Below are 144179 nucleotides of genomic sequence, written 5' to 3' on the forward strand. Positions count from 1 at the left end.
ACTTCACTGCTTGTCCCAACACTTTGAGCAAGTACAGACAGGAGCCCCTCATCAATGGTATAAAAGTTGAGGCCTATAGAGATACAGGGGCTAGCATCACCATGGTGACTGAGAGCCTAGTCCCCTCAAGGCAACTTTTTCCTGGAGCCACATACCAGGTAACCAACATTGATGGATTGCAGAGAGATCATCCCATAGCAGTGGTAAATCTCAGCTGGGGAGGTGTCACTGGCCCCAAGAGAGTGGCAGTGTCATCAAACGTGCCTGTAGATTGCCTACTGGGGAATGATTTAGAGATCTCAGCCTGGGCTGAGGTAGAGCAAGAAACCCATTTTAAAATGCTAAACCTCCATGGTAAGGTTAGTGGGGCAGTGATAGCCACAGCCCCAGTCCAAGATGTCCTCCCTGAACAGGTCAGGAGGGCTGTGCCAGTCACAGCCCAATCTCAGACAAATTCCTTCCCAGAACAGGTTGGCAAGGCTGTGATGGTAACATCCCATACCCAAACTGAGTCCCTTCCTGCAAAGGTTGGTAGAGTTGTGATGGCCACAGCTCAAACTCAGACAGATAATAGTGTTGTGAAGCCTGAAACTATGGATCACTCCACTCAGACAGAGAGCATTGAGGAGGAAGAGAAATATCCCTCCCACCAGACTTTAGGAAAGGATCAGCCTCCTCAGGGAACTGATCTGACCCCTTGTGAAGAAACTGCCCCAGAGGTAGTCAGGCCTAGCCTGGCAGAACCTCTGATGTCAGTGGACCCTTCCAAGGTGGGACCCAGTCTGGAGCAGGTAACCTGCCCCTCTCTACCCTGCCTCAGTCAGCCCAGGGCTGTAGAGGTCAGGGAGGCCAGTGTTGGACCCCAAAGGGCCCCCTGTCCCAAAGAATTCCCCAATCAGCAGATTAAGGGCACTGAAGCTAGTAGTCCTAGCCAAGTGAAAATAAAACAAACTCCTGAGGGATTCCCCTTAAAATTAGCTAGGGACCTCCCCCAGATGGACACTGTTGGGCACAGCCAAACCTGGGACCTAAGGGCCCCAAACCTGACCTGTCCCTCCAGTAAGCCAAACAGAGGGACCCAACCTCCAGCTTTAGGTAGCCAGAGGTTGACCCTGAGAGCTCAACACAACTCAGTTGACCTGGGGCCCTGCTATTCAGGACCCCAAGCCCACTGCTCTCTCCGTTAAAATGGAGTCCATGTACCCTAGGTACATATCTAATTGGATACTGAGTCACCTTATCAGCCCCTGTACAGTGTACCTTAGGTACCCAGGGCATAGGTGCACACAGGGCCTACCAGGGGCTGCAGCATGTATTATGCCACCCCTGGATGGCCATCCAAAACAGACACAACTGGCTGCTTGACAGCTGGGGCAAGGTGGTGTAATCACCCTTTGCTGTAGATATAGTATACCTATATCTAAACCTAAAGTGGGCACACAGATCTCCTATCAGTCACTCCTATGGCAGGCCTTAACAATCCTGAAGGCAGAGTGCTTAGAATCGTGTGAGATGGTGCTCTGGCATGAGCTAAGCCTGTCTGCGGCTTTCGGGATCTATCCCTTAGCCGTTTCCATGATAGCGTCAGACCATATACTTTTAAGTGCCTTATAATCCTCGTGGTTATGGTAACTTTGGTCTGAAATTATCTAAACATGTTGTGTAAGGTGTCATACGCTTTGGAATACTACCCCCTCGCCAGTTCTGGCGACGGGGGTAGCATTCCACCCCTCTAGAGGGAGAAGACATGTTGGTAGCTGTAACCCCGGATAAAGTTGAACACAGCCTCAGCTCCACAAAATGGATGCTGCCACTGAGACACAAGTCTGCCCTCCTGCTGCTGGGAGTCCTTCCAGCAAGGGAGGCCAGGACAAAGGGTTTCCTGTCAGGGGCGGTGCCAGCACCATCCCAGACAGGATTTTGTGTATCCCAGGTAGGCAGGGCTGAAAGGAAGGTGACTGCAAGTGGCACCCTGGTGCTCACTGTGCATATGCCGGCTCAAACCAGTTCCAGGGGCACACTAGCCCCTGAGCTGGGGAGAGACCGGACAAAGGAGAGGGGTGTAACCACCCCCCTCCTGGTCCTACCCATGGGCAGGACCTAGTCGCGTGCCAGCCCCTTTTCTTAGGATAAAGGTAGAAGCAGGGCCCCTTTCCAAATTAGATCATTCTAAATCTTGAACTACTTTCCACGAAAGGAACTCTTGACTTTTCTGAAGACTCTCCCTTGTGGCTAAGGAGTAGCCACCCTGCACCAGCAGGCACCACCTAAGCCCTTGCGATCTGTTGCACGTCTCTCCTCCGGATCAAGACTGCCCAACTCGACGAGACATGGATTCCCCGCCATCTCTGACCTCTACCTGCCTCTACAGCTCAGCTGAGATTCGTGGGTGTGACGAGACCTGAGGGACCGGCTATCATCAAGACCTGCACGACGCTTATCCAGCACGACCGCCGAGGGATCCTCGAGTGAGTGCCCTGGGGTTTGAGATGCCCCAACCCTGAGCAGCTCCAGCACCGAAGTCCAGCCCCCCAGCATCCATGAGATCTGCGTGGGGCCCTTCTGCTCTTTGCTGTTAACCGCGTTGTCCGGTCACTTGCCCGTTGGCTAGTGGCCCTCCTAACGATGCACCCCGACGTTCTACACTGCTGGTCTGGTTGCTCCAGACTGGCCCTTGCTCCCTCCCAAAAGAGGAGCACCCCGGACCCTCCTGGTCCACTCCAGACGCCATCTTGACTCCACTGGGGTAAATAAATAAATTATTACCGGATCTATTTTTCGGAATTAATCAATAAACAGGTAGCTCAATAAATAAGAGTCAAGATTCGAGGTAGCTGGAGTTTTACAGGCTTTAATAGGCATAAAGGACAGGAACAGGACAGCCTGTACGGGAATAGGATGGCAGCTGCCGGGGGCAGGATCTGGGAGCATAAGGGATAACTTTTAATAACAGTGCACAATATTTATAGTTGAACAAATACATTACATGCAATACAGTAGGCGTAGTAGTAGGCGGGGTGCGTAACAGTCGCGAAAGATAAGGGCAAAATGATGTAACAAGAAGGCGTGTACAGGGCGTATACATAGACATGTGATGTAAACGTAACAGAATATGTCATAAATGGGGCGGAAACATGGAGGGGGCTACCTGAGCAGCTGGGACCTCTAACCTAGTGGTGCGCGCAAACTGGCAATGACGTGTTACCAGTGAGAACTGGGGGCTATGACTTCTGTGCTAGAAGAGGAGACTAAAGTCTGGAGTGTCAGAGCGACATGTACCCAGGCATATCTAGTATCTGGTGTTTATAGTACATGTTGATAGGATCCAAAAGTTATCAGGGCAAAGGCTACTTGATACTAAGACTGGTGCATGCATAATTCCATATGTATTGTGTGTGCGAGGAATATTCTATGAATATAAATACAATATTTCTCTTACATGGAGACATAAAGGCTAGACCATGACGGAAACTACGGATGCGATTCAGTAGCTTAGGAATGCAGAGAAGGAGGGTTGGACTGATAACTAGAAACATAACATACTCTTGGCAGACTGGGAGGCAGAGCCAGGCCGGGCCGGGCACTGCGAGGCAAGAAGTAAGTGAAGGGTCAGGGATACAGGTGGGGGCTGTATCGCTCCTCGGAGAGGGTTCAGGAAACAGGAGCTGAATCTGAGTCCGGGCCCTTTTGAGGCCTAGAAACGGGGACAATTCAATGAATTAACGTGCACACTGTAAAACGTGGCAACGTAGGTTTACATAGGCCTAATATTCGTTGCTTTCACGAAGACTGGAAACTGGCATACTAGAGATGGACACAACTATAATTGCGTCTTTAATCGATCAGAAGGGAATACATGCATATCGATCATGCACATATAACATAAGATGGGGAACACGTAGGCACATACAACATGGCAAAATTTACTTTTCCACATTCCCTCCTTGTGCCCTACGTTTCCATCAGGAAACATCAATATTCATGATACCATCTATCATTTTATATAGCATCATTTGCTCGTCTCGAATTGTCTTGGAACGGGACTTAGAGCGGGACTTAGGACTAGGAATACAAGAGGTAGCACAAATGCCGCAAATCGCAGGGCCACATTGTATACAGAGGCAGCAACTGAATATGATCATTACTGCAATACCTAGGAATGACAATACTTTCCATCCCCAGGCAGATATGATACTCCAGAGCCAACCGGACCATGTCCAGGTGCCTGGATTCTGGTGTAACTGATGGGCAATTTTATGAAGTCTGGTTATAGCTGAATAAACAGACGGCGCGTTATTAGGAATAAAAATGCAGCAACTAGATCCGATGACTCTACATGCTCCTCCTCTATCGGCCAGTATGACGTCAAGAACGAGACGATTTTGGAGCACGACAAATCTCATAGCAGATTGCTCTTCGGTTAAGTTACCTAGAGCAGAAGTAGTCTCATTCACTACTGCTTCAAGGGTTCTGGTTAACCTACGTATTAACTTACTATTCTGGACAGGTCCTATAAAGAAGAAGAAACCTTTATTAAAGTCTTGATATTGTTCTAGAGTAGTTTCAGTTTGATCGACAATTGGGGACTCGATCTCCCTTCTAGGTCTGACGTGTACTAGATGTGTGTTTCTGTGATAATCTGATGGGGCTAGAAAAACTGGTGGCAGTAGGAAGGCAATGTAACATGTTCCATCCCAATCGAGGGGCAGACGAACATATGCGGTCTGACCACAAACAAAATAAGAATGACGTGAGGCTTTAAAAATAGATTTCCCACTGTCACTATACTCGACAGTAGTAGTACAATCACTATGTCCTACATGTGCGGAACCATTCTTTCTGACACATAATTCGCCTTTGACTGGTAGTACTGAAATAGCAGGTAAATCTGGAGTAGTGTCAGACTGAACATTCAGGACCATAAAATTCGAAGAATAATTACCTAAATTATATACTTCATTTTCTAGATCTAACCCTGTTCTATGGGAGAGACCTTGCTTGTCTGGGAAACATGTTCTGTTCAGAAGGGATATATCATTTGAGGATGACGTTAACGTGGACCATGCTCCACACGAACCATTATGTGAAAACGGATAGGGAAAGAGTGGCAGAACTCCCTTCGGTGTCTGGAAAGGGGGGAGTCGACCACACACCCAACAATTAGTGGCATTGCTGGTCTGGTGTGAATAGTGTAACATTCTAATGAATGTATTATTTCTCATAGCAAGACGATAGGATAGCTCGTGAGGAGGCAGATCACTAAATGTGTGCTCTACTGTAGCATTAGAAAACTTATTTACATGAGAAACTGGAAAACATAAATGTAATGCATAACTTGTGCAGGTAACCATTAAACTTAGAAACAATATAAAACTTAGAAAAACGATACATCTTATAGAGTTTTGACTAACTCTCTCACTATGGGGGTCTATCTCATACATGTCAGGGACCTGTCTAACCGTTTCACCCGAGAGGGACTTAGACAATTAAACTGGCTGACTTATTTTACTAGACCGGAGTTTTAACTTATACTCCTGCTGCGGAGTTTTCTCTAACAGAGGAACTTTCAGTTCAGAACCAGATTCAGAGTCTGGTTTCAGGCAGTCTTTAGTAATGTCCTTTGAAAATGTTTTTTCACGAACTCCATGGAACTTCTTTATATGGGACAGGTGGACCCACCCCTTGCGGCCCTCCAACTTCACGGCCGTGCGGGTGGTCAGAAGGACTAGTCGTGGCTCCTTCCAACGGGGCTCCAGTGGACTTGAACGATCAAAGTTCCTGACCAATACGAGGTCGCCTGGAATGACCTCATGCGGTTTCACTTCGGTATTGTCTGGAAATGCGGCGGCAACCTGTGAACGACAAGAGTGTAGGGCAGACATCAAGGAAGCTAGGTAATCTGTCAGCATATTACTGGAAACATCTGTAATACTGCGGGGTCTAGGTGTACCCCACATGTTTGGGGGGCGGCCGAATACGACCTCATAAGGGGACAGACCTGATCTGGAATGTGCAACCATTCGCATATAAAATAATGCAACTGGCAGGGCAACTAGCCAGTCTACACCTTTCTCTTTACATGTCTTAGCAATACGGATTTTCAGGGTCTGATTATGTCTCTCTACGAGACCGGCTGCTTCAGGATGGCGCACACAATGGAACTTCCACTGGTACCCTAACAAAAGGGAAACATGTTTCATTAACTCGGATGAGAATGGCTGGCCGTTATCAGAATACACGACCCTAGGGAGTCCATAGCGGGGAAAGAATTCACGAACCAACTGCTTGGCAGTGGTCGCGGCTGTGTAATCTGGGACTGGATATGCTTCTGTCCACCTGGACAAAGCGCATACAACTACGAGGACATACTTGAAACCTCGACATCGCTCCATCTCAATATAATCCATCTGGAGGACTTCAAAAGGGTGGTCAGGAGGTTGGAATCCACCTTGTTCCACCGGGACACTTTTACCTGGATTGAATTGACAACATATCATACAAGTACGGACTTTCTGCTTGGCTGCAGCTCGTAAATGCTTGTTGAACCAAAGGTTCTGGATACTGTCTAACATAGCTTTTTCTCCTAGATGTGCTGGACTATGTGCGGTATTGATAATGACTTGAACCATAGAGTCGGGGAGAAACCATGTGGCTTTTCCCTTCGTCACCCATCCCTGATCTGTCTGGACCCCTCCTTGTTCGGACCATTTCCTGATTTCTTCGGGAGTAGCATGTAATTGTATGTCTATGACATCTTGTGTAGGGTCCTTAACTGTCATACAAGTAGTCTGTTCTGGAGTGGATGTCCGTGTCGTGTTAACTGAAATGTCTGGTGTCTGAGCTGTAAGCTTGGCTGTTCGATCTGCTAGATCGTTACCTTGGGAAATAATATCAGTAACTTTCGTATGTGCCTTGCACTTCATGATAGCGATAGCTGTCGGTAAATGTATTGCATCTAACAGAGCTTGAATGAGGAGACCATGCTGAATCTTGGTTCCATGAGAAGTCATGAAACCTCTCTCCTGCCAGAGTACTCCGAAGTCGTGTACAACTCCGAATGCGTAACGTGAATCTGTATATATGTTTACTTTCAGGTTCTTGGCACGTATGCATGCTTGGGTCAGAGCAACTAGCTCTGCTGCTTGAGCAGACAGGGTGTCAATACGATATGTTTCTATAACTTCGGTTTCAGTAGTCACTGCATACGCGGCTACTAGTTCTCCTGTACTAGTTCTCATACATGAACCATCCACATAAAGTGTCAGGTCGGGATTAGGTAATGGAATGTCTGTCAGGTCTTGTCTTGGCTTTGTCATAGTGTTAACAACTTCCACACAGTCATGTGTGGCAGAATTTGAAGTAACTGACGGTAACAGTGTAGCAGGATTTTAGAATGTTGCAGCGTCTGATTTCTATGTGTGGCTGGAACAGTGTCAGTTCATAACCTGTTAAACGTGCGATTGTCAAGTGCTGAGTCTGTGTTCGGTTTAAAAGAACTTCCACGGAGTGTGGAACTTGTACTGTCAGGGAATGTCCTAATACTATGGAATCACTTTGTCTGATAGCTAGAGCTGTGGCTGCAACTGACTTGAGGCACGCAGGCAGAGCCTGGGCTACTGGATCTAATGTGCTCGAAAAATAGCACAGGGCTTGTACTGTCCCGCTTGATCTTGTGTGAGAACAGATAATGCAGTACCATCACGTTCTGTGACAAAAAGTGTAAAAGATCAAGACTGCCCAACTCGACGAGACACGGATTCCCCGCCATCTCTGACCTCTACCTGCCTCTACAGCTCAGCTGAGATTCGTGGGTGTGACGAGACCTGAGGGACCGGCTATCATCAAGACCTGCACGACGCTTATCCAGCACGACCGCCGAGGGATCCTCGAGTGAGTGCCCTGGGGTTTGAGAAGCCCCAACCCTGAGCAGCTCCAGCACCGAAGTCCAGCCCCCCAGCATCCATGAGATCTGCGTGGGGCCCTTCTGCTCTTTGCTGCTAACCGCGTTGTCCGGTCACTTGCCCGTTGGCTAGTGGCCCTCCTAACGACGCACCCCAAAGTTCTACACTGCTGGTCTGGTTGCTCCAGACTGGCCCTTGCTCCCTCCCAAAAGAGGAGCACCCCGGACCCTCCTGGTCCACTCCAGATGCCATCTTGACTCCACCGCGTGGGCTTGCCTCTGCCAAGGCTTGTTGCTCCAATCTTGGATCCAGCATCGCCGACAGCCGACACCTTTGTGGGACAGCTCGCACCTCCAGCCTGGTCGCCGACAACGCCTCCTGGCCCGTGTGGCTACCAAGTCCAGCGTCGCCCACTCACCTGACTGCGGTGACTCCGTCCGGTGCCATCCTGGTGCCCACATAATCACTGGCTAGTGATTTAAGAACTAAATCCCCTCTGCTTTCAGGTCGTCTTCACCTCCGATCCAGGCTTGGAACACCTCGAACTTCTTCACTGGTCGCCTGCCAGCAACTTCTTCTTTCAGGCTCCATAGACTTCAACGAGGATTCCCGACGTCTTTTGAGCCCTATGCAGCCGCAGCCCCTGGGCTAGGTAACTTGAGTATTTCGGTGCTCCAGCACAGGTTCACTATCCAAGTGTCCAGATCCTTTTTCGTTTTAAGTCTATCTAGCCGGATTTGTCCGGAAACAGTAACTTTAGAAACGCTAGCATCCATAGACTTCTTCCCGCATCCCGCGTGAGAGTGCACACTCTGCACCCGATCTCCCTAGGCCTCCTGCTCCTAACCTTAGGGTTCAGTAGTGTAGTCCTAGCGATCCTGAAGCCTCTGGATCGTGTTACTTACCTGCTAGTATTTCGCATTCCACTTTTGTAGTATATGGTTTTTCGTGCCCCTCGGGCATTTGTGTAAATTGTGCAACTTAAAGTGTTTTCATAAGAGTGTTGTATTGTGCTTAGCTCCCTGACTCATAAAGAGTTCAGGGTAGTCTTGTTATAAATAAATATACTTTATTTTCATAACAACTTGTGTGGTGTCCTTTCACTTGGTGTTCAAGGGGTAAATGTGATGGTAAAACAGCTGGCTTAACACACCCTCTAGAGTTTAGCCTAAAGACTGCTCTTGTCCATGCTACTAGGATAGCTGGTCTATCAGGTTGACTTACAACCAATCATCAATAAGGGTTGTTTGGTATGATACAAAGTGATCACTAGAATAGTGAGCACTATATATCAGGCCAACTTCTCACACTATACTGCCAAGATAATGGTCAAGCTGTCAAATTTAGATGCGGGCAGCCCTTACGGTTAATCATGGCAGCGACTCCATGGCCATTGCAGTGATTAAGCACCTCTGATGACCTTGTGGAGTAAGGGCCATCAGAGCAGACCTTCAATTTCACCCATCTAATTTAGATGGGTGGATTTAGAATTCAGTTTTCACTGCCCTTCACTGCCAGGGATGCAGTGGAGATTTTGAAAACTACTAAAGGTTCCCTTCGCTATGAAAGAGGAATCTCATGGGGAGGGGAGCACTTTCCTTTTTTCCTTTGGGATTTCCTTTTGGAAAAGAAAAAAGAAAACAGTTTGGTGCACGGAGCCGTGCATTAAACTGTCAATCCACTGACAGAACTGTGACGGACAGTTTGGTATTCATTTCTAAATTTGGCAAGCACTGTCTTCTTATCCTCTGCCAGCCCAAAGGATATTATGTCTGCTAAAGTATAAATCGGGCACATAGTTCGGGCAAAAGACACGATTTAATGTCTTATATGCACAAATGTATTGCTGCTGGTGCTATTCAGGATCTACTGAAGAAAGGGAGCAAAATTAATAATTTGCCACAGATGCAATACTATACACCATTCATGCAGCATCTCATCATAGAACAATACAAAACAGGCTGCTAGCATTGCACAACTAATGTAACTCAGCCCATAGATCATTCAGTATGACTTACATTTTCAAACAAATTGTCAGAAATGCATAAGGGACATTGTTAATTTCAGACTGAGAGGACATTCCCAACATTTGCATGTACATTTCCTGACCTATCAGTTTGTGCATCCCTTTATTAGGTTAATGATGTTAGGTGTGTTTAACACTATCAGGGAGGTTTGCTATGGTTGAAAAAGTTACCAAACTAATTTAATTCTAAGTGTGTTTCATGGCAAAGAGTATCCAAATTAGGTTCCACTGCCCACTCAAAGTTGAAGCAGTTGTGGAGTAGAGAAATAGATTCTGGCTGGGGATGTTGATATTGGAATCTAAAGCATTCTGAAGGTTTGTCGCCTTCGCAGGTAGGTTCTACCATTTGGTTCCCCTATTGTGGTTGCTTCTTGGCAAATATCTATCAACAGGTGCTGGATGTCAAGATGCAAAGAGCAGACGTAAGACTTTTGCAGGACTTTTGAATCAGCAACAAAACACATGAGATGATGGACGGAATGTTGCACAATGGCAAAACATTCACCCCCAGTCACAGACCTGGGTTTAATCCATCGTTATTTTGCTCACCGAGCCACCCCAGTGCAGACATGGCCATATGCAAATCAGTCTTGACCCTCTGCCTCATGGGAACAGTCCAGCCTGAACTGCCAAGGTATGTCTTTCCTGGACCGGAATCAAGCATCCTAGGACCGGTTTCTGGCTATCAGCCGTCTTCAGCCAGGATAGCTTGACTCAAGTGGCTTAGTGAGCAAGGGACCCACGTCTGGGCATACCCTTCCCACATAGGGTGAACAGCAAAACACACAAGATGATGGACGGAATGTTGCACAATGGCAAAACATTCACCCCCAGTCACAGATCTGGGTTTAATCCATCGTTATCTTGCTCACCAAGCCACCCCAGTTCAGACATGGTCATATGCAAATCAATCTTGACCCTGTGCCTCATGGGAACAGTCCAGCCCGAACTGCCAAGGCATGTCTTTCCTGGACCGGAATCAAGCATCCTAGGACCGGTTTCTGGCTATCAGCCGTCTTCGGCCAGGATAGCTTGACTACAGTGGCTTAGTGAGTACGGGACCCACGTCTGGGCATACCCTTCCCACATAGGGTGAACAGCAAAACACACAAGATGATGGACGGTATGTTACACAATGGCAAAACATTCACCCCCAGAATCAGCAAGACAGGAGCCTTCATGGCTTAGAACATTCGAAATGTTGGCACATGTCTGTTTTGTGAACCAAAGGGCAGTGCATCTAAAGTACTATTTAGTCAAGGTATTGTCTCAGAAGTTTTGCATTTATGACAAATGTGGAGGACAGTCTAATGGATGAAAGTGGGTATTACTACATTTGAATAGATAAACTGGATGGATGCAGTTTATTAGACTGAACCTGTTTTACAGATTTCAAAGTTGAGTGGCCCTGCTTATTATCCTTTTGAAAGTGAACAGTAAATGCAAGTTACAAATAGGGTAAACAATTCTAATTATAATTATCGTCTTCAAATATAAAAAAAAAAAAAAAGTCCACATTTGTAAAGCGCACAATCTAGTCTCTAGGCGCTGGGGGCCGTCGGGAAGATTAAGCGAGCTATTGCCCAGAGTCACATGGTGCTGGGCTAATCTGCCGCCGGAGCCGGGGATCGAACCGTGGTCCCCAGATTCCAGTGTCAGTCGCCCTGGCCTCGGCGCCACACCTCTTCCACAAATATGAAGATGTCAGACCTAAACCTACTCTCTTTGGACTACATTATGATGTTTTTCGTTCCAGTCATTTTTTTAAGAATCCCTGTTCAGCACTCATACCCGGAAGAGGCGGTTTAAGGTCAGACAATTTGAGAATTGAGGAATATCCTCATTTTCCTTATTTGTAACCTGTTTTTACTCTTATCTCTTGGTTTTAGGATTACTCCACACTGTTTTGTTTATTTTGTCATTGACAGCTCATTGTGTCTGTGTGGAAACTGGATCTTATTTTTAGCTATTTACAAAAGAAGGTGCACGTCTTACTTTTGACTGGAGGAGGCCGGGCTGGGCCAACCCCCTGACGTTCTGATATCGGTAAGCGAAAGATTATAATAACTGCTGAGGATGGGGGAAAGAAGGCAAAGGTCCCCAGACATTCAGAGTCAATTATTTCCTATTTGTCAACAGCTGTGGGGGCTCTCACAAAGGAAATCGCTAATGCTGAAAAGGAACTTGGCCTGGCCCCCCTGTTATGTTATGTTAATATCATTTATTTTGCGCACAGATGCTCCAGCTAAGGAGCGTCCTGGCGCAGGGAATGGTGGACATAACACAACGCTGAAAGGAAAAGAAAAATAAAGATGAGGAAAATTTAAAACAGATGAGTTTTCAGGGCCCTACGGAATACTAATAAGTCCTCTAACAGGCGGATTTCTAAAGGGAGAGCATTCCAGAGGGTCGCAGCTCTCACACGAAAAGAACGACCGCCCATCCGGCTAAGCCTGAAACGCGGGACCACCACAAGGGATTGCCCGAGAGATCTAAGATAACGGGTCGGGACATAGGCGGATACGAGATTATTAAGTATCTCAGGTGCCGACCCTTTTAAAATTTTGAAAACAAGGCTGAGGGCCTTGAAATGAATTCGGCTTTTGATCGGTAGCCAGTGTAGGGACCGCAAAGTATTAGAAGTGGGACAGAACCTTGGCAAACCGACCACTGCTCTCGCAGCCGCGTTCTGTACGCGTTGTAAGCGAACGATCTCCGATTGGTTAGCTCCCAGTAGGAGCGAGCTGGCATAGTCCAGCCGGGAGATAATCGTCGCTTGGATGACCAACTGTCTTGTCGGAGCATCGAAAAATTTGAGCACCGGCCTTAGCCCACGCAGGACACCAAAACAGCATGCCGCCACTCTCTTAGTATGGGTCGTAAAGCAGAGGGTGTGATCTAACCACACTCCCAGGTTTCTGAGTTCCATCACTGGTGAAGGGGCCAGCCCTAACTCAAGAGGCCACCAGCTGTCCCCCCAGCAATCCGCTCCTCTCCCGACGATCATCACCTCAGTTTTCTTCGCGTTCAGCTGGAGACAGTTGTTATTCATCCAGCTGGCCACCTCTCTCAGCCCATTTCGGAACCTGGGGGCATCCTGCTCGACATTCCCGCTGATCGTAACCGCTAGCTGCGTGTCGTCGGCGTAAGAGACCATGGTTAGGCCCCACTGCCTGGCGACATCAGCCAGCGGCTGCACGTACAGATTGAAAAGCGTGGGACTCAGCGAGGAGCCCTGAGGGACCCCCAGGTCCAACTGATGGTATTTGGACCTGCCACCCTTAAACGGTTTACACGATATCGAGTCTGCCTAGGCGCCCGGCATACCATTGGAACCCGAGGTGGTGGTGATAAATCCCAGCCATAGCCCCGTACTAACTGCTGGTCGGTCACCTGCTAAAGCTCCACCTCCCTCCCTGCCAGCATGCCCCCCGAGTAAATGGTTCCGGACCTAGGAAGAACACAAAAAGGAGGAAAAAAACAGAGGATACCGTAAATAAGACTGTTGTGACCAATGAAAACCTCGGAGACCAGTTGGAGGCTCTGTTTGCGGCCCGCATAGAGCCGCTGTTACTGGGCTTCGCTAAAGACATTGTGGACATTTTGAACACTTGCCTCGCAGGATTATTACAGAAATGCGCCCAAATTGACACAATAGTTAATAAATATATCCCTGCCCAGTGTTCTTCTGTGGTGGATGTTGACCCCTTAAAGGATAAAGAGAAGGTCGCAGTTAGATCTGCAGGACCCATGGACCAGAGTAAGAGGGGAGCCCCAGATATTCCCAGGACCCAGGTTCACCATGCGGTCCACACCAGTTTAAACACTCCACACCCTAGCACGAGTCCCTTAGGATGTGTTCCACCGCTATCATATCCCGCTACCAATATGCGGGAAAGGGGCTGCACTAGAAAACTAGAGCTACCACCAGAGGCTGCCCCTTTAGTCACAATATTTATCGAAGCGGCCCCACTTAAGGAGGGAGAGAGGGAATCGGTCTCCGACCTAATAAAGAAGGCTAGAGTTTGGTGCACCGATACCTGCAGTGGGGGGACGAACATCTCAAGTAGGATACTTATGGTGAGAAGGCTAGGCTGGATCGGGACGTGCCCAAAAAACATAGTGGGGGACTGTGTGATAGTAAATTTTGATACTCATGACTTGGCCTACAGGTTGTTCTGGGACAGCTCAGAAATAACACAATCCGGGCAAATGAGACCGGTACCCTTGGCCTTTTTCTATCCATCTTCAAATGCATACTATGGAGCTAGCTGTCCACGTAGGGAAGGGAGGGTTGGGACCCTAGAGGCAGGAAGCCCAGGATCAGCAGGGAAGCTATGCCCAAGCCTAAAGCTACCAAATGGAGGGCAAGGTATTTCCCAGGCCCCCCACCCCCGGGTAGCCCACATGTCTGCCGAGGGGTGCAGGTTGGTTTGTAGAAATCGATTCGCGCCTCTCTCTGATTTGGAAGAAATTGATTGACAGCTAGCTACCCATGGGGTGCTCAATTCCTACTGGACAGCAGCATGCAGAATGATTAGCTGGAATGTAGCAGGCGTTCGAGGCAACAGGGATGACACAGCCTGGGTTGATTTTATCACGGACTATGATATCATAGCTTTGCAGGAATCCTGGGATGCTACGTCTAACTTTTGGCTGGATGGATTTACAAGTTTTTCCGTTCCGGCCATCCAAGGCTCTGCATGTAGAGCAAAGGGAGGATTTATTCTCCTTTTCTCATTGAAGCTGGGAGGCCCATTAAATAGGCTGGTGGTGGGCTCACCAAATCTTTTAATTGTTGAATGGATAATGCCCTCTAAATGCCAAATTATCCTGATCAACTTTTATAATTCATGGGAAAGGAGTGTTGAAAATGAACACATCGTGATCCTGGATTTTTTTTTATTTAATTACAGTCAAGAAGAATACACTAATTACAAGCTCATTCTAATGGGCGATTTTAATATAAACCCTTGTAGAGATGCCTGTTATGGAGGTGCACAGGAGGACCCAATGGCCCTGGTGGCCCCCCATTTTGAGCACACAAAGTCAGTGGAGGCCCTTGAAGAGTTGCTGGCTAATTTTAACATATACGAATACAGCGACTCCGAGGGGAAGAATAGAGTCAGCACCTATAAGGGCTCTGAGGCTGGATCAGTGATAGATTACATCTTTCTAACTCCGGGCATTTTATTAAAAGTTGTGACCTATAAAGTAATCTGTTCTATATATAGTGATCACAACCCGGTATTGTTAGAGTTGAACTGGGGTGACCCTATTGGTAGCAGGCCCGAGTGCACACAAAAGGCCCCAGGCGTTCGCCCCAAGGACCAGGGGAGAAGACTAAAATGGGCTAAAGTAGTCCCCGAAATCTTTTGTGAGGAACTGTTTCCCAAAATTGAGGGCAACATGGTAATTTGCCAGGACCCCAAAGCCATTAATATAGAAATAATGGGAGCCTTTGATCTAATATGCGCACAAATCTCAAAGGACCTGACGACCAAATCGAGGCAGGGAGACAAAAACCATCATAGTTGGTTTGACACCAATTGTTCAAGAGCCCATCAGGCACTAAAACAAGCTTTAAAAACTATCCCGAGAGATAAGGCAGTCATTGCAAAATTGAGGAAGGCTTATAAACACTCAATTAGCTGCAAGAAAAATGAGCTAAAAGAGGCAGCATGGGAAAAATTACTCGACGTAGGTGTACTGCGAGACAGTGCACAGTTTTGGGCCATAATTAACCAGCCATTCTTCACAGATTCGGAGAATACAGTCATGGATTGTGTGATCCCTGACGATAAATGGCTTAGCCATTCTACAGAGGTGTAAGGGGACCCAGCGACCGGTACAGCAAACTGCTCGCTGAGGAGTGCAGAGAGTGTTCCCCTTTCGTTTAATTGTGAAGAGGTAGAGAGAGCCATAACTGAGACCTCCAAAAATAAGCCCCCGGTCCCGGACGGTGTTACCGCGGACCTATACAGGCACTCGCCAAAACTCTGGGCCAAGTTGTTAACACATGTCTTCCACGCTGCACATGGCAACACCCTCCTCGCAACTTGGGCCACCTCAATATTTGTCCCGAGCTTCAAAAAGGGCCAGCGAGACGATCCAGCATGCTACAGACCCATTTCCCTGTTAGACTCTGCGATTAAGATCTTAGGCAGAGTCTTATTGTACAGGCTAAGGGAGAATTTAGATGGAAGCGGGACCCTATCGAATCTACAAAATGGGTTTAGAGAAAAAAGAGGCACCTTAGATCAATGCTTGAATTTGCACCTCTTAATCTCTAAGTATACAGTAGCTAAGTAGGGGTCGGTATTTCTGGCCTTTATGGACCTCTCCATGGCCTTTGACTTGGTGAATAGGGCCAAGTTGTGGTCTATCCTCATGGAGATCGGGATTGAGCCCCCACTTGTAAACTTTATAGCCTCACTCCATCAGGATTTGTTTGCAAAGATTAGGGTAACTACGGAGGGTAGGTGTACAAGTCGGTTCAAGTCGGAGCGAGGGGTGCGCCAGGGCTGCATCCTGGCCCCCCTCCTCTTCTCCATCTACATTAATGGTTTAGGAGATTATTTAGTAACTCCAGGGGTGGACGTAGGAGAGGCGAGTATCCCGGCCCTCCTATACGCGGATGATACAGTCCTAATAGCGCGTACTGGAGTAGGACTACAGAGATTGTTAGACCTTTTTGGATCTTTTATAGACCGACTTGACCTTAAGATCAATGCCAAAAAATCCTTTTCAATGGTGGTGGGTCACCACAGAAATAAGGGCAAATTAAAAACATTCATGTGTAAGGGCGAGATGGTCTCAAGGGTCACCGCTTTCTCGTATTTAGGCGTACTCTTTGACGAAAAGGAGACTTGGGCACCTCAAATTAAGGCCAAGAGTATATCCGTGGCAAGGGCCACTTCAGCCCTTATGGGTTTTTCAAAACGGTTGGGGGCGAGGCCCATGGAAGCATTGATAAAAGTTTATAACACGAAATGTATGCCAATCGCCATATATGGCGCTCCCTTGTGGGGCTACGCATCCCACGAAAAGATACAAAGAGTGGAGAATAGGTTTTTGAGACATCTTTTGTCTATACCCCAGTCCACCCCTACCTTTTCTATCCATGCAGAGGTGGGCCTGGACCATGTAACAGACAGGTTGAAATTGGCCCCTTTAACATTCTGGGCAAAAACATGGCTCAACCAAGACATAACTTTGAATCATGCAATCTTGGTTGATGTGATGTCACTGGACAATGCAAAAAGAGTACCCTGGCTTGCTTATTTCAGAGATGCCTTTACCCAGCTGGGCCGCCCTGAGCTCTTTTTAAGTCCATCTAGAATCAAGAGGGAGGACATTAGCTGGATCGAAAAGCACTTTGTGGACAGATTAAGAATGTCTCGTGAGGACCGGGAACTACTGAAACCTACAGTTAGATCACATTTTATGTTACAAACTTCCCCCTCACTAGAGCCTTACCTGATCACAGTAATCAAACCCTTTCATAGAGTTTTATTAATTAAATTTAGATTTAACTTGATACATCACTACTTGGGCAGCACCCAATCATGGATCAAACCAGAATGCGGGCCGCCCTGTAACTGCGACAACCTTTCACAACAAGATACCATGCATTTTATCATGTTTTGTGGATTCTATAAAGAAATAAGGAAAAAATATTTGGTCCCAATTCTGAAAGAGGCTGGGATTACCCAAGTAAGGCCCGCCCTTTTATATCTTCAGTTGTTGAGAAGTACTCGTATCATTTTCAGTGTGGCTAGTTTTCTAGTGGCGGCAATGAGAATCAAACAAAAGAAAAGTGGCTCCACATGACATATCAGTATGACTGATCCTAATGCTGTTTTTAAACTGATGATTTGCATCACAACGATTTAATGGTTTTTTTGCACTGAATTTGTAAATATATGAACAATTCAATGTGAATGTATGTAAGATGTTATGCCTTTTATGATTTTAACGAATCGAATAAAGTGTATTTTGACTGACTGACTGTTAAAAAAATTAAATAGGAGAAATACTTTACCCTACATCAGCAACAAATTTACTTCACTCTCCTCTCAGTAAGATAAAATAGGGTCCTCCTTTGGAATATCAAGGGAGAGGGACTGCTAAGGCAAAGAAAACATGATAGCACAGTATGCAAAAGATTGTTAGAAATAAAGCTATGATGATTGTAAGGTCAAAGACTTGTTTTTATAAATTATGTTACTCGGATTTTCAAAGGAATTTATTTTTTGTGAAAACAGTTCAGGCGGTGTTCCAATTTTCAAAAAGATACCTTGATTCCCCAAAGGTAATATAAATTAATAGAAAAGACAATTATGTCAAATGGAAAATCACACTTTAAGCTGCATTTTCTACATTAAGAAGAGTTTCACACAGTATGGTAACACATTCATGTCTCTTTTGAATAGATTACATGTGCATATAATGACAAGGTTGAACACATGCAGCCTTTCTTCTGCTACTAGAATACACTGCAATATAGGTAGACATGTGCCTTTAAAACTGAAAACCCATCAATATTCATGGTAGAAATAAATGTCTGATAAATTGAAGTAAATTGTGTAAAAAAGGAGCTAGAGAGAAGACAAATGGTTAGGGTTATTACAAAGGAGTAGATGGTGGGGTGCTTTGAATCTCCGGATGGTGTTTGCTGAACCGTCCACTAAACCCCAAACCTTGGTTGCTACTTCTGAAGGCATCTGTCTGGTGTCTCTGACACCATTTGTAGAAGCATCCGCTCACCAAAATGGAAGATCTTCATTTAATGTGATTCCAGTGGATACAGCGGTGTTCATTTACTATTAAAATATAGTATTTGTTTAGTAAGACGATGTAGTATGCCCACAAGCCGAAATATGCAAATGAGGGAATACTAGTTCTACTCAACTACCCTTCAAATACATAATGGACACTTCAATTGATTGCTACAATAAGACTAGTAGTATTGTAGAAGAATAGTATTTGAAGCTTAGTAGTATTCTGTTAGGGTTTATTTGCAGCTCTTGTGCTATTTGAAGAGTAAAATGAAGGCTAGTCTCATTGATTGTGACCACAGTTTGAAGACTAGTGGCATTCTTTGTGAGCAATATCTGAATACTAACGGCAATGATTGTGAAGACTCAAGTAAGAATAGCAGAATTTAAAGTGAATCTTAATTGAACACTATTGTGCTATTTCAAGAGCAAAATGAAGACTAGTCTCATTTATTGTGACCTCTAATTGAAGATTAGTGGTATCATTGTGAGCAATATCTGAAGACTAATGGCAATGACTCAAGAGTTAAGTAAGACTGGCAGAATTCAAATTGGATGTTAATTGAACACTAGGCGCTTTAGTTCTGATTAATTTATAACAATTCTATTCATTTGGTTGCTTGCACAAGGCTTCTTTTAATGATGGCTTTTGGACTAAATTTTATGTGTTACATATCTTGGGAGTCAATGATTCTAGTACGCCTGTTACAAACTCATTAGTCATGCATTTAGTAAGCATTTTATAATTGTGGTATGTGAGAAGACAGGAGCAAGAGATCGTAGGAGAAGCACAAAGCAAAGGAGCCAGACATGGGAAACATCCTTTACGACACAACTTTCACTACGCAGTACCTTTACAACGCAGGTTTAACAACGAAAGTCATTACAACAAATTGCGCTGGGGGGCGCTGCAGGATAGGGAATAGTTTAATTTACTATCCAAAACCTTCCCTACCATCCACGGGGACTAGAGTTGGATTAGTAAATTAAACTATTCCACTATCCAGCACCCCCCCAACGCAAGTCGTTGTAACGACTTGCGTTGTAAAACCTGCGTTGTAAAGGCATGCATAGTAAAAGCATGCGTTATGATGACATACATCCCCAGACATACACAGGATTGTACCAGGAGACCCCTCCTCCTGCAAGTAGAGAGCCAGTTGAATTGTCGAGAACCTGACTGAATTCCCACTTGGTCCATGATAAGAGGATCACCACCGTTTGTTTTCAGGTTACCCAAAATGAGCAATTGTGCAAAATTCAACTAGTTGTCAGATAAAAAAGAAATTGTTCTAATGCCTCCTGTGTTGATTGGCCACCAGACTCCATTAATGTTAGAACTTATAAAAACAATTCACTAAACATGTTTGTACAAGGCGGTAAACAACCTTTACAACAAAACTTTTACAACGCACTACCATTACAACGCGGTCATTACAACGCAAACTATTACAACACATTGCTCTGGGGGCGCTATAGGATAGGGAATAGGTTAATTTACTATCCAATAACCTTCCCTAGTGTCCACGGGGACTGGAGTTGGAATAGTAAATTAAACTATTCACTATCCAGCACCCCAAAGCGCTATGCGTTGTAATGGTATGCGTTGTAAAAACTGCGATGTAAAAACTGCGATGTAAAGGTAGGCGTTGTAAAAGTATGCGTTGTAACGTCATACATCCGTACAAGGCGTTCATGGCATCGACTAGTACATTTTTTAAAGGAAATGCAGTTGGACACAAAAGTGTGAGATATGACATTTCAATGATATTTGCTTATGGAAGAGCTATTGGCTATGCTAGTGTGTTTTAGCCATGTTGTGCACTAGCTAGTGGTGTGGAGTGTTGCAGTGTAGAATTGCGAAGAGTGGAATAGAGTGTTGTAGAATGGAGTGGCAGATAGTGTCCTGTATTGGAGTGACAGAGTGGAGTCGCGTAATGGCATACAGTGGAGTGGCATAAAGCAGAGCTACTAATCTGTTGCTGAATAGTGGAAGTCCTTTTGTGAAGGTAGATTGGTCACCTTTCTGTAGCCTATTGCTGTATTTGAGTTTTAAAGTAGTACTAATGGAGTAAAACCTTCGCTAAGTCAATGTCAACAACAATGAAAAACCACTAAATAATAAATGCAAAATTATGTCACAAAATGTGCTGCATTAGTCTACAAAATGTGCCTTTTCTTACCCCATAATTTAGTCAACTTTGCCCCATGATTTGGTCCTCTTCAGATACATAATTCCAGTGGCCCCTACATAGATTGACAATTTCTTGAGATAAATGAAATACGGTTGCCTGTTGATTCTCAAATATTTACCAGCAGCAGCGAATAAGAAGAAAAATGTTTAGTGGTGAGTAGTGTTACTAGGATGTGTTGTGAGTGGGTGATGGTATAGTGAGCAAGAAGCACGGTGGCTTTGAGTAGGGGCTGGCAAAACAGAGGGATGTTGAGTGGTTTTGTTAATGACTGCAGATTAGTGTAAATGTTAGTTAAGCATGTAATATATGCAAAGGAGCTAGTTCTCTGTGCGGGAAGATTGACAAGGTATAGTGATTGAGAGGCATGTGATGCTGGAGGAATGAGGGCCATGTAAGTTGCATCAGGTTTATGAGATGAAACTATATTACAGGAACATCTCATGTGGAGTCCTAGGCTTCATTTAATACATCAAAGTATTTTGAAAGTTACAGTCTTGGATTCATTTTAGCGAACAAAATGTACTAACTAAGTGCACAATTTGTAAAAGCAAAGCCAAGAAACAAATGTGTGTCAAGGTGACATGGTTTTAAATAATGACCTTGCGCAATGCGAGTATGGTTGGCAGTATTGGTGTGGCCACAAACTAGTTGGGTTTTCTAGATGAGGAATACAGAATATCTGGGAATGCTTGGTGTAAGGTTGCTTGGGTGGCGTTGGATGATATGCTTCTAGTACTATGGATGAGTATTACTGTAGGGCTATAGTGTACTGGGCCAGAGGTTAAACAGTGCAGGTGCAATGGTTTTCTAGGTGACAGGGATAAAGCTGGATGTAAATAAAGGGTACAGTGACCGGGAGATGAAAGGTATCCAGGGGTGGGTATTGGGATGGCTGGTACAATGATCTGGCTGAGTGACATGGATTATGAGTGATGAGGAGCAAGAACAACTGGATAGGCTTAGGTTGGGGTGTCACCACTGAATCTCCTGGGGGCATGCTTACGGTATAGGAAGAGTCTAGGTGTAACAGGTTTTAAAATGATATGGACCCTTAAACTGTACAGGGTGCTGGGGACAAGAGTGCAATTGGTGAGGCTTGGAGCAACTGATAAGTTGCTCCGAGCCAACTCCTAAAACTGGATGACAAGAAACCACCTCAAACTCAACTCGATCAAAATGGAATTGCTCTTAATCACCCCAACAAAGGGACTCCTCATCATCACAGATTGGACGAAACATCTAACTGCCTTCAATTGCCTTCCACAAGATCTAAATAGAACACGATCACTGGGAATTGCACTCAACAAGAATCTCAACCTGCAAGAGCACATCAGAACAGCCATCAAAGGGGCCAACCTTCAAATTAGTATTCTAAGAATAAAACCCTTCCTCCTCTTCGACCTCAAAACAGCTGTACAAGTAATCCCCAGGTTAGAATATGGAAGTACAACCTAATTTGGTCTGCCTCGATTTAAAATGGCTACACTAAATGCGACCCTTAATTCTGCTGCAAGACTCATCACTGGATCCCAAAAAAATAACCACATCACTCGCTATCTGAAGACACTAAACTGGCTCGGTTATTATGCAAGGATACAGGTGAAAATTGTTTGCTTGACACATAAAGCACTGCACTTTAACACACTGAAGTACATAGCTGACAAACTGGAACTGTCTAGTGGCTGCAGATCCTTTAGGAGTGCCAGTACCTTACTGTTAAAAACACAGAAACACAGAAATTTGGGGGGGGGGGACCTACACCCGAAACTGCTCCGGAATGGCCCCCAGGATCTGTAATTCCCTTTATCCATCAATCACCTCATTCAAAAAAAGAAGTGAAACTGTTTCTGATGAACAAATATCTACACTACGCTCTGACTCAGCATATAAAATGTAACTGACAATGTCCCAACCTGGGCTCGCACCTGCCGTTTGTCGACTGGGTGAATAACTCATGGAACTCCTCCCGATTTGCAACGGCTATTGACAGCATTTGGTGCTTGGTTGTCATATTTTCGTCTTGCCTAACCAATTGTAAAGCGCTCCGATACCCTATTAGGGTCAAGTCGCCACAATATATAAAACGTTATAAATAAAAAAATGAATTCAAAAATTGGTGCTTTACTGATAATAGGGATGCTGAAGTTTTCTGGGTTTTGCAATGCTTGGACATTCTGTGGCTGCAGATGCAGACCTCTGGCAACACAAAGTTTTGGGCAGTGTGATGAAGGTTGTGCACGGTCAAACTTTACTGGGTAACTCAAAAGAAACAGAGTAGTTCCCATTCCACTTCTTTACTATATGGTTTAGTCTTCCCGTGGAGACCACTGTGTATTTGTGCTTATTTTTCATTTGAAATATTGTGTGTGTTATGTTGATATCTCCGGGTAAGAGATATACCAATGTGTTAGTGAGTGTGTATAATAAATATAACTATTTTTATAACTCCACTGTGTTGCTCTTTTTTGTTTAACCTACAGTATGTGATTAGTTCTGGTAAAACAACTGATTAACACTCCTTCTGGATTGCTCTCCACAGCTTGTGTGGATTAGTGCAAGGTGCTGTTTGTAATGCCAGCCCAAGGGAAAACACAGGGGAGTGCCGTGTTCTTGTAAATACGGCACATCCCTGCATTTTTTAAATGACATGCCGCTGTCTTCAATGTCTTGTCCCATGAAAGACCACACACATCATGAGCCATGGACTGGAACTGGCTTCCTGTTCCATAAACTGCTCGGAGGTGCTGTGCTATGAAATATCAATGAGGCCCTTCTATGATGTACCCTTTAAGTCCTTCCTGTTGCACACATATGATGTTATGTTCTTGTAAATACATAGGGCCGTGTTACATGAATTGCACATGGGCAGTGTCACAGAATGCCCTCAAATACTTTGTTATGAAATACCTACGATGTTCAATGCCATACACTGCCGTCAAGTTCTTTGTAATGAAATACTCATTGCCACAAAAGGCCTAGTAGGTTTTGGGCCTTTAAATACTCACAAGGTCATGTGCTGTGAAATGCACATGAGGTCAAGTGCAGTAAAATACCCACAATGCCTATGATATTGGCGCCATCATGCTATGGGACAACACAAGTGTGAGTGCCTCTGCCATGCAAAGCATGTGTTGTCCTATAGCATGAAGTGCCCAAAAGGTCACTTGACCTTGAATGGACCTGAAGTTGCATTTTATGATTTGACCATGAGGTGTCATTAAGTGCGTTTCAAACATTGTACCTCGAAATGTCAGCAAATGACTGTGTCAAAAAGAAACCCACAAGATCCTTCAGGAGCCCAGGCAGTGTTTAAGTAGGAAATACCCAGCAAACTCTGTGGCATGCAACACCCAATGTCCCATGTCAAGAAATGCACACTAGGGGGTCGATTAGGATCGCGGACGGACTTGAGTCCGTCCGCGACCCCTGAGGAGGAGGGAACGTCCGCATGGGCTGCGGCGTTCCCTCCGATCTGATTAGGATGTGACCGCCAGGGTGGCGGTCACATCCTCTATCTCTAACATTGCGGCGGGTGCAGCTTCAAGCTGCACCCGCCCCAATGTAAAAAATGCATGCACAGCATTTGCGTGCACAAAGCGGCAGGCACCGCGTGGTGCCTGCTGCATTGTGCACGCAAATGCAGGGGGGTACCATAGGTACCCCCCATGTGCACCCACCACCACCCCTTCACCCAGGGGGCCCGCAACGGGCCCCCGAAGTGAAGGTCCGTATGCTTTTCCATGGCGGCAATGCCGCCGTGGAAAAGCATATTTACACACACATCATAATATGGCGGACGGTGTCTCATAGACACCGCCTGCCATGTTATAGCTTTTCCGCCGCGGTCGGAAGCCGACCGCGGCGGAAAAGCGGCGGACGGAATTCCAGACCCACCAGCCATCCTAATTTAGCGGTGGGTCTTTGGAGTCTCCGCCGCGGTTTTTCCGCATCCTCCAGGCCGGCGGACACTTCCGCCGGCCCGGAGGATGCGGAAAAACCGCCATCCTAATCGGCCCCTAGGTCTTTTACAATGAGCTACCATAGGGCCATGTGCCATAAAGTACTCAGGAGAAGGCGTGTTGTGAACTACTCTCAGCTCCTGTGCCATAAGATGCCAAACAGGTTAAATGCCAGGAACGAGAATACTGTGTCTTTCCTGCCCAAATACTTTCCTGACTGACTACGGCTCTTTAGAGGAAAAGTGGGACGAGGGCAGTCTAGGAAGGCTGTTTGGTGGGAGATAAGAGGGAATGCCATTGGGTGTCAAAGGGGTGCACTCTAAAGAAATCATAGGCCAGGCCCAGTCTTGAATACACTGCAGCAGGCTCTCCATTCGTTGATATGGGCACGGAGGCGATGCCAGGTGCCAGCTGCTACCCCCTCACCTAGAAAGGGCCACGAGGGATAGGGCAGTGCAGGGAGGTAAGGAGAATGGGGAAGGCCAGAGTTGTTTCGAAGGTGAGGATCCCTAGACGGGTGTGAAAAAGAATATATGAGAGGGCTAGGAGGTAATGACTTGTGCTCAGGGAGTGTGGTGAGAAGGCGCGTACCCATGTTGTTAGGGACAAGAGTAAATCCTGCTTAGGGCATGACCAGTGCAGATTGGGGATCTTGGCCAAGGTGCCCATCATGGAGAGGAAAGAGAACTATGAAACTGCAGCCAGAGGCAGAAATCTGCGGTGAGCCCCAGGGAGGGACTGTCCCACAGGGACCACCTTGTAGTGTCCTGAGGGAACGGCGCAGTCCCGTGCCTCGTGCTACAATGACAAAGGTTGAACAAATAACTAAGTTGTGGGAGTAAGTTGTAATCAAACACTCTCTACGTGCTAGAAGCCCTTCATTCACACCAAAAGTAACTCTGCTTCATTCACCTGCTCCCTGAGGATCTTTTTATATATATGGTTCAGTTCTGTTTGATTCCTCTATCAACTTTCCAAACTGCTCTAGTCGCATGACAAATGTAATGGTGCCAATCTCTCTTTCTTCAATGAAATCCATAGCATTCATTAGGAAATGTCTTCCATCTGTTTCTGTGCATCCAACACTTCACAGCCCAGTGAAAATGTTTGGCAAACACTTGCCCTTCTGACGAAGGCTACATTCAATGTAATCCTTTGTTGGTGATAGCAGCTGGTGGGTTTATGTTTTACTAAAATCTCGATTCATTATTCACCAGCGGTTTCGTCATTAAATTGATAACCCCGAGGTGTAGAAGTTAAAAGAATACGATGGAACACCAGCATCCAGTTTAGCAGCCGCCAAGTTGTTGTGTATGCTGGTAGTAATTAATTTGATGAAGAAAGATTGCTATGTTATTGCAGAGTATCTTGAGTTCACAACGTTAATGTTCCTCCTAAAAGAGCCATAAGCTTGTTAACAAATTGAAAATAATCAGGTGGGGGGGGGCGTGGCTTGGACGCCGAGGAAGATGGCGGTTTAGAGCGTCTCTCCTCCCGTCACGAGCGTCTTCAGCTAGAATTGGAACGCTTTCATGTGCCTACAGCTGGGTTGTGAACGAGGATTCACACGTCGGATCACTCCCTGACCGTTATGAGCTGATCTGCGCGTCCGGGGCTGCAGCGGATCAAGAGCTGCACCGAGTGAGGCTTCAGATGTCAATAGCGGCAGCGTGACTGAGGGAAACGGAGCGCGATGCGAGCCCCTGCGGAGCGCGACAACATATGAGGGACTAAAGTAGGTGGGCTCATCTATAGAAATTAGCGCACCGGGGCAGGCAGCTGAATTTGCCGATCGCGTGAATACAGTGCGATCGGCCATGCTGAGACTTCCAACCTTTACCAAGATGGCGGCCGCCACTCGGTAATGCCTGTAAGACCGAGGCAAAGTATCTTCCCTCATTGACTCTGCCCAAATCAGCCAGTTTGATGCCGGCGAGCATTACTGAAAACCAATTCGACATGTGGGGAAGAGATTCACACATTCAAGAATGAAAGAAAGAAATAGTCAGGGGGAGATGAATGTTGCCAAGCTGTGTACCGGGAGTGCATACCATTGATCTACCATTAATATGCAAGCATTCCCTAAAGGTTCCAATGCATGATCTACTCACACTGTCTCATCACACATCACACTGAGGATATGTCCCTGAAGGCTTAAGTCTGCTGAAACGATCGCCTGGATTGCTTGACATCAACTCACAGTGGGCCTGATTTCTGGCTGACCAATCTTCTACTTAGGCTAGTGCTGTCTATTTGCGCAGCGTGAGTGCCGAAGGGGAGCTTTCAAGTCGCTACCCAACCTTCTAAGCATCCCAGGGAAAGATCAAGTGGCCGCAATGGGTACCAAAGATCAGGGAACCCTTAAGAGACTTAAAACAAACAACTCGAACCCGGGATCACCAGACAAACCAAGGAATGTCCCTACAGACGCACTAGACATGATATTGAATAGGCTAGACGAAGTGAAGGACCTAGCCAAGACCACTAAGGAGGAAGTGGTGGCGATCCGTCAAGATATCCGTGATACTAATGCGCGCCTAACAGAAACAGAATCCCGGATCAGTCGCCTGGAAGACATAGAGGCTAAAACTTCGACGGCCCTGAAGCACCTACACATCTCCTCTGACCAGACAACTAGACGACTGGCCGAGTTGGAAGACAGGAACAGGAGGGGGAACTTACGCATTTTTGGAATTCCGGAAGGGTCAGAAGAATCGGAAAGTTCATGCATTAAGTTTTTGGAATCCTGGTTCACTAAAGCCACGAACATGACCTTCACAAACCCTCTTGAATTTGACAGAGTGCATAGAGTCCCAGGAAGAATCACCAAAACGCAGAGAGGACCAAGGCCCATTGTATGTAAACCATTACGCTACCAGCACGTGGAGCAAATCCTAGCCTTTGTGAGAAAGCACAACCATATTCTGTGGAAAGATTCCAAGGTATACATTTCTCAAGACTAAAGTAAAGAAACCGTGGAAATAAGGAAGGCCTTCCTTGCCCTACGTCCGCAACTGTCAGTGAAGGGATACCAATTTGGGTTTGCGGGCCCAGCAAAGTACAGGGTGACAATACGAGGATCATCTCACTACTTCACGGACCCCATGAAGCTCAAACGTATGCTTGAAGACGTGGAAGAACGAGATATGGAACGCGACATGGAAACTAATAACCCGAATGGTCTAACAGCCTCGGCTTCAGCTTCAGGGTACAAATGAACACGTCTGGGTTTTAGTACTCCCATCAGGCTCTCTATGCTCTGTTCATCTTAAAAGTCAAATGGTCTTGTTTGTTGCGAGGCATAAAGTTTACGGAAGCCCTCTTGCACTGGGAAATTGTGGTACCCTGCAATATGGCGCAAGGGGTTGAACTAAAGCTTTCTTCACTTTACTTCACTTTACTTCTCTCGTTTTGATCTGGCGTAGACCTGCTATTACGTGTTGCTTAACTCCAGACTCCGGTACACTGGCAGGTTACTCGGAGTAGACCGGATTACACTCCGGCAGCATTGAAAACTCTCTGATTAAGGGAATGTTTGTTAATGATCTATTGTTTTTCCTTAGGTTATTTAGATTACTCACCGCGGATGCGTTGTCTTAGGATCTGCTAATCATTACGAGCCTTTTATGAAGGATATGATGCTATAATATCTTACAATGGTTCATGTTGTTGTATTTTCAGATTTCTGTTCGATAACCATAGCCTAGTAGGCGCTCAGGAATTTTCTCGATTTATAAGGAACATACAGTGGAAGTGTACTATTGATTGCATGTTGGCTCAGCCACACCATTTCGTCGTTCCGCTGCTTGCGTAATGTTTATATGCACTTGTGTTATGCATAATAGTTCCAATGTCTGTACATGACTAGTTTAGACGGGAGGGTTACTGTGGTTTTCCTCACGTCGCCATGCTTCTGTACTACAGTTGGGGTGGGTGGGGTGGGGGGCTGTGGGGGATTGGGGGGATGGGTGTTGTGTTTTATGGTCCGTATTATTTTCTCTTATTTTTCCTTCATTCTATCCCACTCTTCTTCCTCTAATTTCTGTGCCACTTCTCTCTTTTCTATCTCTTCTTTCTCTTCCTTCTCTTCTGGCCTGTCTCTTTATTCTTGATTGGACAAGTTGTATCATGCATACGATGTGTTTGTATACTTGTACTCAGGCCACTCGTGATATATCCCTAGGCACCCGAATGTGTATTCATGACTGTCGACCGTTTTCCATCATATGGAGCAAAACAGTGTGTTCTTTACATAATACTCCGGGTAAGATGTCTTTCCTTGGTTCTCATGGAATAACCATGATACATATACTACTGTAAAATGTCACATCCACCACTGTCCACTCCACTTGGTACAACCTCACTTGACCGATTGAAAATTCTATCCATGAATGTTAAGGGTCTGAATCAGCCCGTTAAAAAACAAAAGATATTAGACTATCTGCGTAGGCAGAAGGGGGACATTGTTCTACTGCAAGAGACCAAATTAGATGTTAAACAATTCTACACTCTGCGCAACAAGTTTTATTCAGAGGTTGTAGGATCTAGTGCACTCGGTAAAAAGAATGGGGTTCTGGTCTTATTGTCAAAAAAGTCCAAGGTAGAATTACTGTCATCCTCATCAGATGAAAAAGGTCGCTGGGTCACGGTGAAACTCTCTAGGGACAACACGGAATTCTTTGTCACTAATGTTTACGCACCTAACACTAATGATTTAGAATTTTGGCAGGATTTAGTTAAGCAGGTTGCAATGATACCCGATACGGCGGTACATATCATTGGGGGTGATTTTAATCTTCCACTTGACCCAGCCTTAGATAGGGATTCTAAGTGTGCATTCAAACCCAACAAGTCGCATAATGCCTTCATTAAATTATGTCAACAATTTCATTTAATTGATGCTTGGAGAATTCAAAACCCTACAGATAGGGATTACACATTTTACTCTTCACCTCACGATTCATTCTCCCGCATCGACTACATTTTCATTACACAAAATGGCGTCGCAAGGATAGAGGATACATCAATTGAACCAAGGGTACTGTCGGACCACTCATGCATATCTCTATCCATCAGTAACACTAAACCATCACCTAAACAAACGTCTTGGAGATTCAATGAAGAAATCCTACACAAAGAACAATATAGAGTTGAGATTCTGGCAGCTATTAGATCTTATTTGGAGATTAATGCGAGACGGGACACTTCAGACCTAGTGCGATGAGAGGCTCTAAAAAGTACAATAAGGGGAGTGTGCATCAAAATCCGTTCGGCAATGAACAGAAATTGTAATGCAAAGCTAGAAGGGCTGGAGGCTGAGATAGCTGCCCTAGAGGACAAACACCAAATGACAAGGGACCGGGAAACGCTAAATATTATGACCAACAGGAAATACGAATATAACAAGCTAGTGAGCGAAAGGGCGGGGGTATGGCTGGATAGAAAGCGAAGGTTTAAGCTATGTGAATCTAACAAAGCCGGTAAGAGCCTGGCGGCATACTTAAAATTCAAAGTGCAAAAGAATGCTATTAATGTTATCAGGGACTCGGCGGGAGTTGCTCACTCGGACCGCCAAAAAATTACTGAGGTCTTTAAAGACTTTTACGAGGACTTATACGCTAAAAACAAATTGGTAGATGGGGATAAGATTCAGGAATACTTACAGAAGTGTGAATTACCAAAGTTAAAACCTGACCAACAACTTAGTCTCAATGAGCCGATCTCAACCAAAGAGGTGCAAACAGCGATCAGGGGATTGAAATGTGGGAAAGCACCGGGACCAGATGGCTTTACGGCTAAATTTTATAAAAGCTTTGCGGCGGATCTGGTTGATCCTCTTTTGAACCTCTTTCATGAGATTACGGAGTCGGGGAAGGTGAAGGGCACGTTGGCAGAAGCGACTATTGCAGTGTTGCCTAAGGACGGCAAAGACCCGTCGTTACCAAAGAATTATAGGCCGATTTCCCTGATCAATCTGGACTGTAAAGTGCTAGCCATAATCTTGTCAGCCCGATTACAAAAAGTCCTTCCTACCCTTGTACACCCGTCTCAAGCGGGTTTCTTAAAACATAGACTGTCTAGTGACAACACTAGAGTACTAGCCCATGCCCTAGAGAAAGCAAAACTCTTGAAAACCCCCACGGTAGCTGTCACACTGGATGCAGAGAAAGCCTTCGACAAGGTAGATTGGTCCTTCCTTGAGGCAGTTTTACACAACTTCAATCTAGGAGAGACGTTTACTAAACTTGTAATGGCTCTATATGCCGGCCCTACTGCTAAGGTCAGAGCGGGTGGTTCCTTCTCTTCCTCTTTTTGTTTAAGACAAGGGACGAGACAAGGTTGCCCGTTGTCACCATCTCTGTTCTTACTAGCAATAGAACCCTTTCTGTGGCATATTAGACATAATGACGCCATTGCTGGGATCCCATTTGATGACTGTACTGTGAAATTGACTGCATACGCTGATGATGTGCTGATACTAACGGAAAAAGCTGACGAGGCTATCCCGGCCTTGATGAACACAATTGAGGGGTTTTCTAGAGTATCAGGATATAAACTGAATAAAGATAAAACAGAAGTTAAGTTACTAAACAACATCGGGGGTAAAGAAATCCTGGGATCATCCGGTCTCACTTGGCAACCAAAAGCTTTTAAATATTTGGGACTAGATTTCGAGAAGGACTTGATTACAACTCTGAAATTAAATGAGGACTTAACGTTAAAAAAGATATCCACGCTGCTAGACAGCTGGTCACCTAAATTTTTGTCCTGGTGGGGTAGGGTTGAGACTCTTAAAATGATGTGCATGCCTCTAGTCAACTACCTAGCTAGCATGCTCCCCATGACCTTTTCAGAGGAATTCATCAAGAAGGTAGACAGGTTGTTCGGAGAGTTCCTGTGGCGAGGGAAAAAAGCCAGGATATCACTAAAAAAGCTGCAACTAGCAAAAGATAAAGGCGGCCTGGGCCTGCCCTCGTTCAGGAACTACCAAACAGCCTTCCTCTGCAAGCAAGGATCCCTCTGGCTGGTTGATGGTACATCCTACACTCCAGTATGGCTAACTATTGAACGTTCGCTAATGGCACATGCACCCCTCTCGGCTCTCCTCACCATGGACTTGGCCCATGTACCCCACTCTAAATACATCCTACTTAATACTAGAAGGGCACTCCTCCGACTCGACCAGTCCCATAAAACTGCTTTGGTGTTAAAGAGATCCACCCTGCTCTCATTATGGCATAATCCTATGCTCCGGATAGAAGGGAAGACCCTTTTCTGGGAACTATGGGCTGCAAAAGGTATACACATAGTGAATGACCTCTATGATAATGGTAAGCCCCTACCCTTTTCGACATTACAGGAGAAATTTGATTTACCACCCATAGAATTCTACCAGTTCCTGAAACTAAAGGCTGCTATCTCCAAATGCTCCCTCAATAAAGACTCGCCCTGGCTGGTGACCCGCCTCCGAATACTGTACCATGCTGATCATTTTGTTTCCAGAATATATAAACTACTCCTCCCCCTGCCCAAGAAACCACATAGGATGACCGAAAGTAAGTGGGAGTCGGAGCCTAACTCCACAGGCATTGTGTTAGACTGGGAGGTGATACACAACACTGCGCTAACAAACAAGATATCCCCGATCCTATGTCAAACGAAATATATGTTGTTAAATAGAGTGTTCTGGACCCCTCAGAGATTGTTTAAATGTAAACTGAGGGATACGCCTAACTGTTGGAACTGTCAGGAAGCACCTGGCGACTTGGCACACATGCTTTTTAATTGTTCCCTATTGCGGACATTTTGGAGTAAAATATTTACATATATTCAACAAGTGCTTGGAATCACACCTACCCACGAATTTATATACGTCATTTTGGGCCCTCTGGAGGAGCAATTGCCGGATATTCATGACAGACAACTGCTTGATATTATGCTGACATTGGCGTGTAAGGTCATACTTTACAAATGGAAAGACTTTGCTGGAGTCAGCTTCAAAATGTGGCTAGAATGGCTCTCCTTCCTAAGGGGGGCGGACAATCCTGCGCTACAGTCAGCCACTTGGAAGCCCTCGAACTCCAAACTCTGGTCATCCCTGGATGCGTCATCCTCCCACTTTGAACCCCCGTGAAGCGCATCCCAAAAGTTAGCTTCCCAATATGGGATTTATATAGAATTTTGTTTGTTTGACTATATATGCCTACTGTATATTTCCTGTTACGCATGCAGAGTGTCAGGTCTGGGTAAACCAGTTGCTATTGCTCCACGGATACAGCTGTCCTCTTCTCCTCTCTTCTTGCTCTCTCTCGCCTCCTCTCTCCTCTCTTCCCTCGTTCTCTCTCCCTCCTTTCTTTTTGATTTGCTTTGATTAGTGTAAGCGTCCTTATGCCAACATTTTTGTCCATTTGTACACTGTAAGACTTATTGTATTGTCTTTATTTTCATCTTTATTCCTCAATAAAAAAAGATTTGAATTAAAAAAAGAAAATAATCAGGTGTGGGCTCGATTTTTTTTGTTCCCAGAACAAGATGTTTTGACACCTTAATCGCTTATGTTGAGATATTAGATGATTTTTGCACCAATTCTAGTCCATCCCCTCATACATTCACTCAACTACTCATCCACTTTCTTGCATGTTACCTACCCATCTGTCCGCCAACTCGTCCATATTCAGTCATTTAACTGATGAGTACAGTCTCATCCAGCTACCTACTCACCCATCTCTCCAACCATCCGTCCAGCCACACTCACTCACTCAAACACTGTCATGAACACGTCAGTCATCCACCCACTTTTCTGAGTTCTTACTCACCAACTTTGTCATGCACGCATTTGTCGGTCCACTCTCTCCTCCACCTACTTATCATCACACTCTCCTTTCCACTCCTTCGTCCCTCTGCCCATCCTTGTCACTTCACCCACTCGTCCTCTGCCCATTCAGCCACCCACTTCTTCATCTATCCATTCATCCTTTCCTCTGTAACCGTTTTCTCTGTCCATCCAGTTGTCTTTCCACGCATTCATATTCCTTGGCTTGTTTCTTCACTCATCCATTCGTTTACATCCACCCTGCTCATCAGTTACCCATTTACTGAACTATGGCCTAGATGTAGGTAATAGCAAATTACCGAATGGTAAATACCGAATTTTACAGATTCGGTATTTACTAATCGGTAATTGCTATGTAGGTAAAAAATTCGGTAGAAATACCGAATCGGTAAGATTCGGTAATTACCGATTCGGTAATTACCAAATCAGTATTTGCCATTGATTCCTATGGGCCTTGAAGCCCATAGGATTCAATAGCAAATACCGATTCGGTGATTACCGAATCAGTAAAATTACCAATTTTACAAGGGGGACAGTGTGTCACTTTGACACCCTGTTACACCCCTGTTTCTGGCTTGTGTGCCATGTGACACACAGACATGCCCTTAGGGCATGTCTGTGTGCCACATGGCACAGGTGTACATGCACAGACATGTACACTGGAATTAGTTATTTACCATGGAATAGTATTCCATGGTAAATAACAATTCGGTAAGGGCCTGTGGCACTGATTACAGTGCCACCTACATATTGATTTACAGAATCGGTAAATTTACCAATTCGGTATTTTACCGATTCTGTAAATTTACCGATTCTGTAAATTTACCGAATCGGTAAATATACCGATTCTGTAACATTAAGGCCACCTACATGTCAAATCCAAAATACCGGTCGGTAACGGCCGAAATCGACCGTTACCGACCGGTATTTGGTGACCTACATCTGGCCCTATATGTCCACCTCACTCATCTAGAAACAGAAATCTTTTCTCCCGAATCTTCAGGTGTGCGGCCTTCTAAACAGGATCTCATGGGGAAGGGGGGTGGGAGCAAGTGACTTGAGACAATGACTGTGCAGACGTGGCCTCTAGAACGCTAGAATGTACCCCATATGTGGGCATTAGAATTAGAAAAGGCTCCAAATTAAATCTTCCATCACTGGACATGTGTCATAAGAGCCTAAAGCGCTTGAGGCAGCAGTCAAAATAGGGCCTGCAGCAGTACTCCAGTCAAGGATCTAGAGCTGGGTGCAGAAGTTGTGTTTAAATATTTTCAGGTCATCTGATAAGATGGCGCAAAGTCACAGACACACCTCACAAGCTCGTGACGTCAGAGTTACACGTGTATCGCGCTCGAGATTATCTTCACGCACTCACAACAATGCACAGATCTAGTTGGTGTGACCTTCAGACAGCAGGGATAGCTCTTCATACAGCAGGGGCACATACTGTAAATAGCCGAGCTATCCCTCAAAGTGCACAGATGCACCAGCGTCATTGCAACCGCCCATGCAAGTAAAGGTTTATCTCAGAAGGAAGGTTTGCTCACAGTGAGCAGATGTAAAACGACTCGCCCATTACCAAGGAAGGTTCCCCCATGCTGCCAGCACGTGGCACCGAGCAGCACGACCGGGCCAGGCCTCCGGGAAGGCTGCCGTAGTGGGTCAGAACTCCTGGTTAACACTGCGAATTCTCAACAGCGGCTCCTGACAACACCAGCAGTCGACCCTTAGCCAAAGCGCTAAACAAAACAGGAGCTCCTCCATTCACTCCCACAGATCTGCGTCTTCATTTACCCATTGCAGCCATTTCCAAAAATCAGGAGAGCTGAAGCAGTGGATTGGTCAGCCTGCCATAAAAGCATGCATCAAAATGAAAGCGGACTTCTGATTGGGCGCTTTTGAAACAATTACACTTACTTCCCTTCATGATTGGAGGATGAGCTGGGCCACCTGCATCCTTAACCCGCCTCCCTGATACCGCTGATTGGAGAAATTCCTTTTTAATCTAACTCTGTCTGTTCAATGGGTTGACAGGGTGTATATATATATCCACAAAAGTTGCCTGCTATTGAAGGAGCCCACACGGGTAAGTTGATTTTCGTCATATCTTTATTGGAAGGACAGCAAATCCATGCAGTAAAAGAGAGCCTTGCATCAAAAATGAAAATTTCAGCCGACGTGTTAGCACTTCCTCATGGGCTTATCCCCATCAGTAAGAGTTGAAGCTTGTTTCACTCGGCACCAAATTATATACAAGTCGTCCGCCTCAATGGGCATGGCCACACCCGCGGCCTGCTGGTTACTGTAGTGCTTCCCTTTTTCCTCCAGTGAGTCGATTGACTCTAGCTGACAATTGCCCTCAAATAAACCCCAAGTGGGTTGCTGGGCACTGTTACACTACTGGTTCGGCTTTATAACACCTCCAAATGCATCACCCGTCCATAATGCCGCAGCGTCGATTGACGCACAGCAGGGCTGCACAAGTGCAGCGGAGCTCCTTCGTGACTCAGGCTGGGCGCTCACAACATCCACAAAAGTTGCCTGCTATTGAAGGAGCCCTCACGCGTAAGTTGATTTTCGCCACATCTTTATTGAAAGGACAGCGCATCCATGCAGTGAAAGAGAGCTTTGCATCAAAAATGAAAAGTTCAGCTGACGCGTTTTGTGCGTGTTAGCACTTCTTCATGGGCTTATCGCCATCAGCAAGAGTTTTTTCAGTGAATTACAAAGGTTTTTTAAATGCTAATTCCTAACTATATAAGGCCTGAAACCTATGTTTTTTTCAGTGAATATATATATATATTAGTTTTATATATATATATTACCTACTGGCGGTCGCCAGTAGGTAGTTATAGTTAGGATTGATTTCCATAGGGAAATTGCAACATTCTATTGGGAATAACTTTGGCGCCGGTTGAGGAATCTGCCTGAATTTTTCCTCAACTTTGCCTCGCGGCTCTCCGCTCCTTCCCTGAGTTTGGGGGGGATTCATCAATCGGGGGCCGAGATAAAAGGGGGGTCCCAAAACGTGTTTTCCCCATGTTAATTTCCATAGGGCGGTCGAACTCACTTTTAGCTTGAACGGCTGAATGGATTTTCACCAAACTTGGCAAAATTGTAGGGACTGGTAGCCCGATGTGCCTTTGCTATGTCTCAAGATATGTGCTCCAGAGGATTTTGAGTAATTTGGGTTTAGAAAAATATATATATCTATAAGCGCGCCCCGGTACGCGCTCCGGGCGCGCTACGCGACTTGCGCACGGAAAGCTGATTGGCTCTCGGGTGTCTGTAAACATTCGAAACAGTCCGCAGCGGCCGCCATCTTGTGTCTCAGTAGGATCAAGACACAAGAGGTGGCAAAAACCAAAGGGGGAAATGACCAAAAGGGGGCAGGGTACACCCCCCCTTACCCCCTAGGTTTGATGTGGGGGCCATAAAAGGGTCCCGCGGGGCAAAAAAAATAAATATTTTTTATTCGATTTTCGCGGGGGGAACGCCCGGTACGCGCCCCGGGGTGCGTACCGGTACGCGTACCCTGCAGACAAAAAAATATTGACAGAGATTCTTTAAAACTATAGGTTTATTTTTATAAATTAAAGGTAGTTCTACATTACCATGTCGTGAGTGATGTAATATGTGACGTAATCAGCAGTGCATTGCACGCGCAAGTTATAGTGAGTCCAACTAACTATAACGTGGGAATTTCAATGGTTTTATGCGAGTAAAATTTCCAGCTAACTATAACTGGTGTGAAACCTATGTTTTTTTCAGTGAATTTATTAGGTTTTTTAAATGCTAATTCCTAACTATAACTGGTGTGAAACCTATGGTTTTTTCAGTGAATATATATATATATACATATATATATATATATATTAGTTTTATATAGGGCGAACTGTAGACTCCAAGGAATCAGAGCACTTCATTTGAGCACTATGGGTTCGGTTCCGATTCGGGAAAAAAAACATCCGTACGATTTGTATCCGGAGCGCTCTCCGTACGAATCGTACCCGTCCGTCCGAGTCGCGAAGTACGATCCGTGTTCCGTGAATCCGTCCGAATCGTCACGATCCGTACATATTGCAAGGCTGAAACCGTGAACCATACGACTCGTACACATACCGTACGACTCGTACACATGCCGTACGACGCGACGAGTACGATCCGGACCGGGGTATGAGGACGCGATTCCTATGGTCCACGTCAGGTAAGGGCGAGTCGTACAGAAAAGCACACAAACACATACACACGTACGGTCCGTACCCCCCATAATCGCAGGGGTACGTCCCGTACCCCTGCGATCATGGGGTGTACGAGCCATACCCCCATTGTATGATCGGTGTACGAGCCGTACCCCCATTGTACGATCGGTGTACGAGACTTCACGGGGAAGCAGGATCATTGCACCCGTTCTTCATGGCCCGGTTTGACTTTTCACTTTGAGGCTGGAACTAGGGGACTCAAGGGAACCTTGGACTTTTAATTTTGAGATTTCTCCACAACATGAAATCCCCTCCCTTGCCTGACATTACAGCACAATTTAAAGATTGACATTCAGGCACCGCCATAGGTACTTACCTGATTATTGCATGTTGGCATATGTAGTTTTCTTATTCCAAAACTGCAGCTGTGATCAACAAGGCGGAGCCAGCTAGCCTCCCACGATTGGGAGGGCCGTGCATTACAAAAGGGAGAGAGGAGGAGTAACCTCGAGCAGCAATCGGCATCTGAGGAAGGTGCAAACTGAAATGCATTATGCTATGCTAGCAGTCATTAAAAGGAATTCCCGAAAGCTCCCCGCTGTGTCCTCTGATCTCTTTGATGGAGGGGTCTTTGCTGGATATATATATATATATATATGTTTATATATTTTTATATATATATATATATATATATATATATATATATATATATATATATATATATATATATTAGTTTTTTATATATATATACATATATATATATTAGTTTTATATGGGGCGAACTGTAGACTCCAAGGAATCAGAGCACTTCATTTGAGCACTATGTGCGTTACAGACGGACACAATCATTTTTTTGGTAGGCTCAGGAAGATTAAGTGATTTGCCCAGAATCACAGCATGTTGAGTGTCTCAAACCGGATACTCAGCTCGGAAGTCAACCAGTCTAGCCTTTAGGCCACATCCTCTACTCTTTTGATTCTCAATTTTACTACACTTTCCCAGAGAAAGTTTCTAAAAAAAAACTAAAATGTTGGACATGTTCCTGAAGCAATCAACAAATCTTCCTCAAATGATCATGAACAAGTCTTTTTAATTAGAAAACTATGGTGCTAGTCAAGTAATCCAACAGTAATTTCCAAATAATCCTAAAACCATCTGCAGCAATGCATCATGTGAAGTAATCAGGTACTCAGTTTTAAGTCATCCTCAAATCATCAGGTGTGAACAGATAATCATTTTCAAGTCATCCTAAAATCATCGGGCTCAAGTTTCTAAACTCTGCTCATGACTTTAAGAGCTTGATGATGTCTGATGACGTGAAACAGACTTCTAATGTAGTTGGATGATCATCCAAAGACTCCGGGATGGCTTCTAAAGTCATCCTGTTTGACTTGGGACTACACAAACACCACAATAGTATAATAAATAAGGCATACAAATAGTATAATAAATAAGGCACCGCTCTACCATTCAGCATACTGCTTGAATAGAATGTTAATAGTAGTCTGGGTAAAGTCCAGTAGTATTCAAATATTTGTATTCACTAAATGTTCTGCATTGTAAATGAAGACTATGCGATTACAAATAAGTATGTGCTTAGTATTCTGTTAGTATTCAAGAAGTACCACATCAGTAGTCTTGATGCACTAGCCGTCCCAAAAAGAACACAATTGAATACTAAAATTGGCATAAAATATTCTTTGAATGCTATAAAAAGACAGGTGAACCACTAAATGTAATATTCAACTTCAGTAAGGGTCTTCAAAAAAGGTCGCAATTTGCTTATGCTGTTCGGTTTAAACACTCCCAGAACATTAAATGAGTGAATCTGGCAGGAGCCAAAATCAGTGTTTTGCAGTCCAACAAAGGAGCCTTGAATCTGCAAACACACATGGCTAGTCTTTGATGGATTGATTCACCAGGTAAAGATTGTGGGCTCAGTCGACCTTTACTAGCCCTTCCTTCGAAAGGAAAACTGAAGCCCTCTCATGACAAACCATTGCTGTAAACCACTGGCATGGCAAATTAGACACTCAATAATTATCATTGATCTAGAGGATATTAGAAGAACTGGATAGGAACAGCAAATAAAGAGCATCTACATGTGTCCTGACTTCAATGCATCTCCACCATTTCAATATTGAATGGGCACAGAATAATCAACAATGATGTGAAAATAAAAGTGTGTGAGGGAAAACAATAAAATATAGGATTGGTCATAATTGTATTAATTGAACAGGCGTGCAATTGCTTGCAATAACATAGCAAGCTTGTTCCTTACAGTTTAAGAGAATCCAAGCATGGAGATTATGATCTAAGTGTGTTAAACTTCCATCAGGTATTAGAAATCGCCTAACAGAATCTGTCCTATGGATTGTAGCTTTTCCAACGCTCTGTATCTGGAGAGAGATTTCATTTGCCAGCAGATGGCTTTTCTGAAAGTGGGCAGCTGACAGATCATATTTAAATATTCTTATGAGATTTCTTACTCTGTTTGGGGACACGGAAGACAGCTGCCACCATCTACCTTAATTACAGCGTTTACCAAGTTCTAATTAATGTAATGCCGTTTTTATGATTACATTAATGCAATGTCCATTAGAGAGTCACCTGTCTCCTTTTGTGAGCTACATTGGTAAACTAGTACATATTTTAAGCCCAACAACAGTTGGGCCTTCAGAAAACGATTTTAAAAAGACATGAACTGCGCATTTAAGATGTAGACATTTTTAATTGTCACACAGCTCCCATGTGGTGCTTCAAAAGTAATGGAATAGATAGCTTGATGATGTACACAATAAATATTGAATACGTTTCCTTCCATTCATACGTTTATAACCATTACGAGATCCCCTGACTTTTGGAATACTGTGTGAGCAAAAAAATCTTAATTTGTAACCAAGATCCAAAACCAAAAAATCATTACGACAAATATAAATTTATGTTTTTAAGTATTGCCAATGCCCATTAATACCAACAAAACTGTGTTTAAAATGTGGAATGTTGCTTATATTTCCTTTTAACAATAACTTAGTTGTTATTTCACAAAACCATTGCACTATCTTCAGAATATCTTCTACGATCAGTCACAGAGTTTATACAATGTTACTCACCAAAAATATGTGAAAGTATGCTGGCATTTTTTGAAGTAAAGCACATCACAGTTATTGCTTAAAAAATAAATAAAGCGTTATTTGTAACAAACAAATCAATAAACAAGTAACAGGACCTAAGTGCCTAAGGAGGCGCTGCTAGAGCTGCGGAGTGGCAGTGCTGTCGAATGCCAAGGCTGTGCACTGATAGTTCTACCTCATATTTCTTTCTTCCACCAACTTTTCTTTCCTGTGTCCTTATAGCACTGTTGTTGCAGGTTCTTTTTCATCCTTGCCTTCTCCTTTTGTCACAGATTTCCTGTCGTTCTTTACCACACTCTTCCTTTCTGGTATGTGGTCTATGTCAAAGTCTGATGATCACAGATGTTTCAGTCCACAAAAATGCTGGTGCCCACCGCGTGTCATAGCCTTCAAAAATCTAGAAGTAATTAATTATGCATTAATTAAGAAAGTGACAGTGCAGGGTTCTTCAATTAGCCATAAAACAGTGGCTCTAAATTGGTAGTGACAGGTTGGGATAGGAGGGAAAGTTGTATGAGAAGGTAGACACTGCAGTGTTAGCGTATAGTAAAACTTTCAGGTTTTGTTACTCTTCAGTTGGGCTAACTGACGTATGCCACGATGATGCAATCGATAAATGTCACAAAGACTGCTGGGAATGGCAGTGATAGAGTGACATGGAGGAAGCAAATTAGACAACCGTACTTATGAAACTCGGGGGTTCTGAAATTTACATTTTGGTAACAATGGCCCACATGCATCAACCTATTTAGGAAGTGCAAACGGTGCGAATCGGTAAATTCGGCCGTTTTCACTTCCTAAATACGTTTTTGGAATGCATCAAACTCTATTTCAATATTCGCATTTTTTTGCATTTCTTAAAAATGCAAATGCATTTAAGGAATCGCATTTGTGCGATTCCTTAAATGCAATGCATCAATTTTAAAAAAAAATCGAATTTTGAAATTGGAAGGGCAAATTAACACGAGGTTGACCCTCGTGTTAATTTGCGAAAATCTTTCAAAATGCAAAAAAATGAATTTTTTACACTGTCACGTTACAGACACACATGTCCTTAGGACATGTGTGTTTGAAACATGCACTTTCAAATACATTTCAGGGGTGCAGGGGGGGTCCTTTGGACCCCCCCTGCACCCTTGGAATGCATCAACAAATTGCGAATTCGTAAATGCCTTCCCATTGATTCCTATGGGCCTTTCGGCCCATAGGAATCAATGGGATTTGCGAAAAAGCAGTTAGGAATTCGGTATTTATTTGCAATTCGGTAAAAATTTCGATTTATACCGAATCACAAATAAATACCGAAAAAATTGATGCATAGCATTTTGCAATTCTTAATTTGCGAATCGGTAATTTTCGCAAATTAAGAAATGCAAAATGTAAGAATGATGCATGTGCCCCAATGTTCTGCAAAGTCAGTGAGCCTCATGAAAAGGCTACACAGACCCATAATACCATACTGGCGCACTTTCCCTGTTCGCACTGCAGCGCACCTTAAAACAGGTGCTGCCTACTATTATGGAGCAGCACCATCATGGGATCCCCCTGTCTCCCCTCCACCCTTGGGGTACTCTCTGTAATAGGGTCCCAGGTGTACTGCTTCACCTGCTCATACAGGGCTGTTGTGACTCTGGCCAAATATTTGTGCAGAACAGTTTTGATAAAAAAACTATTTTGCAAGATAATAATCTACCAGAAAGTAAAAGTTTGACGTTTAAGCAGAATGTTTTTAACAACAGAAAACTTGCAACCTCCCAATCGGTCACAAATTTAAAAAAGTATCATAACGTTTTCAGAGATAAATTATTGCAACTCTGCAGAACCTAGGGGCCAGTTAGCAAAGGCTTTGATGAGTATGTGAAGTAGTAATTCTGTAGTGCCATCTCACAATTACCAGAATGTCTTTGTGAATTGGCAGAAGCTTAACCCTACATTAATATTTCTGTTTTACCGCTTCCTTTTTAATGGCCACTATGTTGGCACACATGGAAACCATGTTTCATGTTCATCTATATTCCACTCTATGGGGCCAATTCACTAAGGCATTTCAGAGTATGCGGATAAAAGTCAAAGGAGTACTACATGTCATACTCACCAGCCGCGGCCGGCAGTGGGAGTACCTGCAGGGCGGTGATGTGGGGAGGGGGAGGGGCAGGGTGGGGGTAGTAATGTATGGATTACGGAGCTTCCCAGGTAAGTAAACATTTAAATAAATAAAACGAATTTTGTTGAGTGCACTGCATTTATTCACATGTTTACTTACCTGTAAAACTCCGTAATCCATACATTACTATCCCCCACCCTGCCCCTCCCCCTCCCCACGTCACCGCCCTGCAGGTACTCCCACTGCCGGCCGTGGCTGATACTCACAAATGCCTGTTTCACTTGGCCTCCTTTTTTATGTAAATAGTAAAAAAAAATTAAGCATTTACATTTGTGACACGTGACTCGTGACCAGATTACAAGCATTTCTCACCTTTTTTGGGATATATATCAAGTGAAATAATGTGAGTGGGTACAGATGGGTAAGAAGTAGATTAGTTAAGGTATGTTCTAGGACTTATGGAGGGGGTGGACCATTTGTGGGTGGTATGGGTGGGAACAGTTGGAGAAAGGGTAGTGTCTGCTTTAGGTGTATTTATGGATTAATAACGTGATAGAGCCCGTGACAACAGGTTGTTAGGGGATTGTTTTCTGTTATAAATAAGCTTATAATAAATTCGTTTTTTTAAAATAGTTGATTAACCAATGCATTACTGTTCAGCAATAGAATCCTCATATATTTAAAACAGGAAGTTCCCTCTACGTAGTATATATTTACTCCAGAGTGAGTCCCGCACTAGGTCTCATCACAAAGTAATTGTCCAGCTGTATCCATCCCCATTGTCCTCTCTTTTATCCATCTTTGCCAGAGGTCCCTGAACAGGCTCCCTGAGTCATACTCGGAGCACTCTCCCTTCTCCCCCATTCACATCTCTTCGAAGCATGGTTTGGACTGGAGTTGGAATGCTGTGACCATGACTGCTGTATATCACAGTAGAGCCACTGTACTAGACATCTACCCTTTGCCACACAAATCCCCTATTCAGGAGTCACGGATCTCTATAATTAGAACTGTTAGTGCCCTCTTAGTTCAAACTGTTATTTGAATTACTTGTGAATGATGTACAAAAGAAGGAACCGATGTCTCCTGTTGACATCTTTACTGCTGTATATGATACACTGACTCATTGGGACATTGCTTACTGATGAATGTATCCTAATGCTGTGCTGAACATGTAGTGTACACTGGAACTTTAAAATCAATAAAACTGATACAAAAAAATATAGGCTACCAGTACCACCTCCACTCCACGAACCAGTCCACCCTCTTATTAGTTCTAGAAAACTGAACATACCCAACCCTTACTCCCCTTTAATGACTTTCTATTACTTGTCAAGCGTCTAACCTCCCATCGGGAATAGTCGCTTGTACTGAACAACTCTCTGCATTGACCACTAAATAAAGAGTACTTACTTTAAAAGTACATAGAGGTGTCACATACATAATGCCAATGCCAACACTGACCCAACCCATTTCCAAATTCACGTTCTTATAAGATTTTCTTTTCTTCCTGAGTAGAAATAGTTTTGTCTGCTACATCTCCCAATAGACCCAACAGTACCATGATGTAGGGGTTTCCCTAAGGGTCTTCCTGCTGGTGCTGGCCCTAACTGGGCAGATGTCACAGGAAAAATAAGGTTCTTCTTATTGTGATCAAAGGCTAGGGAAGCAGCCAAAGGATTCCCATTTTGCAACAGGCAATTAAACAGATAGAAAACACAAAGTGGAAAATCCAAGACAGAGACTATTATAATCAACATTTTGTACAGAGTTATTATGTCCATTTTCTTAAGTAAGCATACTGAACCATTCAATCTCAGAACTCATGAAAACATTGCATGGGTAGAATCCTTGGGGTATAGATTGTGGGAAACATTTAGCACTTTTGGGGCTTATCCATCTATTAATGTAAAGAAAGGAAGAGAAAAGTAAAGAAAGGAAAATTAGAAAATTAAACAAAAGGTAATAAGAAAAGACAACTGAAAGCTGCTTAGAGTTTATATTTGAAAACTGGTGGCTGACACAGAATATGTTAGATTGGGATGCACATTGAGATGAAGGACGTGGGAGTGTAATACGTGCCCAGCCAATATGCACAGTGATTTTAAAAACAATACTACAGGATATTCACAAATCAGGCTCACTGGAGAATATATTGCCCAACAGCATCCATTGAAGTGGCATGCAAAAGTGTTGAAAACCAGTCTGGGTTAAGTTCTGTCTACCCTAGTCACAGTTTTTCCTCTAAGGAATACACATGTAGGAGACTGCATCGCCCGAAGCAAACACACTTTAAGTTTGTCTACAGTTGCAGCAGTAACCAGGAAGTGAAACACCTAACCAGCTGACATATGCAATTATTACATTCAAGCTCTGCAGGCTGGGGCACGCCTGGCAGAGGAGCAGGTGATCCTCAATTCCTGGCAATGAGAAAGCAGATTATTAGTTGGGTGGATGGCTGTCCACCACTATTAACAAGGTCACTATCCTTGTTAAGTCCAGCAAAGGTTTCAGTAATTTAAAACAGAGCTAAACGCCTGGTAACGGTGGAACAGGGCAGAAAGCTTAGCTTGAGAAAATGTGTAAAACATTTACAAATACTAAAAACAATTCAAAAGTCTAAAACACAACAGCATTTTACCGTATAAAATAGAGACTATTTTAACGAATGGAATGACATCCAAATGACAAAATTCCAACAAACGGAACTGGAGATATGTTTTTTAAACTTTTTAATAAAAAATAGCATGAATAAGTTTAAAGCGCAAAACGCCAACCGCAGGCAACTGGTTGGACAAGACCGGGACTAAGATGAGATTTAAAGCATAGGTCAGATAAGAGGATCAGGTTGTTGCCGTGAGAAAGTTACCTACTGACTTAAACATTTTCTGAGAATGTAGAGTCCTCAGAGGGGCAATGGATCCTAAGACGGCGTCATCGATGACAGATTGATATTGGACAATGTCTCAGTGAAGCCATTCAAAAGGCGGGTAAAGCTCGAAGATTAAAAGGGTCCATAGTTCACACCCAGGAAAACATCAACATTGATTAGATAATGCTGAGTATCGGTCTGGTGAAAATTTCCACCTTCGGACTAAGAATCATTTCTGGAAGCCAGAATTCTTCAGTGAAGAAAGGCAACAGTCTGTGCTAGCCAGTGTCAAGCCCACTAAATTGGATTTGCTACAGTGGAGATGAATGTAGCAGAACCTGTGGCAAAGTCAGGCCCACTGACAATGCACCCTTGAGCTACTTGACCCCTGTCTTTTGTTATTACTTGAGGCAAAAATCCTTGAAAAAGTTTTTCAAGCCCCTTTTTTGCGTTGGGGGAAGCACATTCTGACAACAGTCAAGTGTTCCAAGTCCTCCGGAACAGCACTGGTCCACCAGGACACACTCCACAAATGCCACCATTGGAGTACAGTTGAAACTGGTCAACTGGGCTTTTCCAGGAAAGTGGGTTACTTGCAGCATTTAAGTGCCTCTAGTGTAACAGGCCAATCAACTGATCCTTTATCAGAAGGTGCAATCATTCTTTTGTCTTTCACAGGCCCAGTAATCTTCTGAAGAGGGAGCCAGGGGGCATCATACGTATGACTCCACTAGCCTGTAGGTGGGTGGTGACTCCTGGCTCCACCTTAAAAAATGGGGAAACAAAATTCCCAGGGGTAACCCTACCACCATTTGCAGCAGTTAATGTGTTACCCACTGCAAACAATACCACAGTGCACCATCTCTGTCCAGATTTCCTGTGCCCACCCTAGACATGTGGCATGGAAATAAACAACCCTTCCTATGTGGTCACTCTAAACTGGTTCTGGGACCAGCTTCTCATCCACTGGGATTGGTGCCTATTTGGCTTGGGGACAAAGGAAAGAGGCAGGCTAAAGTATGCTCTATATCTGCCTGTGACAGGACAAGTCTCTTTGGGGATGATTAAGTTCATGGACACTGCTTCAATGGTCATCCTGAAAAATACCTCCCCAGACCTAAGGCCTTTCACTCAGCTCTAGGAGCAAGTTCACACCTTATCAAGGAGCTGTTCAACTCATGAGTGGCAGCTGGAAGTTAATGAAAATTGACTTTTAGAGGCAGGATAAAGGGTGACTTTTTAAAAGTACTTTTTGTGAAATAATTACTACAAATCCAATTGTACAAATTAATTGGAATTGTGATGAATATTTTCAAAAGCACATGAAAACACTTTTTAGCTGGCACCTAGGCAGAGATACATTATTTAACGTTAACACTAAACCCCAATGCTTTCTAATTGAACAGCATAACATGCTAAAGTGAATATAGCTTTTTCGGTCTTGACACTGTAGGACGTCTTACATTAAATAAGCTTTTGCATATCCTACTCTTAAATACCAGATACCCTGGCATATTAGGCATGAAGTCCCAGATTCAATAAGAACACATTTTGCTATTCCTTAATAGCGAAAAATACCGATTCGCTATTAAGGAATAGCAAAATGCTATGCATCAAGAAATCACAAAGAAAATAGCGATTTCTAATAATTCCTTAATTGCGACTCGCAAATTGCGAGTCGCAATTAAGGAATATCTCCCCATTCATTCCCATGGGCCTAGAGGCCCATAGGATTGAATGGGAAGACAATCTCAATTTGCTAATCGCAATTAGCGATTCGCAAATTGAGATTGCGATTTCAAGGGTGCAGGGGTGTCCAAAGGACACCCTGTTGCACCCCTGAAATTGATGTGTGCAGATAAGTTGCGCACACACATGCCCTTAGGGCATGTGTGTGCGCAACATGAAACTTTGAAAAATGCACTAAAGTGAATTTGTACTTCATGGTAATTTGCGTGCCCTAATAGTGAATTCGCTATTTTTTTCACTTTCATTCATTGCATTTAAGGAATCTCAATTTGAGATTCCTTAAATGCAAGGAATCACAATTTAGCCAATTCTTAATTAGCGATTTTTGCATTTGGGATGATGCATCCCAAATGCAAAAATACCGCTCGCAAAGGGCCAGATTCTCAGAATCTGGCCCTTTGCGAGCGGATTTTTGTTTGATGAATCTGGCCCTAAGTTCTACTTAAGAAGATGTTAATAATATTTAAAAGGAGGGTTTTAGGGGTGTCCAAATGGGTTATTTTGACACGTCCAATTTGCAGTTTCAAACTGCACAGCCAGTTACTGGTGGCAAGCCTGGAGTCATGTTCTGCATTGTTACTTTAGAGGTAGCATAATGCGTGCTGCAGTCCACTAGGGACAATTAACTTACAGTCCCTGGGTACACTTTGTGCATTATACTAGGGCTATAATATGACAAACAGGTGTATACCTGTTTGACATGCTTTTATAGGTAGTGGCATATACACTGAGCACTAGACAGCAGTGTCCGAGTATGCAGAGGTCAAAATCCAGCAAGAAAGTCTAGCAAAAATTAGGCGTGGCCACACAAAAAGGGATAAAAAGGGTACATTTTCGACAGAAGACATCTGGGGAACTTCATCACCAGCAGGTTCTCACACTAGAGGTGAATCACAGGGACATATTTAACTAAGGCCGAAGGTTGTCAGTTCAAATGAAACATACATTTATTTGGCACTTAAGCAGTCATCGTTAATGTTTGAAAGTAACATAATCTTACACATGTAAAAGTTTTGCCACAGAATTCAAACACAAACAAGTCAATTTATGTTTATGCATTAACTATTTGAATAGTCCACAGAAATGGTTGTTAAAATTTGCTTACATACTCTACTCCACTTCCATCTATCCCTTAATGCATAATATGAGCAATTGCACAAGTTGTAGAATGATGCAGAGGTAAAATGAAAAACAACAATGCGGGTATATACTTGCAGAAATTCAAATATACAAAATAGGTTAAAATGATTTGAGTCTCACTTTCTTGTAACTTAGAAAACAAAACACGCTTGCAATTGTTACCCCACCACATACCCAGATCTGAGGCAAACTTGGTTTTCTGGGACCACTGTTCTCACACTCTCATAGCTGCCAAGTATCTTAGGTCCATACATAACTAATAAATTGTGGGACCTGTGGAACCTGTAAAACTGGTTTTATACTCAATCAAATAAGACAACAGCTTTTAGAGTTCTAATACAAAACAGGACAGCCTAAACAATCATGCATGGACCCAGGGAAGTTGACAGCTGTGAACTTTTACAAAACAGAAATGTTTTATGAAGTCGCTTTGAAATATGATATTTTCGATTTCCTATTTGCTTATAAATCATGCTTCGTATTTCCAAGTGAACGGATATTAAAAGCTAGTTGTCTTCTTGACCTTATCTGCATTACTTCCATTCTTTGTTCTGATTTAGTCATTCATTTTTAAATGTTATCCTATTTAGACAATGTACTGCATCATATTTGGATGTGCGAAATTCGTTTAATTTGCTTCTGTGTAATTACGTGAAATTTCAGCAAAATTATTCGAAGTTACACACAATTACATGAAATGTAAATCCACAATTTTGTCCTAAATTGTAGTACGAAATGTGCCCTCATGTCAATTTCTCTTGAAAGGGCACATTTAACGAAAGCGTCACAAACAAAAGCCGCTCAAGCTCTTTTGTTACTGTGGGTTTAGGGTACATTTTTACCATGAATCACGTGTTTCACAGTACATTTTTACCACAATGGGGCATAATTATGAAAAGCAATGTAATGGCGTACTTATGGAAACAACGTATGAAGCATGATGTGAAATTCCCAAAATTACTCAAATTATACCAGCGTAATTTAAACTACTCCAAGACCTAAATTATTTATTCGTAATTACTTGATAAAAAAAATACTACATGACTGGATATATCCTTCACCACTTGTCTCACATGAGCCAGAGCCATGTTATTGACAGCTCTACTGCCTTCAAACGTGTGTTTGCTGGAACAGGATTTCAGAGATTGGTTAGCGCTATCTCATTTCTGTTGTATTCTAAAGGCATAATTAATTCTGCAGCCTCTTTGAAAATATGCAGAGAGGTTGAATTTGTCTAAATGCAAATGATTTGCGAAGAGAGATAATTCTTTTGAGAGAGGGCATTCTTTTCTGAATATCCAACCCAGACAGCTGATGAAAGGAATCCAGGACAGTTAATCTCCGAACCTCTGAACAACTGCAAATGACCTGAACATAATGCAGTGGTAATTTACATAGGACAAAGGGAGCTACATGCATTTATGATAATGAACCAATCACTCAGTTCTGTATGCAAATTGACTTGATTTATTTCTCAAGAAAACATGCGTTTGTACTGAAAATCATTACATTTTCTTTTTGAAATTTGACACCACTTGACATTTTGTACTTCAGCAGACCATGTTTCTGATTTTGAATTAACATCTTTAAAGTCTATTGTCTTTGTTGAGTGGGTAACTATTTGAAAACATAATATATTCTGATTCCTGTCTGGTAAATTGCCAAATGATGGTAAATCCTGAATTTTGAAACTTCCTGCATGTTTTTATGCAATTCACTTGTTTTAAGGTCTAAGCTAGATACAGCTTTAACCATATGCCCGGATCTTTTGAAATTATTCTATACAAATATTTATTGAGAACAATACATAAAAGGCATTGGGTCAGACCCCTACAGGCATTTCTTGCTTCCATTATCGTTCACATTTTGGCTCCCCCTACAGACACCATACATGACGTGGGACAGTGAGTCAGCCAAATTCAGCCATTGCTGTGCTTAAAATGTCATTCACATTTTAGGTCAACCGACAGTGGCCTCTATTATGTACTTGAACTGTTTGACATCTTGATTAGTGGCATTTAGCCCCCGCTATGTCTGCTTCCACATAAGGATGTGCCAACAGATAGGGCACATAGTCATCTCCAGCCATCAACCCTGCAAACCACTCCCTAGGTAGCTGCTTAATGTATTCAAGTGCTGAGGCTAGGAACACCAGCACTATAGTAACACACAAAGGGTGACGAATGAGAGACAAAATAACTCTCTGAGTGAAAAAATAATTCACTTTATCAATTGGCTATCTCTCATCTGTCACTCATATATATGGGCACACGTATGTGCTACTGAAAAGCACACTGTCACGGATTCTTCACTTACAAAATACTATACCTATAAGTTAATCTTACTCAATCTTCAGGCAAGTACCCCCATAACTCCAGTTTTCCTAGATTTGGTTTAATGGAAGATTGCTCATAAAATAGAGTGTAGACTTTTAATGTTTTGGCATCGGTTTTGGTCTACAGAAGCACTGGCCTCCCATTGTGTGGGCCTTATAGATCTTATTCAGTCTCCATGTGTCAGTAAAATTCCCTGGCTACTTTCCCTTAGGCAACTTCTGAGGGAATATATGACGATACCACGATATCAAATACAACGCATGGCTTTACCACGCGTATTTTACATCGCTAGAGTCTTTACCACGGTGAAAAATAGAACGCAGCATTTTACCACGCATAAATACGTGAGTATTCATCCAGCGTCGATTATGCCCAAAAAACCCTTAAATAAACATAATGAAACTGATAGGCAAAAAAAAATACGTCTTCACTAGTGACATTGTTTGTCTTTTTTCACTTTCACTGACCCTCAAGCAAGATGGCTGAATATTTCGACAAATAACATCATTTGTTAATTAGTAATACACGTTTTATTTACACATTCATTTATCTATTATAATTGTTTTATAATGTAGAATCATTAATGATTTTTCATATTTGTTTGGGGGGGAGACCCCCCCCAGCCCCCCTTTTTTAAATGTTTTTTATTTGATTTTTTTTGGGGGGGAGACCCCCCCAGCCCCCCTTTTTTAATTTTTTATTTTTACACCCACCCCTTCACTACTTATCACGTATTTAATTTATGCATGAAAACACCTATCAAAATAAAAAAAGGACTTTTCTTTTTAATACACGCAGAACGTAGGATTGTTGACCGGGACGTTTCTTTCGTGGTAAAGACGATTGTTGAAGGCATACGCGTGGTAAAGACGTTTGCGTGGTAAGTGCCTCGTAGTAAACGTCTCGCGTAGTAATGCCTTCGTTGAAAATGATGTTTCCCCTTCTGAGGCAATTAAGGTTGGAAACCTATTGGATATACCAAGAGAAGATGGCTCTTATTCCTAGAGTCTGGATCAAAGAAACCTACTGGGAATTTATCCAGGTGGAAAATGTGGCCAAAGCTGAGGAATCACTTACTCTAGCATCTAGAGATTTTAAACCCTATCCTAAATATGAACCTACTATTGATGAGATAATTCCAGCTACGGCACGGAAAATGTTCCTCTGATTTAGATACAAGAGTCTCCCCACCAGGGTGTTCTGCAATAGGTGGCGATCCCAAGAACCACTTGGCGACCAGTGTCCAGCATGCAAAAAAGGACCTGAATTACTGGCCCATTCATTATTATTTTGCCTATTTTACAAACATTTGAGGTCCAAGTGGATTGTCCCTATGTAGGTGAATTGATTCTAGACACCACCTTGAGGTGTTTTGAATTCTCAGTACTGACACCAGGAGAATTATAGTTTCTGACCTAGCTATATTTCTGATGGCCCTATGTATTAGACGCCAGAAGTGCATTGTAAAACCTTTTTAATCTGTCCAAGAATGCATGCTGGTTTGTGCTTCATTTTATCTCCACCAAAGTATGTATTGTGTGACCTTTTTATTCTACCAAATAATGCCCGATGTTTTTTTTACCATTTTATATTTCTTGATGTATGTTTTTAGGTGCTAGGCCCTTAGTTTATAATGTTGATTTTTGAATTGGGTGCCGAGCATGTTCTAAAATGTAAAATAATGTGTTAAAACATTTTATAACTCCAAAATGAATGGTATGGGTGTTGTTCCAGGAACCATTGTGCACAAATGGGTCTACATTCCACTAGGAATAGCCACATTAAATATAATAATGTTGTTGTCACACAGGTAATTTTTAAAAACGTTTTTCATTATGATTATTATATTTGCAATACTATTGTTATATGCACTTTATAAGATCCTAGTGATCAAAAATAAAGCTGATGATGATTATGAGTTGCAACTCACAAATTAGTAAGGATGATAATTGTCATGCCTGTGTCTGAGAATAAAGGTTTAAATTAACATCTTGCTTCAGTAATAAAACATAAACTTGCACTTTGAATTGAATTGAATTGAAATAACATTAGTGAAACGCAAGGCTACCCGGAGGCATCCCAGCGCTGGTAGTAGCAACAATGAGGGGTTTCACTCATTAGGGGAAAAGCAGTATTTTTTAGCGACTTGCGAAAGTAAAGGGGGCTGGGTTCTGCTCGCAGATAGGGGGAAGGGAATTCCACAGTCTAGCTGCGTTGGAAGAGAATTGCCAGCCTCCACTTCTGGCCTTCCTAATCCTAGGGATAATGACCAAGTTCATAGTTTTAGAGCAAAGGCCTCTATTTGGCTGACTGGACTGGATAATACTATGAAGACTGGGGGGGCCTGTTCTGAATAAAGATATATGGATAATACATAAGGATTTGAAATTAATTCTCTCCTGGACTGGCAGCCAATGGAGTGATCTCAAGGCAGGTTTGGTTGAGTGATGTTTAGGGATGCCTATTAAGTGTCTTGCTGCCCGATTTAGGAGTGTCTATAGTTTGAAAAGGGTGGCAACAGGGGCACCCAGATACAGAGCATTCGCATAGTCCAGCCGGGACAGGATAAGGGGCTGGACCACAATCTTCCTTGCCTGATAAGGAAGAAGGGGAAGAACCTTCCGAATCATTTTCAAGATACCGTAGCATGAGGAGGCATCCTTCGTGCCTGTGTTTTAAATGTGAAGTCTTGGTTAATCCAGACACTCAGACTCTTTAACTGGGTCTTGGGGGTTGGGGCTAAGCCAAGGAAGTTGGTTATATTGCATTTAAGTCGAGGGGAGAACGATTTCCCAGGATCATGATTTTACTCTTTTCCCCATTCAATTCAAGAGAGGAGTCGTTCATCCAGCTCACGATTTCTTCCAAGCAAGGACGCAAGCTGGGAGAGGAGCTTTCTGCTGTATTGAGCCCAATTACCAATTGCGTGTCCTTTGCATAGGTGACTATGTGTACTCCAAAGGGGAGGGCTGCCTCTGCGAGTGTGCAAGTGTATACGTTGAATAAGGTAGGGCTCAGGGAAGACCCCAGTGGCACTCCACAGCAGAGGGGTGTCTGCTTAGAGGTCACCTCATTATCAAACACTTGGAAGGATCTGATGTTCAGGAAGGATTATAACCATGCTAGAGTGATTCTGGTGATACCTAGTTCCCTGAGTCTATGAATCAGGATACAATGGTTTACGTTATCAAAGGCCATGCTGAGGTCAAGAAGAAGGACCACAGCAGTGCCACCGGAATCAACTATCTTTCTTGACTGCTCCACTACTGAGAGCAGAGCCGTTTCTGTTCCCTGTAGTGGGCGGAAACCTGTCTGGGTCCAATGGAGAAGTTTGTGAGTCTCTAGGAATGAGGATAATATTGAGCTGAAATATTTTTCAGTGATTTTACTAACCTCTGGAAGCAAAGATATGGGGCAGTAGTTTCCCAAGTTGGAGGGATCGAGAATGTTTTTTTTTTTAGAAGTGCCTTTACCATGGCTTCCTTCCACCAGGGAGGGACCACTCCCGAGGAGAGTGAGATGTTGATCAGGTCTAGGATAACAGGGGAAACCACAACTGCCACCTGCCTCAACATCCATAGAGGGGCAGGGTCTCTGGGTGATCCACTTTTTACCTGAGTTAGGAGGCTTTCTAACACAGGCATATCCATCACCGGAATTGTGTCCAAGGAGGGCTGATTACTGCAGAGTTGGAGGGCCAGGGAACCATTTTTGCGTAATGTAGAGAAAATAGTTGCAATTTTATTTGAAAAAAACTCTGCTAATTTGTCAGGCTGTGCGCCTGAGGTATCAGGGATAACTGGTGGGGGGAGAACTTTAGAGAGCGTTTTAGCAATACTAAAGATCTCACCGGCGGAGTTGGATGCTGATAAGATTTTAATTTCGTAGTAGGCTGCCTGTGCTGCCCTAATTTCAGCTTTATATAGATTAATACTTTCTCTATATTTTTGTTTCCTGTCCATCAAGAAGTTTTTCCTCCAATCTCTTTTGAGTTTTTTGCAATTTTGTTTTAAGCCCCGTAGTATGGTTGAGTGCCAAGGTTTTTGACTGTTTCCTATTTTTATTTTTATTCTTTTTACGGGTATGAGGACATCTCAAGATATTTGAAGCCAGTTGTTAAAGTTGTCATTGGCTGTGACTGCATCTAAGGAACATGCAGGTCTAGTTTCTTCTAATACTGTAGCCCAGTGTTCAGTTGAAAGTTTGGACCTGGGGCATGTTTTCGAGTAAATGGGGATTGTATGTGAAACTATATGAGGTGGCGCCCAAGTAAAAGGTATATGGAAGTGATCTGACCGCGAGACAGGGATGGGTTTCCGTTCTAGTAGGGCCTCCGAATTTGAAAAGATGGGGTCTAGTAAATGGCCCCTTATGTGGGTGGGCTCGCTAATTTTTTTATATAAGTTGGAAAGCACATAGAAAAATATATTATTTTGAATAGATGGTATTAATAAAGATAATTGGTAGAGACAAGCTTAGGTTCTGTGGTTTTTGGTTGTAAAAGGCTTAATACAAAAATGTAATTATTAGATATATGTTACAATAAAACATAATTGTTGGAAACAAAGTGAAATTCTGTCGTATTTTCAGCCAACACGAATTTTGCCCCTACACGGCACATCATTTATTGTCAATGTTCATGCTTTGTGTAAACTGTGATAAAGTAACACAGCAAACCTGATGAATACAACAGAATGGACAAATGAATAACATGTGTGAAAGATGAGGGGTAGGAATTGATTTGAGTCACACTCTGCTTGGACAATTGGAGGTGGATGTTCAAAAAATTAAGGCACCAGGCTTAAAATGTTGGAGTTACATTATTCTGTCTCATTATTCTAGATTTTCCAGACAGCTCACCTTGTAGCTATAATCATGCTCATAGATTTCGTGAACAGGTACTTTGTTATAGGTTCTTTCGGGGGGAAATATTCCACCCTTATTAAAGTGGCAAGTATCAATGCAGTACTGTTATATACTGACGATTACAGTCTAGGGGAAAAGGACAAGGATTGTTTAACTATCAACATAATTGGTTTCTAGGGTGACCTAATATTCAATATTGTCAACAATTGGTACGCTTAGATACAAGTATTGCTTTAGTTAATTTTATAAGTCCATCTGGTTTTAGCCTACACCGAGAATGCAAGATTGTTAAAAAATAATTGTGTCACTGTGTTCAGGTTACCATTCTAGTACAACTCAGTCTGGTGTAAAGTGTATATAAAGATTGTCCTTAAGTTACTTTATAGTCAGGGTACGAACAAAAAAGTAACAGAGACATGCAGTGCAATTGAACTGGAAGTAAAATCGGATTTTGGTTGCCTTGTTGGCTTGGAAGGAGATTCAGGTTTCTCATATTGGTGGGTTCCGCATCTCTAAATGTCGAGGTTCTCTTGTTATAGGTGGCAAAGCTGGTTGTCATGGTGTTGCAATTGCATACTTAATAATTAAGTGTTGTAATTGATTTTATTATGTGAGTTGGCACACCAGTATATATAAAGGTATGAGACCCATAGTGTCTGGACACAAATAAACCGGAAGTGAAGAACAATTTTGGTAGCCATGTTGGTCCGGGAGGCATTCAGGTTCCAGATATGAATGGGTTTGTCATCTTTACATGTCAAAGTTCCCGTTGCTATAGGGGTGAAACCTGGTTGCCATTGTGTCTGGATTTCATTGCTTATAATTACGTGCCAGAATTTCTATAATTGGCATTTCGGCTAATCTCATTAGACAAGTATATTCCTATAGTGTTTGCCAGCCTGCATGGTGCATTGATGACTACTGATAGAGGGAAACAGATTTGTAAACGGAGTGTGTGAATTTCCATTCTAATTTTGTTTGGGTAATATAAATCCATAGTACACGGAAATGGATGATCTGTGATATGGTTAGAATTTTAAAACAAAAACATGACACCCTCAAAGTTTAATACAAAATAAGGTATGAACTACTACTAAGCAGTCTGCATTAGTTGTTCATTAAAAATATTATGTGGAGCTTAATTGTAGCAGTTCTCCTACATGCAGGGAGACACACCCCGTAATGCTGCAAAAAGACACAACTGCAGCCTTGAGGCAAAAAGGGCACCCCATGGCATATGACCACATGATAGGGCTGCAGTGACACTGCCTGTGTGCAGTGAAGGTCAAGAAGGATCCTTACTCTCTGCTTCCTCTTAGGAGTTGCTGGTTTGTGGTGATTCATAGAATAGCATTGAACGTGGAACATTACCTTGACCTGCTGCTTCAGAGCAACAGTCACAGGGATTATAGCCTTTTCAGTCAATAAGAAATTGAAGTTTCTCTAAAATACCAGGAGTAACATATCTCTTGAAATTCGAATTCATGTTGTCCATCAACAAGTAGGAGACCTGGTTTCTTTTTAACTAGATGCCTTTTAAGACGGAGGGAAGTTTTTAAATGGAAAACATTTCAGGAAGGATATTCCTCCAGGAAGAAGAACGTTTGAGTCATACTGTGACAGTGTTTATAATCTTCGACATTTTGAAAGGCCCATAATATCTATAAGAGAATTTAGAGCGACATTGTGAGTGAGGTAGAGAGATGGAAGATAACTAGAATCAGCCACCTATCTTATAGGTAGGAACTGGTCTTCTATGCTGGTTGGCCTGAATTTAGCAAATAGTAAATTATGTATTACTTTTTCCAAACCTTCTTCAATATCTACAATGAATTTTGAACTGCAGATACGGAATCTTCAGTTTCTAAAGGGTCTGGTAAGGTGTTTGAGGATAGATAGAATAGACCCACGGGAATATCCAGTAAAATAAACAAGTTATTCAGCACCAAGATACCCTTGAGTGAGTGTGCACTTTATAAATATACATGCTATTTTATGCTAAAATTAAGACAGAATTGCTATGGGCCAATGTTGCTACAGGTGCAAGGAATTTCCACTTGACTTTGGTGGCAGAATTATAATAACATCTTAAAAAAATGTATTCAACCTTTCTGTTTGCTCATTGCCTTGAGTATGGGAGCAGGAAGTTAAGGATCATTCAATGCCTAGTTTATGACGAACATATTGAGGGACATAATCAGAAATAATTTTAGGGATAACCCATGGAGTCAAATTATATCTGAGTAAAAAACGTTAGCCACTTCTGATGCAGTTGGTAATTCAGGAAGAGTGGAAAGTTGAGCCATTTAAGTAAACAATTTCATAGTAACCATAATAATGGTAATAATGGTACAATTTCCAGACAGAGTCAACTCAACTATTAAGTCTGTAGATATCATTTTCCAAGGATTGGAAAGGGGTTAAATAACAATAATCATGCTTTTCTTTGTGTTTCAGATTTGTTTTGGATACAGGCTTTTCAAGATTCAATATATCTTATGACATCCTGGTGAACCAAAGGCCCCCAGAACTTCCTCCTGATTAGGTCTTCAGTAACTCGTTGATGTTAGGGAATGGCAGTCAGTCCTGTTTCTGTGACCATGGGCCACCATCACATGACCAGGGGCTGAGGTATATATTTGTGTCCTTCCTCCTTGTTCATTGCTCGATATCGCCAACGTTGTGGCCTTGGTATCCAGCTTTTTGGTTCCTGCATGGTATTGGAGTTCTGTTGCCTTTTTGCTCCTTTCAGTCTCCCACGGGCTCGTGGGGGATTTCAGTCCGTTTTTGTGTTCCCTGTTCATCCCCGTTTTTGGCTGTTCCTGATTTCTACCTCCGTGTTAGTTAGTAAGTTAGTTTCCCTTTCCCTGCTCCTCTCCCCCGTTTTTCCCCTGTCCTTACTTACCATTCCGCTGTTTCCACAGGACGCTGTGTAAACACAGGACGCTGGACGCTGGCGCTGAGGAAGGAAGAGTCGCTAGTTATTCCCTTTTACCCCTTCCAAGCCATATCTTTTATCTTTTCCTTTTCTAGGACAGAATATTCATTTTCTGCGGAGGGAAAAAGTGTTTGAAAACAAGGTGATAGAAAGTCTTTCTCTATCAGAACTGGGTTGAATCAAAAGTTTTCAATAGCAAGATCTGAGGTATCTGTTTGAGCAAAAGCCATTTTGAGGCATTAGGTTGTTGTAAAATGGAAGCTTGAAAGAACTCCATCTTCAGTCTTTCATAGACAAGGGTTTGTTCTTTTTGAAAAGATCTGCAGTTAGTGAAATAATTTGCTAGACCAAGAAACCTCTGTGTCTCTTTCACTGAGACAGGAAGGTGCCAGTAAGAATGGCTTGAACGTTCTGAGTATCCATGACAATCCCTTTAGAAGAAAGGATGTAACCTAAATATTCTACAGAATCCTTTTCACACAAGCACTTTTCAGTTTTGACCAGTAATCTGTTCTGTCTGAAACTCTGATGGATTTGTTTGACATTGGTAGGGGTGTTCTCCATGGTCTTTAGTAAAATTAAAAATATCATCTAGGTAAATAGCTGTAGACTGGAGAATCAGATCAAAGATTAAACTTATCAATCACTGGAAAACAGCTGGAAAACAGCAAGGGCAATACATTGGCCAAACAGCATCACCTGATCCCCAAAATGCCCGAAAAGGTGTTCTGACTGCTGTTGTCCACTGATCTCCTGATCGGAAATGTATCACATGATAGCCTCCTCTTAGGCCTAGTTTGGTAAAGAACTATGCCCTGTGTGCAGCTTTCAGAATGTATGTTATGAAAGCCAAAGGGTAACAGTCTTTGACAGTCACCAAATGTAATCCCTTGTAATCTATAAAGGGCTGGAGTTGAGATTTTCCCTTCCTTAGTGCAAAAGATAAAGAAGCTCTGGCAGAGGACATACAGAACTGTAAGACCATTTGCCTTATTAGCATCAAGGTGCTCCTTTAGGGCCTGTTGTTCTGGGGGAGACAAGTAAAACAATTGCCCATTGGGAACAATTACATCAGGTAGGATATTTTGAGAGCAGTCATAGAATTAGCTAGAAGGCAGCTTATTAGTTGTTGACTTTTGAAATACGTCAAGGAACCCACGGTAAGAGTCAGGAAACTCAGTGAGCTGAATGATAGACTGGTCAAGGTTGTCATGGCAAACGTCAGGAGTTTCAAGTGAATGCACTGGAAGACATAAAGGTCTGAGCCCAGAAAGACCGGCTTTTACAGATCAGCTGATTTAAGCAGTGTGTGTAGTTAGCCAGTTAATCCCTAACATTATGGGAGATAAAATCAAATCAAAAGTGAGGTGTAAATAATGAGCGGCTATTCTGAGAGGTACATTTTTTTTATTATTTATTCATTTATTTATTTTTATTTTTTTATTGGGAGTTCATAAAAACAAAATCAACATTACAGAATACATTTGTAAAAGATTTAGTACAGTATATGGCATGTAAATATAAATAAGTAATCGGCGTTCAAGTATCCACAGCATAGTTATAAAGTGCAAAATAGAATTGTAAAGTGCAGAGTGCTTAAAAGTGCTTAGAAGCAGACTGATGGTTATGAAGATAAGCTTTACGAATGAAACACACTCCAAAACCTTTCATATTTCTTGAGCGCCCCTGATCTAAGCGCATATTTTCTTTCCCTGCCCTGGATTCGTAGTAATTTAGCCTTCCAAGCCTGAAAGGTCGGTACTTGGTTGGTTTTCCAGGACTGCAGAACAAGCGATTTAGCTTTTAGTGAGGCTATAAAAAGGAATTAGTCATATTGGGTGTTGGTCGCTGAGCGGCCTAGAACAGGGACTAGATCATCGAATATTATAGAAGCTTTAAGCTCAATGGGAGGTATTTTTCAATTTCCTTCAAGAGTGGCTGGATTTTAGGACATTCCCAGACAATGTGTTTCCAATTCCCTTTTTCCTCACAGCGGAAACATTTGTCGGCAACTAGGGGGAAGATATTATGGAGATAAGAGGGAGATCTGTAAATCAGCCATTTATTATAAAATTGCATGCGTTTAAAGTTAGCGCCGCGGAAGATTGTTTTATTGAATTTATTTATTTTACCCCATACTTGTTGATTGATTTCAATATCCTCCCTCTTTTTCCACCTCTCAATTATCTTACTAGAAGATTCCTGCTCCTTGACCTCTTTTAGTATTTTAATCCAAATGCTCATCTTTTTTTGAGTTTTATTATTCAACGCTGTAGAGATAGTTTCCTTAAAATAAAGATTTCCTATATCTAGCTCCCTGAGTAGATATAGGAAATCTTTATTTTTTTTTGAGGCAGAGGAAACTCAACCTTTACCTGAGAGGGTAAAGGTTGAATTTCCTCTGCCTCTAAGCCAGATGCCACAAGAGGTCCATCCACACCTTCTGCAGCCATTATTATTTGCTAATTAGAAACTGGAATGTGGTGATATGAGGGCCATTGAATGTATATGTAGGATGCTCCACAGGCTATAAGAACTTGCACCATGAGATGTTTTGGCTCAGTTTTCACCTAGTCATATGCAAATCAGTCTTGACCCAGATCCTCATGAGAGCAGTCAGCATGAACTGCAAAGCCATGTCCTCCCTAAACCTGATTACAAATTGTGTATATGTAACTATTCCATTGTGTATTTTATTTTAATTATGGTCTACTTTTTGAAATACTATAAAAAAGGAGGTCTACCAATTTCAATGATACACGGACCTTTCAAAGTCCCCCACATGTACTGACAGGAGGAGAGTCTTAGTCAGAGTATTATTGAAACACTGCCATCTGCCTTTTTCTGCAGATAAATAGATGTTACTGAAAGTAATCCATAATTAGAATTAAATTAAATAAATTGTTTTTATATCCTCAGATATTATTTGGAAGCAAAACATTGAACAGATCAGATATTCACAAATTGACTAAAAATTAAAACACAATACACAATAAAATAATATGTACTAATTGTTTTAACACAAAAGCAGTTTGTTTTAAAGATGGTCCAATATGACAGACAGTTGTTTTTTTATGAGCATACTATGAAGAAATATATTGCCATGCATTTTTAAAAACAGAATACTGAAAAAAGTAATATTTTTTTTTAAAGAATACAGTGGTATAGTTTAATTTATTGTCTCAATATAAAGCCACCTCAGGAAAGATATATACTCTGAAGTGGGCAGATTTAGTATTCTAACTCCAGTCAGATCCACCTCGGGGAAGGTGCTGTACAGTGAAAGGGGGCAGATTTACTAATCTAACTGCAAACAAAAACAACTGAGAGAAGATGTAGCACTTTAAAGAGGTCACATTAACAATTTCAACTGCAAAAAAATAATGAGATAAATGTTGGACAGTAAAGAGGGCAGAAATGCAATTGTTAAAAACATACAGTTACTGTGTTAATTTTAAAATGATTTTTTTATTTTATAAAAATAGACACGTCCTAATTGAAGCCAATGAAAACAAAAGAACTAAAAATGTAAACTTACTCCTTTAGTCATAGTAAATATAAGCCAATTAACATTTTCAAATTTTTTGAACCATTACAATTTCTTATTCACCATATAACAGGTGTAGACAAATCACATAGGACAAAATGGACATTTCTTTATTTATCCCTAGAACTTTCCAAACTTGCCAAAATTTAAAAGCATTTCTGCACTCTGACAGAAAAGAAATTCATAATATTGGCTCTGAAAGTTAAATATCTGTAAAAATTTCAAATGTCAATAAATAAAGAAAATTGTCTGTAGACAAAGCACAGCTACTTTGAATCCTTTTTGAACCAGGTTTAGGGATTATTTAAACATATGAAAAGAGTGTAGATGAATAGACTTAACAAAACTCAATGCTTTATTCAACTCAAACCCATAACAGCAAAATAAAGATAAATTAAATAAAAAATACACACATATTCAATAAGGGAGAATAAAAACAGATATGAAATTACAGCCTTACAGAGGAATAACATGTCTTCCCTATTATAAGTGCAGTCTTGATGAAATTTAAAACAGTAACTCATATATCAGTTAAAGATAATTTCCATAGGTATGCCAAAGCAGCGTGATGATGTCTAATGTTTATAGTGGAGATGAGGAACCAAAAAAAACATTGCGTGAACCACTATAAATTGTGGAAAATAGCTTACAGTTGCTCATGTTTTGCTGTTGGGTTGATTGCAATGGCATATGGGAAGTGAATCAAACCACCTACACTGGATTGGAAAATCAATCAGAAAATTTACAGTACTAAGGGCCTGATTATGTCTTTGGTGGTGCTGTGCCGGCTTTGCGTCGGCACAACGCCGCCAGGGTTGTGCATGGTCTGCCCGCCAGATTATGAGTACAACTCGTGTCTGGCAGGCTTATCTTTGTTGTTTCCATGGCGCTGCCCTAAAAATGGGCACCGTAATGGCAATGCAAAATAACTTCCAGGACGTCATGAACTGTGAAATCCATGCCGTGCTGGATCTTTGAGGTGCATGCAAATAGGGGAGAACATGTTGTGCCTCCATCAATGCATCCCCATGGCCGCAGTGGCAGGAGGGGCCCTGCAAGGCCCTATTTGTTTCTTCTCTGCCTGTCTTTTCATGGAGGGCTCACCGCCATCAAAAGTCTGGCAGTGGGGAAACTGAAAATATGCTCAGTGGACCGCAGTTATCCCACTTTGCATATTATATACCCTTGTCTGCTGCACCACTGCCAGAGACTGCCAGTTCCCTGGCACAGCTGGCACAGCAGTGGTGGTCCAAATGGCTGCCTCGTAATACGGTAGCCACAGGACCGCCACCGATGTGCCACCACGAGTCAGGTGGTCAAGGACCGCCAGACTTGTAATTGGCCCCTAAGTCTAAAACAAATGCAATTAAATCTGTATTGAAAATCTTGGATAAATATTATCCCCAGTTATAGCCCTGAAGAAACACATAGGGGCCAATTCCGATGTCAGATGGACCTGAGTCCGTCCGACATCGGTCCGGAGCAGTAACCCACCGACCTGCTGTCGTGGGTTACTGCCCTGGTAGTACAATGCGACCGAACTGGGTTCGGTCGCATTCGTATACCTGACAATGCAAGCATGCTTTCTGGTCGAAAAGCATGCTTGCATTGCTGAAAGCAGGGTTGCAATTCATCCCTGCACCCTGTGGCTGGCACCCCAAGGTGCCTGCCACCGGGTGCGGGGATCAACGGAGGGGCAACATAGGTGCCACCCAGGCCATCATCTGGCACCTCACACCCATGGGGCCCCGCTGGGGGCGCCCAGAGACAGCTTCCTACTGCCTTTTCATGCCGGACAGACCGACACGAAAAGGCAGTGAAAAGCTGCCATCGTACTCCCTCGGTCGGAAAGAGGCGACCGTGGGAGTACTGGAGGATTTCCAGACTGCGGAAATCTGCAATCTGGAAATCCGAGACGGATTCCTTCCCAATCGAGCCCATTGAAATGGCTCAGTCGGGAATGAATCCGGCCGGCAATGACCATGTTCTGAGCCCTTCTGGCCAAAATCGGAATCACCCCCCTAGTGTTGAATGTCCTACTACTGTTCTCAAAGATTCTGCCTTTAGGTTATGCACCCTAGACTTTTTGCTAAATATGTGTTTGTTATAGTAGCATAAGAGATATTACCTAAACCCATGTCAGAGAAAATATGTTACAGATATGAGAAACACGGAATTCAAAGAACATTAATAAGGGTCTGGCAATCAATACAAATGGCCTTTGACAGTCCTGACTTCAGTTGATGACAGAGTTTGTGCCACAATAAAATAGGGGCCAACCCAATCGAATATTCAAGGTGGTTCAGCCCTATTTCATCATGGCAGATTAGGTTTGTTGTAGACCTCGGTACGGCCAGCAGCTTACATAGAAAGCTATCTTTAATGCTCAGTACTAAAAGAGAGTTAGTATGACCCTAGACACCTGTTCCACATAAGGCCACTGCAGAATATTTAGCCTTATAAATATGAATAGGTTCCTTCACAGGTCCGTATCAGAGTCTTGGTGCAAATCTGAAGACCGCATCAATGGCTCTCTCGAACTGAATAGACCTGGTATTACGTGGGTAGCCTCACTTTCTGTCCTTATCAAAGGTGATACGCAGATAGTATAAAATGGCAACTCTTTTTATTAATGCGTACCCTACCAAATGCATTTTAACCATCGTTTTTTAGGACCTGATACTTTAGTTTAGGTCAAGCAAGTTCATAAATGAGGCAAACACCACAAGTCAAACAACTTAAAAAAGAATCCATAGATATTTATCTTTTCACTAAAACCACCACATCAATTGTTGTGAAACGAAACCCAACCAACAAAGGGAAACAAAATTATCAAGAAACACCAATACTCAAAACCAAAAAGGTAAGTAAATTAACATATACCACTTCATTAACTAATAACACATTTTTAATTTTAAAATCAGAAAAATTATAACTTTTTTATTTACTTTGTTAAATCAGAATTCAAAACAATAACATTTTCTCTCTTTCTACAGGGAGAAACAGAAAAAAGTGAAAACATTATTTGAACAAATTTACCTTGGGGCAGATGTATCAACATCCAGATTTGCGAATCTCAAATAGCTATTTTTTAGAAATCGCTATTTGAGATTTGCAAATTGGTATGCATGTAGAAAATAGCATTTTTTTTGCGTTTTCTTAAAATTCCTTAATTGCGATTTGCAAATTGTGAATCGCAATTAAGGAATAATTTCCCATTCATTTCACAAAACAAAGAGAAATTGGCACCACATTTAAAATACTTTGAAGAGACATGAATTGGCCATCTAAACAGGTTGGGTTTCAGGTGAAAACCATGATTACCACTGAAATGATGGAACAACTACTTGACCGGCTCAAAGAGAGGTGCGTAGACAACCAATGCCATCAGTAGAAGTCACCCCAACTATATCATTTTCTAGAAATTTTGGAAAAGGAGCAACATTTTCAGGAAATGACCGTCTGAATCCTCGAATTAAAAAAAAAAAAGAAAATAATGTCAGAAAGACTAACAGTTTTCAATGTTGGTGGCTTAAGACTACCTTGAGAATATTTCACCCTTCTTACATTATTAACAACATTAATACATATAAATTATTACCCAGCACTCAGCTGGATAAAATCCTTCCTAACAAAACACACCCAGGCAGTCCGCATCAGCCATTTCACCACCCCCAAACAAAAAACGACATTCAGGGTTCAACAGGGCTCGTCCCTCTCCCCCCACCTGTTCAACCTCTACCTCCTCCCACTAATAAGATCCTTGAAAGAAAGAAGAGTCACCATCTTTAACTACGCTGATGACCTCCAACTTCTGTTCAAGATCAACAACTCTCCCCAGTCAATCTTGGACTTTCATGCAGCCATGATATTTATTCACCAATGGATGGATCATAATCACTTAAAGCTGAACCCCAGTAAAACTGAACTGATACTGACGGGCGTTGCAACAGACACTAGGGCCCACATTACTGGCCAAACAACCTAGGGTCCCACCCCACTCCCACCACCCAAGCACTGTGATTTCCAACTGCTTCCTGCAGCTATGAAAAATAAGGAAGATAAGCAGGATACTATCTCAAACTGCTTTAGTCGAGGTCATGATAGATCTAGTCTAATTCAACCAGTACTCCCCGAACTTTGGGAAATGTGCAATGTCCAATGTCTTGACTATGCTAAAGTCACGTTCCTGGGACTCCCACTTGGCCTCACCCGGTGACTTCAACTGGTACAAAACGAAGTGGCAAGACTAATATTCCAACAACCCAGATGGCAACATGCTTCCCCTCTCCTCAGGAAACTGCACTGGCTCCCTATCCCCCAGCGCTGTGCTTTTAAAGTTGGCTGCCTGGTGTACAAATCCCTAAACGGTTGCAGCCCCAAATTCATCAACAACCGCATCTCCCGTTACAGTCCCTCAGGCAACCTCCGCTCAGCCCATCTCCACCTCCTCACAGTGCCGACCTTTAAGCTGAAGGGTCAAGGGGGATGCAAATCCGCGACCCTAACCCGTCGGCTATGGAATTCCATCCCCTTGGAAATTAGACTTAGCTCAAACCTGCTCAATTTCAGGAAGTCTCTCAAAACATGGTTATTCACACTTGCCTATAAATGATCTGCCTAGGCCTGGCGATCTCCTAGCCTCCTTAGAGCCAAGAAACCAACCGGTGAACGAGCACTCTAGAAAACATTGTTAACATACCATAACATAACATAACTCTTCTGTTTTGAAACATTTCTGAAATAAAATTTCCATTTTTCAAATTACTTTACATGTATTACATATTTATTTTTCCTACTTTGTGTTGTCTTTTGTCTTCATCTCTTGGTGATTACTTAGCCATCCACACACCTAAAGTCTCCTGTTATCGAAAAAAATCCTTAAATGTTAACCACAACCCACAACCCAAAAATATGATTAATGTTGATTTTGGGGAAAAAATTGAATTCACTAGGGGATTTAAAAACACAATTTCTTCTACAGCCTTTCTTCTGTTTAGTGTATTCCTTCTTCTGCACTGTTCATATTAAAAACTGTTTTTTTGTTTAAAAAAATAAAAGCGGGGGCGTGGCCAAGATGGCTGCGAGGTGAGACGCGTCCTCTCGTCTCTCCCTCCGACCGTTCAAGAAAGCATCAGGCCCGGGCCATCTATAGCCTATGCTGGGCCAGAATTCTACCCAGGGCTGCTTGCTAAGTGTTGGCAGCCCCCAATCGGCTTGTGAAAGCCTCCTAAGCTGCGGTGTGGAGCAGAGGACGCCACGCACACAGAAAAACAGAGCATGCGACCGGAGGTGCAGCTGCAGCCTAAAGTTGGGGATTGCGCCGGACCGGCACAGCTGCGGAGGAGCCCGGTGGTGGGCAGCACCGGGCCTTGTGCGTCGATCCATCTTCTCACCTAGGGGCAATATTATCGCCGCACCATCGCTGCAGTATACAGTACGGGGAGGCATGACCGGCCGCGGCTGTGATTTATGAGCTGCGCGGTCACCTTGCTGGAGCACACCCTTCACCCGGCAGCCACGCCTGTCGGATCGTGGTTGACAGCCCGAGGCTGTTTCAGCCTGTATAAACAGCAGCCGACGGTGGGGACTGTTCTTGGGGCCTCCCCTGCCTGAAACACTCTGTGGGTCTGTACTGAGCCTTGGCGGCCCTTTAAGGAGAGTGTGAGTGCCTGGAACAGCCTTGCTGTGTGGTCCTCGTGGGGCCCTCCATTCCAACTTGCGGGGCTTGCTGTTTGCCTGCAGCATCCAGTGGTGGACTTTTGGCTAGTGCCCCCGCATTCCCTAGGGGGGGCCGTACGCATGGATCCGGAGCTCGCAGCCAAAGTGGGGGGGCGTGAGCGCGATTGCCGAATGTGGGGCCTGTGTATGTGATGCTGACCCTGTGGACACAGTGGGTGTGTACCGGTTCCCTTGCCTCGCGAACAGTGGAGTGACATCGCACTGCAGGAGCCAGTCGGGACTGGAGACAGCAGCTTTGGGCTAGAGGTGAGGCCTTGTTATCCACACATTTCGCAGACTGTGCACCTTAGTAGATTGTCCGGATAGTCTATCTTAGGGTCACCACCATGCTGGGGCTGAAGTGGTCCCCTACGTCTGCTGGCACTGGGCGGGCCCTGATCTGAGAGTGCCCCCATCCCTGCCGTATCCGCACTGGTCAGTTCAGAGTGGGGGCCCTTGGTAGCTGTGGTGGATCTGCCTGCCCCTGTGACTTTGCTGCTTGGCGCAACTCTCCCACAAGGACATTTCCTGATGACCTTCACGCCCCTCCCAAGTGCTCGGGTGGGGCTGCACAGTGGCATACAGTTCACGCCATATTCCACGTACCCTCCCGGCTTGGGCTACACTATATCCTCCACGTGGGGGAAGAAAAGTAAGCCCCTCCAGGAGCTCTTTGCATGCCCACAGGGGGGCGGGCATTATCAGAACCTGCAAAACTGAACAACACTGTCTCGACATCGATGGGTGGCCCTAGGGAGGAAGCAGTAACGCGGGCCATCTTGGAATCTTTGTTCTCGGCCCTCCGTGACTACTTACATACTGTGAAGCGAGACCTCACTGCGAAACTTAAAGACATCCGCAAAGACCTGGCCAGCAATGGGGAACGGATGGTAGCCCTGGACGACAAAAGTGATGCACGAGACAAGGAGGTCTCTTTCTTACAGCAGGAACTTATCCGCATACGGTGGACATCCAGACTCATTTAGAGGATTTGGAGAACCGCTCCAGACGTCATAATGTACGGATTCGTGGAGTGAGACCCAACGCAGAAGCTGGCGATATATTCATATACATGCGTGAACTCTTCCATCACATCCTGGGTAACTCCTTGGACGCTGAGCTCCGGATTGATAGGGCACATCGTGTGGGTCCCCCCCCCCGATCCGACAGTGCTCCGCCAGCGGACATACTAGTCTGCGTACACGAATTTCGCACCAAAGAGGAAATACTTCATAAAGTCAGGACACTGCATCCGATCATGTTTCGGGACCAGACCCAGGTGCGTTATCAGGACCTCGCCGCCCTCACTTCAAAAACATAAGACTTTCTGTCCCATCACTGCGGCTCTACGCCAATGCAACATTGCATACTCCTGGGGCCACTCATTTTGTCTTATATTCAGCTATGATGGCAAGCTCTACCAACTTCTCTCCCTGACGGAGGTCAGCTGGGTGCTGGGAATTGAAATACCAGATGAAGACTATGGCAGTGGCACACAAGATAGAGGGCCCAGTGATGCGCAACTGCGCTGGAGGCAGCAGCGACCTCGGTTCCACCCTAATCACCCACGGCACCCAGACCTCGCCCAAATCGCAAACGGACAGCAGGAGGCCCTGGAGTCACAACCAGAAACCCTTGCTAAGACACAGCCCTCATAATGGGCCTGTGCCATGTATCTTTTTTCTTAGCTTCTCTGTTCCTCTGGCGATTCAGGGGGGCGGGGGATGCAATTGGGCACATAATTCCGGTATCAATGTTTAACCTGATCTTCCGCGGAACAAGGACTGTAAACAGGACTTTGGATTAGTTTTGGCACCTGTTGTGCCGGGGTTTTCTTTATTTCTTTCAGGGGCTGTCCTTCTTCTTTCCTCCCTCCTGTGCTCCCCATCAGTCTCCCAGTTCCTATAGAAATAGCTTCCTGAGCTGGCAGCAGGCTCCCTCTGGCCTCCCTGCACTGCTACAGCTGAGCATGCTTTCCTGCCCTAGGCCGTGCACGCTTCCCTACGCACGATATTCCCCACTGTAGATGCTTCCTCAATGTGAGGGGGCTTAATAATCCCATCAAGCACCAAGTGATTTTGGCTTACCTGGGGAGTTCAGGGGCTGACATATGCCTATTACAAGAAACGCATCTATTGGTTAAAGATTGCCACAGTCTCCGGTCACGTGCTTTACCGACACAATTCTTTTCCTCTGTCTGGATGATCTAAATCTGAAGGGGTGGCAATCCTTTTCACCAGAGCTTTTAAGGGGAAAGTGTTACAGAGGCTGAAATCAAGGGCAGACTACTTACCTACAAATTCATGATTGGGGGGCACACGCTGATTTTAGGGTCCATCTATGCCCCTAACGAAGGACAGGAGCGGTTTCTACATGAAGCACTGAACGAGGCCACTGCCACTCCTGAGCGTAAGCTTCTCCTGGGGGGGACCTTAATTTAGTCCTTAATAACGATCTGGACAGTCCGTGCAGCGCTTTGGCCAAGTGGGTGCCCTTTCTCGCTTTGGACTCGCCAGACTGGGTGACCCAGGCTTCATAGATTTGTGGAGATTTTATCACCCGCAATCCAGGGAATATTCTTACTATTCTAGCACCCATAGGACTTATGCTAGATTGGAATATTTCTTAGGCACTAAGACTCTCAGAGACATCACAACCTCCTCAGACATTCTAGTTGCCGCCTTATCTGACCATGCTCCTGTAGTGATTACTCTGACTCTACATCATGCCGACACCGTTGCGTAGATCCAGTGCATACTCGATGACTGCCTATCCCATAACGACAATCTTGACACGCCTATCTCCATTAGATGGGAAGCTCTGAAGGCAGTGGTTAGGGGGTCAATTATTGCCATCTCCTCTGCGGACAATGTAGAATGCAAACGCAAGAGGAAAGACCTCACCCAGAGAGTCCTAGAGTTAGAACTGATTCACCAACGTACTGGGGCTCTGCGCATTTGGTGTTAATTGAAGGCAGCTAGGTCGCAGTTAGCTTCCATAGATCGCGATAAAGCTGAATATGCGGTGCTACGTCTGCGCCATTCTTTTTATGTCAGTGGGGACAAGTGCGGTCGGCTGCAAGCGCACAAGCTAAGGGAAACCCCGCTGCATGAAGGGGTCCCGGAAATCAACAATCATGTGGGCCGTATACGCACAGAGGACTTTGACATAGTCGAGACGTTCCGTGATTTTTATGCACAACTGTATGATGCACAGCACTTAGAGTTGAAGGATATAGATGCCTCCCTGGATCAAGTTACTCTTCCCAGCCTGTCTCAGGCGCAGGACGAACACATAGAGAGGGAGATTCGCCCGGAAGAAGTTGTCTCTGCCATTTCTCGCTTAAATTCAGCTAAATCTCCTGGCACGGACGGCTACATGGGGGCTTTCTATAAGCAATTCTGCCCCACACTTACTCCTCTCTTCACTCACCTCTTTAATTCTTTTGCGTCTTTGGGGCGATTCTTCCTTCAATGCTAGAGGTGGCTATAGTGGTCATTCATAAGTAAGGCAAGGATAAGACACTTTGCGGGGCATTCAGGCCCATCTCTCTTTTAAATATTGACCTGAAGCTTTACAACAGTATCCTGGTGGCCCGCCTGGCCCCCTATATGCCTGGTATAATTGACTCCAACCAGGCGGGTGTTATACTTTAAAGACAGACCAGCGATAACATGAAGAGAGCCCTCCACCTCATTGAAAAAGCTTCTCGCATCCCAGGAGACTCCATGCTCCTTGCCATTGATGCCGAAAAGGCATTCTATCATGTTCACTGGCCCAGCAAGTGATGATACATTTTGTCCTCGGAGAGAAGATGTGGACCCGTATCCTCAATTGTTACCGTGACCCCTCGGCAGGGGTACAGGTAAATGGACATACATTTACCTCCTTTCGTATTTATGGAGGCACTAGACAGGGGTGCCCACTGTCGCCCCTGCTCTTTGCCTCATACATGAAACCCCTGGCGCAGACGGTTCGGAAGCATCCACAGATCACAGGTATAAGTTTTGTCAGTGACATCCATACCATGCTATGCGGACGACTTCCTGGTCACCCTGACAGACCCGGCAGTGGTTCTGGGCACCTCTCTCGAGGAGTTGGACTCCTTTGGGAGGGTGTCCGGGTTCAAACTTAACATCACGAAGTCCACAGCTCTGAATCGCTCCTTATCTCCTCAGCTGCTGGCGGAACAACTGGTTCGCCATTCCATACAGTGGTCTACTGACACAGTTCCCTATCTGGGAATTCAGCTCGCTTCTACACTACAAGCAATAAGGTCAGTCAATTATAACATCTTGCATTCCCACATTTGTGCAGATATGCAGCGCTGGAAACACTACCCTATCTCTTGGTTGGGGCGCATAGCTGCTGTCAAAATGACGTTCCTCCCCAAACTTTGTTATCTTTTTCAAACACTCCCTCTACAACCTCCCACCAGTTGGCTTCAGCGGGTGTAATCGGAACTCTCTCAATTCATTTGGCAAGGTCGTAAGCCGAGAATAAAGTGGCATTTAGTGGAGTGGACCTGGGCTCAGTCAGAGAAACACTGGCTTTTCCAAGACCGTGCGATAGCAGGCACCTCTCTGATAAAGATCCCTTACCTTTGGAAGCCTCAACGTCCTCCCAACCTTTACGCCTCACATGTGACATGCTGTACTCTGTTGGTTTGGGATCAGATGAACAGATGACACGGGCTGACGACTTTCCCTTCCCCACTCACTCCTCTCTTTGGCAACTCTGAGTTTGGCCCGAGGGTGAAAGAGATGTCTTTCCCTCTTTGGAGAACCACTGGTTGCCGCAAGTTAGGTACTCTGTACGATGCAGATGGTATTGTGCCCTTCGCACAGCTGCACACTGATTATAGTTTTCCTGAATCTGAGCACTTGCACTATTTGCAGTTACGACACTGGACCTCGCACCCTGACAATAGATCGCAGGCCCATAGGCATCTGACCCAGTATGAGAGATGGCTGATCAGGTGCTCATCGGACAAGAAGCACATTTCTGTCCTGTACAGAATGCTTCTGTCCCACTACACTCATATCTTCCATGTAGGTCGAGCCCAATAAGAAAGAGATTTAGGTCAAGATCTCACTAGTAAAGAATGGGAAGGGATCTGTTATAGGGCGTGACACACTGCGACTCACATCTGTCTCACTGAAACCTTTACTAAGCTAGCATATTACTGGTATTACACCCCGAGCGACTGCACCAATTTGATAGCGCACATAGCCCGGACTGCGGGAGAGGGTGTGGGAAAGTGGCAACACTTGGCCATCTGTTATAGGATTGTGAACATCTGACCCATTATTGGACTCAGGTTCTTGATGAAATCGACAAGTTTTTAGACATGGAGCTTCCTCAACTCATGGAGTATGAGGGGGAAACAGATCGTGCTTGCACTGTGCACTGCCACACAAAACATTCTCACACATTGAAAATCTACACGTATTCCAACACACACCAGGTGACTTCACCGACTGTAGCTTATAATAGGCATGGAAAATACCTTGCTCACTATGGCTTGCAAAAGCTTGGGATTCAGCAAACTATGGCAGCCTTTCCTAGCCCTTTTGGCTCAGGACTTCAGGGAATTGACATGCCCTAGCTACCTGTGCCTTCTGCGCCTTGCCACACCAAACACTTCTACTTAAGGGGTTAGCCCCCAGAACTAGTGTGCCATTCACATACAAATTCACCGGGAGTGGCGGTTGTTGTGGGGGAGGGAGAGCACTAACCTATTCCTTTTCTTCCTCTTTCTTTTCGTATCTGGGTTAGGGCGGGGGGCTGTGTTTCTTTCCTTCTTTTTATAGACTGTTTTTGTAATCTTGTATGTCATTCAATTGCACTGGGGTCCTGTGTGGTCGAGCTGGCTGCACTGCCCTTCTACACTGGTATAAAATGATTGACATTTATTTAAAAAGAAATATTTAAGCCATAAAGAAAAATATAAACCAAAGTTAATAAAAATAATTGCAACCTGATTACAAAAAAGTCAATAAGAAAAAGTAGGGTTTTAAGATTATTTTTTTCTTTTCTGGTCCATCTTTTGGGGGATGCCAATTAAATCAGACATGAAGAAAATAATGATTCATTAACTTGAACGTGCCAAAAAGGGGGTGTGGGTGGGAGTTAACAGAGGAGTGAGTGGGTGGAAGAAGTGGAAACACTCCACACAAAGGGTGGGTGAAATGCAGAAGAAGGAGAGAACATCACAAATGTACAAAGTGTGAAGAGGGCACCACAGAGCATGGGGGGGGATGTACATGGGTGATGAGGAGCAGTCTGGGGGAGACGCAAATAAATGAGAGGTAAATCAGAAACAAACCTTGAGATCCTGGTGTAGGAGTGTGTTGCAATGATACATTATCTGACAAATCCTTCCTGACTGTGACTGAGGCCACCAATAATCAAATTTGGGCTTAGATTGCCAAAGATGTAATCCTGTAAAAATTAGAACCAGACTGTAAATGAAATGCAAGAAATGGTTCAACCACAAATGCCATACAAAGGAGAAGCTGACCTGCAGGATGCAGCTGCGGATCACGGACTAAATATCGACGGACACAATATAGGCTACCCACAATATCGAGGCCAAAATATCGACAGACAAAATATCGAATTCCTATCTACAAACAGGTAAGTACCAAAATATCGAGTCCAAAATATCGTTTATATATATATACATTGTAAAAATATAGAATTTGTTAAAAATAAAAAAATTAATAAAAATAAATAGCTAAAATATACTTCAAAATACTTAAATTACCTTCAAATTATTAAATAATGAATGTAACTTATAAACAAAAAATATATAATCATATCTGTTAAAACATATATATATATAAACCTAATATTAATAAAAAATACACAATATTATTACCGTAGGATAGCGTAGGGGTAAAAATGACTATTACCACTCCTGGAAGTGCAACAGTAGGGAAAGCGTTGGATAGCGTAGGGGTAAAAATTACTATTCCCACTCCAGAGAGTGCAACAGTAGGGAAGGCGTTGGATAGCGTAGGGGTAAAAATTACTATTCCAACTCCAGTGAGTGCAACAGTAGGGAAAGCGTTGGATAGCGTAGGGGTAACAATTACTATTCCCACTCCAGTGAGTGCAACAGTAGGGAAAGCGTTGGATAGCGTGGGGGTAAAAATACCTATTCCCACTCCAGAGAGTGCAACAGTAGGGAAGGTGTTGGATAGCGTAGGGGTAAAAATTACTATTCCTACTCCAGTAAGTGCAACAGTAGGGAAAGCGTTGGATAGCGTAGGGGTAAAAATTACTATTCCCACTCCAGAGAGTGCAACAGTAGGGAAAGCGTTGGATAGCGTAAGGGTAAAAATTACTATTCCCACTCCAGTGAGTGCAACAGTAGGTAAAGCGTTGGATAGCCTAGGGGTACAAATTACTATTCCCACTCCAGAGAGTGCAACAGTAGGGAAAGCGTTGGATAGCATAGGGGTAAATTTTAATATCCCCACTCTAGTGAAAATAAATTAATATAAATCACATAATTTTAAATTAATCAATTAATACATTTTAATTACCAATTAAGAATTAATTAATTACCAATTAAAAATTCATTAACAATTTATTCTAAATAAATACCAATTAATTAATTAACATGTTTAATTAATTATATTAAATTACTTCCCACCCTATTCCCCAATAAACCCACAACCCGCTACTAAAAATAAAATAATATTATTCACATAATTATCAATTAATCAATTAATAAAAATAAATTATCAATTAACAATTAATTAATTACCAACTAAAATTAAAAATTAATTGACAATTTATTCAAAATAAATACCAATTAATTAATTAACATTTTTAATTAATTATAATTAAATTACTTCCCACCCTATTCCTCTATAAACCCACAACCCGCTACTAAAAATAAAATAATATTATTCGCATAATTATCAATTAACAATTAATAAAAATAAATTATCAATTAACAATTAATTAATTACCAACTAAAATTAAAAATTAATTGACAATTTATTCAAAATAAATACCAATTAATTAATTAACATGTTTAATTAATTCTAATTAAATGACTTCCCACCCTATTCCCCTATAAACCCACAACCCGCTACAGAATTAAATTACGCAAAAATTAAATAACATAAAATTAATTACTTAAAATAAATTACAAATAAATATACACTTTTCACACATAAACTAACATAAAAAATTCGATATTATTAAAAAGTCGATAATTTTAATCACCTATATTATGTTCTTCAATATTTTGACTGTCTATATTTTTAAATTCGATATTACAGTACTTACCTTCAAAATGATATTTTGGATGTCTATATTCTGTCCAGTCGATATTTTGTCCATTCTATATTTTGGACTCGATATTTAGGTTACTTGATATTTTGGAATCGATATTTAGACCATTTACCGCAGCTGCAGCAGGTGAGGGAATGCTCTAAAGAACCAACATTTACCAAGATGGAAAAACTCACTGAGGTAGTAATAGTTAGCAGTATGAATATATCATTTCATGCATCTACAATGATAGGTAAGGCTTGCCAAACATGCACTCTAATGAACACATTATGATGGTTCACTATTTGATACAGATGTAAAGCTACATACATGGACTTTCAAGTGGTACACCAGAAACGTACACCTCAGAACAGAATGTCATCTCCACATTATACCCTGCTGGTACTTCTACATGTCTTTGCCACATGGATTATTTCACTGTGACATCATCACATGCAGGGTCTTCATGCACCATGAGTCAGATGCCCATATTTACATTACCATGGCGGGGGGAGGCGCACAGTCTATTTGTTCATCATTCCTCGTATCTGGGGAGGTGACAATACAGTACCATGGAAACAAGCCTATGGCAGACTAAAACTATGCAATAGAAAGTTGAGAGATATTTAACTTCAGAAGTAGATGAGTAGGATGTTCTACCGGAAGGTAAAGCTAGTAATAGGATTGATTGAGACACTAACTATGCAGTGGCCCTGAGTCCCATGGAGTGGGCATTGCTGCAAAAGGCACAGACACCACTGACGTCTGAGTAGGGAATTTGTGCCAAGGAGACAAAGTGGACAAGAACCTGACCCATGGGAGTGTGGCGAGCATAGATGAAGGTATGGAAAGTGAGACCTTGCTGACAGACCATAAAAGGATTGTGCGTGGTCCAGGCAGAGTAGAACAAAATGTCACAGTCTGATGATGTCCTGAGTTTAGTGGTCTGCCAGGAAATTATTTTACATGCATCAGAATGAGTGACAGAGAACCAAATGTAAGAGTTGGCAGCATTGAAGGAGCCTTTGTGCAAGAGAGAACAAAAAAGTCAACTGTATATGCCAGGCAGTATAGGAAAGAACATGGCAAGTGTGTGAGTGTGTGCTATATTTGCTCTAAGCAATGCTTTTAGTATAGGTGGTTTAACTTGAATATTTGGTAAAGGTAAATGAAAAGAGAGGTTTTAAGTACATGCTGAGGCAAGTTCATATGTATTAGAAGCAATTATTTTTGTCAGGTTACATGCCTTCTGCCAGATATATTTATGGAAGAGCCAGAGGAAGCATAATCATTGGGTGTGCACATTGAAATCATTAGCTCCGTTCAGAATTTGAAAAGCCGCACAAATTGATGCTCCTTCCTAACAGGGATGTATGACATTACAACGCATGCTTTTACCACGCATGCTTTTACATCGCAACTTTTACAACGCATGCCTTTACAACGCATCATGTTGAAGGGTGCTGGATAGTGAATAGTTTAATTTACTATTCCAACTCCAGACCCCGTGGATATTAGGGAAGGTGTTGGATAGTAAATTAGAACTATTCCCTATCCTAGAGCGCCCCCCCAGCGCAATGCGTTGTAATGGTTTGGTTGTAAAAGTTGCGATGTAAAAGATGTTTCCCTCCTAACAGCAGTGGCCTGTCCATACAAGATGAGGGGCCATGCCTGAGCAAGGGACTCATGTCTGAGTATACCCTGCCACACCTATAGTGGCCAAAAACGATTCAGAAAAGGGGGTGGTGATGAACAGAGTGTCTGAATTAAGCAGACCACTCTTACCCAGTCCAAAGATCAGGGCTTGATCCATCACCGTTATTTAGCTCCCTGCCCCATCCCAGCTCAGAACCTGGCTATATGCAAATTAGACTGTCCCTGGCCCAGTGCATCATGGGAACAGGGCAGACCAAACTACCAAGCCAATTCTTCACCAGAAAGGAGACAAGCTTCCGGGGACCGGTTTCTGCCATTTCAGGCGTCTTCGGCCCGGCTTGCTTGAATCCTGATTGAGCAGTGAGCAAGGGACTCATGTCTGAGTATACCCTGCCACACCTATAGTGGCCAAAAACGATTCAGAAAAGGGGGTGGTGATGAACAGAGTGTCTGAATTAAGCAGACCACTCTTACCCAGTCCAAAGATCAGGGCTTGATCCATCACCGTTATTTAGCTCACTGCCCCATCCCAGCTCAGAACCTGGCTATATGCAAATTAGTCTGTCCCTGGCCCAGTGCATCATGGGAACAGGGCAGACCAAACTACCAAGCCAATTCTTCACCAGAAAGGAGACAAGCTTCCGGGGACCGGTTTCTGCCATTTCAGGCGTCTTCGGCCCGGCTTGCTTGAATCCTGATGGAGCAGTGAGCAAGGGACTCATGTCTGAGTATACCCTGCCACACCTATAGTGGCCAAAAGCGATTCAGAAAAGGGGGTGGGAATGAACAGAGTGTCTGAATTAAGCAGACCACTCTTACCCAGTCCAAAGATCAGGGCTTGATCCATCACCGTTATTTAGCTCACTGCCCCATCCCAGCTCAGAACCTGGCTATATGCAAATTAGTCTGTCCCTGGCCCAGTGCATCATGGGAACAGGGCAGACCAAACTACCAAGCCAATTCTTCACCAGAAAGGAGACAAGCTTCCGGGGACCGGTTTCTGCCATTTCAGGTGTCATCGGCCCGGCTTGCTTGAATCCTGATGGAGCAGTGAGCAAGGGACTCATGTCTGAGTATACCCTGCCACACCTATAGTGGCCAAAAACGATTCAGAAAAGGGGGTGGTGATGAACAGAGTGTCTGAATTAAGCAGACCACTCTTACCCAGTCCAAAGATCAGGGCTTGATCCATCACCGTTATTTAGCTCACTGCCCCATCCCAGCTCAGAACCTGGCTATATGCAAATTAGTCTGTCCCTGGCCCAGTGCATCATGGGAACAGGGCAGACCAAACTACCAAGCCAATTCTTCACCAGAAAGGAGACAAGCTTCCGGGGACCGGTTTCTGCCATTTCAGGCATCTTCGGCCCGGCTTGCTTGAATCCTGATGGAGCAGTGAGCAAGGGACTCATGTCTGAGTATACCCTGCCACACCTATAGTGGCCAAAAGCGATTCAGAAAAGGGGGTGGTGATGAACAGAGTGTCTGAATTAAGCAGACCACTCTTACCCAGTCCAAAGATCAGGGCTTGATCCATCACCGTTATTTAGCTCACTGCCCCATCCCAGCTCAGAACCTGGCTATATGCAAATTAGTCTGTCCCTGGCCCAGTGCATCATGGGAACAGGGCAGACCAAACTACCAAGCCAATTCTTCACCAGAAAGGAGACACGCTTCCGGGGACCGGTTTCTGCCATTTCAGGCGTCTTCGGCCCGGCTTGCTTGAATCCTGATGGAGCAGTGAGCAAGGGACTCATGTCTGAGTATACCCTGCCACACCTATAGTGGCCAAAAACGATTCAGAAAAGGGGGTGGTGATGAACAGAGTGTCTGAATTAAGCAGACCACTCTTACCCAGTCCAAAGATCAGGGCTTGATCCATCACCGTTATTTAGCTCACTGCCCCATCCCAGCTCAGAACCTGGCTATATGCAAATTAGTCTGTCCCTGGCCCAGTGCATCATGGGAACAGGGCAGACCAAACTACCAAGCCAATTCTTCACCAGAAAGGAGACAAGCTTCCGGGGACCGGTTTCTACCATTTCAGGCGTCTTCGGCCCGGCTTGCTTGAATCCTGATGGAGCAGTGAGCAAGGGACTCATGTCTGAGTATACCCTGCCACACCTATAGTGGCCAAAAACGATTCAGAAAAGGGGGTGGTGATGAACAGAGTGTCTGAATTAGGCAGACCACTCTTACCCAGTCCAAAGATCAGGGCTTGATCCATCACCGTTATTTAGCTCACTGCCCCACCCCAGCTCAGAACCTGGCTATATGCAAATTAGTCTGTCCCTGGCCCAGTGCATCATGGGAACAGGGCAGACCAAACTACCAAGCCAATTCTTCACCAGAAAGGAGACAAGCTTCCGGGGACCGGTTTCTGCCATTTCAGGCGTCTTCGGCCCGGCTTGCTTGAATCCTGATGGAGCAGTGAGCAAGGGACTCATGTCTGAGTATATCCTGCCACACCTATAGTGGCCAAAAACGATTTAGAAAAGGGGGTGGTGATGAACAGAGTGTCTGAATTAAGCAGACCACTCTTACCCAGTCCAAAGATCAGGGCTTGATCCATCACCGTTATTTAGCTCACTGCCCCATTCCAGCTCAGAACCTGGCTATATGCAAATTAGTCTGTCCCTGGCCCAGTGCATCATGGGAACAGGGCAGACCAAACTACCAAGCCAATTCTTCACCAGAAAGGAGACAAGCTTCCGGGGACCGGTTTCTGCCATTTCAGGCGTCTTCGGCCCGGCTTGCTTGAATCCTGATGGAGCAGTGAGCAAGGGACTCATGTCTGAGTATACCCTGCCACACCTATAGTGGCCAAAAACGATTCAGAAAAGGGGGTGGTGATGAACAGAGTGTCTGAATTAAGCAGACCACTCTTACCCAGTCCAAAGATCAGGGCTTGATCCATCACCGTTATTTAGCTCACTGCCCCATCCCAGCTCAGAACCTGGCTATATGCAAATTAGTCTGTCCCTGGCCCAGTGCATCATGGGAACAGGGCAGACCAAACTACCAAGCCAATTCTTCACCAGAAAGGAGACAAGCTTCCGGGGACCGGTTTCTGCCATTTCAGGCGTCTTCGGCCCGGCTTGCTTGAATCCTGATGGAGCAGTGAGCAAGGGACTCATGTCTGAGTATACCCTGCCACACCTATAGTGGTCAAAAACGATTCAGAAAAGGGGGTGGTGATGAACAGAGTGTCTGAATTAAGCAGACCACTCTTACCCAGTCCAAAGATCAGGGCTTGATCCATCACCGTTATTTAGCTCACTGCCCCATCCCAGCTCAGAACCTGGCTATATGCAAATTAGACTGTCCCTGGCCCAGTGCATCATGGGAACAGGGCAGACCAAACTACCAAGCCAATTCTTCACCAGAAAGGAGACAAGCTTCCGGGGACCGGTTTCTGCCATTTCAGGCGTCTTCGGCCCGGCTTGCTTGAATCCTGATGGAGCAGTGAGCAAGGGACTCATGTCTGAGTATACCCTGCCACACCTATAGTGGCCAAAAACGATTCAGAAAAGGGGGTGGTGATGAACAGAGTGTCTGAATTAAGCAGACCACTCTTACCCAGTCCAAAGATCAGGGCTTGATCCATCACCGTTATTTAGCTCACTGCCCCATCCCAGCTCAGAACCTGGCTATATGCAAATTAGTCTGTCCCTGGCCCAGTGCATCATGGGAACAGGGCAGACCAAACTACCAAGCCAATTCTTCACCAGAAAGGAGACAAGCTTCCGGGGACCGGTTTCTGCCATTTCAGGCGTCTTCGGCCCGGCTTGCTTGACCACCCTAAGCGTGGAAGGGTATACTCAGATGTGAGTCCCTTGCTCATTGCACCATCAGGATTCAAGCAAGCCGAGCCGAAGACACCTGAAATGGCAGAAACCGGTCCCCGGAAGCTTGTTTCCTTCCCAGTGTAAGAATTGGCTTTTGTAGTCTGGTCTGCCCTGTTCCCATGATGCACTGGGCCAGGGACAGACTAATTTGCATACAGCCGGGTTCTGAAACTGGGATGGTGCAATGAGCTAAAAAACGGTGTTGGATCTAGCCCTGATCTCTTGACTGGGTGAGAGTACTCTGCTTAATTCAGAGACTCTGTCCATCACCACCCCTTGTTGTAAATAACTTTGTCCACCCTAAGCGTGGAAGGGTATACTCAGATGTGAGTCCCTTGCTCATTGCACCATCAGGATTCAAGCAAGCCGGGCCGAAGACGCCTGAAATAGCAGAAACCGGTCCCCGGAAGCTTGTTTCCTTCCCAGTGTAAGAATTGGCTTTTGTAGTCTGGTCTGCCCTGTTCCCATGATGCACTGGGCCAGGGACAGACTAATTTGCATACAGCCGGGTTCTGAAACTGGGATGGTGCAATGAGCTAAAAAACGGTGTTGGATCTAGCCCTGATCTCTTGACTGGGTGAGAGTACTCTGCTTAATTCAGAGACTCTGTCCATCACCACCCCTTGTTGTAAATAATTTTGTCCACCCTAAGCGTGGAAGGGTATACTCAGATGTGAGTCCCTTGCTCATTGCACCATCAGGATTCAAGCAAGCCGGGCCGAAGACGCCTGAAATGGCAGAAACCGGTCCCCGGAAGCTTGTTTCCTTCCCAGTGTAAGAATTGGCTTTTGTAGTCTGGTCTGCCCTGTTACCATGATGCACTGGGCCAGGGACAGACTAATTTGCATACAGCCGGGTTCTGAAACTGGGATGGTGCAATGAGCTAAAAAACGGTGTTGGATCTAGCCCTGATCTCTTGACTGGGTGAGAGTACTCTGCTTAATTCAGAAACTCTGTCCATCACCACCCCTTGTTGTAAATAATTTTGTCCACCCTAAGCGTGGAAGGGTATACTCAGATGTGAGTCCCTTGCTCATTGCACCATCAGGATTCAAGCAAGCCGGGCCAAAGACGCCTGAAATGGCAGAAACCGGTCCCCGGAAGCTTGTTTCCTTCCCAGTGTAAGAATTGGCTTTTGTAGTCTGGTCTGCCCTGTTCCCATGATGCACTGGGCCAGGGACAGACTAATTTGCATGCAGCCGGGTTCTGAAACTGGGATGGTGCAATGAGCTAAAAAACGGTGTTGGATCTAGCCCTGATCTCTTGACTGGGTGAGAGTACTCTGCTTAATTCAGAGACTCTGTCCATCACCACCCCTTGTTGTAAATAATTTTGTCCACCCTAAGCGTGGAAGGGTATACTCAGATGTGAGTCCCTTGCTCATTGCACCATCAGGATTCAAGCAAGCCGGGCCGAAGACGCCTGAAATGGCAGAAACCGGTCCCCGGAAGCTTGTTTCCTTCCCAGTGTAAGAATTGGCTTTTGTAGTCTGGTCTGCCCTGTTCCCATGATGCACTGGGCCAGGGACAGACTAATTTGCATACAGCCGGGTTCTGAAACTGGGATGGTGCAATGAGCTAAAAAACGGTGTTGGATCTAGCCCTGATCTCTTGACTGGGTGAGAGTACTCTGCTTAATTCAGAGACTCTGTCCATCACCACCCCTTGTTGTAAATAATTTTGTCCACCCTAAGCGTGGAAGGGTATACTCAGATGTGAGTCCCTTGCTCATTGCACCATCAGGATTCAAGCAAGCCGGGCCGAAGACGCCTGAAATGGCAGAAACCGGTCCCCGGAAGCTTGTTTCCTTCCCAGTGTAAGAATTGGCTTTTGTAGTCTGGTCTGCCCTGTTTCCATGATGCACTGGGCCAGGGACAGACTAATTTGCATACAGCCGGGTTCTGAAACTGGGATGGTGCAATGAGCTAAAAAACGGTGTTGGATCTAGCCCTGATCTCTTGACTGGGTGAGAGTACTCTGCTTAATTCAGAGACTCTGTCCATCACCACCCCTTGTTGTAAATAATTTTGTCCACCCTAAGCGTGGAAGGGTATACTCAGATGTGAGTCCCTTGCTCATTGCACCATCAGGATTCAAGCAAGCCGGGCCGAAGACGCCTGAAATGGCAGAAACCGGTCCTCGGAAGCTTGTTTCCTTCCCAGTGTAAGAATTGGCTTTTGTAGTCTGGTCTGCCCTGTTCCCATGATGCACTGGGCCAGGGACAGACTAATTTGCATACAGCCGGGTTCTGAAACTGGGATGGTGCAATGAGCTAAAAAACGGTGTTGGATCTAGCCCTGATCTCTTGACTGGGTGAGAGTACTCTGCTTAATTCAGAGACTCTGTCCATCACCACCCCTTGTTGTAAATAATTTTGTCCACCCTAAGCGTGGAAGGGTATACTCAGATGTGAGTCCCTTGCTCATTGCACCATCAGGATTCAAGCAAGCCGGGCCGAAGACGCCTGAAATGGCAGAAACCGGTCCCTGGAAGCTTGTTTCCTTCCCAGTGTAAGAATTGCCTTTTGTAGTCTGGTCTGCCCTGTTCCCATGATGCACTGGGCCAGGGACAGACTAATTTGCATACAGCCGGGTTCTGAAACTGGGATGGTGCAATGAGCTAAAAAACGGTGTTGGATCTAGCCCTGATCTCTTGACTGGGTGAGAGTACTCTGCTTAATTCAGAGACTCTGTCCATCACCACCCCTTGTTGTAAATAATTTTGTCCACCCTAAGCGTGGAAGGGTATACTTAGATGTGAGTCCCTTGCTCATTGCACCATCAGGATTCAAGCAAGCCGGGCCGAAGACGCCTGAAATGGCAGAAACCGGTCCCCGGAAGCTTGTTTCCTTCCCAGTGTAAGAATTGGCTTTTGTAGTCTGGTCTGCCCTGTTCCCATGATGCACTGGGCCAGGGACAGACTAATTTGCATACAGCCGGGTTCTGAAACTGGGATGGTGCAATGAGCTAAAAAACGGTGTTGGATCTAGCCCTGATCTCTTGACTGGGTGAGAGTACTCTGCTTAATTCAGAGACTCTGTCCATCACCACCCCTTGTTGTAAATAGTTATGTAAATCAGGCATTGCATCAAAACCTATTGGTGTTTGCTCCGATCATCTTGACTAATTCCCCAAACATGGTCCTTAATTAAAATATTTTTTTTGCACTGAGAAAGGACATCTATCCAGTGCAAAAAAAGTGTTTGCGCTAAAAAGTAAATGCAAATGCATTGCATAGCGGCACTTTGCGGCACTTTGTGACATGGCAATGCATTAGTAAATTTTGCTCATAGTATATATAAGCTAAAAGAAATCTGTATTATATGCATTGTATCATGGTAGTACTTGGTAAGTGTTCTGCTGTATTCTGTAATTCCTTGTATATATGGTTGGTATGGAATGTTAGGCAGATGTAGCTGGGAGCTGCTGCCAACACCATACCATGCAGGGGTTGGTAATAAAGAAGATACTAACTACATACAGCACTGTGGTGTTATTTGTAAAGAAATGCCACATTGCTGTAGCAATGAAATTTGATGATATGCCAAGGATAGGGGAATTGTGGAAAACAGCTTAGCACCCAAGTCAAAGACAACATTTTGTTTATTCTAGGTAGTAGAAATTGACTACTACAATATTATCATTGTGACTCCTGAGGTCCGCCCGTAAACAGATCTTTCCATTGGCATGCCTTGTGATGACAAAGGAGAAATCCTTTTTGAAGCCTCCACAGGCTCAATGATACCACTCTCAACCTTAACAATCATAGGGATATTTCGAACTTTATGGATTTTGGGTATTGAATTCATTTTAACTCCAATATGATGAGAGAAACCTTTGAGCTTACCAATTTTTCTTTTAAAGACTCATTAAGAATTCAATTTTTGCTGCTCTTTCTTTTGCATGCAACTAAAACTTGTTCTAGACTGTTGGGATCAAGTAAGATTTGTAGTGCTCTCTGGTCCTTCAAACCTAAAACCGTCAGTGGCTACATCAAGTTTGCAAGTGGTCCTAAGATGCTTGAATTCAAACATTAACACACAATAACCAAACATCTCAATTTTAGCATCTGTTAAACTCTCTGGAAGCACACCTGTAGGTTCCAGATCTTGGCCAATAGCCCCAACAAACTTGGTTTCCCACATGTTTTGAACAATGATAGTAAAAATGGAACCAGAATCCACAGCAAAGGTTTGTTTCTGTCCGATCCCTTGATGTTGAGAACAACATTGCATTTTCTATACTCCCTTTGAGGCTGCTCCTGAATGGAACTGTCAGAATCGTAGTCCGAAGAATTAGAATCAGTTTCAGCAGACATGTGACTTTCAAATTTGTCTTAGACTTTTTCCTGCAAACTATCGCAAAATGGCCAATAATGCCGCACTCCAAAACCTTTGCAGACTTGGCAAGACACCTTTCAGATCTAGCATTATGTGCTTTACTGCCACAGCGATAACAGGAAAAAGTTGAAGAATCAAATTGCTTCTCTTTGATTTTAAACACCTTGTTGCAATTACTCTTAACTCTTTCCATGCTGATGACGGAACCGCTCCGTCATCAGCCGCGGTGGCGCTGTGCTGATGACGGAGTGGTTCCGTCATGGCCCACTCGCCGCGCCTGCGCAGTGCGGATTCCGCGCCTGCGCTGGGCGTTCCATTGAGCGGGCGGGGCCATGACGGAACCGCTCCGTCATTAGCACAGCTCAACCGCGGCTGGTGACGGAGCAGTTCCGTCACCAGCATGGGCCTGCCGCTCTACCCCCCCGCCCCCTTAGCGCTGCGACGGAATAGCCGCCGCAGCGATGTGGTTATTCTTGGTTTCCACATCTTGTCCTTTGGTTTTTGATGAGATATTATTAACAGTTGAAGGCTCATTCTGCCCAGAGATTGCTTTAGAGCTCCTTTCAGACAATTCTGCCTTTTTCACTAAAGCTATAATATCATTAAACTGGAGTCACCATCAATCCAAAGTCTATCTTGAATGCCCCTGTTTTTTGTACAGACTACCAGCTGATCACAAATAAGTTTGTCATGCAAAACTCCAAATTTGCAAGTAGCGGCTAAAGGTTTCAGAGCAGAAACGTACCCTTCAATAGACTTGTGTTGTTGCTATTTCTTTTTAAAGAAAGCACATATTGTTACAGCAATGAACATAGTTGGAAAATAATGCTCAGATGAATTTTAAATTGCAGCTTAAAAAACATCAATGTCACCAGCTCTATCAGGTTTCTACATTTGGTTATATACTCTGAGGCCTTCAGGACCTAAGCAATGTAATAACATTCTTTTTTTACTTTCAGGGGATAGACTGCCGCCATTGTCTCCTAGAGTAGCAATATAATTTAAGAAATACTCTTTCCACTCCACCCATTTTATGATGGGTTCACCAGGAGCTGTCAGAAACTCTTTCGGAGTATTTGGTGTAATCATAACACTGATGTTAGCTGTGTTGGAAGTGGTTGTCCTATTACTGACAGCGACGTCGCATACAAAAGAAAACAAAGTCACACAAGTACAGAAGTAAATAAATGAAATGTTAATTCGCTTTGCCAAAAGAAGAAAATCCAAATGGCAAAGTAATAGAAGTAAAAATACATTTACTTGCCAAGCTTCAGAAATCCAAGTGGAAAATAATTGTTCTCCATTAACTTGTTCTATCTCTTAATTGAGTTTTCTTCTGCGTTTTTTTTTTAACGGGGTGGAAACTCAGCTGCTTTCATGCATCTTGTACTATTTCCAAAAGCAAATATGGCAGCACGTACAATACATTGCGTGACCTCGATGAATCAGAAAGTCGCCCCAAGATGCACTGCGACAAGACTCGATGCTGTGCAGGTATGGTCGCTGTTGTGTGTGAAACGATGCTGTCAGAATAACGTACAGGAGCTGGTACAACAGGTAAGCATCTTTTAAATGTGCACACCGCCGTTGCAATTAACTAGACATGAACGGTGATGTACAAAAGGCACACATTTTGGTATAGCAAACACTTACCTCGCTGATTCCGTTCGGCTCCGTCTGGAGCGGATCTCCTGAAATATTCAAGCTGCAGTTGACGCTGTATCTCGCTGTGAACACCTTAGTTGGATCTCTTCAGTGCTCGAAGTCAAGGATACACCAAATTGTGCCCTCTGCGAGCACGAGAAGTCCTTTGAAATTCTTGGTGCAAGGGTAGTGTTGCCTGCCAGCTTCAGGAGCTTGCTTTCCAAAAGCGAAGAAATGGGAAATTTATGTTGAGGCATGAAACGTGGGAAGGTTGTAAAATAACCTTCAGAGCTGGATGGGTTTGAGGGGTTGGTAGCAAGCAACTCATCACTAAATCAATGTAGAATGTCCTTACAAATAACACCACAGTGCAGTATGTAGTTAGTATCTTCTTTATTGCCAACTCCTGCTTGGTGTGGTGTTGGCAGCAGCTCCCTGCATCATCTGCCTAACACTTCATACTCAATCATATATACAACGACCTACAGAATACAGAACACTTACCAAATTCTACTATGATACAATACATGTACTATAAAAGGATGGCTGTTTTGAATTAACAATGGCTTCTGTTAATATGTACCCATAAACTGAGGCTTGAAAGACACAATAAAATGCAGACAGCGAGGCTTGAAGTCTTGAGCGATATTTCTCAAGAGGGGTCTTTTCAAGTGGTGGATTCACTGTGTGTAAAAGGGCCCCTTGTCCACATTCTCATAAATGACAACCTCCAAAATAAGTTCTGGAAATACAGAATTGAAAACAGTGGTTAAGTAGTTAAATAATCTGGCATGGTACCATTGGCATAGTGCAAAGTAACACCTGAAAAAGAGGGCAACTGCGAGGAAGCAACAATAGTTGGAGAAACTTGGCTGACAGGGGATGGGTAGGAGGGAACAACAACAAGCCCAGTGGGGGTGGGTACTTCAGATGTAATGACTGTACAGCACAAGTGTCTCTCAGCAGAGGTGAGCTTCACAGACACTGCTTCCTTCACTCGCATTGTGTAGCAGCTGCAGTGCTAGATACACTATAATACACAAAAAAGTGATACATGGAATGCTTGAGTTAATCTCAGCCACTGGTAATTACTATGGCCACATCCCAATCTAGCATAATTTTACACGCCTTATCAATTTGGAACCAGCCATTTGAAAATCAGTCCTGACCTTACTCCATTCGGAACAGTCCAGCCCCTTACTGCCAGGCCTGGACCACCCTGAACTGAAACACAAGCAACTCAGGACCTGTTTTCCCCAGTTATGGGCTTATCAGCCAGGTACAACTTGGTTCCAGTGACACAGTGGGCACGGGACCCACGTCTGGGCATCCGCAGCCCACTTAAGGTGACAAACTAAAGTACACAAAAAAGTGATGGATGGAATGCCTGAATTAATCTCAGCCACTGGCAATTACTCTGGCTTCGTCCTAATCCATCATATGGCATTGATGTTTTTTACCCTAAAGAACAGGACATTGTGAGCTTTCATTTGCTGGAACCATGGGACAAATACACCTCTCATGGAGCATCTGTTTAAACTGAACACATCACGAGTCTGGGAGAATGGCTCATTGCAAGACGTATTAGGAGTCTAGGTGGTGTGACTGGATTAGGGGAATGGAGTCCTGTGACTGCTGGAATCTCCTCGGGTATGTAACTCATCACCAAGACACTGCAAGCCTGAATTCTGCAGCAGTTGCTGACATTTGAGGAGAATTTGCAAACTTTTGAGGGGTTCCTGGGGCAACACAGCTCTGCTTGCTTCAAATGAGTCCCTTGGCTCGAATTCTGCACATTTTGGTAAACTATCGCACCAGCAATTGCCACAAAGCTATGTCTGGGGGGCCCGGCTAAAACTATTAATCCTATTAGAAGCAATTGATGTCATATGGAGATTTGCAATTGGCTAATAAAAGCAGTACATTTAGTTTAATTCAAAACAATAGTTTGGGATGGCTCATGCTGCATTTCCATTTCTGGGTAACATTCTTTACATAAAATCGTCATACACAGCATATAAGTCACTGAACAGCGCTTAAAGAGCAGAAGATGAAGAAATGACTCCTTACTAAATGATGGATGGGTTGGAAGAAAATGGGCTCTTTTTATGTCATACACCACAAAGAAATGAATGAAATAGCTTTAAAAAAGCAGATGATGAAGAAATTACTCCTTACTAAATGATGGCTTGGGTGGAAGAAAAGGGGTACCTCCTTATTGTGAACTCTTTAATGTCTGTGGGGGTTGTGTGGGGTTATGGGCTTTGTCCAGAGGCGGCCAGCACAGGTAAACACGGTGGCGCTGGGCGGGTGCAGGGTTGGGGCAGGATGAGAAGGGGGGAAGTCGAAAGACAACGGAATAGGTATAATTAAATAAATAAATAATACCTATTCCGTCGTCTGTCTGCTCCCCCCCTGCTGGACTTTGCCCCGCCCCACAGCGCTTACCTGTGCCGCCCGCCTTTATCAGTGTTGTTGGTGCTGTTGGTGTTCGCTGGACATTATGTAGTGCTGATGCGTCACCTGTTCTCCAGACGTAAATTCCATGTCCGGTTCAAAGTTTAGAATCACTCTGGTGTTGGTGAGTAGGTGACCTTCAGTGCCAGGGCTGCTGCACCAGGCTCTGGAGTTGTCTTGTTTTATTTCCTGCAGTGTTTTCTGAAAAGTCAAGGCTTGGTACGAATCTCCACATGACTGAATGTGCTTCATGTGATTAGTGCCTTGTGTTGGGGAGTGAGGACCAACCGTAAGTAGGTGCTCGGGAGCAGTCACAGAGCTCACTGACTGATTATTAAAGATATGCCAAATTTCGTAATTTGTCTATGAAATTCCACAAAATTACATAAAAATGTTGCAAAATTATTCATTTAGAACAAACATGGGGTATCTTCACAAGAATGTGTGATAACTACTTTCAAAAGCTGTGGAGAGGTGGCGGCACTCGTGGTAGAAAATGTTCGCAAATGTAAATAATGTAAGATGGGTTATTCGTATTTTGGGTGCCAGGAAGTAGTCCCTTCCGGCCGGTAGGGACTGATGATTGTACTAAACAAAGGGGGAGTGCAAGGACCACCTGCACTGTTTCCAAAGGCACTCCGATGGAAGGATGAACTCCTGTATTATATTTTCATCACAAGGTATTAAAGATATTAAACAAACGTAGTCGAATGGTAATCCTTTTTGGAAGTTCGTTTAATCGATGAGTCACATATTACATCATAGTGACTAATTTGCAAAGTAGTATATTGATTTTACTTCTTAATGACATCCATTGATCAATGCATCATCCCTATGCATTTCGGGCTGAGCCCTTTGTCAGGGGATAGCGAAAGATCTGAAAATAAACATACTGGTATCAGGAAGGGGAGCTCGCAACCACGAGGTATATGATACGGTCAGGAGAGTAAAACAAGACAACGCATGCAAGTTCCAACGTGAAGAGGAAATAGTGGAATTAAAAGGGTCTCTAGTGAGTCAAGTCTGTGATGGGAAAAATAAATGGTCAATGACGTGAGGGTTAAAAAGACACCCGTTGAGTGCATGAATAAAGTGTGTGAAGGTCAAAGCAAGCCGGCAAAAAGGAACGATCATCCGTGTGTGGTACCCAACGATAATGTGCACTGGGGAAAAAAACAAGTGTGTGCTTGGTTAGAAAACATGAGTGTGACGGTCAAAGAGTATCAAGAGGCTTACCAGATATCAGGTATAGCGGCGCACGACATGCGAGGCTGCCGGGGGTCGGTGTTCGGTTAGGTGAACACGGAAGTAAGTACGCGATTATGGAAATGGAAAACGGACTGCCGTAAGTGTTAGTAACAGTGAGGATGTGCCGGTGATAGAACAATCGTAAAGTAGAAGACAAAAAACATGACAATGGCCGTGGCCTAATATTATACTGTGAATGTAATGATCAGACAAAGTGAAACCATGTAAATATTTGTACATATGGACATAAACAGTATGAGCCGGTGGCGGCGGCCATCTTGGAATGGTCAATCACGATATTCGATGAATGGAGGTATCATCACAAACATAAAAGCAAGTCCAATAATGTGCATCATAGTGGTAAACAAAGTGTTGGGGCTGAAAAAAGATAAATCTAAAAAGAGCAGAGAAATAACACGTAAAAGGATAATGGAGGAGGAAAAGAACCAAAGGTAGGGAAAAAAGTGATTAAGGAAATGACAAACAGTTAGGGAGGGTAGGAAGGGAAACAATATGTAAAGGCTAGATAGACATGTAGGAATGGATGAGATAATGGATATGAAACAAGGATTGGTGAGATAGTAAATATAAAACAAGGATGCAGAATATTAACACATGGGATAGGACATGTGAGTGTGGAAGGCAGAGGGAAACCGTTTGGATCAAGAGACTTGATGCTTGCCAGCCTAAGGGCCTCAATGACAGACTCGAATACAGTTGTTTCCTATAATGAGTCGTTGTCTCAATGTACATATTTTCTAATCCTGCCTTCCACACTCGCATGTCCTATCCCATGCGTTAATATTCTGCATCCTTGTTTTATATTTACTATCTCACCAATCCTTGTTTCAAGGGGGAAGGGGATCCCAGCAGTCGATCTGGTAGCAAGTTAATCTCTTTCATGATGTTGGTGAGGTGCACTGGCAGCTCCTGGCACAGGAAGGGGCAAGGAGGTTTTTTCACAGGCATTGCTATATACGAAGTCCAGGAATTGCTTCATGGAGAGCAGGGAGGGAGAAATGGTCGATCTTCTCCAGGGTGCCCCCTGACGGGCTCGCGGCTAGCATTAGGGTGTGAACTAGGGGCATCCTCATAGTGGGCTGTAAGAGGGGGACGTGCATGGGGTGCTGCGTGTCTGCTCTCTGCATCCCTGATCCAGGGCTCGATTTCAGGGTCCACTCTCCCAGCCTGCTTTTTTTTCTGGATTTCAATTGAAACTCTATTCGTTCTGCCTCTAGATTTTGGGTTCTAGGACCCTGGCCTCTTCCAAAGAGTCTCGGTTGACTCTACGTTTCTTGCCGAATGAGAGCTGAAGCATTTTTATTATTATATAAAACGAAGACATAGTTCCTGTTTTTTTATTTATTTTATGCAATTAACATCCATTGACAAAGCCAATAGTCCTGGCTCTCTGTGGGTCTAATGTTACTGGATGCAATGATAGAAACAGCAAAATACTAGTCGGGCGGCACATTATGCTCAGCATTTATATTAAGGTGGGGTGTTTTAAATCACACACTTAATTACATCAGAGACGCCCCTTGGAGAGACCCCCAGATTATTTATCCCACTTAAAGCCCTGAAAACAACACCATGTCACAGTCACCTCGTGTCCTGGCACTGTGCATCATGCATGACTCATCACTATCAAGTTTTCAGATTGCCTATATGCAGGGGCATAGTGAACTCTCCCCCACCCCACCCCTTGCTTTAGGAACTACAGCTTGGGTGAAGTTCTAGATGGACCTCTTCTGTGTGCAACTGGATGGGTGGCTAATTGAAAGAGGATTGGAGAGAGAAAGGGAGGATGGATGGATGAATGATAGCATGGATGAATGATTGACAGAATGGATGGGCGAATTGGTGCAAGGATGAGTGAAAAGAAGAATGTGAAGATGGATGAGTGAAAAAAATGCATATATTAGTGAAAGGGAGGGTGAAGTGCTGGAAGAAAGGATGGATGGATAAGTGAACGGGTGAATGGGTGGACGTATGAGTGACTGGGTGCATGGGTGAGTAAGTGAAAGGATGGCTGGATGGGTGAAAGGGTGAATGATTAGGTGGATGAGTGGATGGATGGGTGGAAGAATGGATGGATGAGTGAAAGGATGGCTTTGGTGTGAGGGTAAATGGTTGGATGAATGAGTGAATGGATGGATGGGTGGAGGAGTGGATGGATTAGTGAAAGGATGGATTGGGTGAAAGGGTGGATGGTTGAGTGAAATGATGGATGGAAGGATAGATGATGGATAGGTGTGCAAATGGTTTTAAAGCTTTGGATATGGATGGGCTCACAGATGGAAGGACAGGATGAATTGTGAAAGACTGAATGTTGGCTAAAAGAATTAATAGATGACAATTTGAGTGACACCCAACTGCTACTTGAATGTTACACTAGTAATTATAAATGTTTGCATGTTTTGTTTTAGGTGTAAGATCTTAGGGAGAGTCTCATAGTGCCATGAGCTGTGCTTGAGATGTATATTGTGTTTGTAGCAATAGGCAAGGCATCAAAAATAAACTCTGTAAAAGTGTATTGACAGTGCATTCTCTAAGAAAGCTGCAGGGAAAAGCACCTTTGTGACTTCCGTCAGCTTGTGCAACTCTCTGCGAAGCCCCCATACGCAAAGTCAGATTCCATATTTTAAGTTTCACTTGCTGAAACACCCATAATGCATTCTCTATAGAGGGTTCATCACAGCAATCCTCACTTTAGTTCACCTATGCATGCTGCTTTACCTCTCACAATGTCACTCAGATATAAGATGCTAGTAACAAAGTCTATCCGAGAAGATCTTTCTGACCTCTTCTCTCACCAAACATGCCTTCTCAGGACCATGAGTTGTAAACAAAATTTCAGACTGGACAACCCAGTGCAGTAACCATATAAATGGATTATTATCATATGAAATGCCACAAAAAGACCCACTCAGTTGTATCAAGCTGCACGCATACCGAAAAACCGGGAAGTGCCCAATAGTCTCAACCTAATATAAAACTTATTTTGACTTGTACTTAATTGGTTGTCCATTTACGTACTTTTATACTATTGCACAACTTCCTCTGATGTGTCTGTAAAACTTACCTTGTGTTCCCAATTTTTGTCCTGAATTTTGACCTTCTGTCCTGAATTTTTGTCCTGAATTTTGACCCTCTGTCCTGAATTTTTACACTTACCGTCCTGAATTTGCACCCATGCCAGTTGGTCACCCTAACAACGAGGTGTAGCACACTGCACACCCACAAACACCCAGGATAATGTCCCAGATACCCTTGGTACACTGCAGCACACACACATCGCACGAACAGCACACCCTCATTGACGGCAACGTGGAACAATGCGCATAGCTGATGCTGCAGAACAGAGGACACAACTGGCTCCACACATGCACAGCAACATGCCCACTACATCTGACAGTGCTGGAAACAGTGAAATGGAAATGTAAGCTTACGACCCTACATCCGTCATGAGGTCCAAATGTACATTGTCCCGCAGAAGAATCCAGCACCCCCCAAACAGTCACAATGTACATTGCTATACAGTCTGCATGCAAAACAGCACAATGCGCCAACACATATGTCAACACAAATGCCACACGCACCTCCCTTTCACATCGCAGTGGGGCACACAACACCTCCAGCAGAGCACAGAACACAACACATCAGTGATGCCGGAAAGGACCACCAAACCGTTGACACCGATGCCCTACAACAGCCCATGGATATCTCAAGCAACCCCCCACCAGGACCCAGCCAGGCAAGTAACTCAAGGGTGACCAGGGAGCCTGCAACAGACCACACAGCAGGCAGCACCCGCAAGCACAGCTGGCTCTTAACACTTCACCACCCATGCATGGCAACCCAATGCCATGTGTCAGCATGCCAAAAGGAGGTGGCCCAACAGGTGTGGGTGGTGGCTGAACACATGGAAAGCGAACCAGGACACATACCTAGGGGTCTATCACCCTTCAGGGCCCACCCAACCCCTCACACTGTCATAGAGACACATGCAGATGCACATTCACAGCACAGAACCACGCCCAGGGGCGCGCAAATAGCAGTCACACACCCATGTTGGCTGTGCGTACGACAGCCCTGGCCACTCCCCTTACAAATTGAGTGGATGACAAAAAAGCTACATGTCCAAGCTCCAACCCGCTGGCTGCGGTGACATGTCTGCATCTGATGTACACAGCACAATGTAATGTCGTAGAGCCCAGGGCCCACATGAATGCAACAAGACCACAGGGACACATGCAGATATCATGTTGAACTGGCTATGGGCACATGCGCCCAGCCCCTTTGTTGACAGTTCCACATGTAAAGTGACGCCTGTGCTGGATGTGTGTGGGGTGAGTGTAAGCCATTTCGCATGGAATGTCTGGTGCTGGCAACCACTTGAACATTGGACACAGTGCAACAGAAATAGAAAACACATGCAAAACAGAGTCAACAGCTGAGCAACATGGAGGGAGTTGGAGAAAGTCCACAGGACGGCCAACATGCAAACAGAAGTGCCCGTGAGTTGCAGTGCACTGGGCTTTGGACACTGGAGATGAGCGCGCTCATGTGAAGAAAAATTCTCTGATTGTGTCCCTTCGATATGTTCCTGATGCAGATGCAGTGGAGTGTGTTAGACCTGCATCATCTTCCCCATCAATGTCTCAGGGCCCCCACACTGTTGGAGGTGACTTACCTGTGCAAACGCTCCACAGCACAAAACACAACGGACAATGGCCTGCAGTGCACTGAGTCACTGGCACCTGGAGTGCTGGAGTATCAGGCCGATGAATGCATCCATGACAGGCCTGAGCAACTCCGAAGTCTGTCAGGACCACTGCTTCAACTCTGGCAGATGGCAGTTAGAGGTGGTCCTTTCGGTGGTGGCGTGTGCCTCCTGTGGTGATGCGTCTTCCGGGCCAGTCTGGATTTGCTTTGGTGCGTGAGTCCTGGTGGAATGCATTTGGGTCCAGAGGATGCGTACAGTGCAAGGCTACAGAGTAATGGCGTTTATGACCACAAGGCTTACACCTCAGGGGCCAGCCAATGTCTCCGGAGAAGGGGTCCCTGACAGGACCAGCACCGAAATAGTGGGCCCGGATGCATTGCGGCCAGCACAGGCACCCAGCCACAGGGCGGTGACTTGCGGTGCAGTCAGATGGGCCTTGCGACCTGAGCGGGTCACCATCACTGTCCGAGGTATATGTTTCGGTGTTTTTGGTGGACAGTGGAAGGTGTCCTCCAGGGCAAGACGCCGAAAGGTTTGATTTTATCCGGAAGCAGCAAATTGAGGAGTTGAATGCGACAGCCCAGTTGCCACCACCTATTCCGTACCAGCTACATGAGGATGAAAACTGCCCCTTAGTTCATAGGCTCAGACGCCACCCCAGTTCAACCAGAGAGTGTCAATGAATGTCGGGGAACAGACTTAGTGGCACCGGGGCTGAGTAGGGGTGCAGTCTGCGATGATGCCGGTACACTGATATGAACTCTGCCTTTGCTGAATCAGGACTATGTGACCTACTGGACAGCAGTGTAGGCCGGAGGCAGCGGTCAGCAGTGGCCCACAGCCACGTGTCGTTGGCTCGCTATGTGCAGCGCAAGTGACACCAGGGCAGTTGTTGGTAGTGTACGAACACCTCCATAACGATGATCCTTTTCTCTCTGCAATGATGCAAGGCGTCGACCTCTTACGCTTCTCCTTGCTTGCAATGATATGTAATCTGCTTTTGCACATTAGAATACTCGATGTTCAGTTCCGAATCTGTGACCTACTGGAGCGCAGTCTAGGCCGAAAGCAGTGTATGCAGGAGGCAGCGGTTAGCACGGGCCATTCACTGAGTGTCACCGGCATAGATTGGTGGCCCCACCAGCCTGCGTAGTTCAGGTTCATTGGCACCACGTATTCAGTCACCTCCGTGATTGTGACCCGGCTTTCATCCGGACTGAGCCGCATCTTCCTCCTACTCCTGTCAGTGCGACCACTGGTGTGGACTATGCCATTCGTGAATTGCGACTAGGTGCTGAATGTGAGACCTACTGGTCCGCAGGGTAGTCCTGGTCCCTCATCCACGTGTTGCCGCATGGCGTTGAACAGGGTTTATGGCAGCACGTTTCACCGGCTGGCGTTGAACAGGGTTTGTGTCAGCACATGTCGCCGGTTGGCGTTGAACAGGGTTAGTGCCACCACTTGTCGCAAGATGCACATATGGAACTATGCCTCATGGATCGAAGGGAGTCTGGTGCTGTGGCCACTGTCCCGGATTTGGGGTCACTGTCATTCAGGGGCCAGGACATAGTTTCACATATGGGACCCACCGGGCCGCAGAGGACGCCGGTAGAATATGTGAACGAGGAAGGAGTAATGTGGGCCAGCATCGGGGGGGGACAGAGGTGGTCTGAAAGGCTAGCCGGGTCGCGGGCCTCAGGCTTGGAGCTTACAAAGGCACGTTGTGGGCCCTCCATGACGCACGCTGGTGTCGGATGCAGATCAGTGTGGCCTGGCTGCGTAGGCTCGGGCCTGACGGGTTCATGGCCAACTGGTCGGGGTATGGCAGGCGCACAGGAACTCAGGCAACTCTGCTAATGAGGAAGGCGTGGCCCTCATGCCCGGGTGGGCATCACCGCCCTGACAGAGACGTTGGGCTTTCCCGAAGAGGACCATGCACAGGGCTACGTGCTTTTTATTCACACCCCTACGCTTGCCTGGCATAGGCCGGGCCAACCCACTCTGCTCACGCTTACGGGGGACGTAACAAGCAACATGTCCACAAGGGCCCCCACTGGCTGGGGTGACGTGATTGTGTCCACTGTCCACTGTCCACTACACTCCATACACCAGAGGTGTATGTCGCCGTTGATATGGGTGTGTTCTGCATACTGAGGTCTGTCCAGCACTTCGCCCGCCCTCTTGGCATTGTGTACTTTCCCAATCATGGTTCTACTGCATCCTTCACAGATGCCTGTTTGCCTCCTCTCCCCACATTTGTCTATTGTGTGACTGAGGTGCCATGCCGTTGATTAGTCATGTTTCCCAGGTTACCATTGTAAGTTGTTTTCTCGTGTCTGGTTGGTGGGCATGTTGTTGTGCATGTTGGTTGTGAATTTGTGACGTGTGCATTGCCAGAGTTGTGGATTGCATGGTTGTGGAGTTGAGGTGAGTGGTGTGTAAATTGGGAACTTGTCAAGGGGCTGTGAATTTCCCTTGGTGCCATCCTGGGAAGGCTGATTGCTGATGGACTGTTGGAGGGTGAAGGGATCATGCACAAAGGCTGTGTATTTTGAGACAACATTGGTGAAGGTCCCACGGTGTTCTGATGCTGACTTCACATAGATATGTTATGTGTGCTTCCTGTTGCACTGATTGTGTGCTATGTCACCAGGGGGTACAGGTGGGACATGTGTACAGTGGATTGTCCCCAACACGTGCGTGCATCCGGCTACGGCGTAAGGTCCTTTCTTTGTCTCCAGCGGTTCCTGCGCATTGTGTTGTCCAGGACAGGTGTGGGGGACTTGGATGTGGCTGTCTGTGAGACTCCGCAGACTCTGGCAGGTGTTGTTTGGGGTGTGCCAAGGGCCAACAGGTGCAGCACTGCCAGCAGCTTGATGTGGGGTGGGATGTTGGTTGTCTGCTGTGTTGGTGCCATTGGCTCATTGGGCGATGATGGCCAGGATGCGTAGGATGGTTGTCCCTTTCAGCCTGTAGTGGACAGTGACATTGTCAGATGTTGTGCCTGTGAGGCAGGTGTGTTTCCGGGGGGGCCGCTGTCTTTTTCTGTGCTGCCTCTGTGGTGGTCCGGGGGGGTGCCGGGTAGGTGTTGTAGCCCTCTTTGGTGTCCGGGCTGCATGCTCAGTTGCTCCATGGCATCTGTTGCCCTTCCGATGACGCCCTGGGCTGGGTTCCCTATTGTGGTGCAGGCTGCCATCCTACTTTCCACAAGGTCAGAGCAGGTGTAAATTTCCTGCTGCTAACGTGCCTTATTTCCTGTTTTTTGTTCTTAACGCCGATCTGTCTGGTCGTTGTGAATGTTGAGGTGTGGTGTTGTTGCGGCTTTGTGCACTGGAACGTCTACTCTGCATCTCATTAGCGATAGTTGCAGGAGTCCTCGGTGGCGATGTTTTCTGCGGCTGCTATCACGGGAATACTGGTGCTGTGGGTTGTTAGCTCCTGCTTGTGAATGTTGGGGTAAATTGATCACGACTTTGGCTGTGATAAAGTGCAGTTAATTCAGCGATAGCTCCTTGTGAATATGTCCCATGGTTTCTAGTATCTCGCCTCACTAAAGTTTTGCCAGATACCAGTAGGAGGTTGAGTTGAGCAGAAAATGTCTAGGCAAGAGATTTTTTGTGCAGGCGAATCTCACGTGTGCATGAATTACGAAACTGCGTAATGCGAGATTAAATGATGTGTAAAGAGGAATTTGAGAATTAACCTAAGTGTTCTAGATCATAAAATGTGATTATCGAAATTTTAGTTAGGAAACAAAGAAGCACAGTTTAATTGAAAATGAAAATGTGTTTGAAAGCATTCACTCACATAAAATCATGTTAATGAATCTTCAAAGGTCACTTAATGTGCCTGATCAGAAAATAAACTTTTCCCTCAATTGGAATGCTTTTAATGGAAAAGTTTAGTAAAGCCCTTTTTAGAATGTATACTTTTTATCACATTAAATGTGAGCACAAAGTCATATGCGTTGAAAAAATGCCACTCTTTGCAAAGAGAAAGTCTTTAAAGTATGTTAGAGAGAAGTGCCCATGGAGGGCTTTCATCTGATGCACTTTGATTCAAAGTACAAAGGTCACTTTTTGAAGTTGCTTACTTGCACTTTTCTGCTGCTTGGGGTACATTCCACTGACTGGAGGTGCAGTAGGTGATATGGAATGTTAAAAGGAAAGTTCAGACTACACTCAATGAAAAGAAATTATGAACTCATTCTGCCCTTTTATCCCTGCAGGCCCTGAAAACATACATTAAAAATAAAAGCTCAGCCCTAGTCTTTTCACTCTGATAGAGCATAGCTGACAAAACGCAAACATGCTTTGACGGTTTTATCGGGGTTTAAGCCAGGGATCGCAGTGCTATATCTATCGTGCACCTATGCAGTAGCATCGAAGGATGCTGCTACTGGGCAAGTGGAATAAAATTGGTGTCCACTCTCGCCGCCAAGTCATCTTAGCAGCTCTGAACACAGAGAACCTGATGCTCAATATCCGATTCATCAAGTTCGTCACAAGAGCGGGAAAGAGGTTAATGCAGTGGGAGTGCCAGTAACCAAATTTCCATTTTATTGCACTGGGGCCTTTCCCACTCATAAATGCTGTCAGCCGCCACCTTTTCTCTGGACCATCTTGTTAGCAGCCCTGTGTGGTTTATTGGCTGCTCACTTCACCTGATGACCCCGAGTTTTGCCGAGACACTGGAGGTCCTTTCCTTCTCCACGTAGAGACCATCCTCCTTTTAGATAGAGTCTTAACCCCTTCCAGGCTGATGATGAGCTCAGCTGTCACTGTCAAACATTTTAACTTTTGTATTACTGATTCTCTTTTTTATAACATTTTATTGTCAGATGTTTTTTTTTATTGTCAAGATTTTATTTAATCGAACAATAACGTTTTTCTTCCTCCCTGAACACATTCTGCCCTTTCAGCAGGTGCACGTAGCCCGTGAGTTTTATTTGTTTATCAACTTTATTGCCATTTTAGTATAGCTCACATAAAAGTAAATAAGGCATATTTGCAGTTAGCAGTCATTGACTACAATTATCTATGTTGCAAAGTGTATGGTAATGTCCCTCAAATACTGTACTGTTATCAAGTTGTGCTATGCATCTTAATGGTAATGTTAATTTTAATCGTTTTTTAAGCACGTGAATACCAGTCACTATCTTGGCACTAGTATCAGTTATGAGAAAAACAATTCAAAGGCAAAAGGGGGAAACTGAAGTGTAGGAGCAGAAGACTAAAGTTTTTCAGTTCTTTCCTACATTTTAGCAGATTAGGCTGTGTTTTATGATAGTCTGGTAAAGAGTTCCACCATTTAGAAGTTTAGTAAGAGAAACTCCTTTCTCTCCAATGTGCTTTTTTAATTCTGGGAATAATCACCAGCCTAGTCATGCTTGACCGAAGAGTGCAAGTAGGAGAATATAATTTAAAGATATTTTGAAAAAGAAGAGTGCCTACCTGATGCAATGCCTTATGAGCCCAACACAAGGCGTTTAACTTAATTCTAAGGATATGATGACTGATTTCCTCAACTCAAAAGGGAGGAAGGGTAGGATTTTCCTTACTATTCTTAGGGTGAGAAAGCAGGAACATGTTACCTGTTTGGTATGGTACATGAAAGCTACTTTGGCATCAAAGATGGCCCCCAAGTTTTTTGCTTTCTGGACTGGCAGTGGAAGAGGCCCTAGATTAGGCTCCCACCATGTGGTGTTCCGATAAGAATTATCATTGCCAAACAGTAACACCACGTTTTTTTTCTGCCATTTAGCTTTAGGCAGTTCTTCTGCATCCAATAAGCAATATGGCCTATACAGGCATTACCTGAACCCTGTACTGCTCCCAGAGCATGGACCGTGCAACTCTGCTCTCTCCATGGGCACTACTACTGCGTATTCTAGGGCCATCACAAGAGGATGGCAGAGGGGGCATTATGCCTTGTGCTTTTGCAGACCTCCTTACTTCTGCTTCATAATGCATTTATGGATTTAACAAGCAAGCCTACATTTTTTTTCTTCAAAACAAGTATTCAGATTGTTTAATATTACACCAGCACCATATCCACCACATTTGAGCTGCTCAAGTAGCAGGTCGATTACTCCCTTGGCGGTGTGCTCAATGTTCAGTTTACCATGCTCATCCAGCCTAAGTCTTCACTGGGTTGTGCTCTTACTGTGCCAAGCCCACCCATCTGGAGCCATGGTAATGTGGCTTCATAATAAAGGTGTAGGTGTAGTGTTGGGTGTGGACAGTTATGTAGTGATCTCACAGCCAACTTGCTTGCAGGTTTTCCTTTCTTACATTAGTTTCCATGGTAATTGAATAATAGGTTGTGGGTTGGGCAGATGATTGGTAATGTGGCACTGGACTGTTCGCTGTTTTGGACATATAGGATTCGCTTTCACTATATTTGGATTTGGGTGAATTTTGGTTAGTGCCCCTCTAGCAGTTCTGCTTGGCTTCTGGAGTAGTGTGCTACTCGCTTTAACCACGTCCAGTGTAGTAAGTGATACATGACTACAATTCCAATTCCAATTATTTTGCACACCATGTCACCTCAGTTTGAACCTGGCTGTAGGCAAATCAGTCTTAACCCTGAACCATTCAGAACAGTCCAGTCTGAAATGCCAAGGCAGGTCCTCCCTGAGCCAGAACACAAGCAGACTAGGACCGGTTTTGCCCACTGATTGGTTCATCAGCTGTGTACAACTTGGTTCCAGTGACTTAGTGTACACGGTATCCATGTCTGTACATACCCGTTCCACTTAGGGCCACAAACTAAAGTACACAAAAAAGCTAAACCTGGATGAAGAGCCCTCACTAGGGCGAAACCGGTACTAGGCTGCCTGAGTTCCTGTTCAGGGACGACCTGACCCAGCAGCTCTGGCTGGACTGTTCCCATGAGGAGCAGGGTCAAGACTGATTTTCATATGGCTGGGTCTAAACTGAGGTGGTAGGGGGGTCAGAAAAAATTGACTGTGATGCGCCACTGAGTGATTGCCAGTGGCTGAGATTAATTCAGCGGTACAAAAGGGGGTGGTACAAAAGGGGTGGTGATAGACGGAGCATCTGAACCAATCAAACACTCACACCCAGTCAACAGATCTGGGTTTAATCCATCACCGTTCTTTAGCCCACTCTGCCACCCATTATCAGACATGGCCATATGCAAATCAGTCTGACCCTGTGCCTCATGGGAACAGTCCAGCCCGAACTGCCAAGCCATGCCTTCCCTGGAGCGGAAACAAGCTTCCTAGGACCGGTTTCTGGCATTACAGCCGTCTTCAGGCAGGCTTGCTTGAATCCAGTGGCAAAGTGAGCAAGGGACTCACGTCTGAGCATACCCTGCCAACTTATGGCGAACAAAATGGTACAAAAGGGGGTGGTGATGGACGGAGCATCTGAACCAATCAAACACTCACACCCAGTCAACAGATCTGGGTTTAATCCATCACCGTTCTTTAGCCCACTCTGCCACCCCAGTTCAGACATGGCCATATGCAAATCAGTCTGACCCTGTGCCTCATGGGAACAGTCCAGCCCGAACTGCCAAGCCATGCCTTCCTGGACCGGAAACAAGCTTCCTAGGACAGGTTTCTGCCATTACAGCCGTCTTCAGCCAGGCTTGCTTGAATCCAGTGGCAAAGTGAGCAAGAGACTCACATCTGAGCATACCCTGCCAACTTATGGCAAACAAAGAGGTACAAAAGGGGGTGGTGATGGACGGAGCATCTGAACCAATCAAACACTCACACCCAGTCAACAGATCTGGGTTTAATCCATCACCGTTCTTTAGCCCACTTGCCACCCCAGTTCAGACATGGCCATGTGCAAATCAGTCTGACCCTGTGCCTCATGGGAACAGTCCAGCCCGAACTGCCAAGCCATGCCTTCCCTGGACCGGAAACAAGCTTCCTAGGACTGGTTTCTGGCATTACAGCCGTCTTCAGCCAGGCTTGCTTAAATCCAGTGGCAAAGTGAGCAAGGGACTCACAACTGAGCATACCCTGCCAACTTATGGCAAACAAAGCGGTACAAAAGGGGGTGGTGATGGACGGAGCATCTGAACCAATCAAGCACTCACACCTAGTCAACAGATCTGGGTTTAATCCATCACCGTTCTTTAGCGCACTCTGCCACCCCAGTTCAGACATGGCCATATGCAAATCAGTCTGACCCTGTGCCTCATTGGAACAGTCCAGCCCGAACTGCCAAGCCATGCCTTCCCTGGACTGGAAACAAGCTTCCTAGGACCGGTTTCTGGCATTACAGCCGTGTTCAGCCAGGCTAGCTTGAATCCAGTGGCAAAGTGAGCAAGGGACTCACGTCTGAGCATACCCTGCCAACTTATGGCGAACAAAGCGGTACAAAATTCAAGCATACCGTTCATTACCTTGCTATTTTTGCAGTGCTAAATAAGACATCAAATAAATAAAAATTGCATGCCTCAGAAGCAGCACAGAGAAGCTGCTGGGAGCAAAGAATACATTAATGAAAAACAAATGGAACTTTAAAAAAAAAAAAGGAAATAGTCCCTCCTATATTGAAGGCGGATTGATGCACCATACAGCCAATAGCAAGATGTGCACGATATATACTCTCATTAAGTTCATAGCATGTGTGCACTAATAAAAAAAGAAAAGTGACTAAAGTTTTCCTAGCGAGCTCATATATAGCAAAAGATAATAAAAGCAGATACGTCACAATGAAATCTGTAAAATTTGTGGTGCTACACCTATCCACATTAGAAAAAGGAGAATGAATGTCTACGGGGATTGACTTTTTGAACCTATGCATTCTTAAAGTCAAAATGCACTCACAGATACGCTCACCATGGTGTCATGCCGGTCCACAATTGTCCAAATCTGTTAGCTTTTCACTTGAGGCATCAGCAGTGGGCAGCAGAGGCTATGCATAGGCACATGTGTATAGTGACTCAGGCTAATTTTCAAACTCCTGGGTGTCACCTAAATGATTTTTTTGTGTGCTCCTATGCCAACTCTGAAAGTTATTGTCTTAAATGTAATACTGAAAAAGTGAAAACTTGGCAGAATATGGAGTTTACATCATTTGTGCATATGTATTTGATACTTGTATAGAGCGCATCCAGCCAATAGGTAGCATAGCGCTGTGCAGGCACGTGCTAGAGTGCAGTCGAGTGTGATCGGAGGATAAGCTGGGTTCTGAGAGTTGGAAGCCCTACAAATATAGTCTCATCTTGAAAGTGACTTTGATCTGCAAGCTTGACAGTAAGCATTCCAAGCTAGGCATGGGAGAAACACAATTCTATGATGCTTAAACGACTTCTGAAGACAGTATCCATAGTAACACGCATCATGAAATATTTTAATTAGGTGGGAAAATGAGCTTCTCAGGCAAGACTTGTATGGGTATATAGACAAAAATCATACAATCCTTGTTTTGGTTTATGAGGGGTGAGGTTGGGAGGGGCTAATCTGCTGATTTTCTACACATCTTGAATCGAGATATTTTAAAACAAGAGAAGGTAGTCTTCTAAATCTTCATTTCCGCTTTTTGAGGTGTGTGCGCTAGAAAAACAATCATTCAAATGAGCACAACAAGTAAAGCAGCTGCCCTGCATTGCAAGGAGGGGAGCGAGTAGAACAGCATCATATACATTAACGTTTGGCACCTTTCTGCTCTCCCTGCGGTGGAGCATGTTTGGCTGTCGTTTGCCAGTACAGAGAGCCTTCCTTGTGCCTGAATGCAATCGTGTCTGCATTATGGTAAGCATAGCTTTTGTATAGAAAGGAGTTCCTTCCAGTACAAAAACTATGACTTTAAGACATTTCCTAGTTTGTATGTATGGTGTAGAATGCACCACTAATGCAAAGAGGGAAAAATAAGGAGAAATGAAAACATCTATCATTGTTACACCTGCCTGAAGGAGTATATATGGATTTCACTATATCGATTTTGACACAAGTACCTGTTTACTTTGATATAGTTACAGATGCGCATCAAAACCCATGGGTGGTAGAATGGGATCTCCCATGCACCACCCCTGAAATGCCCCCTGGATGCAAAGTCATGCAAGGCAGCACATTGTGCAGCTTTGTGTCACGTTTGTTTACGATCTAATGCAAATCATGATTTGCATTGGATTGTATATACCAACAGTACACTTTGTGTCAGGTTTGCCATGAAAGAAGTAATGGAAACCTGATGCAAAGTTTTTATAAACCTGGTTCTATATTTTTTGCTTTCCTTTGCGCTCTGCTTCTCCCACTATTGCATCCCACCCACGTGACATCATCATGGTGATTAGAAATCTTCACTCTCATGCATTGTTGTATTATGGTAAACTCACTAGCAGTCTGTGGCCAGGGGAATCCACTGCAGTAAATTGGTCTCTTTGGCCATTTTACCTCAGGAACCCTACTGGTGCTGAAAGATGAGTCCTAACAGAAGAAAAATAAATGCGGTCTCTGACATGATTTCCGGTTATTTCACCGTGAGACAAACACAGACACCGGTGTTTATCCATCAGCATAACAAACACAGGCCAAAGTCTACATACCCTCTCACATGAGCTAGAGTCAAACTATAGGTAGGACTGACTGCCCCTGCCTTCCCACTTCAATAATGCTGTCACAGGGGTCTAGCAAGGATGTGTTTCCGTAATTGCTTTAGGTGAATTTTCTCTTAGCACTGGCTAGATTCCAGGGAAATCTGGTTATAATTTCATGATACCTCCCTAATTTTATTGTCGTAATCTCTCTTTGTCCCTAATTTAATTTGATAAATGTAGCGCTTATAATGGAGGTCAATTAACAAAAACGACAGGGGTAGCAGACTTGACATAACACACTCTTTGACCTAGAAGTAACATGATATGTTGATTGACCATGAATTTTCCCATAAAGTGATGTCACATTACCTTTATCCTTATTACATTACTATATTTGACATCAATGAAGTTCCATATTAATTGTATAATTAATATAATAACTAAACACAAATGTCTGTGTATTGGCTTGAAATGCCAAGGGAACACTACTCATTTCTTGTTTTCTTATATGTAAAATGATGTATTCCTCTGAAGGGGATATATTGTCACATAGCAAGGTATATTCCACCGAGTCAGATAGCAACATTAAGGGTAGAGAGTTCCAAACTTTTGCTGTAAGATAACTGAAAGAGTGAGCACCCATTCTCACTTTACGAATTTTGGGCACCTTAGCCCGAAGAGAGGGCGTCGAAGGTACCTGGGGCTCCTATTCCACCATATCTTATTGGCAGTAGCACATTGTTTCTAAGTGATTCGCTTCTCAGCAGGCAGCCAATGGAAAGTATTCAAAGCACTATAACCTGAAATTATGAACACCATAAACTGCTAGAATTTGATAGTCCCCCCTAGTGTACACTGCAACAATAAACAAATTGATAAATACAGAAATAGAGAAAATGATAAAAAAATGGTAGCAGTCATGTTTCCACGAAATAGAGTGAATATTCCGTATGAACTGTGTTGTTGGTGTCAAAACATTACTCTTTGCTTGCACATGCATATTTATAATCATTTGCAAGGCACTATCACTCATTCAAACCACATAGGTGAAAGTTTCAAATATTCAAACACATAATGTTTCATAAATACACCATATTGAAGCATGGCATCAACTTGTTTAATAATATGCTCGCTTTTTATTTCATTTTTAATTTAGCCAAAAGAGCGCCTACTGCCCTGATGAATGTATTTATTTTTATAAAACCTAAAGTATAAAGTCCCTATCCTATTAGAAGGTGCAGAAAGTTAGCAGTGCTCATCTAGACACTATTTGCCATCATGTTCTTTCAGTAGCGCGAGCAAAGCAAGGGACCTTCAAAATATTCCGTGGAGCATTCGGGAAAAAGAGCTTCTCTCTCAAAGAAACTTTGAAAAACATAGGGTAATATAGTGCATGTAAAGCACAATTTTCACATATATATGCTAAAAAGAAATTGGATTAGAAAGTTCACTCATTAAATATTTAAGTCCTTTCAGAGTGTGTGAAGCCAATGAAACCTGTTGGTCCCCAGATGTGACTCATTGTTTTCTAAAATGCACTATGGACGCCCCCTTTTGTAAAAAAAAATTTCTAGTATGTCAGGCCCAGCATTTTCTCATGGTTGCCCTATCCTATGTTCAACAGGTTTCCTCCCCAATGCCAAGAATTTCCATCTGTATGGCAGAAATAGCATTTTTCCATGGGTGATCGAAGTATTACCTCAGTATGCCAGCATTTTTCAATGGGTGCCTCTATGCCAGAATTATCTCCAGCATAACAGTGCCAGCATTTTCCCATCAGTCTTCTTTGTTTCAAGTATTACCTCTAGAATGTCAGTGCTATTATTTTGTCACAGGTGCCTGAAATGTTGAGAATTGTCTTTAGTATGCCAATGCTAGCATTGTGCCATGGGTGCTACTATAAGCCAATAATTGCCTTCAGTATGGCAGGGCCTACAGAAAACTCACAAGCATACCAGCACATTCTCTTTCATGGACACTCACATTTTCTCACTCCCACTTATTTTCCTAACTCAATTCAATTCAAATTCAGCTTTATTTGGTGCAAGTAAAAACCACCATAACAGCAAATTATACAGGAGAACATTCCTACAATGCATCATAATTAAAATATTGAAAATGACAAAATGTAATTATAAAAACTAAGAAATAAAGACAAAGTACTAATACATATAAAATACATATAACATACGAAATATAAGATCCACAGTGCTGTTATAAAATAGCCATAGGGATTTGAAGGCAAAAGGATAATTCATTCTAATTTAAAGTGCTAGTGCTTATTAGTGCATAGAGAATACATAAAGTGCATGGTGCCACATCTTATCTATACTCATCACTAATTTAAATAAGGGAAATTGAAAGCTTGTCAGCGAGCTATACAGAGAATAAAACGTCCACGTATAAAGTGCTAATGGTCACAGGTGCATAAAGGTACATAAGGTGCAAAGTGCCTTATCTTGTCAGGATGTATGGATGAATGACCTCATGGACTAGGAGTCGTCATCCATATTTTCATGTAACAATACATCCAAGTGTGTATAATCTTTTGTTTTTCTAATTGCCAGTTGCACATATCGAATAACAGAGTTTATAATTTTCACATTTCCCAAATTACAAAGTTAAAAGCTGGTTTATAATTAAAAAGCATGTTTGATTAAAAAAAAGTGGTTTTAAAAATGTTTTCCGGATAAACTCATTTATTCTTACACTCTTATACTGACTGTAAATTTCACTAATGCGCACTTATGCACACCCATTCACTCACATTCACTCTTGCTTTCACTCCCTCATATTTAATCACTCACATTCAATAGCATTCCCTTTTGTTCTCACTCCCTCTTTCTCACTTCTTCTTACTCACTCTGCCTCACTTATTCTCACTCAAAATGATCTTCACACTAGCTTATTCTTACTCATGCTTATTCTTACTCCCACCCACTTATTCTTATTCGTCCTCACTCACCCTCAGTGATGTGCAGCCACTCCCATATCTCTCTCATCCATTCTCACCCACTATGATTCACTTGCTGTCGCTGACGCTCAATATCACTGATGCTCATTTACTACCTGTCACTCACTCACTCATTTAGGCTAAAAAAAAAAACAGCGCACACACTGACACATACAAACGCTTCTCTCAAATTCATTTTCACCCGCATTCAAACACACAACAAACAGATACAAGTAGGTACTTTTACTCATCTCAATTCCATTCCAGCTCCTGGAGCTCCCTTTTCATTACACACATTATAGACTACTATTCCCTCTTATGATATAATAAAAGAATGAAGCAAGCTGCCTTTGTGTTGTTGCCACAATGTTTCCCCCTCTGAGGCCAGGGGAGGTTTCTGTCATCTACACGCAGTCATTGTTCCTTGCTACTGTCCTTAGTGTCTGTTGCTTTCACTCTAGTATGCCCTTTCTGCCCGCTCATTTCTCCTCCTGCTCATCCGTTTTTTTACTACTTTATGAGCTGTGGTAGCTGGATTATATAATTAAGTTAAGGTGCCTTTTGAAAGGGACCTTGCACTGCTCCAAATGACATTATTCTGTCCTGTGGCCCACAATCCGCTTACATTTAATTCCTCCTTAGTGACCTATTATGATATGAGTTAATTTATTTACATATTCAGTTATAGTCAAGAAAATTGGAAGATAAAATTAGGGCTTTTAAAGGCCCTCGAACTTTGGCTAGGTTCTCGCTGTACAAATACCGCATGCATGCATACATGCAAAAGTAACTAAAACAAGATGTAAGGATTTAACTCCAATTACTTCTCCACCAAATTCTGGCCGGAGACACAAACACAGAAAAAGGTCAGTGGTGTACTGCATAATAAAGCAGCACTCACTCAGAGAAATAATATTCCTAGGCATTCCGTTTCCATCGAAGGCACTGAGAGCAGCTAGACAGAAAGGGCCCAGATAGCACAGAACAAGGAATCACGGGGAGAAAGCAGTAGAAAATACATTCAAAGACACCCTTGACATGTATTGGAATTGGTTCCACTTTTTTATTTCGATGCTCATCTATTGGCTTTGCTAATGTTTTTTGTAGATACTGTTCCGCATTGACAAAAATTAAAAAAGTTTGTTTGCCAATGCTAAACAGCATTGGCACACATAGACAAAAACCAGAATGTGGGTGTGTATGCATATTCACTCATGCACATATATGCATCATGAAGCTACATTAATCCAGTGTGATAACATATAGCAACCATTTTTAGCATTTATATTTACAGTTGCGTTGCATATACCTGCTTGGAGTGGGAAATAGAAAAACATGAATGCCATTTGCTCAAAATGTCTGTTAAGAAAGGAGACGCCTGGCATTAAATAGCGGTTGCCAGGCCTTCCAAAATAATATTTTTTTAAAAACATGATGGGGAGTTGTGGGGGAGCAAAGCAGGAGGTGGTGGAGGATTATATATGTACTTCTTCTGGCACACTTTTTTGGATATAAAACAAAATTCAATAAAGAGTTTAGGGGTGAATCCGAAATAATATTAGAATATTGGATGGAACATGAACTGCTATTTGAAAACCATAAGGAATGCATTTGCTATCATCTGTAAAATGATTGCTTGAAGTTGGACAATAGTGTTGTGATCACCACTGAACCCATAATTGAGTTTTGTTATATGTACAAAAATGTGTGTCAGAAGTTAACTGATATATACTCAGTGGGTGAGTGACATGCACTGTTCCTGTTTGGTGTGTGTGTGAGAGATTGTGTATGTGTCAGTGTGTGTGTGTCTCATTGGTTGTTGGCTGACTGAAGTGTGAGCCCTGGTCAAGCAAGTAGGTTGAACCACAAAAAGTCACTAAATTAACAAGTGCTTAATCCTGAGTAGCCTGGCACAAAAAGAAGGTTTAACTGAGAGGCTATGTGTAAACTATTTATGCAGCACACAAACAGCAATACAGTGAAAACAGAACACAAGAGAAATACTACACCAATTTGGAAAAACAGAGTACATGTATGTAAATTATTTGATACTTAAATGACAAAATTCCAATCAGTAGAACCGAAGTTACGAATTTTTAAAGATTTTAGTGAATATAACATCAAAAAGCACAAAGCACCAGCTATGGAAATATGGTAGCGCTGGACCAGGTCGAAGTCACACGTTCAGCCCGACTGGGATGGAAAGCAGGTCAGTTACTGTCCGCAAGTTAGTCCCACTGAAGGTTTTACTTTCTCAAATCAGCAGCAGGAGTCCCATTCGTGGTGGAAGGGTATGTAGCGCGCTTTATAAATACTGTGATTGATTGATTGAAGGTCCAGCAGGAAAAGCATTGCAAGAGGCTGCCGGAGTAGCACAAAGAGCAGTTCAGGCATCGCGGATAAACATCACTGAAGCTCGAATATCCTGTAGACATCGAGGTTGCTGGAGCTTTGCCTTGGCAGTCCTCATGACCAGTCAATGCTGCATTGTGAGGAGGCAGCTGCTGGAGCTTCGCATTGAACGGTGGCATGGGATGTGAGGTCTTGGTGCAAACATCAACACAGGTCTCTGAGGCCACACCAAAGGTCCAGGATTTGAGGGGCACCACTAGGGAGTCAGGAGCTCCTTTCAGCTGTATCCAGGTGCCTGTGCAAGATGTTGGCGAGCCTTTTGTTTCCCTGAGGCTCAGATCAGGAAGTCAGCTGTTACAAAGTCATCCTGTGCCCTGGGCACCCCCATTTGTTTCTGATTGGTACTGGTGGTAATTGACTCTGACTGTTCCTGGGCTCTGCCTTACCAGGCCCAGGGCCAGTGCTATGCTGAAAACACACTTAGAAAACAGCGAAACCACCTACATACAATAGGGTACACTATGGGTTGGGGTACCCCTATGATTGGCATGGCATCCCCTTTAAGGCCCTAATACATAATAGGCCCCTAGTATATAATAGGGCATGGCAGTTTAGAGGCCAGAGGCCTTTCTGCACTTGCATGTGTGCACTGCTGAGGCCTGAGGTCAGTTTAAAAGCAGCCCTGTGTCGCAGGATTGCTTTTAACATGTTAAATGTGTCCAAACTCGACTTTGTTGTTTGGGGCACTTAAAAATTAATAAGCTACAATATTGTGGCATATTATGTACCCCAAGGTTCTCCACTAGGTGTACCAGTGGTGAGGGGGCAGGTAGTTATAAGGAGGACCCTTATAACATAGGTTTTGTGGGCAATGGGTATAGTGAAATTGCACATTTCACTTCCCACATTGTAGTAAAGAGCTTCCCAAAATTGACTTTTGTTCTTGAAGCACTGTGGAGTCAGGATCTGCAATATCTTATCATATTCAGAACCCCTAAATTCTTCCCTAGGTGGTCCAGGGGTGGGGGGGTCTGGTATATATAGGCATGGTTTTGTAAGTCGTGCTTTTGGAGAAATTGTCCAGTACATTTTCTCCATTGAAGATCCCCTGCCACTGAGGCTAACATGGCAAGAAGTTACTAAAAAATTGCTCCCACAAGGAAACACTGAAAAATATAATTCAAGGACTTAGTAAAATGGTATTGTTGAATATAACAATATGCCATTTCTCATAAAATGTACAGACAGGAAGTTATAAGGCTTTCTTGTCTGTAAGCCAAAATTCAGCCTTCCAGTGATCCGACCTGATTGGTCGGAGTTAAGTATATTAGCCAGGCTGCTTTGATTAGGTGATAAGTGGCCCCTGCGGGGAAAGAGCCATTCTGGGAGGAGAGGGCTCTGTTGCATAGGAATGCCAGGCAAAGGGGAGGGGTTGTAAACCGTGATCTTCAAAAGAGGGAGGGGACAGGCAGAATAAACCAGTTTCATTTATGCTCCTACCCTCTGAACCCAGTCAGATGGCAGGCTTTAGGAAGAAATGTGCAGATGCCAGGGGGAGGGAGCCTATGGAGATGAGGCATCCTGGAGGTTGGTTTAACCAACTCTTGCCTCTCTGCTGAGACTTCAACCATATTGAATTTTTGAGAAATAAGGCTTTCTGAGACACCATTCTGCCACACTGTGGAGGAAATGTTCATGCTCTAGGGGTTGCCCTGCACCTTATTGGACAGGAGTGCCCTCCTCTGATACCCCAGAGAACACTGAATAAGTATCTGAGAGGGATAGTACCTCTCAGATCTGCTGCTTTAAACTAAAGGAAGAAGAAAGGTCCATGCTGGAAGTTTGATTTACACCAACCAGGTTGTGCACTCTGACTGACTGCGCCTGCAGCATAATATGAAACTATGGCCCTGTGGATCAAAACTGCTTCAAAAGGACTAAAGAGTTTCCTCCTTGCCATCTACAGGTTAATAGAGCTCAGCTGGGCCATCAACACCAAGAATCCCTATCCTGAAGCACTGCCAGTGGATTTGTAAGGGTTTTGTCCAAGTGGATTGTAGGAATTGAAGTCCCAAACTTTTAGGGACAATCTTGGAGCTGCCAGACCATTGGAATATGTGTTGGACACATTGATACCCTCAAAGGAACTTCAAGAAGAAGTTGCCGAAGTTTGGAGAACTTTGGAGCAACTTTGAAAAAAAAGCTCCATAAGTGGACCCACTCAACCAGGCTAGCCAGGCCAGTGACCCACAACCGTGAGCTGGCCTACCCTCCAGGTTTGTCTCACTAAAGCGCTACAGAGGTCCAACTTCCAGAGTTTGACCAAGAGCTGTTCAAAACCCAAGCCGGCAAACCCTCACCAAATTTGGCCAATGAGGAATCCTGGGAAAAAAAGCTCTGTAAAAATTTCTCAGTCCAAACGTAGAAAAGGTGACCATGATCAACCGCCAGAGTCAAGCCACCCACCTTCAACTGTGTGCCGGCCTGGATCCCTGGTTTGTCCTGCTGAAAAGCTCCGTAGGTCTGACTTCCATAGGATTGACCGGGAGTTGATTGCACCGTAAGCCGGCAAACCATCACTGAATCCAGACTGACCGACAGCTTCGAGGGACCACAGAAAGAAGAGCTCCAGAAACGTTTTGAAGTCAGAAGATAAAAACTTTGAGACCTACCGCGAGGGGTAGCCGCGCAGGGCCCCATCGCGGTCGACCTGAAACTTTGACTTTGTCCTATTCTAGCGCAACCATATGTGCCAATAGGTGATATAGGTTTCTATGTGCTATATAGTGCTAACTCTTTACAAATTCACACCTCCAGTTCTCCTTGTTGGATTGTTTAGTTTTGGTGTCATTTTAAAGATAAAAATATTTCCTATTCTTATAAATTGGTTTTGGATTTTTATTGTGTCGTAATTATTTACTGAATTGGTGTTTTTAAATACTTGACATACCTATCTCTGGAGTTAAGCATACCTGCTTGCAGCCAAGCTACCAAGTGTTGAGCATGGGAATAGTTTTATGAGACCTATTCTGAGCCCTATATTGTGTAAGTTGCCTTATTGCCAGTAAAAGATAGATATTTACCACTACTAATAATCCTCCTTCTAAAAACAATAGAATAGCCCTTGAAGTTATTCTCATAGCACTGGGGTTCAAGGTAAAGTTGCATGCCTAGTGCTCCTCTCTCAGGCAAGAGGAAAGCAGTAAAGCAGGGCAGCAGGGCAGCAGTTCAGCAAAGCAACAACCCTGCAGGTAAGCAGATTAGCAGTGCTTTCAGCAGCACGGCGGTCCTTCTTTATGGCAAAGTCCACAGGACCAGGATTGTATTGGAAAGCTGGTATCTAAGGTCTCCCTTTTATACCCTGGTGCACTCCTTGTGGAAGGAGGGAGATGCTTCTAGATAGTGGCTTTGAAGTGCATGGAATTTGCTGACCTCCATGCTCTGGCTCCAAGCTGGCTGCAGTGACAGTGTTGAGGTGTTATGCCCTTTATGTGTAGGTTGAGCAGTCCCCATTCAGTTTCAAGTGGGGCGTTGTCATGTCCACCCAGTCATGATGCCACCAGATGGCCCATTGAGGAACATCTAACCCCTCTATTGTGTGACTTTCTGGCAGAAATTCACAAAGTGGAACTGTCACTTACACTAAGTAATGTGACCCAAAAACAGCTACAGGCACAAAATGTAACATTTCTAAAAGTGACATTTTCAATATTGTAATAAAAAGCCCAACTTTACCATTTAATATGTTTTTTTATTATACTCCCAAAGACACCAAACATGAAATAGCTCCCTGCTCCCAATAGGAAATTACAGTATATTAAATGTAATATGGAATCCCCATCCAATGTTATCCTTTAGGAGGGATAGGCCTCACAGTAGTGAAAAACAAATGTAGAAGCTTTTCACTTTAAAACTGATACCACTCAATCAAACACGGTTCAGAAAAGGGTGTGGGACAATCACAAACATCCTGTCGCTTTCGATGATCACCGACAAACATATTCAGAGAAAACATTAGCTTCACCTCTGTTTTGTCGACTTAAAGGCAGCATTTGAAAGTGTGGACCATCACATCTTATGGGGAAAACTATGCAAGTAGAACATCCCGGACAAAATACTCAGAGAAATACAAGTTCTATACTCGAACACATGGATGAGCGTAAAGCTAGGAGACGGCTCAAGGCTATCAAGAAAGGTTACAACCACCAAAGGGCTAAAACAAGGATGTGTTCTGGCCCCTCATCTTTTCAACCTTTTCATGGCAGACCTGGCACCAAAACTTAACATGATTATATCTCACCCACCCAAATTAGGCTCCTTATCATTATTTCACTTATCATATAAGGACAATGTCGTCCTGATGAGCCTAACTAAGATCGGCTTACAAAGATCACTAGTAGGAATGCTGGAATTCATAGCCGACAACAGGCTAGAGATAAACACCTCAAAAAGCAAAACACTGTTGATCACTAGACATCGGACGGCCAATCAGCAACTTCAACTAGAGGGCAAAAAACTAGACGAAGTATCTAATTATAAGTACCTGGGTTTTTACATTGATAACAGGAATAATCACCGGGACAAAAAAGCATACATGGCCCAGAGGACAAATGCCCTATCGTTCGCTTTCAGGTCGCTAGCAAAAAAACTGAAGGGGCCATCATTTAAACCCCTTCTAGCAGTATTAAAAGCCAAAATGCTACCAACACTATCATATGGCAGTCCAGCACTACACGGGAAAGATGCCAACCTGCTAAATAAATCTCAAGTTTCAATTTATAAAAGAGTCTTTCAAATCCATCAGACTGCATCTCCAGCGCAAGTAAGGCTAGAAATTGGAGTACATAACACACAAAAGAGCAGATCAAGTCAAAAAGAGGTGTGTGCCTACAACAGTAACCGTGCGGTACTGGTGGTGAGTGCGTGAAACAAGGGCTGCCAGAGATATAGGCCATTGGTGACGGGAGGCTGAAGCAATTCCCATCAGACCACCCATGTGGTGGAGTTTACGTCACGTGGGAATTGCTGATCATGCCTTCCCAAGTCCGACCAAATAATGCCGGTGCGAGAATGGATGTCAAAACTAATGATCACAATCTACATCCTCAGGTGATGTGAATGAATAAGTGCAGTGCTCAGATAATAGTAGTAAAATTGGCTAGCCGGACTTCAGAGGGTGATTAAACAGAAGTCTGGGTGTCAAAGATTAAAAACACGCTGGGTAGTAAGACTACCCTTTAGCGCTGTGCAGTATGGTCGACATGTTTCTGCCATGGGGGCATCTGACCCGGCTTTCTTCAGGACCGATTGACAAAAAATAGCTACTGCAATTCCATACAAAGTGTATTAGTGAAAAATGAACAAGCATGTACTAAAAAAGTTACATATATACCAGGAATTTAAATACTTAAATGTCCACTGGAGAGAGAGGAATGATTCTTCTTCCTAACAAAAAACCAAAAAGACAATATATCAAACAGCGCCAAGTACCACACACACCCCAGCAACCACACACAGAGACCGTGCAGGCACACATGCATGAATAATTTGCATTCTGCATTTGTAGAGAGCATACTAGCTCGATCACACTGAGGCATTTCCTCACAGTGATACTCACCCAGCGTTATGTGGGTGATGACCTCACCTCACCCGGCAACCGCTCGGGAGAATGAGGCCCCGCTCTGTAGTGTAAAAATAAAAGACACAGTAAGCACATAACTTGCCCGTGCCTAAACCAATCGCTTTACACTGAAAACCCAACAAACGTGCGATAGTAGCACCACTGTCATAACTAACACCGACAACTTCCCAGATTTACAAAGTGCACATAGAAATCGCACATCTTACGATATTTCGACATGTAAAAGCACTATCTTGGCACTGCTAGGTGCCTCTGAATAACTCACTTCAAAAAAGTAGTTGGAAAGATCTTTGGAAAAGATAGTTGGAAAAATCTTTTGGAATTCTTTTTATCCATAATCTTATACATGGAATAAGACCTGTTGACACCCATGGCCATTTGGCAACCAGGGCGCTGAGGTAATGATGGGGTATCCTATCCTGCACCCATGAATAGATACAAAAAACCTTTTCAACATTGAAAGTTGCTTAACTCTATGGGAATAAAAAACAAAAAACACAAAAAACACACCCCTAACATACAATTTGTGGGAACAAGGGGCCATATTGGCTCCCTTCAGTCTGGCTCACTCAATAACACAGTTTCTCAATTCAAAATTAACCGCCGTGGAATATAAGGGAAGGCACTGCAGGTCTCACCTCTCCGTCGGTACCTCGGCTCTGGAAACGAGCGGAAGTGGAGGCGAGTAGCAGAAACGCCCTTCCCACTTAAATAGCCTCCATGCACACGGTAATTGTTCCTCCGTTCTTTAACAAATTGGCAGGAACGCGGAAAAACCGTGACAGGAACCGCTGTTTCAAAGGGCATGCGTGGAGAGTAGACAAATACTACTCTCACGCGCACGCGCAGTCATAGTTAGTCGCCAGATCCCGGAGTGAGCATTTCGCCGTCCAGCACCCGGCCCGGGGCAGAAGGATTCCATATCAACAAGTTCATTTCTAAGTGGGCTGAGAATACCAAATCAAATAATAATTTCATTGGGCGCGAGCAACAAAAAGGACACGATCGCGTGCCTTTGAGGGAGACACTGCTCCTCTAACCTGTGCCCGGTAGGAGGCATCAATCCGGGTTCACCAATATATAACACCGCATCTATAAAAGGGATTTCCATCGTAGTTGGGGAGGTAAATTGCAAACGTGCAATTCACACTGTGGAGACCAACACTAACAGATGGAGTGGATAGTGATCCTCCATCATGAACATGGCATAGTGGGTGATAGTGGTGACAAATGTTATGCAAAGAGACCTCCAATTGGGAGTGACTCAGCGGATAATTCAGAAAGGAAAACAGGCAGTGTCTGAAGTAGATTGAAGACTAATAATTGAGGGGCAACTGTTCCATCATAAGTCACTTGTGTGATAAATCAGGTGAAAAAAACTCCATAAGGAAATATGTAAACAATACGAACGGGGATATTTTTATCCTAGAGTGTCAGTGAAAACCGACAGAAGGGCAACACACACAATTAAGTTGGGTGAGCTAGAAGATGCAAACTGAACTGCGTTTGCATCCTGATTAAATAGACCCGCAACTGGAAGTTGCACTAAATACTAGAAACAAAAGGGTATGTGGAGGGTCAAGGGGAATGTTTAATGACCTGTCTGCTCGTTCCCCTACATTGAAATACATAACACACAAAAGAGCAGATCAAGTCAAAAAGAGGTGTGTGCCTACAACAGTAACCGTGCGGTACTGGTGGTGAGTGCGTGAAACAAGGGCTGCCAGAGATATAGGCCATTGGTGACGGGAGGCTGAAGCAATTCCCATCAGACCACCCATGTGGTGGAGTTTACATCACGTGGGAATTGCTGATCATGCCTTCCCAAGTCCGACCAAATAATGCCGGTGCGAGAATGGATGTCAAAAGTAATGATCACAATCTACATCCTCAGGTGATGTGAATGAATAAGTGCAGTGCTCAGATAATAGTAGTAAAATTGGCTACCCGGACTTCAGAGGGTGATTAAACAGAAGTCTGGGTGTCAAAGTGTAAAAACATGCTGGGTAGTAAGACTACCCTTTAGCGCTGTGCAGTATGGTCGACATGTTTCTGCCATGGGGGCATCTGACCCGGCTTTCTTCAGGACCGATTGACAAAAAATAGCTACTGCAATTCCATACAAAGTGTATTAGTGAAAAATGAACAAGCATGTACTAAAAAAGTTACATATATACCAGGAATTTAAATACTTAAATGTCCACTGGAGAGAGAGGAATGATTCTTCTTCCTAACAAAAAACCAAAAAGACAATATATCAAACAGCGCCAAGTACCACACACAACCCAGCAACCACACACAGAGACCGTGCAGGCACACATGCATGAATAATTTGCATTCTGCATTTGTAGAGAGCATACTAGCTCGATCACACTGAGGCATTTCCTCACAGTGATACTCACCCAGCGTTATGTGGGTGATGACCTCACCTCACCCGGCAACCGCTCGGGAGAATGAGGCCCCGCTCTGTAGTGTAAAAATAAAAGACACAGTAAGCACATAACTTTACCGTGCCTAAACCAATCGCTTTACACTGAAAACCCAACAAACGTGCGATAGTAGCCCCACTGTCATAACTAACACCGACAACTTCCCAGATTTACAAAGTGCACATAGAAATCGCACATCTTACGATACTCCGACATGTAAGAGCACTATCTTGGCACTGCTAGGTGCCTCTGAATAACTCACTTCAAAAAAGTAGTTGGAAAGATCTTTGGAAAAGATAGTTGGAAAAATCTTTTGGAATTCTTTTTATCCTTAATCTTATACAAGGAATAAGACCTGTTGACACCCATGGCCATTTGGCAACCAGGGCGCTGAGGTAATGATGGGGTATCCTATCCTGCACCCATGAATAGATACAAAAAACCTTTTCAACATTGAAAGTTGCTTAACACTATGGGAATAAAAAACAAAAAACACAAAAAACACACCCCTAACATACAATTTGTGGGAATAAGGGGCCATATTGGCTCCCTTCAGTCTGGCTCACTCAATAACACAGTTTCTCAATTCAAAATTAACCGCCGTGGAATATAAGGGAAGGCACTGCAGGTCTCACCTCTCCGTCGGTACCTCGGCTCTGGAAACGAGCGGAAGTGTAGGCGAGTAGCAGAAACGCCCTTCCCACTTAAATAGCCTCCATGCACACGGTAATTGTTCCTCCGTTCTTTAACAAATTGGCAGGAACGCGGAAAAACCGCGACAGGAACCGCTGTTTCAAAGCGCATGCGTGGAGAGTAGACAAATACTACTCTCACGCGCACGCGCAGTCATAGTTAGGCGCCAGATCCCGGAGTGAGCATTTCGCCGTCCAGCACCCGGGGCAGAAGGATTCCATATCAACAAGTTCATTTCTAAGTGGGCTGAGAATACCAAATCAAATAATAATTTCATTGGGCGCGAGCAACAAAAAGGACACGATCGCGTGCCCTTGAGGGAGACACTGCTCCTCTAACCTGTGCCCGGTTGGAGGCATCAATCCGGGTTCACCAATATATAACACCGCAACTATAAAAGGGATTTCCATCGTAGTTGGGGAGGTAAATTGCAAACGTGCAATTCACACTGTGGAGACCAACACTAACAGATGGAGTGGATAGTGATCCTCCATCATGAACATGGCATAGTGGGTGATAGTGGTGACAAATGTTATGCAAAGAGACCTCCAATTGGGAGTGACTCAGCGGATAATTCAGAAAGGAAAACAGGCAGTGTCTGAAGTAGATTAAAGACTAATAATTGAGGGGCAACTGTTCCATCATAAGTCACTTGTGTGATAAATCAGGTGAAAACAACTCCATAAGGAAATATGTAAACAATACGAACGGGGATATTTTTATCCTAGAGTGTCAGTGAAAACCGACAGAAGGGCAAAACACACAATTAAGTTGGGTGAGCTAGAAGATGCAAACTGAACTGCGTTTACATCCTGATTAAATAGACCCGCAACTGGAAGTTGCACTAAATACTAGAAACAAAAGGGTATGTGGAGGGTCAAGGGGAATGTTTAATGACCTGTCTGCTCGTTCCCCTACATTGAAATACATAACACACAAAAGAGCAGATCAAGTCAAAAAGAGGTGTGTGCCTACAACAGTAACCGTGCGGTACTGGTGGTGAGTGCGTGAGTTCAGTTTGCATCTTCTAGCTCACCCAACTTAATTGTGTGTGTTGCCCTTCTGTCGGTTTTCACTGACACTCTAGGATAAAAATATCCCCGTTCGTATTGTTTACATATTTCCTTATGGAGTTTTTTTCACCTGATTTATCACACAAGTTACTTATGATGGAACAGATGCCCCTCAATTATTAGTCTTCAATCTACTTCAGACACTGCCTGTTTTCCTTTCTGAATTATCCGCTGAGTCACTCCCAATTGGAGGTCTCTTTGCATAACATTTGTCACCACCATCACCCACTATGCCATGTTCATGATAGAGGATCACTATCCACTCCATCTGTTAGTGTTGGTCTCCACAGTGTGAATTGCACGTTTGCAATTTACCTCCCCAACTACGATGGAAATCCCTTTTATAGTTGCGGTGTTATATATTGGTGAACCCGGATTGATGCCTCCTACCGGGCACAGGTTAGAGGAGCAGTGTCTCCCTCAAGGGCACGCGATCGTGTCCTTTTTGTTGCTCGCGCCCAGTGAAATTATTATTTGATTTGTTATTCTCAGCCCACTTAGAAATGAACTTGTTGATATGGAATCCTTCTGCCCCGGGTGCTGGACGGCGAAATGCTCACTCCGGGATCTGGCGACTAACTATGACTGCGCGTGCGCGTGAGAGTAGTATTTGTCTACTCTCCACGCATGCGCTTTGAAACAGCGGTTCCTGTCGCGGTTTTTCCGCGTTCCTGCCAATTTGTTAAAGAACGGAGGAACAATTACCGTGTGCATGGAGGCTATTTAAGTGGTAAGGGCGTTTCTGCTACTCGCCTCCACTTCCGCTCGTTTCCAGAGCCGAGGTACCGAACGGAGAGGTGAGACCTGCAGTGCCTTCCCTTATATTCCACGGCGGTTAATTTTGAATTGAGAAACTGTGTTATTGAGTGAGCCAGACTGAAGGGAGCCAATATGGCCCCGCATTCCCACAAATTGTATGTTAGGGGTGTGTTTTTTGTGTTTTTTGTTTTTTATTCCCATAGAGTTAAGCAACTTTCAATGTTGAAAAGGTCTTTGTATCTATTCATGGGTGCAGGATAGGATACCCCATCATTACCTCAGCGCCCTGGTTGCCAAATGGCCATGGGTGTCAACAGGTCTTATTCCTTGTATAAGATTAAGGATAAAAAGAATTCCAAAAGATTTTTCCAACTATCTTTTCCAAAGATCTTTCCAACTACTTTTTTGAAGTGAGTTGTTCAGAGGCACCTAGCAGTGCCAAGATAGTGCTCTTACATGTCGAAATATCGTAAGATGTGCGATTTCTATGTGCACTTTGTAAATCTGGGAAGTTGTCGGTGTTAGTTATGACAGTGGGGCTACTATCGCACGTTTGTTGGGTTTTCAGTGTAAAGCGATTGGTTTAGGCACGGTAAAGTTATGTGCTTACTGTGTCTTTTATTTTTACACTACAGAGCGGGGCCTCATTCTCCCGAGCGGTTGCCGGGTGAGATGAGGTCATCACCCACATAACGCTGGGTGAGTATCACTGTGAGGAAATGCCTCAGTGTGATCGAGCTAGTATGCTCTCTACAAATGCAGAATGCAAATTATTCATGCATGTGTGCCTGCACGGTCTCTGTGTGTGGTTGCTGGGGTGTGTGTGGTACTTGGCGCTGTTTGATATATTGTCTTTTTGGTTTTTTGTTAGGAAGAAGAATCATTCCTCTCTCTCCAGTGGACATTTAAGTATTTAAATTCCTGGTATATATGTAACTTTTTTAGTACATGCTTGTTCATTTTTCACTAATACACTTTGTATGGAATTGCAGTAGCTATTTTTTGTCAATCGGTCCTGAAGAAAGCCGGGTCAGATGCCCCCATGGCAGAAACATGTCGACCGTACTGCACAGCGCTAAAGGGTAGTCTTACTACCCAGCGTGTTTTTAATCTTTGACACCCAGACTTCTGTTTAATCACCCTCTGAAGTCCGGATAGCCAATTTTACTACTATTATCTGAGCACTGCACTTATTCATTCACATCACCTGAGGATGTAGATTGTGATCATTACTTTTGACATCCATTCTCGCACCGGCATTATTTGGTCGGACTTGGGAAGGCATGATCAGCAATTCCCACGTGACGTAAACTCCACCACCTGGGTGGTCTGATGGGAATTGCTTCAGCCTCCTGTCACCAATGGCCTATATCTCTGGCAGCCCTTGTTTCACGCACTCACCACCAGTACCGCACGGTTACTGTTGTAGGCACACACCTCTTTTTGACTTGATCTGCTCTTTTGTGTGTTATGTATTTCAATGTTGAGGAACGAGCAGACAGGTCATTAAACATTCCCCTTGACCCTCCACATACCCTTTTGTTTCTAGTAGAAATTGGAGTAACCAATGAAACACTGGGGCGAATGTATGCCACCATTAAACAATGGTATAGGCTGAAACTAAACACAACAGACTCGAAACTAAATAAGACATTGTGGGAGGAACTAGAGAATGATGAAAAGTCCCCATACAACCATTATCTAAAAAAAGCCTTATCAGAACCGGTACATGTGAGCTCTGGGAAACCAACTTGTCTTATTCAGCCTTCAAGCAAGTCATAAATAAATCAGCAACATTTCACTCTTTGCTTGTTGACAAAAACATCCTCAGTAAGAGAAAACATGCCTGGATGGTAATTACCAACTATAAGACACTTACCCGAGCGCCGTACTTAAATATTACATTTTCGGCCTACCGGAAGCTACAACTAATGGCCATGCACCTAGGCAAACTGCTGTCCATCTCAGATCAGCCAACATGGGCACTCAAAGGGCCGAAAGGCTGCAGACTATGTGGGAGTAGTAAAGATGACTTTGTTCATCTAGTCTGCATTTGTCCAAAACTATCAGAAGCACGAACCTCCTTTCTAAAACATGCTATGAACTTCAGAGGCAAAAGGACATGTAGATCCGCTATCATAGCAGGCTTGGACCCAACAGATACCCCACTGAACTGCTAATCAATAAAATTCCTCTCGGCACATGAAAACATAATAAAAACAAATAAATAAATGGACAAATAATAACAATAAATAAATAAACTATGATGGTCCCTCAGCATGGAACCTTAACATCAAGACAGACTGGTCCTGACTTAGAACTTGCATTTTTGAAAATAATTGGCTAAGAACGTCTGTAGAAACATTCCCACTTGTGCAGCTGACTAGGCATTAAATAAGCTTTGGTCTAATCCCCTGCTAACGACGACCATCTGGAAACCTCAGCATATCACTAAGAGATTGACTAACTGATTGATGGCATTTTATATAGAATTGAGAGCTGATAACGGTTAAACACAAGTTTTTAAGTCGGTTTTATGCATCATATAATAATAATTTTTACTACAGTTCACTAACTTATTAGAAAATGTATTGTTGTGGTTTTAATCAACGTAAACAATAAAAAAATAAAAATGTTCGCTACTAGGATATGTAAAACTAAAGAGGGCATATCCAGCCTTTCAATTGCAAGGCACCCTGCCTTATGGTCCACGTAGGGCCTACCTTAGGGGTGACCAACTTGTAATATACAGGGGGTATAAGCCTTGGCAAGGGGAGTTATTGCCAAGTCAACATAGCAGTTTAACACTGGATTCAGGCTGCAGTGGCAGGTCTGGGACATGTCTTAACGTGCTACTCAAGTGGGTGGCAGAATAAGTGCTGCAGGCCTATTGGTAGCATTCAATTTACAGTCCCTGGGTACGTGATACACCACTCTACAAAGGACTTATATGTAAATTAAAAACTCCAATCAGGTGTAAGCCAAGTAAACAATGTTTGGGGCAGAGCACAAGCAGCTTAGCACTGGTTAGCAGTGGTAATGGGCACAGAGTCCTAAGGACAACTAAAATTAATCCAGAAAAAAGTGGCGGTTAAATGGCAAATTAATGCCTTGATGGGCTTCCCTGTTTAGGTGATAGAATCTGGACAATGGTCCTTTATTGCAGAGGCCTTTGCCAGTTCTATACCCCTCCAAGTTTGATTGAATCCCTCTGTCTAAACACTTGTGAGTCACTGATCTGACACCTGGGGAACTCTTGTGCTCTCTTGTGGACACCCATCTGTGCAGCACTTCATCTTAACTTGCTCACAGATACATCTCAGTAGGCAGACAGTATCACCATGTCCAGCAAAGTGATGTGGCTCATTCTACCATTTGGTTCCGATTTCTGTCCCTAAGCCAGCAAGGACCCTGCCAATAAGCACAGCAACCAACACAAGCCACTGACAGCTGTCAGTATCAACAGCCAGGCCCAGGCTATTCAAGGGCCTTTGTCCTCTGATGTTTCTCAGAGTGGAGGCAACAGCCCTAGGTGTTAGACACCCTTTTCCACCCTCCTTACCACCAGTCTTGGGGTGAAAGCCTGAGACTGATTACTCAGGCCAGCATCTGTACCATGAAGCTGCGCAGGATCCAGGGGTGAGTTCTTCCTCCCCCTGCTTCTCCATCCGGGTCTCTGTACCATCCGTTGGGGAGTGGTACACCCAGATGTCTGAGCCTTCAGATAACTATAAGACAAGCCACAGAGAGCGGCATGTCACTAATACATAAGAAAATGAATAAGCACATCTGAGGTAAATGCAGGAAACAGGATAAAGCAATCAAGGCTCACAGTCACATGGCTGCAAGCCCCTTCAAAACATCTTCTGTACTCACATCCCCAAATCTGAATCCCACACAAGTGGGCACGTGACTTAATCGCATTCCTAAAAAGGTCCAAACAAAATATAATTAAAACGGCACTAATGCATGTTGCTCACAGCGAGAATAGAAGGAACAGTTCTAACATTATTAGAATGTTGTTAAGACTATTTTTACATGCTGCACAGTACAACCATAGAGTTGCTAATTTGCCCCAAGAGGTTCTTGGGGCTCAGAGCACTGCACACCTTTTCAGAGTTGATCAGCTATGTTTATCAGACTTCAGCCAGAAGAGAGTATTCCCTAAAAGGAAAACTCATGATCAGCTGGGTTCAGCTTCTCCACTGTCAGACCCAATAATAGCTCTCTTTCAGGGGGATGATGGCACAGTCCTTTTCACTCAGTATTGGACCATTTTCATTTTTGTTGATTGGATTTAGGGGCAATGACTTCTAGTTGTTGACTGAAGATGTTTAAAAAACAGGGAGAATGCAAGCAGCATATGCGTGATACCAATGAGATAAATTGGTACTGTAGGCATAGTCCCAGCTATCGAGGTAAATGGACAGAACACAGGAATAGATTTCCGGGTTTCAGAGCATTTGAGGATGGTGAGAGTGCCTTGATTTGTGGCTTAAGTGACATAAGTGGTGAAAGCCAATTCTCTGGAAGTTTTTCTAAAGGCAAACATAGCAAGCATTTGGCAGCATTGGCATGTGCTTTGTTTGATAATGCTTCTGATGTGACCGCAGCAGTTGCAGGAGTGTTTATATGTCCAGAAACATCACTTGGTTCTACTCCAGGTGTAGTTGCGAGATGATTTCAGTTGTACAGTACATGTACAAAAAGACTGGTCTCACTTGTAGAGCATCCATTTTGTGAAAGGACAAGATCCAACTCTCCCTTAATCAGAAAGCCACCTATGTCTCTGATATTGCACTAGATTTTCTCAGCACTTTTTCTCAACTGGGTACATGTCCTCCATGTGTCAAGGAGTTTGATACCCTTCTTTGATCAGGGGGAAGAGGGCAAAACCTCAGCACATTATCAGAAGAATGGTGGGGAAAATTCCAAAAAGTCTTGAAACAAGGAGTAAAAAAGGAAGGAATCTGAGTAATCAGTCCAAAGCCAGCTTTAAATTCAGTTGCCTGATCAAATATTCTTTAAAAACGCACAATAACAGTTGCACTTACCGCATTGAGAATCATTTCTACAAAGTCTACAACATAAGTGGAGTTTTGTGTTTGTAACAGCCTCTATATTTCTGAAGTAGTTCTTGGAGTTTGCAAGTTCATAGCCTCAGGCACAGAGGTCAAAAGATCCTCATTGTGAGGTAAAACTACAAATCTATATATATACCTAGCAGCCCGTCCCGACGTTGTCCGGGTATGAAATAGAATATGTGTAATGTGTGTATTTGGCAAGGGCAATTTATTTTAAAATCTCGCGGTAGACAACATTTTTAGTTTCATTAGAATAGGGAGGGAGAAGGCCCAGCTGCTGCCCTGGTTGATGTTAGCAGGCGCGTGTAATTGGTGTAGTGATCCGCCGCCTGAGCCCGGCTACAGCCCAGGTTGATGTTAGCAGGCGCGTGTAATGTCATTGAATGAGAGAGTTATCAGCCAAGGGTAAATCCGTTTAATGAGAGAGTTGAGTGACAGCGAGTAGGAGAGACTGCAGTAATTGTCCCCGCAGACACGCTCATTTGCGTGTTCCCCCGCTTGAGGCCCAGATGCAGGCTTGTTTGATGTTAGCAGGCGCGTGTTCACCCGCTTGAGCCCCAGCTGCAGCCCTGGTTGATGTTATCAGGCGCATGTAATTAGTGTACTGATCTGCCACCTGAGCCCGGCTAGAGCCCTGGTTGATGGTAGCAGGCACGTGTAATTTCGTTGAATGAGAGAGTTCAGTAACAGCGCGCAGGAGAGGCTGCAGTAACGGTACTTACCAGGCTTCCAGGTGAACGCGTTTGTCATGCCCCCAGCACACGGCCACAGCAGACGATCTTCTGATTAATGTACGACCCACATGGCATGAAGGGCGGAACGTAGCACACACCCCAGCGTTTCTCACGCTCCCAGCATGCTCCTTGATGCGGCGCAATTGCATTCACATGGCATGAAGGCCGGACACACGCCCCAAGCGTTTCTCATCACCCGAGCGTGTTACGTCCCCAGCGTGCCCCTTGATGCTGCACAGCAACGTAATTGGCGCTTGTATGTACGACTCACGTGGCATGAAGGGCGGACACATGCCCCAGCGTTTGTCACGCCCCCAGCACACGCCCACAGCCCACGATGTGATGGCCGTACCACACGCCCCTAGGGTTAGTCATGCCCCCAGCCCACGCCCACAGCACAATGTAGACACACCCACAAGGGACTACTTTGCTGGCACGGTTCGTTTACCGTTTAAATGTATAGAGGAGTTGGCCTAACGGCTAAGGCGCTCGACCTCGGACCTGGGGATCTGGGTTCGAGTCATGGTAACGACGCCAAACAAAACATCCTGTGATTCTGTGATCTCCCCGTGCCTAACAAAAATGAATGTGTGTCCTCATGTAACGTAACTGGTGCTATGTAAAGCGCTCTGATACCTGATTTAGTTCGGGTCAAGTTCGCGCTATATGAAACTCTGCCAAAAAAACAAAAAAAATAAAAATATGGTGGCCGTCTGCATAGCCTATGTCCTTCTGCTGCAACTGCCCTTTCCAACACTGTATTGGGTGTTGTGATTGGTGCTGTGGTTACTGAGATTACCCGCCTCAAAGGTTTGGGCTCTCTCTTTATAATATTATTATGGAAAACGAATGTATGTTTGTCTGTCTGTCTGTTTGTCCTTTATGCATTACTACACCATTCATCCGATCGCCATGAAACTTTGGGAAGTTGTTGAGTACACTCCCGTGAAGGTTTATGGCATAAATTTTTTTTAAATATTGGCCCCCCAGGGCCCTCATAATCTTTCGAATACTGATGTATGCACCAGACAGAAAAACAACAAATCGTGTATCCACAAGCACTGAAATAAATATATAGAATTAAAACACCATTCATCCGATCGCCATGAAACTTTGGGAAGTTGTTGAGTACACTCCCGCAAAGGTTTCTGGCATAAATTATTTTTAAATATCGGCCCCCCAGGTCCCTCATAATCTTTCCAATACTGATGTATGCACCAGACGGAAAAACAACAAATCGTGTATCCACAAGCACTCGAATAAATAAATAGAATTAAAACACCATTCATTCGATCGCCATGAAACTTTTGGAAGTTGTTGAGTACACTCCCGCGAAGGTTTCTGTCATAATTTTTTTTTAAATATTGCCCCCCAGGGCCCTCATAATCTTTCGAATACTGATGTATGCACCAGACCGAAAAACAACAAATCGTGTATTCACAAGCACTCGAATAAATAAATAGAATTAAAACACCATTCATCCGATCACCATGAAAACTTTGGGAAGTTGTTGAGTATACTCCCGGGAAGGTTTCTGCCATACAATTTTTTTAAATATCGCCCCCCAGGGCCCTCATAATCTTTCGAATACTGATGTACGCACCAGACTGAAAAACAACAAATCGTGTATCCACAAGCACTCCAATAAATCAATAGAATTAAAACGCCATTCATCCGATCGCCATGAAACTTTGGGAAGTTGTTGAGTACACTCCTGTAAAGGTTTCTGCAATAATTATTTTAAAATATGGGCCCCACAGGGCCCTCATAATCTTTCGAATACTGATGCACGCACCAGACCGAAAAACAACGAATCGTATATCCACAAGCACTCGAATAAATAAATAGAATTGAAACACCATTCATCCGATCGCCATGAAACTTTGGGAAGTTGTTGAGTACACTCCCGCAAAGGTTTCTGCCATAAATTGTTTTTAACTATCGGCCCCCCAGGGCCCTCATAATCTTTCGAATACTGATGTACACACCAGACGGAAAAACAACCAATCGTGTATCCACAAGCACTTCAATAAATAAATAAATAGAATTAAAACACCATTCATCCGATCGCCCAGAAACTTTGGGAAATTGTTGAGTACACTCCCGCGAAGGTTTCTGGCTTAAATGTTTTTTAAATATCGGCCCCCCCAGGGCCCTCATAATCTTTCGAAGACTGATGTATGCACCAGACGGAAAAACAACAAATCGTGAATCTACAAGCACTCGAATAAATAAATAGAATTAAAACGACACTTTGAAATGTTTCCATATTAAAATTAATAAGTTTCAATAAAAATGACACAATGTAAATTGAATGTTATCATGACGAGTTTCCTTGAATTTCCTTTCTTCGGAGATCGCAGCAACGCGCGACGGGTAAGCTAGTATGTTATAAATTTTATCAAAATAGATGTCCTTTATTTCAGTTCTAGGCCAATGTGACGTTTTGATATATGGTGAGGTGGGAGGTACAAAGTTATGCCACAACAATGTATTGTTTTATAAACTGTAATCACATATGGGTGATGGACTTCAACATACGACAACTGATGTTGGTTAACATTGAATACAAAGTATTATTGAAAAGTGTGTGGTGTTTTGGAATGGATGAAATGGGAGTTGCTGATAAGACACTGTTTAAACATGGTATCAAAGGGTTACATCTTTCATGCAAAGTAACAGAATCACTTAGTGGTAAGTGACCTAGGGGATTTCTGCAGCTGGAAACACTAATAAAGACAAAGTTATCCTTGCTTAAGCACTTACAGGTAAAAGAAAATTTCCATGAATTAAATAAATGTGAAATATGCATTTTCTCAGACCAGCCCAATGATTTATATTCCTGTCACCATGAAAGTGGAAATTTGTTATTAGAAGGGAAATGACTCCTTATGTCTGGCACATAGCGGGTGAATTACCACGACTCAATAGGTGTAGGTGGATTATCTCAGGGCCATTGTCTTTTGTGTTAATGTAAAGTTGTAGCGTTTCAAAATGGCTGTCACATTTAAGAGTTGCCAAGGCGCATTACCTGATCAAAAAGTTTGTAAACTCCATTGTAATTGTATTATGGCTCTTAACTGTGCCTAACCATGTTGCAAAAGACCTATGGGCATGATTTCATGTCTGGTGATCTTCTGACCGCCAGACTCAAGGTGGCGGTCCACCGCATTACAACTTTGAAAATCATTGTGGCAGAGGACCACCGACTGCACCAGGCGCAGTCCTGCTGCACATATTACAATTTCTGGTACCACTAGCCATTTCATGGTGGGAGCCCTGCCACGAAAAGGCTGTTGATGCATTCAGCGGGACATAACATGTGCTCCCCAGGTTATATTCCCCAAAGTTCCAGCACGGCATGGTTGTCACCATCCATGCCATCTGGAACTTTTTATCCATTCCCATTGCGGTGCCTGTTTTTCATGCACCACCATGGGAAAGGAGAAGGACCGTTCACTGAACATGAGTTCAACTCATAATACTTACACAGGTTTGGCGCAGCTGTGGTGGGGGAGATCTGGCGCACCTGTGTCAAACTCATAATCAGCCCCGAAGACTCCTTTAAAGAGATCTAATTTGGATGACATAATTTTACTCAATGAGTACACTCTTTTGGAGAGTGTAAGCATGACATTGTCGATACTCTTGAATACTGATTGTATATTTTCTTTATATGTTGAATCCTTTCGGCAGTCTCTCTTACTGAATATTTGTTCCATTCATTTTAAATGGCATATATACCTGTTACTAGTGTCATTCAGTTCTAATAGGGTGTGGTCCCTGGAGGAAATGTAAAAAAAACCTATATTTCCTCCACAGCTAGAAGTCTCGAATGTGCTAACCAATTATGTCACAGCTCAATCAATCAATCAATGAGGGAATTGTAAATCGCGCTACTCACCCGTGAGGGTCTCAAGGCGTTGGGGGGGGGGGGAGTTAGCATCTCCATTCAGTCGAAGAGCCAGGGGTTTGGAGAAGGGTGGCAGTCTGATTGTTTGGGTCCTGCTGGTAAGGAAGAAGCGGAGCCCTTCAAGGGCAGTTCCACTATGCTGGCATCGTGGAGTGTGGTGGCGAGTGTGCAGTGCGAGACGGTGTTAAATGCTGGGGAGAGGTCGAGTAGGATCAGGGCTGCGGTGTGGCCTTGGTCGAGGAGGGTGCAGATGTCATCTGTGATGGCAAATCGGGTGGTCTTGATGCTGTGGTTGCTGCAGGGGGGTCAAGGATGGAGTTCTCTTTGAGGAATTTAGTTAGTTGGGCGTAGATGGTCTTCTCTGTGACTTTGGCCATGATGGGGAGGAGGGAGATGGGTCGGTAGTTTATGAGGTCTGAAGTGTCTGCTGAGGGCTTCTTGAGCACGGGTTTGACTTCTGCGAGTTTACAGTCGTCGGGGAAGGTGGCGGTTTTCAAGGTGGTGTTGATGGTTTGTCATAGTTCAGGTGCGATGGCGACGGCAGCTCTGTGGAAGATGTGCAGAGGGCAAGGGTCTATGGGTGCTCCTGAGTGGATGCCCACGCTATATGTAGTAACAACAGGTTTGTGTCTGTGATATAGGGGATCAGAGCGATTAGCTTTCGGACCTGGAATGATGGACAGAAAACTATGCATGCATTTATTAGAAGCATAGGACCATAAGCCTAAACCTTCAGAAGGAAATTGTAAAGAATTATATGTTCCATGTTGTGAACAGTATTTAATAACCGTTGGTATAGATGGCGTTTTAAGATATTTTCATAATTCCAGTTCCAATCTGCTGCATTGTTTCATTCAGGCAAATAATTTATTTTGGTATAATGCATACAGGGAATAGGCATCTCTACCATTTCCATATAGATCTGCTTAATGGACACCTGTCTGTTTTTCTTTGTACTAGACAACAGAGGAAGGATTACAGTTTGTGTCCCTTTTACCCCAAGAACTGGAACTGGTAGCCTGTACGATACAAGAACTGAAAGACACTCAACTTCTATTGTCCTTGACAGAAAGTGAAGATGATCCCGTGACAATATTAAGATTAATGGAAGACATTGATGTTGAACGCTACTTGACGGAAGGTAGCGGTCTTAAGTTACGTTCTAAATGGACCCCTAGACTTGCACATGGTAACACGATAGATGTGTTTTTTAAAGCTGTAAGTACAGACATAGACAAAGAATTAGATAGACAACAACAGAGGTATCGTAACCCAAGAGAGGACAACTTATCACCTGGAGAGAGGAAAGCTCTTAAAGAGCTTATGGACAATAAGGACATTACAATACATAGAGCAGATAAAGGAGGCAATCTTGTAATAGAAAATACTATTGATTACAAGAGTGATGTCCTTACTCAACTTAATGACACACGTTACTATGTTAGATTAGCGACTAATCCAATGAAAGATCTTATTGAGACTATCAATAATGAGGTTAAAGAATGGTATGACTTATCTCTAATAGATCGTGACGAATACCTATACCTTCTAAAAACTTATCCGAAGTCACCATGTCTTTACACATTACCCAAAGTCCACAAATGCCGAGACAGACCACCAGGTAGGCCGATTGTCTCTGGGATTTGTGGACCCACGGAACACCTTTCAGAATACGTAGATACATTCTTGAGAGAATTTGTATATAACTTGCCCTCCTTTGTAGAGGATACAAAGTTTATACTAAACTTACTTAATGACATGAAATGGGAAGATGGGATGCTACTAGCTACGCTAGATGTAGTATCCCTATACTCGAATATTGACCATGATCTGAGAATAAAAGCACTTGACTTTTTTCTGAGCAGAAGATCTGCGGAACTTTTTTTTTTTTAAACATTTTATTGATTTTAAGAACACAAATAACAGTGCAAGGAAAAGTACAACAAAACGACAACATTTCTGCAGAGTTGCATCACGTGGAAGGAGTGGGGAGAGTCTTCAAGTGGTCATACATTATCTTGATAAGGATACTTGGGGGGGGCATCAGGAGCAGCAACAGTTCAACAGTGCAAATTATAGCATTAAGTGGAGGAATCAACAGGCTGTGGGGATGTCAATTCAATATCCAAGTCAGGGAGAGGGGGGGTACATATATCACCACGGTAAGAATTCCATTGAGTCCATATCTTCCCCCATTTACGGGGCGTACCTCGAGAGATATATACAGTTTTTTCTCTGAACATGCACCAATCCATATTTTGTTTCCATTGCCGAACCCTGGGAGGTCCCTGAGCACCCCATAATTGGGCAATATCCCTTTTGGCGATCATAGTTCCCAGGGTCACCCACCTAAGCTGCGACAGATTGTAATCATTCGGCTCCCAAACATTCAGCAAGCATCTCCTAGCTTCCGGCATCGACCTCACACCCGTAACCTCACTCATCACTTCATGCACACGAGACCAGAATCGCACTATCTCGGGACATTCCCAAATTATATGTAGAAATGTGCCTACGAGACCACAGCCCCGCCGGCACAGGCCGTCAACAGAAAAGCCCATGTGTACCAGGCGAGGACCAGTCACATACACTCTGTGAAGGATTTTGAGCTGTACAAATCTGAGGCGCGCTGGGATGGCAACCTCTTTGGGGGAGGAGATCGCCGTCTGCCAATCTTCATCGTCGAGCTCTAGACCGTCGCTAGTCCAACTCTCTCTAAGGTGACATAAGAGATCAGACCTAGAATTGATCAATTTTTTATATATAAGCAAAATCGTACTGTCCGGGACGTGTCCGTCCAGAATTCTGTCTTCAAGTGGGGACGCTTCCGGTATGTTCGTGCCCGAGGGGAAAACAGATAGGACCGCATGACGGACCTGGACATAGCGAAAAAATTCGCGATCATTCAGGTCGTATTCAGTTTTTAGTTCGTCAGACGTCTTGATTCTCCCCCCAGCCCATACGTCGTTCACTTTGCCAATACCTATCAAGTCCCATCTATCAAATCCCTTTGAGCGCCAAAGAGACCCAAGCTTATCGGAGGCATACAGTGGAGTGGCGCGAGTCAATTTCTCAGTCCAGCCTAGCGCCATTGAGGCGTGGCGCCATACTTGGACAGTCGACTTAGTGGGACCCGTCACATTCCGAGGAACAAGTCTGGAGTAGAGAGTTCTGTAATATTCACCCCCAGGCAAAAGCCACTTGTCCATCTCAAAAGCTGGGTTTGGTGAAGGGCCATACATACAGTGATTTATCGCCCCCAGCTGGGACGCCCAGTAGTAACGACGGATGTCAGGCAGAGCAATACCGCCGTCGTACCACGGAAGTGTCAACTTAGCGATAGCAATACGAGATCTTCCCCCCCACACCAATCGCCTCTGCAAGCTCTCAACCTCACGAAAATATTTAGCTGGCACAATATCAAGTGTGTTTTGTAGTGCGTAGAGAAAAAGGGGTAGTGATATCATTTTAAACAAGGCCGCCCTTCCCAGAGGGGAGAGAGGCAGTTTACACCAAGCAATAACATCTGCCCGGAGGCGTTGGAGAGGGGGCAGCAGATTTCGGTCAAAACGTAGAGCAGGCTGCAGAGTGATGAAAATGCCTAGATAGGTGAATCCGTCCTGCGCGACCGCGATGGGGCAGCCCCGCGGCAGAGGGGGAGTGTCTCCCGATAGGACATATATACAGGACTTCGACCAGTTAATGACGAGACCCGAGTTCTTGCGAAAAGATGTCAATACATCAAACAAAACAATAAGGGATTTTTTTCGAGGTGACGTTAAGTACAGCAGAATGTCATCCGCGTAGAGAGACACGCGGTCTTCAAACTCCGAGTTCCATCTAATGCCCTTCAGAGACGGCTCCCATCTCAACCAGGCCGCTAGTGGCTCCAAGGCGAGAGCAAACAAAAGCGGGGACAAAGGACAGCCCTGTCGCGTACCCCTACCGAGTGTGAAGGGAGCGGAGACATGACCATTAACAACCACTTGGGCCATGGGATCAGTGTATAATAGTTTCACCCACCGAATGAAATCCGGACCGAAACCAAATTTGGCGAGGACCGCCCACAAATACGGCCATTCTATCGTATCAAACGCCATCGTGGCGTCCAACGACGCCAAAATGGCGGGCTCACGCAATGTCTCAGCTCGCGCTAGGACGCCGTGCAAACGTCGAAGGTTAAGCGCCGTATTGCGATGCGGTATAAAACCAGATTGATCCGGATGAACCAAATCCCCTATAACAGTAGCCAATCGCATAGCTAGCACTTTGGCCAGGATCTTAGGTTCGGCATTAATCAACGAGATAGGTCTAAAAGAGGCACAGCGATCCCGCGGTTTTCCTTCCTTATGAATAACGACTATAGAGGCCAGTCTTTGGTCATGGGGGAGGGAACCCACCCCCAAAGATTCGAGGAACATAAGTCGCAAGTGTGGGGCCAGCGTATCCGGGCGAAGTTTGTAGAGCTCAATGGGAAGTCCATTTGGGCCCGACGCCCTGCCAGATCGGACCGAACGGACGGCAGCAGCAATCTCCTCCACAGTAGGCGGCACATCCAGAGCATCTCTATCAATGTCAGACAAACGGGGAAGTGCGATATCTCGTAACAGCAAGTGGGAGTCCTGTTCAGATCTATCAGACACTGGGGAATACACTTCCTGAAAGTATTCGGCAAAGCATGTAACAATATCAACAGGGTCAGTGTAGCTTTCACCATTCGCACCAACAATCACAGGAACAACCCGGCTTGCATTCTCTCTTTTATCCAGCCAAGCAAGCAATTTACCCGCTTTGTCTCCCATATCATACAGACGTCCCTGCTGCTCCCTGCCCATTTCCTTAGCAGCATCCGTGACCAGAGCCCTGTATTCATATTGCCTCAACTCAAGCAGATGTAGCCCCTCCACGGTGACCCCAGATTCCAAGTCTCCCTCCAGAGCAGTGATTTCACCCTCGATGCGAACCACCTCAGCACGGTTAGCCCTTTTGACGCTGCCGATCAAAGAAAGAGCTTGGCCACGAATGACAGCTTTGTAAGCCTCGCACAGCGAAACCGGGGAGGCAACAGAACCCACATTCTCGGCAAAATAGTGGTCGTGTGTTTTAATCAATTCGGCCCTAACCTTGGGGTCCCGGAGATACCAGGGATTGATCGGAGCCACACGGCCCGCCGAGCCCCGTTGTGCATCTACAACTAGCCAAATCGGAGAATGGTCCGAAATACCTCTTGCAAGATGCTTTACCTCTTGTATAGCGGAGGCTTGGGAAGAGGGAATAAGAAGATGGTCCAATCTCGAGAGACTACCGTGGGCACCAGAGTGGAAAGTGTATTGCGATTGTCCCGGGTGGAGCAAGCGCCAGCAATCAGTTAGCCCCAAAGTCTCCAAAAAGCCACTCAACCAAGACTGGGCCCTCGGAAGCTCCCGGGGAGGGTAACGATCACACATCCCAGAAACCACAGAGTTGAAGTCACCACCAACTACAAGCAGACCCTCGGGAAGTCCCAGGATAGCCCCACTCAGATCGGCAAACGTGGTGGCCTGGAGGCCCGGAGGCACATATACAGAAAGCAAAACAACAACCTTCCCTTCCCAGCGCCCAACAATGGCGGCGTATCTCCCCTTATCGTCAAGAATGACATCATCAATCGCCAGGGGGAGGGAGGTCCGAACCAGAATGCCCGCCCCTCTGGATCCCGAAGTGAACCCTGAGTGTGCCACAAGACGATAGCCACGCCTATTTAGAGCATGGCACTTGTTGCCAAGCAAGTGCGTCTCCTGTAGTAAAACAACATCTGGAGACAAACGTTTAAACAACTGCAATACAACACCCCTCTTGATCCTGTCCCCCAGCCCGTTTACATTCCAACACAGTATTCGAAGTCCCCTACCCCCCATCCCCGCAGTCAGCCCCGCCTCCATTCCACCTCCTAAGCAACATCAAAAAACAGGAGTTCGTATTGTCTTCGCCTTGCAAGTAACAACCAAACGCAAACCAAAACCCCCCATTCCCCAAACATGCCCTAACCGTCTCACCCCCCACCCCGCACCCCTGCGGAAGACTAAAAAGCCCCATGAACTTGCAGTGTGCCTGTCGCCCCACCCCCAAACTAGTCTACGAAAAGAAACCCAGAAGGAGAAGGACTACCTCACCCCCCACCCACCCCCAAACGGACCGAATAAATGCTAACGATAACGTCACGGCATTAGCCACAGCTGAAAGTCAACTGTTACGGAGTGGGAGCTGATACCAATCACTATTCTTGTTCCATCAGGCCACCTTCCGCCCGGTTCGATTGTCCAGAGCCCTCGGAGTGTTCTTGATCCATAGGTAGCGAATCCAGCCAGTCACTCACGACCCCAGGATGGTCGAAGAAGAAAGTTCGATCATTATGTACCACACGTAGGCGAGCCGGAAAGAGCATAGCGTACTTCATGGCTCTGTCTCTCAGTCTCTTCTTGACTCCTTGAAACCCCAGCCTCTGTTTCTGGACCTGTTGGGTAAAGTCCGGGTAAAAGCTAATTTTGGAGTTCTCAAAGGCAATGGGGCCTGAGTGTCTCGATGCCTGCAGGATAGCGTCTCTGTCCCGAAACTTAAAAATCCTTGCAATGATGGGACGTGGAGTAGCACCTAGTTTGGGCGTGCCCCCAGGGATCCTGTGTGCACGCTCGACTGCGAAAAACTTACTAAGACCCTTGGGCGCCAGATGGTTCAGCACCAGGTCTTCCACCAAGAGGTCCGTCGAGGTCGCTTCCGATTTTTCCGGCACACCAATCAGGCGAATGTTATTGCGTCTGGCACAGCTTTCAAAATCCTCCAGACGCCCGGAGAAATAGTCATTAGCTTTCCGCAGATTCCCGACCTCAGCTTGCAAATCAGACACATCGGTAACAAGACTGGAAGTCTTGATGTCAAGGGATTTGACCTTCTCATTCGTTTTCGCCAGGTCCGCCCTGATCAAGTTGACATCTATGGCGACAGTGTCCAATTTGAGGGACAAGGTCTCATATTGTTGTCCCAGTGCGGCCTTCATTCCAGAAATGGCGCCCATGACGTCCCGTAACGAGATCTCCTCTTCAATCAAGGGGTCCTCCGGAGCCACGGTCGAAGGTTTAGATACTGCACCCGGTGATCCTTTAGTAATGGTGTATCTGTCCATGACATTCGATTGGACAGCACCTCCTCGGACTCCCGGCTTGGTCTTGCGCTTCTCACCCTCTGGCTTGGTGGCCATCTTAGATCCCGGACCCTGGAGGGTCGCCTGATGTCGAGTAAAAATGGTTACTGTGGAGACATCAGCAATACCAAGGAGGGCAGAGTCGATGTCTTTCTCCAAGCCCAAAACCACAATAGTCCGGTAGCAAACGTGGAAAGGCCAACGAGCAGGGGCAGCCAAAACCAGTCGAACACCAGGCAAAGTCAATCACGTCTCCGGACAAGAATCGAAACCGAAAGTTACCGCCAAGCTCAGATGAATTCAGCAGGCCGTTGTTGTTCGATTACTAGCCGGCTGGCAGAGATAACAGAGCCCGGGGCGCCCCCATGTGCAGGCCCGAAAAAGTCAAAGGTCCAGAACTCCGGTTCCCAAAGTCCAAAACAATTTTCGAGATCGGATAAGTGATCAGCAGGGCTTCGCCAAAAACAACCCGTCGTCCAAAGCAGGATAAAATACAGGATAATCGGTGGAGGTGGCGAGGGTCCGGGAGCCCTGTGCTCACGCGACCATCTTGGGTGCGCGCGAAGCTCCTCCTCCTCTGCGGAACTTTTTGATCATTCACAGATGTTACTTAAAATGACTGAGCTTGTATTGAAGAATAATGTTTTTCTCTTTGACGGAGTATGGTACCGCCAACAACTTGGGACCGCGATGGGGGCCAGATTTGCTCCGTCTTTTGCTAACCTCTTTATGGGGTGGTACGAGGCGGAGCGAATCTGGGGCCCTAGTAACGGTGAAAGGATCCAGTACATACACTACTGGGGTCGATTCATAGATGACTGCCTCCTAATATGGACAGGATTGGTTGAACAACTTAAGGGCTTTTTTGACTACCTTAATGATAATCCTTACAACCTGCAGTTTACAACTCAATATGATTCTAAGAAAATTACCTTTTTAGATATTGAGTTATTTGTAGAGGAAGGTCATCTCAAGAGTAAAATGTACAGAAAACCTACCAGTTGTAATGCAATACTCCACGCCAAGAGTTGCCACCCAAAAAGCCAATTGAAAGGTATACCATATGGCGAAATCGTAAGAGCCAGGCGTAACTGCTCTCAGGACGGAGACTTTAAAAAAAAAACTGAAAGATATGTCAATACGCTTTAAGAGAAGAGGATATGAGAAAGAAGTGATAGATACAGCAATCTCAAGAGCTAACAAATTAAAACAAGAAGACTTGTTAATAGTCAAATCAGAAAAAGCAACTTCAGATACTGAGGCCAAAATACGATTGATCACACATTATAGTACAGATAGTACCAAGTTGTACACAATCCTTAAGAAACATTGGCCTCTTTTGATGTTAGATCAGGACATCACATCATACATCACTCGATATCCCTCTATACCATACAAGAAAGGGCTGACACTTGCAAACATACTTAGTCCTAGTTACCCCAAAAAATCTGTTAATAAGGATTGGCTATCCAAATTTAAAGGTTTTCATAAATGTGGAAAATGCCCTTCATGCAGATGGGCAAAGAAAAAAGTAGTAAGTTTTAACTACAATGGTACAGGTGAAATTACTATAGAGAAATTCATAAACTGTGATACAACTTTTGTTGTGTATGTAATTGCATGCAGTTGTGGAAAGATATATGTTGGGAGTACCAAAAGAAGGCTCAGGGATAGGATGTCAGAGCACTTCAGAGCAATAAAACAGGGGGACACCCGGTACCCAACTTCGGCTCATCTAATCAGAAACTGTCTAGACAAAGCTAAACATAATTTCACCTATCATGGGATTGATCACATTGAACCTGACCCCAGAGGAGGTAACAGGATACTTACACTTAGGAGGAAGGAAGTGACTTGGCTGATCAAACTTAAAGCTGTAGAAATGGGTTTAAATGTTGACCATGAATATGAATTCTTCCTAGGAAATGATCAAATGTTTGTGTATAAGATGACTTGTAATGTATATTGGTTGTTAAGATGTGAGAAAATTCATTTTGTGTGAATATCAACAACTGTCTATTTATGAGATGACCGAATCTGCTGTGACTTATAGATTAACTAAAAAAATGAAAATAAGATCTGGAATAGATTACAGTATGAGCAAAAGTATGTTAATTTTGGCGACTGTAATGAGACATATATTACCATTTGTTATAAAAACAACTTAATGTTTAGTGCTGATAACATGTTATGTTCTACAATGAGAGAATCTTGGAATTTACCCATAACCTGTTATGTGATACAAGTAGAAAGAATGTCTGGATTTTGCCCATAACCTCTCACTTGAATCCCCTACAATCTTGCCTTGTACTCGTCTACTTAATATTCAGTGACATGTGGGTGGGACCTAGTGCCAGTGCTCCTTCACATTGCGTATGATTAGTATAATACTGTATATGACACGTATCATATTCCTATTACTTATAACCTTTAAATAGTAACATCATTTAAAATTATGAGAGGTCCATCTAGTATACACGCCCGACTAATTATACCATTAAAAATTAGTTTATAATTAAAAATCTGAATGATTGTTAAATCACCGTACTCTATTCAGACCCTTTTATCCAATACATCGGACCACTCTAAGATGGCGACTCATTTTACAAGTATTTGGGTACTGTAGAATGACAGTCAACGTTACAATAAAGATATTTAAAATAAGTAACGAGTTGGGGAGAAGGGTAACTACCCTTAATATGTTAACTGAGACATTAGATAGCGATTTACGTATTACCGATTTATGGAACCTTACTTTATGAATAAATATATTAGTGTAACAGACGCAGTCAATTTAATCGCCACTTTGAATTATTATAAACATTTTTACCGTAGAACACGCTAATATAAAATCGATTTTAATAAAATAAAATAAGCAATGTACTATTACGTATTATTACGTGTTTTACAAAGATGGCGCTCATGAACCTCCTTAAAGTACAAATAGGAAGAGAAAGATGGCGCCCAAACAGAACGCCAGAACTGAGATGCGCGCTCCGAAGTACTAGATATTGTACAGGAGGTAAGACTGCCTTTAGACTTGATATGGCAATGTGGAATCTCTTAGAGAATAACTAGATCACATTTAGAATTATCGCTAACACGGATTCTCGCTCCTACAGGTGACGGATAAGGACACCTGAAAAGGACTATGGGACACTCGCAGACACTAATAACAATTAGGTAAGAGGATCCCATGATAGAATTGATAATACTATTACTGTAGACTTAAACCTGAATTAGAGCCGATAATGATAATTATATTATCCTATACAGGACAATATTTGATACTAATAGGACCTGAGGTTACAATACTGAGCAGCGTGGAGAAATATAGGTATGGGGCCCTACAACATGATCACATCTATTCTCTACTAACCCACTATCAACTATTTGGTTAAACCTAACAATACTATATATTAAAATAGATGGAGGTGACAATTTTGACCTACACTAAGGTGTCTCTAACTTTAACTTGGTGGTAAGCCTTTAGCAACTCTGCATATTATTACTATTGAGCACCTATACGGTTTTGGGATGTTTCCCTTAGAATTATAATAATCTCTCTATTACTGTTGTCATATGGTTGACAAATTATTATTATTAATTCAGTGGTATTGTTATATTTTGTTTGGGTTGCAGCCCTGAGGAAGTCTTAGGTCTTACATGACCAGACGAAACACGTGTCGGCTGCATGGCCGCATGGCTACATGTAGAATGAAGAATTTTCTGAATATTGAAGACTGTTTCCAATGAAGACGATAATTGGAAAGATTCAAGATTAAAATTGTTACGACATAACTGAACACTGATTATTTGTTTGGACTTTTGAGTGCTCGACGAAAATAATTGGTTTAATTGAGCTAACTTGTTAGCACTTAGTAAGGTCGTGGTAACCGACCACTTTTTGTCTTGAGCACCACACATACTTTGTATATCCTGTACTTTCCTTTACTAGCAGCGCGCTCTTGTTCTAACAGTTACCAAACTTATAACGTAGTAACAACAGGTTTGTGTCTGTGATATAGGGGATCAGAGCGATTAGCTTTCGGACCTGGAATGATGGACAGAAAACTATGCATGCATTTATTAGAAGCATAGGACCATAAGCCTAAACCTTCAGAAGGAAATTGTTAAGAATTATATGTTCCATGTTGGGAACAGTATTTAATAACTGTTGGTATAGATGGCGTTTTAAGATATTTTCATAATTCCAGTTCCAATCTGCTGCATTGTTTCTTTCAAGCAAATAATTTATTTTGGTATAATGCATACAGGGAATAGGCATCTCTACCATTTCCATATAGATCTTCTTAATGGACAGCTGTCTGT

This window comes from Lissotriton helveticus, chromosome 8 (genome assembly GCF_964261635.1).
Source record: "Lissotriton helveticus chromosome 8, aLisHel1.1, whole genome shotgun sequence".
In the NCBI taxonomy this organism is placed as follows: Eukaryota; Metazoa; Chordata; class Amphibia; order Caudata; family Salamandridae; genus Lissotriton; species Lissotriton helveticus.